Source organism: Salmo trutta, chromosome 10 (genome assembly GCF_901001165.1).
Source record: "Salmo trutta chromosome 10, fSalTru1.1, whole genome shotgun sequence".
Lineage (NCBI taxonomy): Eukaryota > Metazoa > Chordata > Actinopteri > Salmoniformes > Salmonidae > Salmo > Salmo trutta.
This window is the reverse complement of record NC_042966.1, coordinates 29,596,854-29,741,032: the sequence shown is the minus strand read 5'-3', so window position 1 is coordinate 29,741,032 and position 144,179 is coordinate 29,596,854. Positions and strand designations below refer to the sequence as shown.

Genomic DNA, 144,179 nt, shown 5'->3' with positions numbered 1-144,179 from the left:
GTGCCTTTATCCACCTCTAACTTCATAATGGCATGTTTAGACATCAATGCAATATTTGAATTGTGGTGTGGTTGCATTGAAAATTGTTGTTCAGAAGGTAGGGTCTCATGCTTTTACTGCACTCTCAAAGAATGACATCTGGGCTGATCTCTCTCTCTCTGTCAGTCACTGCAGCCTAGCCACCTCTTTGTGATGGAGGTTTGAGGAGAATGGGGCTAGACTGCTGGCCTCAGCACTTTAAGTGAAGCGTGTATTGATCCCTCCACATCAGCCTCTCTTCTCATGCCTCGCTCTGCCACCACCACCTAGAATACAATCACTTCCCTTTACTGCTAGGCCCTGCTGCCACGGCAACCACACTGCAGATCAGGACATAGGCATCTGGTACGTGGTCTCTGTCTCTTCTTCATGACCTGCTCTGTTTTAATAAGGCATTGAAGTTGCACTGAAACAGTGACAGACGACATGGACTTGTCCAATAAGAACCGTTTGTTTTTAGTTTTTTTCCTTTGGGAAAAGTTTCAAACATTTTGCTACTGTGTGCCTGACCTAATGAACTTAACCCTGATCTTTTAATCTGTCACTATTGCAATCCTTCTGTACACATCTACAGAGAACTGCCCAAAGAGTCGTCATTGATTAAGTCACCACTAACCTAATGCCTCCATATGTTGTTTTGTGTCTTCAAATCAGTGCATTAGAAGGATAAAAGAGAGCAGTTTGCAAGGGAAAATAGCCTAATGTGCTTCGGCACCTGTCGTCTTTTGTCTGTCTGTTACCTCAATCATGTCATGAATTTTAATGAAGGGCAGGGGCTGGCCCGACGGAGAGGCGGGTTGTTTTAACTTGCAGATGAGCCGATGGGCCACCACCCGGACCGGTGCTGCTCCGGTAGCGATTTGCTTAGCATTGGGCTAACAGTCAACAGGCTAATCTCTCTCATTAGCTCTCTCTCCACTCCTCCACCCCTCCACTCACAAACACAAGTGGCCCATTAACCAGCTAGCACATCCCTCGCTCGCCTTGCCGCCTCTCGCTTTGATGCCTTTTTGATAAGAGCAAGGATAATGACGATAATCATAACAGCGATGATAATTCACTATCCAGCGCAGCGGTAACGTGCTAATCGTCTAAAAGCACTTCCTGTGTGCTCCTCAGATGGATGCTCTTCTGCATTTTTTACACACTCACACTTTAACACACACACACACTGTTGATATTTAAATGTGCGTGGCTGGTGGAGGAGTGTGTGATGTAAAGGATGCTGGGCCGGTGGTGGGGCTGCAGAGAGGTGGGCCGGTGGTGGGGCTGCAGAGAGGTGGCGGCGGGGGGGTGTTGAGGGAAGGAGAGTCTTTGTGGATGTCGGTTGGTGATTAACCTCGACTAGCATGTTTGTTGCCCCAGACCTACACATCATAAAACAGAGCAGAGCATGGTTTTAATGGTTAAATAGTAGCGGCAGATACAGTGCATTCAGAAAGTATTCAGACCCCTTGACATTTTGTTACATTACAGACTTATTCTAAAATTGATTAAATTGTTATTATTTCTTCACACAATACCCCATAGAGCACACCTGTATTTGGGGAGTTTCTCCCATTCTTGTCTGCAGATCCTCTCAAGCTCTGTCAGGTTGGATGGGGAGTGTCGCTGCACAGCTATTTTCAGGTCTCTCCAGAGATGTTCGATCGGGTTCAAATCCGGGCTCTGGCTGGGCCACTCAAGGAAATTCAGACACTTGTCACGAAGCCACTCCTGCGTTGTCTTGGCTGTGTGCTTAGGGTCATTGTCCTGTTGGAAGGTGAACCTTTGCCCCATTTTCATCAAAGATCTCTCTGTACTTTGCTCTGTTCATCTTTCCCTCGATATTGACTAGTCTCCCAGTCCCTGCAGCTGAAAATATCCCCACAGCATGATGCTGCCACCACCATGCTTCACCGTAGGGATTGTGCCAAAGAGTACAATCTTGGTTTCATAAGACCAGATAATCTTGTTTCTCATGGTCTGATAGTCTTTTAGTTTCCTTTTGGCAAACTCCAAGCAGGCTGTCCATGTGTGTTTTACTGAGGAGGGGCTTCTCTGGCCACTCTACCATAAAGGCCTGATTGGTGGAGTGCTGCAGAGATGGTTGTTCTTCTGGAAGGTTCTTCCATCTCCACAGAGGAACTCTAGAGCTCTGTCAGAGTGACCATCGGGTTCTTGGTCACCTCCCTGACCAAGGCCCTTCTCCCATGAATGCTCAGTTTTGCCTGGGGGGCAAGCTCTAGGAAGGGTATTGGTGGTTCCAAATTTCTTCCATTTTAAAAATGATGGAGGCCACTGTGTTACTGGGAACCTTCAATGCTGCGGAAATGTTTTGGTACCCTTTCTCAGATCTGTGCCTCGACACAATCCTGTCTTGGGGCTCGAAGGACATTTCCTGTCAACTGTGGGACCTTATATAGACAGGTGTGTGTGTGCCTTTCCAAATAATTTAAAATAAATTGAATTTACCACAGGTGGTCTCCAATCAAGTTGTAGAAACATCTCAAGGATGATCAGTGGAAACTGGATGCACCTGGGCTCAATTTTCAGTCTTATTTTTTTGGCAAAGAAATGATTAAAAAAAACTGTTTTCGCTTTGTTATTATGGGGTATTGTGTGTAGATTGATGCAAAACAAATATTTAATCCATTTTAGAGTAAGGCTGTAACATAATAAAATGTGGAAAAGTCAAGGGGTCTGAATACTTTCCGAATGCACCGTTTATGCCAGCTATAAGTGTACTGTAAGAAGTGCAATAAGTTTGTTGGTCAGAGAGGGAATGAAGGAAGGGAAGCTACCTGGTTGCCTGCACTAGGACACACCCACACTGTTTCTACACCAAACATTACCTCTCTGCCATACCTGTTTGAACACAAACTAGCCTTCACACAAAGCTTTCTTTGCTACACTTAATAGCGGTTAGGAGTTGGACCATTAACCGAAACGTCGCTAGTTCGAATCCCCGAGCCGACAAGGTGAAGTATCTGTATGTCCTTGAGGTCTTAACCGTAATTGCTCCAGGGTCGCCATTGATCATGCCTGACCCTGGCCGTGACCCCGCTCTCTGAAGGTGTCTAAAGGGGAGTTGGGATGTGCAAAAAAAACATATTTCCAATTCACACATGTTTATATATTATATAACTATAGAATTAGAATAATCATTCTATTTCCATGATTCCAACAGTTCACCAAAGTGTTTTGCTCTAAATCACAAGTCAATCGCAATTGAAACATTTGGTAAAAAATAAAGCCTAGATAGGTTGTTTGTCCATATCGTGCAGCCCTATGTGGCAGTGTGGAAATGACCTGAAATGAGTGCAGGAAATGCAGACATTGATGGAAATACAGAAAATGTATTTTGGGTTGAATTTAATAGTGTAAAACATTCAGAATGGAGAAAGACCCATTTGAAATCACTTAGAATGTACGTGATGCCACCCTAGGATCCCTCACTACTTATTATTCAAAAACATCAAATACTGTCTCAATGTTAATACCGTGATATGATAGTTTGGCCATATCGCCCAGCCCTATGTAATCGAAAAGGTTGCAAGATCGATCCCCGAGCTGACAAGGTAAAAATCTGTCGTTCTGCCCCTGAACAAGGCAGTTAACCCACTGTTCCTAGGCTGTCATTGAAAATAAGAATTTGCTCTTAACTGCCTTGCCTAGTTAAATAAAGGTTAAATAAATAAAAAATGTACGTGTGTGAAATAGGACAAATATAAGCACCCGTCTAATAATTATCATTATTATTTGATGCCAATGTCTCATACGCACTTAGAAACCAGACAAACATGCACCTCCACAGTGGTTATTGAGCTTGGATCAAAATGATAGGATAGTTGTAGACGAATATAACAAGTGGCATAAATGCAGACAACTGTGATTGTGATTGGTTCCTACAAGCCCTATACAATACATATCAGCAGAACACAGGCTAGAACACAGGCTAGAACACAGGCTAGAACACAGGCTAGAACACAGGCTAGAACACAGGCTAGAACACAGGCTAGAACACAGGCTAGAACACAGGCTAGAACACAGGCTAGAACACAGGCTAGAGCAGTTTGTCCTCTAGTCTAAAGTGCTGCCTGTTACTACAGGTATGTTTGTTGTATTAAAGATGCAGTCCGGTATCTTAAGCACTTATACATTTGTAACATATTGTCCGTATTTGTAGAGAAGAAATTGGGGACCTAATTTTCAGAAACCTGTTTTGGCTCGTGAGCACTACTTTCAAAACTACTGACTAAAATGTTACAAAAGCTTTGGAGCATTACTTTAAGAGGTGTGGCACCACTCCAGAGGCTACAGACCTGTCTGTCTGGTTTTCTATATTCCTTCTCTCATTCAGACCAGACAGAGCAGGGGTTGCACCCAGCCTCCCATGTGGAAATACGGGGGATGTATTTGTGTTGTGGTTCTGTACGTGGAGCTTATTCTCTTTAACACAAACGGGCAGTTCTCTCGCTGTCTGACATGTCTGATTGCTCTACTTTACTCTGAGTTATGATTCATCTTCATCCTCAGCTAGCCTGCTACTGGAGATCTGACTTATTTATTTATTTACTGTTTCTATGGCTCTTTGCTGCTTGTTTTCCTCTCTTTTCTCCTTCCCTCTCTCTCTTCTACTCCTCGCTTGCTCTCTTTTCTCCTTCCCTCTCTCTCTTTTCTCCTTCCCTCTCTCTCTTTTCTCCTTCGCTCTCTCTTTTCTCCTTCCCTCTCTCTCTTTTCTCCTTCCCTCTCTCTTTTCTCCTTCCCTCGCTCTCTTTTCTCCTTCCCTCGCTCTCTTTTCTCCTTCCCTCGCTCTCTTTTCTCCTTCCCTCGCTCTCTTTTCTCCTTCCCTCTCTCTCTTTTCTCCTTCGCTCTCTCTTTTCTCCTTCGCTCGCTCTCTTTTCTCCTTCGCTCGCTCTCTTTTCTCCTTCCCTCGCTCTCTTTTCTCCTTCCCTCGCTCTCTTTTCTCCTTCCCTCTCTCTCTTTTCTCCTTCCCTCGCTCTCTTTTCTCCTTCCCTCGCTCTCTTTTCTCCTTCCCTCGCTCTCTTTTCTCCTTCGCCCTCTCTTTTCTCCTTCGCTCTCTCTCTTTTCTCCTTCGCTCTCTCTCTTTTCTCCTTCGCTCTCTCTCTTTTCTCCTTCGCTCGCTCTCTTTTCTCCTTCCCTCTCTCTTTTCTCCTACGCTCTCTCTCTCTGCCTCTATCGTTGTAAAAGGACCCTCTTAATGTTAGGCTATATGCACTCTATCTCTCTCCTTCTTCCCCTCTGCACTCTCTGCCATTCTCTACTATCTGTTCTCGTAGATCCTCGCCACTCCTTCAGGTGTTGTGTGTACTTTTTGAACATGGCAGTGGCCTTAGGCCCTTCTTCTCCTAGGAGTGGGTTACTCTACACCCTGACAATGACTACCCAACCCCAGACCTAGAGGTGAGATGAGTGGCAGGGGGTTTCTGGTGCACATCACATCCCTGACCTCTTTTCTGCTCCTATCATCCCTCCATCGCTACGCTCCGAGGCTGCTCCCTCTCTCTTCTTTCACTCTATGCCCTCCCTCTTCCGTCTCCCCCTCTTTCTCCTGCTTTCTCTCAGTCCAGAGCAGAGCTTGACCCAATTCCTCTTTAACCACAACAGTGAAAGGATGGGCCCCAGCCGCCCTCCACCCCTCTGTTTCTCAGTGTCCCTCCACCCCTCTGTTTCTCAGTGTCCCTCCACCCCTCTGTTTCTCAGTGTCCCTCCACCCCTCTGTTTCTCAGTGTCCCTCCACCCCTCTGTTTCTCAGTGTCCCTCCACCCCTCTGTTTCTCAGTGTCCCTCCACCCCTCTGTTTCTCAGTGTCCCTCAACCTCCACCCCAAGCATCCGCCTCAGGCCAGACATGACCCAGACCACTGAGCCCAGCACCAGTCTAGTCACAACCCACCCCATTCCCAGCCTCAGCCCCACCTCAAGCCCAAGCAGCATCACCTCAGCACAGCCCAAACCACAACCCAAGCCACAACCTGCCTATACTGGGACGTTTGGTGCCCTACAACACTGTACGGTTCCCACAAGCTGAATGCTGATTTGGTTGTTGGCTACAGTCAACAGACACGGCCCAGCCGAGATGGAGAACTTATTTTCCCATTTACTCTCTTTCTCTTGTTGGGAGGATTTCTGCTCTTAATTGAAGTGACAGCAGCAGGGTTGTCATGGTGACACTGGGGACATAGATTAAAGCTTGTTGTGAGCAGGGAGAGGATGAGAGGGGGAGGGGGAGGAGAGGGGTGATGTCTCTTGCTGGCTGCCTGCTGTACTCTTGGTTGGCCTCATTGACCATCATGCAGTGCTCTACACACTAGCAGATCTGTGTTAATATTTACTGCAGCTGCATTGACATAATTGGACTATATAGCCTATATTTCTTCGCTGGTTTTATGAAGTAGAAGTAGCTACTGAATGTGTGCAAACATTCCAGAGGAGGACTGCCCAAAGTACGTGAGACTATTTCCTAGGGAGGGAGGGAGGGAGGGAGGGAGAGGGTCTTTCAGGACAGGCCTACTGAACATTATGTAGCCTAGCTTCACTTGTCTGTTTTTTGGGAGACCAGATGATTTCTATCCGGGCTAATCACCAATATTCATATTGACTTTGCTGAATTCCTCAGTGCTTTAGAATAGCGGAAGGAGGACAGGCAGTATGTCAGTTGAATCCCTCTGGTATCAGGTGAGTTAAGATAAGTAATGGTCTTGACTCCTAGATGATTGCAGTGCAGGTGGCTCTTTATTTGAGAGCTGTCCACTCAAGGCAGTGTAAGAAGGAAGGATGCCCTCCTCTCTCTCTCTCCCTCCTTTAGCCGGGACAGGATTTTGCAGATGGTTTCATGCTCATTGGCGTCTAACAAGCAGGTGGTCTGGTCTGAGATGAGGTGGGCGGAGAGGAGAGCAGTCTGGAGAGACTGGAGTCGTCTCCCACACTTTAGAGGTCCTCCTCAAAGGCTCTCAGCTGGAGAGGCAGAGAGGAGGGGAGGATAGCATCTCCAACATCAGCCTGCGTGGGAGAGGGGTCAGAAAGGAGGAGAGGGGATAGCCTCTCTACCATCAGCCTGCGTGGGAGAGGGGGCAGAAAGGAGAGGGGATAGCCTCCACCATCAGCCTGTGTGGGAGAGGGGGCAGAAAGGAGAGGGCATAGCCTCACTACCATCAGCCTGTGTGGGAGAGGGGGCAGAAAGGAGGAGAGGGGATAGCCTCTCCACCATCAGCCTGTGTGGGAGAGGGGGCAGAAAGGAGGAGAGGGGATAGCCTCTCTACCATCAGCCTGTGTGGGAGAGGGGGCAGAAAGGAGGAGAGGGGATAGCCTCTCTACCATCAGCCTGTGTGGGAGAGGGGCAGAAAGGAGGAGAGGGGATAGCCTCCAACATCAGCCTGTGTGGGAGAGGGGTCAGAAAGGAGGAGAGGGGATAGCCTCTCTACCATCAGCCTGCGTGGGAGAGGGGTCAGAAAGGAGGAGAGGGGATAGCCTCTCCACCATCAGCCTGCGTGGGAGAGGGGTCAGAAAGGAGGAGAGGGGATAGCCTCTCCACCATCAGCCTGCGTGGGAGAGGGGGCAGAAAGGAGGAGAGGGGATAGCCTCTCCATTTGGTGGGAGAGGAGCGGGACAGAGACATGCAGGACAGACAGATGGGGGTGTACCCTGCCCATGCTTGCCCTCAGGCCAACCTTAGACAAACACGTTGAGTGCTTGGAAGAGCACATCATTTCAATGTGTCACATCAATTTATTTCACGTTTCCAGTGGTGTTGGGAAAGCAGCTCCCTCCTCATTCCCCAGCATAACTACTGTGTGAAGGAAAGTTCTATGTTTCCACCACCGTATTTATGTAGCCACTTAAAGCCACTGGTTCTAGCCTGTGTAGCCACTGTCTCTGTGTAGCCACTGTCTCTGTGTAGCCACTGTCTCTGTGTAGCCACTGTCTCTGTGTCTGCGTACTGTAGCCCCTCCACTAGTGTGTCCTATCCTGCAGTTGTTTTCTAATCGTTTCTCTCCTCTCTCCAGACCTACCTGGTTTAATGGGTCCAATCATCGGGATGTCGCCGGATAAGAAAGCTGAAACGCCGGGGATGCAGGAGGAGAGGGCGGGGCTTAGGGGCGTATGCGGGGGGGCGGGGACTCTCCCGGAGGCGGAGTGTGGCGCAGCCAGCCCATTGGCCACCAGCCTGGACCGGGGATCCGGTGGCTCCGAGGATGAGGAGCTCACAAACCTCAACTGGCTCCATGAGAACCTGCTCCAGAACTTTACCCTGGGGGGGCCCGGTGTGGCTGGGGGGGCCCAACCCGGCGCCAGCCCCCTCTTTGACATCGAGGGTGACCCCGGGGCCCCTCAGAACCCATCGTCTTCATCCTCTTACTCCTCGTCGCAGAGGGACTCGTTGAAGTCCAAGCCTCCCTTCTCATTCTCTCTGTTGATCTACATGGCCATAGAGCAGAGCCCCAGTAAGAGGCTGCCGGTGAAGGACATCTATGGTTGGATCCTACAGCACTTCCCCTACTTCTCCTCGGCCCCCACCGGCTGGAAGAACAGCGTCAGACACAACCTGTCACTCAACAAGTGCTTCCGCAAGGTGGAGAGGAGCCTGGGAAAGGTGAGGGAACTATAAGGTCATGCACACACACACACACATACATGCATGCATGTTTGTTTACCTTGCAAGGAGCTGGCAGTGCCTGTGTTTGATTCTCACAAGGGTCACACAAACACATTATTTGAGCATTTGAAAGTTGTCATGCGGACTCTGCAGGGTGAGATTGATATGATGACATCACTGTGGGGTTGAAGTGGTCTTCTAATGGGGTTGGAATTAGCTCAAAGTATCCTTCCCCATTGAGATGATTTGTTGTGTAAAGGTGCCATGAAAAATCATTAGAGCTCTTCACTGATATTCTGTAGTGGCAGTAGTGTGACATTGACAATGTGCTCAAAGCGTTTGACTAACAGTGTTAACTGTACACCTCCACTCTGTGTACCTGTGCCTGTATAGGATTTGCAGCTCTGTATGGCTGATGGGCAGAGCCAGGGTTTTAACCCACCCTGAGGCCCACTGACTTGTGTGTGTCAGGGCCTGTGTAGAGCGGCCCCCCGTGTGCGGCCCCCCGTGTGCCTCCCCTCACTGTGATAAGGCTGGGAGAGCCGGTGTATACCAGTCAAGGTCATAGACCCTCCTCTCTCTCCTTCAGAGGAAATGCAAACAGCAGTAAGATGGGGCGCTATCTCCCAACACACACTGCAACTGTAGAGCCATGACCAGGCATTACACACACACACACACACACACACACACACACACACACACACTGCAACTGTAGAGCCATGACCAGGCATCACACACACACACACACACACACACACACACACACACACACACACACACACACACACACTGCAACTGTAGAGCCATAACCAGGCATTACACACACACACTGCAACTGTAGAGCCATGACCAGGCATTACACACACACACACACACACACACACACACACACACACACACACACACTGCAACTGTAGAGCCATGACCAGGCATCTCACACACACACACACACACACACACACACACACACACACACACACACAGCAACTGTAGAGCCATAACCAGGCATTACACACACACACTGCAACTGTAGAGCCATGACCAGGCATTACACACACACACACACACACACACACACACACACACACACACACACACACACTGCAACTGTAGAGCCATGACCAGGCAGTGGACACACACACACACACACACACACTGCAACTGTAGAGCCACGACCAGGCAGTGGACACACACACACACACACACACACACACACTGCAACTGTAGCGCCAGGCAGAGGACAAGCCCAGGACTGAAGACTTGACCTGCACAAACACAGAGGGAGAGAGGGAGAGAGACAAGTGTCTGTGGGTAGAGAAGAGAAACGAAAGGACAAAGTGAGGGAGAAAGTAGAGCATATATAGGAAAGAGACATTGTTTCTATAGTTGTTGGACACTGGTTCAAGCTCAGCTCGGGGGAAAAAAGAGAATCTAACTATACTGTTACAATGGGCTCAGTGGCTAGCTAGCAACTAGTTTGCTAGGAGGGGCTGAAGACCAGTTAGAAGTAGAAATGAGCTTAGCGGCAGCAGGACTGTTGCCCAGTGCATCACAATGTAGACAGCCTCTCTGGGCTCAGTGTGGGCCCACCCGTCTGCTGAGCTCAGAGTGCGCAGCACTGGTTTCAGATGACACACGCTGCCTGGTGGTTTGCGTTGCCATGGTGACATTTCCTCCTTCCTGCCTGCGAGCCGGCTGGTAATCTGAGTCAAGGTTATATCTCTCCTCCCTCTCCTTCCTCCTCCTCCTGGACAGAACCCCAGAGATACATAATGAGAGAACCATTTACACACACACACACACACACACACACACACACACACACACGTAAACATTTATGTTTTTCTTGTGAAAACACCATGGAGACGTGTTGTCTCAGTGGTAGTTCATGAACTTGCATACAGGATATGACAATGCCTTCACATGTCTTTGGCTACTGTATTGAGAGGTTCTACAAAGGCAAGTCACATGGACAGCACTATAAAAAGCTCAACTCAGTCAACCCTGTAATAAATCATTTAAGGACGGTGTGGATTGTTTATCGACTGTTTTCCTCCCATCATGCAGTTCACCCAGCAGGGTCTGGATTGTTTATCACATGCTCAGGTGACTGCATTATGAGTCATTATGGCAGCTAAAGCCACTAAAATCCTGTAAGACTACAGTGAGTAAAGCCACTTAGGGCTGGGTGATTTTATTGTATTTTAAGTTGTAACGGTATGGATCAACATACCGGTATGGATATTTACAATATCGGCTATAACAATATTTTGATACAGTGCTAAACAAATTAAAATGTTGTCCTAGTTTAGCGAAGTATAAAACAATCTGAATGGAGAAAACCTGTTAAAACCACTTAGAATTAATTTGTTGATATCCTAGGGTCATGCAATACTCATAAAACATATTTAGAACTTTTTATTATTCAGAAACATAAAATACTGTCAGATACCGCCATACCGTCAAAAATGAGAATATCATGATATATTGTTTTGGCCATATCGCCCAGCACTAGTCAGACTACAGGGAGACTACCATGAGTCTGCCATGCAGGCAAAAAAGTTCTAGGTGTTTGCCATGGAAAATCTAGTAAGCCTAGTCATGATGAGATGCTATATGAATTTATCCAATATGAAATGCTCCGTTGTGAAACATTTTGCTACAATGTGCCCCAATGAACACCTCTCAGGTCAGTCTTACTGTACTTTGTGATGTTTTTTTCAGGTGAATGGTAAGGGTTCTCTGTGGTGTGTGGACCCAGAGTACAGACCCAACCTGATCCAGGCCCTGAAGAAGCAGCACTTCCCTGCAGCACATACCTTCTGCACACCGCCTGCCTCCCCACCCAGTGCCTCCTCACCACCCAGACACCACTTCCTGCAGGGCTGCTCCCTCAAAGGTGATTCCTGACTTTTTTTGTACATTTCGTAAAAGGCTACACATTTTGCCAAGAGGTGTAAAGAAAATGTTGCCGCTTTTAAAGCACGTTTGCTGCAATTCTACACATTTTGCCATTGGGCTGAGAAAAGATTTAGCAATTTTATAACTCATTTTGCAATTCTACACAAAAAAAATGGGGAGGGTGGGATTGATTTGAGGGCCTTCAAAAGAGGACACGCCGCCAGTTGCCCATACCGGATCTAGAATATGATTGGTATTAGATTGGATCCAGTGCACATGGTTGTTGCCTCTACACATTTTTGTCATGCAACATTGGCCGGAATAACATTCAGCATCACCATCCTCTCATCGGAATAACATTCAGCATCACCATCCTCTCATCGGAATAACATTCAGCATCACCATCCTCTCATCGGAATAACATTCAGCATCACCATCCTCTCATCGGAATAACATTCAGCATCACCATCCTCTCATCGGAATAACATTCAGCATCACCATCCTCTCATCGGAATAACATTCAGCATCACCATCCTCTCATCGGAATAACATTCAGCATCACCATCCTCTCATCGGAATAACATTCAGCATCACCATCCTCTCATCGGAATAACATTCAGCATCACCATCCTCTCATCGGAATAACATTCAGCATCACCATCCTCTCATCGGAATAACATTCAGCATCACCATCCTCTCATCGGAATAACATTCAGCATCACCATCCTCTCATCGGAATAACATTCAGCATCACCATCCTCTCATCGGAATAACATTCAGCATCACCATCCTCTCATCGGAATAACATTCAGCATCACCATCCTCTCATCGGAATAACATTCAGCATCACCATCCTCTCATCGGAATAACATTCAGCATCACCATCCTCTCATCTTCAACTGTCATTTTAGTCATTATTTGATTTCTAATCATAGATGCCTCAAGGTACATTCTTCTAATCTGTATCCTCCACTTCTCTGTCTCTCTGTCTCTCTGTCTCAGTGTCTCTCACTTTAACGCTCTCTCTCCCCTGCCCTCTTGTTTGGTAACCTTGACTACAGAGGCCCTGGTGATGCTGATAGAGTGTAGAGCAGAGCACTCAGTCTCCACTCTAGTTGATTATAAATAATTTAGAGCCCCTGAAGTGTGGTATGGAGAGAGCTAGGAGTCCTCTCTTCCTTTACCCCTCTACAGCCTCCTTCGCCAGCCGGCCACACGCACGCTCAGGCTATTCCACTGACCACCATGCATGTTCTCTCCTCTTCCAGAGTCTGACATAGATGCTGCCACTGCCATGATGCTCTTAAACTCTGCCCCTGGTCATCACCACGCCAACCCATGTAAGAGACGCCACCTCACACCATGCCTCTTCTGCTTCTCTCTGTCTCCCCCCTTTCTCTTTGTCTCTCACTTTCTCTCTCGGTCACCCACGTGTTTCATGCTTTCCTCTTTTATTACTTTTACATCACTCGCCCAGCATCACTTGCCCAGCATCACTCACCCAGCATCTATCCACCCCTTGTAAAACATCTTCTTGTGTCTCTCTGTTGCTTACTATGTATACTCAACAGCACAGTTGAAGTCGTGCATATTCCCGTTCCAAGCCAGACAAGGTTGCATATAGAATGATCTTCCTGTGAATAAGTGGTGTTGTATTTCATGCCCCCCCCCCATGTGTTTTAATAGTGTTCATTCCACAAGACACTTCTGCCTCTGCTGTTGTTATGAATCTTAATTGCTGTTATCTGCTGAACACACGGACACTCCCTAGCCTGCTGGAAACACGGACACTCCCTAGCCTGCTGGGCACACGGACACTCCCTAGCCCGCCGCTTATTGGATTAAAAACACTTGACTCTCTTGATCACATAAGCTACTCCTACTGCCCTGTTGCATTCAGAAACACGGTTTCTTTAGTGTGAAGATGGTTTCTTCCTCAATCTCTCTCCCTCTCTTTACTTCCTCATCTCTCTCTTCTTTCCCTCCCTCTCCCAGGTGATCCAGACAGTCCCCTGGACCTGTCCCGGCCAGACTTGGTCCTGGTGAGCAGCGATCCTAAGCAGGACCACAACTACAGTAGCATGGCCCTGCAGCGCTGCTCCTCCCGCTCCTCCTCCTCCTCCCTCTCCTCCCTGGATGAAGGAGGCCCAGGCCACGCCAGGCCCCGCCCACGCCGCGCCGGCAGCGAGGGTTTCCATAGCGACGAGGAGGACTCCGACCTCGGGGACCGGGACGAGAGGGGCGGTCACTCCCGGCCTGCTCCTCGTCGCCCCTCCCCCTCTTCCTCCTCAGTGAAGTGCCCGGCGGGTAAGAGGGCACGTAGGGAGGTGACAGCCAAGCCGGAGCTGGATGAGGAGCTGAAGGAGGCGGCCGGGTCTCTGCTCCACCTGGCTGGGATCCGTACCTCCATGGAGCTCAACAAACGCAGTGCCAAGAGCAAAAAACTGAACAGGAAATGAGGTGGTCGTACTGCCTCGCCCTCAGACTCCCGCCCCTGTAACCCTGATCTGATTGTGTGTCCTACTGATAGGTCCAGGTTGTGCCGCCACCTGCTTTTCTGATTGCTGATTTTTGAGCCAGTTTTTTGGTTTGACACATGAAGGGATGGGAAATCCCTCCCTATCCCAACACAACAAATGGCAATAGTATCATTCACACACAGGAGAATAAAGCCATATTGAGACTTTTGTAACTCGGGCGTGTCAGGTGGGTGGGGTTAAGTGGGGTGCTTGGGTACTACTGTGAAGAACCATCACAAAACCTATCTATCCAAAACTGACTGCCTGTTTCTGATGGCTTCGCCACAGATCCTCGCAGTTCAAAGGATTTTCTTCTGGATAAAAGAAAGACAAGACCAGAAAAAGCTTAAAGTTTTTAAAACTCAAAGCATTGCATGCTTCCTCCTCAACCTGTATCCTCTTCCAAGTGAACCTATTTATAAGAGAATGAGTGCATGTCTGTAACAAACAACTAACCTCTCATCTTCTCGTCAGTTTCTCCCTGCTCCGTGCAAAAATCGAATAAAAACATGCCACTGTTTTTTGGTAGGCGACCCGGTCTGGAAATAACATACAAAGAGAGATGCAATAATTGATCCGTAACCTTAAACTGCTCTTTATATTATTTCATTTGTTCAACGTTGGTATTTTTCTTGGGTTGATGACAACACGTGTCTAAAAACAATACGTTATAGGGAATGTATTGAAGTAGTGAGATGATTCATGGCACTGGCTGTTTAGAGTGTGATCAGAACAATCTGATCCCAGAGCAGAACACTGGACTGGTTCCATGTCAGGATTTAATAGCATGGTGGGGAAAGCAACAAAGGAAATGTTGGAACTCTGCTACTGCCGTGTTAAGAATAGGAATAAAACAAAGATGACCGACTGTGCTCGATTGGCTCGGTCAGGAAGAGTCCACTCTGGTTTCCTACACTGTGAGGAAAACGTCATTACATCGTCATACCATCAGAACCCACTCCTCTTCATGGCTTTTCCTCTGTGGCCCCTCTTATTCTGTTATACATTCATTATGTGTTTAGTGTGTAAACTGAGGAATGACACATTTGATACAGGCCCCTGTATTTGGGATTCTTGTCCTATCCTATGCAAGGTGTATCTGGCTGAAACACAGCTACGGTTGTATCCACCGTGATCCCAAGGCGATGCGCTTGCATGAGAGCACTCACTGGCAGATGTGCTGCTCACTTTTCAATCATGTAATATTAGTCACACCTACTGATGTTTAGTATTCAGGCCAAAGGGAAGTTAAGACAAGGATTGAATTATAATAATGTTGTAGTGAGGTTAGATTGACAATAAAGTACTACTGCCTGTTGTTGGCTGTGGCAAAGTTCAGACTGTGTTGACAGAAAGAGGCTTTGCTTTGTCTTGCGCCACAATAAGAAAACACAAAGGGAGGGGGGAGGGCAAAATCAGGAAGCACACCACCCTCTTCGCTCCGCTGTACAGTAATGTGTTTACTGCCAGTTGATTGCGTAGAGTGCAGTGACGGGAAGTACAGGATGTTGCAACAGAACTTGTGAAGAGATGAGGCCAGACTGGTTTTCTTTCGGCGCTTGCATGCATTAACCTGCATTAGTAAGCAAAACGCCAAAAGCCCACAGCATGCCCATATGATAGAATTGCTTTTAGTTGGTTCACTGTATGACAGTATACTGCCCTCTGTCATGAGCCCACTTAACTTTCCACTTCTGTTGTATAATGTTAAATTAAATCACTTCCATAAATCTAGATTGCATGTAGTGCCAAACATTAATTTGTGCCATTGCGACCATGTTCCTCTTCTTACAGTTTTTGTGACTGACCGTAACATTGGTGCTCTAGAAGCCAACTAACAGGAAATGTAGGAGGACTCTGACCTTGTGGACTGACTTTAGTCTGACATGCAGTTTATTTTTTAGTTGTTCAGGAATAGGAATCGCTTTGTTCTTTAGAATGGAAATGTTGTTCTTAGAACTAAACCGCGGTTCTCCTAAATAAGATGGACATAGAATACACTGTCTGTGAATAAACAAAGAACAAATTAATGTTGTCCATTAAATCATCAATGTATTTATTATAATTAATTTATAATGGGACGATTGAATGGAACTTCTATCAAATAATGGTCATTTGAAGCGAGTGGAAATGTTACTTCCTCTCTCCCCTCTGGAAAATTATTTTGATGAATTTTGTTTTATTTTCTTAATTTTACTGCCATAGACCAACACTTTCACTATGTGATATAGTGATAAAGATATCTGTGTCTGAGAAAGTATTTTGCCAATGTATTTTGTCTTTCCACCAGGGATTTTTCAATTTAACCACGACTGCCAAGTGTACCGATTTTGTTTTGTTGTTGAACTGGATAGAGGAAAATTGATGAGCGAATGGATCCTGAACCCTTTTTTCTCCAACGGTGGTGTTGTACAGAGAAAGCCGGCGTAAACATTTCAGATTAATGGATAGTCCCTAACTATTGAGAACTTCTTCTCTGCAAAGTTGATTTTAATCATCAAACTTCACAGCCTTTATCTGAATTTGTATTGTTTAAGTTTATATAATATTTTGACTGCCAGAAGTAGTCGCACCATAGATATTAGTTGGCACTCCTCCATGTTAGGATCCTGCCACCGTAGAAGTCATCTATATGTTTCCGAGGGTTGCCCTGGTGTTAGTCTTGGTACCCCCATGGACTTATGTTTAAACTTAGATAGTTGAGGACAGTTTCCAGTAACTTGTTCATGCTGTAGTGCTTGTAGCTAGAAGGAAGATGTTATCAGACTCAAAGTGAACTTTATCCTGAGTCTCTTAGTAAGTGAATGTTTTTGAGATGGATCTTTAGGACTACCTGCATGACATGGGGCTCTAAGACACACCGTCGGGTACCCCAGGGGTCTATATTGTTCACGTTACACAGTGATACATTGTTAGACTCAAAGCTGCATACATAGGATTGCTTCATTGTTTGAAAAGTTATTGGATGTTGATTATGCGATTTGTATTTTTTTTATTTGTATTTTTTTTCCTAAAATGCAGTTGCAATTAATTGATTCTGATAAAGCGTTTTGTGTTGAACTAACTAAAGCTGCCAACCCAGTATCAGTCAGTCGTCTGCCATGTCTGTTAGACAGACACACCTTTTGGTTTTTGTATGCTAACCTCTGTTAATAAAATGTTTATAAAGTTTATTTTCGCCAAAGATATGCAATTGCATTATATATGGTATTACAAAATAAAAAAAATCTTGTTTTATCATTTTTGTGTTTTTTTCAAGTTATTGTTTACTTTGATGAATGGACTATTATAAAGAAACTTCTGTCTAATCAAAGAATATATCAGGATAAATGGACTGTTTCATCAGTCTGAGGCACTGATCACAAATCCAAAATGACACTGACATCTGTTGCAGTTGTGAAAAAGAATGATGCATTCCATAACTACACATTTGAAGAACCAAAAATGTGTGACTCAGGCAGCCCCGTTTGTTTTTTTTTACAAATTTGATCCGTTCCCAAAAAGATCTGATGTGAAAAGATCTGTGATTTGGTCAAAAGCCCAATTAGTGGAAAAAATATCAGAATGGGCTGCCTGTGTAAACTCAGTCATTGGTTATGAAACCTTGAAAGTCTAGGGATCATGCTTTAGTAATAAAATGGTGATCAACATCGCCACCTGCTGTTTAGAGGCAATCACTAAAATGTAAAACGTAATGGAGGTCAGAAGTGACTGTGAAATGCAAATAATTATAGGTCCCATTGTCCCAAAAGTATTTTTTTGTGTCATTCTCCTTTTAAAATGTGAAACACATTTTATTTCTTACTTCAAAACAGAGTGCTAACGTGGTTAAAACGGTCAAAATAATTCATTTCTAAACTTAGGAGGTAAGTACTTTGTTATGGTTCTAATTTTAACACCCCTTGAAGTATCAAAAAATATATTTAAAAAATATTTGAGGAATTATTTTTGGCTTTACTGCTATTAGCCCATGCTAATGCACTGAATAACAGATTCAATACATGGGACAACTATAGTCCCCACAAAAAAAGTTTCTGTCCTATATCTGAGAGATGCACTAAACAGTCAACCCTGTCTAAGCCGGGGGGGTTCTACTAAGCTATATGGAATTGTTTTAACGGCTCTCAAGTGGCGCAGCGGTCTAAGGCACTGCATTTCAGTGCTAGTGGCGTCACTACAGATACAGCCTGGTTTGAATCCAGGCTGTATCACAACCGAACGTGATTGGGAGTCCCATAGGGCGGTGCACAATTGGCCCAGCGTTGTCTGGGTTTGGCCGGTGTAGGCCTTCATTGGAAATAAGAATTTGTTCTTAACTGACTTGCCTCGTTAAATAAAGGTTAACAGTGTTACGTAGCCGCATGCGGTGTTTTGAGATTGGTTATTATGCTAATTAGATTTCCGCTGGGGCACGGACATCGACTTTAGGGGATTTTAAGTCTTAGCTGATATATAATTATAGTCTTAGACCTAGATAATACAGTAGCATCCTCTAGTAGTGAAACATTCTTTTATCAATAAGTTTACTTCTAAACTTGGTGATGTAACACAGATAAACCTGTTTTATTCATGTCTAGATAGTATTTTCCTGGTTAATAACCCGTTACTGTCTACGCCCATTACAGTCTAAGTCCTGTTCGTGAGAGTCTCACCTTTACACTGAGGTATTACACTGCTCAAAAAAATAAAGGGAACACTTAAACAACACAATGTAACTCCAAGTCAATCACACTTCTGTGAAATCAAACTGTCCACTTAGGAAGCAACACCGATTGACAATAAATTTCACATGCTGTTGTGCAAATGGAATAGACAAGTGGAAATTATAGGCAATTAGCAAGACACCCCCAATAAAGGAGTGGTTCTGCAGGTGGACCACAGACCACTTCTCAGTTCCTATGCTTTCTGGCTGATGTTTTGGTCACTTGAATGCTGGCGGTGCTTTCACTCTAGTGGCCCTCCATGTGCTCGCCAGAGGTAGCCTGACTGCCATTAGGTACCGAGATGAGTTCCTCAGACCCCTTGTGAGACCATATGCTGGTGCGGTTGGCCCCGGGTTCCTCCTAATGCAAGACAATGCTAGACCTCATGTGGCTGGAGTGTGTCAGCAGTTCCTGCAAGAGGAAGGCATTGATGCTATGGACTGGCCCGCCCGTTCCCCAGACCTGAATCCAATTGAGCACATCTGGGACATCATGTCTCGCTCCATCCACCAACGCCACGTTGCACCACAGACTGTCCAGGAGTTGGCGGATGCTTTAGTCCAGGTCTGGGAGGAGATCCCTCAGGAGACCCTCCGCCACCTCATCAGGAGCATGCCCAGGCGTTGTAGGGAGGTCATACAGGCACGTGGAGGCCACACACACTACTGAGCCTCATTTTGACTTGTTTTAAGGACATTACATCAAAGTTGGATCAGCCTGTAGTGTGGTTTTCCACTTTAATTTTGAGTGTGACTCCAAATCCAGACCTCCATGGGTTGATAAATTGGATTTCCATTGATTATTTTTGTGTGATTTTGTTGTCAGCACATTCAACTATGTAAAGAAAAAAGTATTTCATAAGATTATTTCATTCATTCAGATCTAGGATGTGTTATTTTAGTGTTCCCTTTTTTTTTTTGAGCAGTATATATTAGTGTGTAGCCCCAACTGTTCCGACGCTACACACAGAAGTTGACAGATCGGCTGTACCGACTTTAGATGCTTGTTGAGCAACACCATGGTGTTTGTGAGAGTCTCAACTTTCCATAGAGGGTTCATAATAGTTTATAGACAAACCGTTCAGATGCTAGAGACGATTTTGTGAGAAGGATGATTTTTTGGGATGTCTCATGGTTTGACAAACATTGCTCTAGCTCTGTCAACTTTCACCGCAGGTGCAGATGAGCGACATCGGCGGATGCAGTGGATTGAGATGCATCCAATGCAAAAATAGATATCAATTCAATTCAAAGGGCTTTATTGGCATGGGAAACATATCTTTACAAAGCTAACGGAACAGACAGTAAACAAAAGGGAAATAAATAAGGAAACATTAGTAAACATTACACTCACAAAAGTTTTAAAAGAATATCTGTTAAATGTTATATTATTGGCTATGTACAGTGTTGTAACAATGTGAAAGTAGTTGAAGTTTGAAAGGGAAAATAAATAAATCGATAAATATAGGTTGTATTTACAATGTTGTTAGTTCTTCACTGGTTGCCCTTTTCTCATGGTAACAGGTCACAAATCATGCTGCTGTGATTGCACACTGCGGTATTTCGCCTAACAAATATGGGAGTTTATTCATGTTTGATTTGCTTTTCAATTCTTTGTGGGTCTGTGTGATCTGTGGGAAATATACATCTCTACTGTGGTTATAAATTTGGCAGGAGTTTAGGAAGTGCAGCTAAGTTTCCACCTCATTTTGTGGGCAGTGGGCACATAGCCTGTCTTCTGCCTATGGCGGCCTCTCTCAATAGCAAGGCTATGCTCACTCAGTCTGTACATAGTCAAGATTTTTCTTAAATTTGGGGTCAGTCACAGTGGTCAGGTATTCTGTCACTGTGTACTCTCTGTTTAGGGTCAGACAGTATTCCAATTTCCTCTGTTATTTGATAGATTTTTTCCAGTTTGTCAAATAGTTGTTTTTGCTTTCTCATAATTTGGTTGGTCCAAATGTGTTTCTGTCCTGAGGCTCTGTGTGGTCTGTTTGCGTTTGTGAACAGAGCCCCAGAACCAGCTGGCTGAGAGGAAACTTCTCTCGGTTCATCTCTCTGTAGCTGAGGGCATTATGGTGGAATGTGTGGGCATCGCTTCCTTTAAGATGGTTGTAGAATTTAACACGTCTTTTCTGGATTTTGATAACTAGCGGGTATTGTCCTAATTATGCTCTGCATGGATTGTTTGGGGTTTTGCATTGTACACCAAGTATATATTTTCAATTGGATGTTTGCCCCATTTTGTGAATTATTGGTTGGTGAGTGGACCCCAGACCTCACCACCATAGATGGCAATGTGCTTGATAACTGATTGAAGTACTTTTAGCAAGATCCTAATTGGGATGTTGAGTTTTATGTTCCTTTTTGATGGCATAGAAGGCCCTTCTTGCCTTGTCTCTTAGATCGTTCACAGCCTTGTGGAAGTTACCTGTGGTGTTGATGTATAAATCAAATCAAATCAAATCAAATTTATTTATATAGCCCTTCGTACATCAGCTGAAATCTCAAAGTGCTGTACAGAAACCCAGCCTAAAACCCCAAACAGCAAGCAATGCATGTGAAAGAAGCACGGTGGCTGGGAAAAACTCCCTAGGAAAAACTCCTGAGAAAGGCCAAAAACCTAGGAAGAAACCTAGAGAGGAACCAGGCTATGAGGGGTGGCCAGTCCTCTTCTGGCTGTGCCGGGTGGATATTATAACAGAACATGGTCAAGATGTTAAAATGTTCGTAAATGACCAGCATGGTCAAATAATAATAATCATAGTAATTGTCGAGGGTGCAACAAGCACGTCCGGTGAACAGGTCAGGGTTCCGTAGCCGCAGGCAGAACAGTTGAAACTGGAGCAGCAGCATGGCCAGGTGGACTGGGGACAGCAAGGAGTCATCATGCCAGGTAGTCCTAGGGCTCAGGTCCTCCGAGAGAAAGAGAGAAAGAAAGAGAGAATTAGAGAGAGCATATTTACATTCACACAGGACACTGGATAAGACAAGAGAATACTCCAGATGTAACAGACTGACCCTAGCCCCCCGACACATAAACTACTGCAGCATAAATACTGGAGGCTGAGACAGGAGGGATCAGAAGACACTAAGCTGATCAGAAGACATAAGCTGAGGTAGGTGTGTGCTTTAGGGCAACGGTGTCTAGATAGAATTTGTATGTGTTGCCTGGCTACTGGACCTTTTTTGGAACACAATTATTTTTGTCTTACTGAGATTCACTGTCAGGGCCCAAGTCTGACAGAATCTGTGCAGAAGACCTAGGTGCTGCTGTAGGCCATCCTTGGTTGGGGACAGAACCACCAGATCATCTGCAAACAGAACACATTTGATTTATGAATCCAGTAGGGTGAGGGCAGGTGCTGCAGACTATTCTAGTGCCTTCGCCAATTCATTGATATACATGTTGAAGAGGGTGGGGCTCAAGCTGCATCCCTGTCTCACCCCACTGCCCTGAGGAAAGAAATCTGTGTGTTTATTGCCCATTTCAACTGCACACTTGTTGTTTGTGTACATTGATTTTATAATGTCATATGCTTTCCCCCCCAACACCTCTTTCCATCAATTTATATAGCATACCCTCTTGCCAAATTGAGCAAAAAGCTTTTTGAAATCAACAAAGCATGAGAAGACTTTGCTTTTGTTTTGTTTGTTTGTTAATAAGGGTATGCAGGGTGTACATGTGGTCTATTGTACGGTATTTTGGTAAGAAGCCAATTTGACATTTGCTCAGGACATTGTTTTCACTGAGAAAATGTTGGAGCCCACTGTTGATGTACATATGTACATACTACCTCAATTGGCCCGACCACCAGTGCTCCCACACATTGGCTAACCGGGCTATCTGCATTGTCTCCTGCCACCCACCACCCGCCAACCCCTGTTTACGCTACTGCTACTCTCTGTTCATCATATATGCATAGTCACTTTAACCATATCTACATGTACATACTACCTCAATCAGCCTGACTAACCGGTGTCTGTATGTAGCCTCGCTACTTTTATAGTCTTGCTATTGTACATAGCCTCGCTACTGTTTTTCACTGTCTTTTTACTGTTGTTTTTATTTCTTTACTTACCTATTGTTCAGCTAATACCTTTTTTGCACTATTGGTTAGAACCTGTAAGTAAGCATTTCAGGTCTACACCTGTTGTATTCGGCGCACGTGACAAATAAATGTTGATTTGATTTGATGATACTGCAGAGGATTGTTTCTGAGATTGGTGTTGACGCATAGTTCAAGGTAATTATTGGGGTCAAATTTGTCTCCAGTTTTGTGGATTGGGGTGATCCGGCCTTGGTTCTAAATATTAGAGAATATGCCAGAGCTGAGGATGATCTTGAAGAGTTTAAGAATAACCCATTTGAATGTGTGGTCTATATTTTTATAATTTTGATTAGTATACCATCAACACCACAGGCCTTTTTGGGTTGGAGGGTTTGCATTTTATCCTGTAGCTCAACCAATGTAATTGGAGAGTCCAGTGGGTTATGGTAGTCTTTAATAGCTGATTCTAAGTTTTGTAAATGATCATGTACAGTGTATTCGGAAAGTATTCAGACCCCTGGCCTTTTCCACATTTTGTTACGTTACGCCTTATTCTTTAATGGATTAAATCATTTTTTCCCCCTCACCATCTACACACAATACCCCATAATGACAAAGCAAAAACAGGTTTTAAGAAATTTGAACAAATTCATACAAAATACAAAACTGAAATATCACATTTACATAAGTATTCAGTACTCAGTACTTGGTTGAAGCACCTTAGACAGCGATTCCAGCCTCGAGTCTTCTTGTGTATGACGCTACAAGCTTGGCACACCTGTATTTGGGGAGTTTCTCCCATTCTTCTCTGCAGATCCTCTCAAGCTGTCAGATTGGATGGGGAGTGTCGCTGCACAGCTATTTTCAGGTCTCTCCAGAGATGTTCGATTCGGTTCAAGTCCGGGCTCAAGCTGGGCCACTCAAGGACATTCAGAGACTTGTCCCGAAGCCACTCCTGCATTGTCTTGGCTGTGTACTTAGGGTCGTTGTCCTATTGGAAGATCAACCTTCACTCCAGAATGAGGTCCTGAGTGCTCTGGAGCAAATTTTTATCAAGAATCTCTCAGTACTTTGCTCTGTTCATCTTTCCTTTGGTCCTGACCAATCTCCCAGTACCTGCCGCTGAAAAACTTCCTCACAACAGGATGCTAACACCACCATGCTTCACCGTAGGGATGGTGCCAGGTTTCCTCCAGACATGACGCTTCGCATTCAGGCCAAAGAGTTCAATCTTGGTTTCATCAGAGCAGAGAATCTTGTTTATCAGGGTCTGAGAGTCTTTAGGTGCCTTTTGGCAAACTACAAGCGGGCTGTCATGTGCGTTTTACTGAGGAGTGGCTTCCGTCTGGCCACTCTACCATAAAGGTCTGATTGGTGGAGTGCTGCAGAGATGGTTGTCCTTCTGGAATGTTCTCCCATCTCCACAGAGAAACTCTGGAGCTCTGTCAGAGTGACCATCGGGTTCGTGGTCACCTCCCTGACCAAGGCCCTTCTCCCATGATTGCTCAGTTTGGCCGGGCGGCCAGCTCTAGGAAGAGTCTTGGTGGTTCCTACCTTATTCCATTTAAGAATGATGGAGGCCACTATGTTTTTGGGGACCTTCAATGCTGCAGACATTTTTTGGTACCCTTCCCCAGGTCTGTGCCTCGACACAATCCTGTCTCTGAGTTCTACGGACAATTCCTTTGACCTCATGGCTTGGTTTTTGCTCTGACATGCACTGTCAACTGTGGGAGTTTATATAGACAGGTGTGTGCCTTTCCAAATCATGTCCAATCAATTGAATTTACCACAGATGGACTCCAATCAAGTTGTAGAAACATCTCAAGGATGATCAATGGAAACAAGATGCATCTGAGCTCAATTTCAAATCTCATAGCAAAGGGTTTGAATACTTATGTAAATAAGGTATCTGTTTTTTACATTTAATAAATTAGCAAACATTTCAAAAAAACTATTTTTGTTTTGTCATTATGGGGTATTGTGTGTAGATTGCTGAATAATGTATTTGATTCAATCCATTTTAGAATAAGGCTGTAACGTAACAAAATGTGGAAAATGTCAAGGGGTCTGAATACTTTCTGAATGCAATGCTATATGTTTTTTGCCCTTGGTTCTTTGTTATATGGCCGAAAAGGTTGGAGAAGTGGTTTATCCATACATCTCTATTTTGGATAGATAGCTCTTTGTGTTGTTGTTTGTTTAGTGTGTTCCAATTTTCCCAGAAGTGATTTGATTCTATGGATTCCTCAATCACAATGAGCTGTTTTCTGTCATTCTGTTCCTTCTTTTTTCTTTGTGTATTTCCGTATTGTTTTTATGTTTCACCATAGTGAAGGCGTAAACTAAGGTTTTCTGGTTCTCTGTGTTTTTGGTTGGATAGGTTTAATCAATTTCTTTCTTAGGTTTTTACATTTTTCATCAAACCGTTTCTCATTGTTAGTTGTCTTAGGTTTTCTGCCAGAACTTACATTTGATATGTCAGCTGAAAGGTCAAATATATTGTTCAGGCTTTCTACTTCTAAGTTATGTTGTTGGCCAATTGTTTGTTGATAGGTTAATACACTACCCTCCTTCCATCTATACAATGTCTTAATAGTATGCAGTTTGTTCGGTTTTGATGCCTCATGCTTGATTCTTACTCCGTTCAAGTAGACTGTGATTTTGCTGTGATCTGATAAGAGTGTCAGTGGGCTGACTGTAAACGCTCTGAGAGACTCTGGGTTGAGGTCGGTGATAACGTAGTCTACAATACTACTGCCAAGAGATGAACTATAGGTGTACCTACCGTAGGAGTCCCCTCGAAGCCTACCATTGACTATGCACTTACCCAGCGTGCAACATAGCTGCAAGAGTTGTAACCTGTTTTTGCTGGTTATCTTGTCGTAGTTGTGTCTAAGGGGGAGGGGCATATGTGGGAGGGAATGCTGTCACCTCCAGGTATGTGTTTGTCCCCCTGTGTGTTAAGGGTGTCAGGTTTTTGTCCAGTTCTGGCATTTAGGTCACCACAGACTAGTAGATGTCCCTGGAAAGGATTGATGTCCTCCTCTAGGATGGAGAAGCTGTCTTCATTAAAGTATGGGGATTCTAGTGGGGGACTATAGGTAGCACACAGGATGACATTTTTCTCTGTTGAGATCATTGGGCTCCCGCGTGGCGCAGCAGTCTAAGGCACTGCAGTCCCTGGTTCGAATCCAGGCTGCATCACATCTGGCCGTGATTGGGAGTCCCATAAGGTGGTGCACAATTGGCCCAATGTCATCTGGGTTTGGTAGGCCGTCATTGTAAATAAGAATTTGTTGTTATTGACTTTCCTATCTAAAAAAATTAAATGTCCTTTGAATTTCAAGCCAAATGTTTCTGTTTTGATTAATGTAATAGTTAATGTAATAATTTTTCTTTTTTTTCTTTTATTTTGTGTTATTGACTGTACGTTTGTTTATGTGTAACTCTGTGTAGTTGTTTTTGTCGCACTGCTTTGCTTTATCTTGGCCAGGTCGCAGTTTTAAATGAGAACTTGTTCTCAACTGGCCTACCTGGTTAAATAAAGGTGAAATAAAACAAAGAAATAAATAATAGGGTGAGTTAGGTCTGTTCTATACCAGATTAGCATAGCCCCCTGAGTACCTTCCCTGTTTCACACCTTGGAGTTTGGTAGATGGAATTACTAGCTCTCTGTAACCTAGAGGGCAACCAGTGGGTCCGTCTCCTCTATACCATGTTTCTTGTAGGATGACAATGTCTGTATTTCTAATTTATTTGGTGAAGTCCAGGTTCCTGCTGTTTAGGCCAAAGGCAGATGACCTCAGGCCTTGGATATTCCAGGATGAGATAGTGAAGGCTTTGTGTTCCATAAAGTGTCCAATGTTGTTGGTCGTGTGGTTTGGCCTCAGACCAGTAAGTGTGAGCAGAGCTTGCTGAGCATCTGATACATGCCATTGGCTTGGGCTAGTGTAAGAGTGGGGTTGCTTCTGTTTGCCTGCTCACGGCCTGTGCGTATGTGTGATTTTCATGTTGAGGCCCTCTTTGCAGGGTTGGGGGGCAGGAGGGGCATAGGTCTGATCTGAGTGGGCCTGAGGTGAGGTGTGGGCATGGGGTGTGGGCATGGTTGGTTTGGGGGAGTATTGATTGGTTAGGGTGGGGGTGTGGATGTGGCTGGTGTTGCTGTGGTCTGGATGTAGGTTCTCTCAGCGTGGATCCTCTAGGTGTAGGTCCTGGGGGGTCCCGCAGGTCTGGGAGAGTGTCTCGCTGGTCTGGGCGGGGTGTCCGTTGATCTGTTGCTCCTGTGTGAGGTGTTAGGGCTGCGGTTGAGGGCGATGTCCTTTAGGGTCCTGGCGAAAGTGGGCACTGCTGCCTTGTATAGGTGGACCTGGTCGTAAAGGCTTTTCAAGTCCAGGGTGAAGTGGTAAGCCAGGTAAACATTAGATTTTGAGGCACAGTCACGGGAAATACTTGCGTTTACTCGCTGTATGGTAGCAGGGTAGAAGTCTTTTTGTGGTAGCAGGGTGGAGATAACCACTTGTGCGTTGAGGAAAGTAGAAGAAGCCTTTTCAATCACTCCCTTGAGTGCTGTGCCTGTGTTTATCATTATGTGGCTGGGTCTTCATACAGAAGGTCTAGGGCACGCTGGGTGTTTGGACACTAGAGTTTAGACACTGTGTGTTTGGGAAAAAGTGTATTTTCTTGTATATATTTCTCGTTTGAGTCCATACGGATTACAATCTGTGGCTTGTTTGACAGGGGGGGTGCTAGGAGGGGGTGGGGTCCCCTGGGCTTGGGGTTCTTCATTTATCTGTCCTGCTGTGATGTCGAGGCTATGGTCAGGATCTGAGGTGGGATGTTCTGCTGGCTTCTCTAGCTTATCTCTAGTTTAAACTGACAGATTTTAATAGGGATTTTGTTATTACGCTAATTACATTTCCGTGGGGGCGCGACATCGACCCTAGGGGTTTTTAAGTTATCATGTCCAGCATTGGGCCCCGGTGTAAAACGGTATTGCAATACAGACTGACATTGTGTTCTAAGGTTGTGTATTATGTGTGTGACAGGACAACACACACACACACACAGGGAACATGCAAGGAATGAAGGAATGCTATCTCTTACAAAATATTCTTTCATGGCTATACACTACAGCAAAGAGATAAGATTATGTAAGAAATACACAGCAATTTTTTATTTTAACTTTATTTAACAAGGCAGTTAAGAACAAATTGTTATTTACAATGATGGCCTACACCGGCCAAACCCGTGCCAATTGTGCATCCCCCTATGAGACTCCCAATCACGGCTGGTTGTGATACAGCCTGGAATCAAACCAGGGTGTTTGTAGTGACGCTTCAAGCACTGAGATGCAGTGCCTTAGACCGCTGTGCCACTCGAGAGCAATAGTGTGATGTGCATTTGATGGTGATTAAAGGTCCAATGCAGCCGTTGTATCTTAATATCAAATCATTGCTGGGTAACAATTAAGTACCCTACTGTGATTGTTTTCCATTAAAATGGTCAAAACAAACAAAAATAGTTTCTAAGCTAAGAGCAATTTCTCAAGCAAGAATTTTGCTAGAACTGTCTAGGAGTGGTTTGAATGGGGAGGAGAAAACAGAAAATTAGCTGAGAAATTTGGAACGCTTTCTTATTGGTCTATTAACTAATTTACTGCATGGTGATGTCACCATGGAAGGCCAAAACTCCCTCCCACCAAAACAGGCTGACATTTCAGGCTGTCTTTTCAAACAGCTCTTACACTACAAGGGCATTATCATACTTTTCACAATTTCACAGTATGATTCCAACCTCATAGTATGGAAATATAAAACCCAGGTAATCATGGTTTTGACTGCACTGGGCCTTTAAGCAGAGTGGGAATCTCACTGCTGCTGTAGTTTGTTGATGGTGCTGTTGATGGTGCTGTTGTCAAAGAGGGAGCTGACTGAGACTGGAACAATTAGTAGTCTCTTCCCACAGCCCATAAATGATTGAACAATTAGAAAAAACAAATCAGTAGAAGATTTGCATCCATCTGCGATATGTCCCTCTTTTCATTACATGACATCTGGGGTGTAATCATTACACAGATTCTGTTGCAAAATGATTAGTCTGTCGCAAAAAGTTTTTCAACAGAAACCGTTTACTCCAACGGAAAATGTAAACGAGAGTTTCTATTGGACAAATTCAGGTAGGATCCTCCCCGTTTCGTTTGCTTCTTAAATGGTATACGGTTTCCATAATGAATATGCCCCTGATCTTTCGGGTTGGAGCAGACAGCTTCCATTGCAAAAGTTTGCAACTGTTAGCAACATTTTCTGACAAATGAATACACCACAGGGGGTAGTCCTAGGTTTGAAGTTTACATGGCATCATCATTACCTCCCAACAGATGGCGTTCTTTCCTACGTGACATTACTAACCCTTCGCAATGAGGAAATCAGAGCATGATGCCTCAATATGGCTCCATCTGTGAGTGAACATTCACTAGACTGGAGTGCATGAATAGATAGGCTACCTCCTCTCAGTCACATGTATATTATTCATGATGCCATTCCAATGTTTCCGCTAGGACTTTTTTCAGCAGCGGTGGCAAAGTTAGCGTAGGGCGGGCATGGCCAATTGCGCGGCCTCCGACCAAAGATTTTAGAGGCTCACCTCTTGGTCTCAGAGACAAAATTTTGTTTGTTTCCTGCATTTCTACACATTTTGGCACGGGGCTTAGATTTTTTTTTTTAAATGCAGGCCCGCCACTGCTAAATGAATATAGGAGAAACACTGCATTCAAGGTCCCACACATTAACACTTGAATGATCACTATTTCACTGAAATATTGAATCATGAATGAGCTTTGTTCAAAAATTTCACAAATAAACTACCCATTGAATAAAGGCATTGAAACTCAATATCTAACTCTCAGAATGTTTACCATACTATGACAAATACACAAGTACAAAGAGCATTCAATGAGACCTGAGCATTCTCTCAATAATTAACACTAGAGCTCAGAATTAGCAGCAGGACGGCCTACTGCTGGATATGCTCAGTCAGAGAGACCCATCAATCCCTATGGCCACCTCTTGTTGTAGTTCAAGAGATGCCAATTACTTACAGACACCATTTGCCATGGGCATCAGTGTCTGCATCCCAAATAACCTATGGGCTCTGTTCAAAAGTAGTGCACTAAATAGGGAATAGAGTGCCATTTGGATCACAATCAGCCAGCCACCAACCACACAACAGGTGGTCTATACAGCTGTCAGTCAGGAACTAAAAGTAATGACAGCTGACCACAAAGGAGAAAGACCTCAGCTGTGAGGTGAAGTTCAACACTGGTGATTGATAAAGTATGTTTTTATTACACTGATTTACATAGACAGCTGAGCTGTGAGAAAGACTGTCTGTAGGCTTATTTGTTCCTTCTAAGCACTGAGTCAATGACTGGCAGTGGCACACAAACTCAGGGTTTGAATTACACATTGACTTTTGGGGTGCCCGACTAAGTGTCTTATGGGTTCCAGACATCGATATCTTTGAAAATTGTGGGGGGCCATATTGGTATTAAAATTCTTCTGAGGGGCCCTGATTTGATGACCCCTCTAGCCCACCTGTTATCCAAACCCTGTGCACAATCCTATGTTGTCAGGAAGGAAAGAAAAGGGTAATCCAGTCTATCCTACAGGAGTCAATCAGGTGCTTGTTTAGACATAGTTATGCAAGGCATTGTGTTAGATATGTCAGGATTGTAATAATAAACCTATACTGGCTTCTACTTCAGACAACACAAGGAAACCACATTGACCAATTATATTTTCGATAGGAGATGAATTGGCAAATAATACTTTGAAATGGAGTGGCCTTCTTTAGCCATATATGCCTTTGTTCTTCAGTCCCTATTGTGGGCTACTAGCCCCCTGTACTGAATAATGTCTATATATTTCGAAAGACTGTTCTGAACAAGAGACTCACAGGCAGGGTGTGTAGGGTTTGGTTCCAGCCTAGTACTAACACACATAATAGTGATGTTTAGGCTACAGTAGGCTAATAATAGTTCAGAGGTAACGTGAGCCCATAATATACTTTGTTTCATTCTCAGCCATTTTCAGACACACATTCATGTTTGCAGTAGCAAGAAAAAACGTGCTACTGGTGGAAGTTCTTCCCATGTGATTGATGTTCAATGTTCTTGTTGTCGGACGGTCTCTGCGCTAATGGCTCCTCCTGCAATAGCAAAACGCAGCTGAGCAAGGGTTGCAGGGGCAACGCAAATATATACATTTTTTTCTCAAGCCGCAGGAAAGGGGTGACTTATTGAGCAATGTTTAAGAAAAAAACATTTTAGATTGCGTGCTTAGACGTCGTTCCAACTGTAGCGAAGGGTTCGGTTTTTCTTTTCAATTCTAAATACCCCAAATGAACTCCGTCAGAGCAACCAGCAGAAGACCCAGGCGAGTGTCGAGGCCGCGCCCGGTACAGCCGGAAAGGAACAACCAGGAAAGAGGTAATGCATTTAATGTGGTCGCTAAGCTAATTGGGCCCCATTTCAAACCTTTACAGACATACGTTAATTACGTGACTTGTTGACTCAAGTTAACCGTTTGCGTGTTGTCAGGTTGATTTTCAAAATTAGGGTTGAAAACATTTCCCTTTTGGTTGAGACGGTAGGAAACACCGAGGCATCTTGCTCTGTCCGCAATCCTTAAGGCCGCGCTTTGTTTGGCTTGTTCCTAGACCTAAACTAATCCTTGCTGATCTTGACTAGCTACAGATCGTAGAAGAGAATACTCAAACGACTATAATACATTGTAAATAATGGTTAGTCAGTCTCTTGTGGATGTCTTAATATGTCTAGTCTCGCTAACGTTAGTTTTTACTGGTATAAAGTTAGCCAGCTAAGTGTACTAGTAGTACGTTAACGTAACGAGCAAATTGGCAACACATGACGGACGTTATCGGTAGACGGCTAGCTAGTAGCTACGCCTTTGTTTAAATAACAATTAGGAAGTTATCGAAGTGAACATTAGACTTACAATTGTTATTTGCACATTATGTAGAGGACAATTTTAGTTTCCTGTCATTACGCCTTCCCCGTCACTAGTTTAACCAAAGTTGCGTTTTGTCTAGAGTTGTGATTTGTGTTGGCTGGTTAGTTAGCTAATATTAACCATCTAGCCAATGCAGCTAGCTAGCTACTGTTGCTAGTCAAAATGTAGAGAAACTAACTAGGTGAGTAAATCACGTTTTAGCTGTGGCTAAGATTAGCTACTCGTTGGCGTAGACAGCTAACGTTAGTAGCTTGCTAAATTCGCATCTAAAGTAGCTAACCCATTTGTCTGTGCGGCGTCTCACACCACCTTAACCAAGGCCTGGCTGTGTTAGGATTAGATTGGTATCTATGACTGAGGACACCCACCGGCGTTGTACCGAGGCACACAATGGGGTAAACAGGCAATCTTACGAAAGCTAACCTTTCAAATGTAAACAACGTTTAGGTTCTATGTGCGACCATCTCTGACAGCAATCGTCTAGTTACCGGTACGTTGACAGCTGATGGTTAGACAAAGCGAGCTAATTTATAAAAGCAGGGGAAATTCACTTGGGACCGACCGTCAGAGCTTTTTGAGTGCTAACATACTGCTTTCTCTATTTTGGTGCTGACGTTAGCTAGGCGATTCTCATTTGTCTTGGTCTAACTAGATTTGAGTCAATTTGCCAGCTACGTTATTGTAAACATTAACGTGTAAGTATGACCAGTTATAGGCTAAGCCATACAAGTCACGGTAGTTGAGGCTTCAAAATAGTCAAGGCAGCTGTTCAAATGATGGTCTGAGGCCTCCGAAGTGAAGAGGTACATGTAATGTTAGCTAGCTAGGCTATATTGGCTGCGTTGCCCAATTATTGGCAAAGGCGCTGATCTGATTGGTCACAAGACCAATCAGTTGGGAAAATATCAGTTTTGGGCTGCCTGTGTACATGCAGCCATTGACATCTAAAATAAATTGGGTATAAGTTATGGGGTACTCATCATGTGACAGCATGACCAAGCAGAGAGGTACTACCACATTCTTTTTGAATACGACTACCTCCAATTGTTAGAAAAGAGGGCACTCTGTACTAATGTGTATTTTCCTAATTAAGTATTTAGGGTGTTTAGACAGGCAGCCAATTCTGATATTTTTTCCTGCTAATTGGTGTTTTGACCAATCGCATCAGATCTTTTCAGAGCTGATCTGATTGGTCTTTTGAACAATGAGTGAAAAAAATATCAGAATTGGTCTACCTGTCTAAAAGCAGCCTTAGGGAAACATAGCTATGAAGTACAATAAGAGTGTTTGATGCTGTCACTTGTGATCTGAGCTTTCAATACTATAGATTACAGGCCTACATATAGACATTTGCATTCTTCATCGGCCTGAAAGAGAGGAACGCTGTTTTGTTTTTGGTCATGCTGCCACCTCTTAAACTGTTCCCAATCCACGGTATCCTATTAAATTAGAGCCTTTGTTTTTGTACCCTAAAAAACAGAAATGTTATTTAGCAGAATTTGGCAAAGTCTTTAAAAGAGGGCCGGGACGATACCAGTATCGCGATACTCATTAGTATCATGGCAAGGAAACAAAACAAGAAGCGGACTTAACTTGTTTAGGAAAACAGCCTTAATGTTGGAAACAAACATCATTATGTTGTCATCTAGAGTCACATGTATTTATTTTCCAATCTGTTGCACACTATTTTACATACAGCAGGTTTTTAAAGGATCAAAGAGTTTAGTGTGCTTCACGTTTTCATTTTTGCCATGGAAAAAATATTACAATACTGGTTTTGTCCTGGCTCTACTGCCCATATCCATTGATCAGTTCGATTACTAACTAGTGGGGCACAGGAACCATGACCGGAACAATGCAGCTATACTCTTTCGTTAGGCTGTCTTAATTAAGTGAACCCTGCTTCTTCCTGATGAGGTCTTTACTGTCTCCTCCCCACCATCCCCATGATCCGAACTCTCGTCTTGTTTTTTTCCCAGTAAGGATACATTTTTTTGTGCTAAAACAAAAGTGGAGCATAACGAGGCACACTATATGTCCTTTGTAGTGGTTGTTTGTCAACAGCAGTTGGCTTTTCTGTGTACTGTGTTTTGAATAGACTATATGTACGGCTTTTAGGCCTAATGAGTTAGTTGCTTTAGTGCCACTTGATGATGTTGTAGTGAGCTAAGCAGAGACGGTGTTTGTAGTGGTTACTGGACTAGTAGCCTGGGAGAGCAGCTTTGCTACCAGAGCAACTGACAGTTTGCTGGAGCTAGGAGCTCCCAGCTTGGGTGGTTTTGATTGGCAACAGTTAGCCTATGGACTCATACGTTATGGATCCTCCAGGCAGAATGGACCTTTTGTTATTCACCTGGTGAAGGTAAACGGTCTGCAGTCATTGCAAATGATTTGAATCCTCTGTCATCTGGGTGCTAGCAGGAGATGTAAAAAGTGTATTGTCTACAAATATGGTCAAAGGTTAACAATCTTTTGTCATAAACAAACACATTAGATTGTGCAGACAGTGGTCAATATGTTTCAGAAATTGATCTTCACAATTATTAATATATGGTCTGTCAGCTTTTTTTATGGGACATTAATTTTATTCTGTGTTTCATGTATAGGCCTACTATGTAGTTTGAATGGTTCTCCCAATGGACTGCATTGCGCTTTACGTGTGACACAATCTAATCAGAGGGAAAGCTCAATAGCACCACACAGCTGTTTGAATGTTTCAGCCAATAAAAATATCCTCCTCTGCCTTGTTAGAAGGCTCTGTGCAAAATTGGCAGAAGGCTGTAACATTTCTACAAGGGACTGAACTTTTTTCATCTGTTGCATCCCTCCCAAATGTTGTCATAGGATTCATTCCCTCCTCAGGGAACAGCAGACTGTCTCAATTTTATATATAGTACCAGTCAAAAGTTTGGACACACCTTCTCATTCCAGGGTTTTTCTTTATTTTGACTATTTCTACATTGTAGAATAATAGTGAAAACATCAAAACTATGAAATAACACACATGGAATCATGTAGTAACGTAAAAAGTGTTACACAAATCCAAAATATATTTGAGATTCTTCAAACTAGCCACCCTTTGCATTGATGACAGCTTTGCACATGCTTGGCATTTTCTCAACCAGCTTCATGAGGTAGTCACCTGAAATGCATTCAAATTAAGAAGTGTGCCTTGTTGAAAGTTAATTTGTGCAATTTCTTTCCTTAATACATTTGAGCCAATCAGTTGTGTTGTGACAAGGTAGGGGTGGTTTACCAAACAGTGCCATCTTCTGTATAAGACCGAGTCCATATTATGACAAGAACAGCTCAAATAAGCAAAGAGGAACAACAGTCCATCGTTACTTTAAGACATGAAGGTCAGTCAATCCGGAAAATTTAAAGAACTTTGAAAGTTTCTTCAAGTGCAGTCGCAAAAACCATCAAGTGCTATGAAGAAACTGGCTCTCATGAAGACCGCCACAGGAAAGGAAGACCCAGAGTTACCTCTGCTGTTGGGGATAAGTTCATTAGTTACAAGCCTCAGAAATTGCAGCCCAAATAAATGCTTCACAGAGTTCAAGTAACAGACACATCTCAACATCAACTGTTCAGAGGAGATGACTGTGAATCAGGCCTTCAAGGTCAAATTGCTGCAAATAAACCACTACTAAAGGACACCTATAATGAGAAGAGACTTGCTTGGGCCAAGAAACACAAGCAATGGACATTAGACTGGTGTAAATCTTTCCTTTGGTCTGAGTCCAAATTTGCGATTTTTGGTTCCAACCGCCGTGTCTTTGTGAGATGCAGAGCAGGTGAATGGATGATCTCCGCATGTGTGGTTCCCACCATGAAGCATGGAGGAGGTGGTGTGGGGGTGCTTTGCTGGTGACACTCATTGATTTATTTAGAAAGCACACTTAACCAGCATGGCTACCACAGCACTCTGCAGTGATACGCAGTCCCACTAAGCGCAAGATGGGATGATAATTTTTTTCAACAGGGACAATGAACTAACAAACATCAGGCTGTGTAAGGACTATTTGACCATGAAAGAGAGTGATGGAGTGCTGCATCAGATGACCTGTAGTAAAATAAAGAAAACCCCTTGAATGAGTCGGTGTGTCCAACCTTTTGACTGGCTGTGTGTGTGTGTGTATCGCAACATGTAAAGATCCCAGAAATTATCCATAGGCCCAAAAAGCTTATTTCGCTCCAATTTTGTGCACACATTTGTTTACATCCCTTTTAGTGAGCATTTCTCCTTTGCCAAGATAATCCATCCGCCTGACAGGTGTGACATATCAAGGTGCTTAAACAGCATGATCATTACACAGGTGCTCCTTGTGCTGGGGACAATAAAAGGCCACTCTAAAATGTGCAGTTTTGTCACACAACACAATGCTACAGATGTCTCAAGTTTTGAGGGAGAGTGCAATTGGCATGTTGACTGCAGGAATGTCCACCAGAGCTGTTGCCAGAGAATTTAATGTTAATTTCTATACCATATGCTGCCTCCAAAGCCATTTTAGAGAATTTGGCAGTATGTCCAACCGGCCTCACAACCGCAGACCACGTGTAACCACACCAGCCCAGGACCTCCACATCCGGCTTCTTCACCTGCGGGATCGTCTGAGACCAGCCACCCAGACAGCTGATGAAACTGAGGAGTATTTCTATCTGTAATAAAGCCCTTTTATGTGGAAAAGTCCATTCTGATTGGCTGGGGCTGGCTCCCCAGTGGGTGGGCCTTGGCCCCCTGGACCTATGCCCCTGTGAAATCTGTAGATTAGGGCCTAATGAATTGATTTAAATTGACAGACTTTCCTTATATGAACTGTAAAATCGTTGAAATTGTTGCATGTTGCGTTTTATATTTTTGTTCTGTGTGTAATATATGTATAGATATTTATTTGCCCAGAGCCACATGTATGTATGTATGTATCTATCTATATGGCTGTTTATAGGCCTATCATATGATGTAGCCATTTTGTGTGCCTATGGTTAGGCTTGATACAATCTGACAGGGAAGGTTTTAGGGGATCTGTCTGTGTGACCCAATTACACAATGTACACATACATGGATGTTCTTCTGACCCTGATGACCTGAGAGTTAGCCTAGTTCACCCAGCCAGTTGATTTGACATATCTTGTTTGTACAACCAGACGTTTAGGCTCCTATTAATGTCATGTTGATGTAAATAATTTGTCCTATGTCTTCCTGGCAGAACACTTTTGGCTTTTCCAGTGGAACGTTCTGACCTGCTGCTTCTGAAACTACGATGTGGTTTTGTTTTTATGATCTAATGGTCTTTTAGACCTAGTGGAGGTCGCAAATTACAAGTTTAGTAGTGGTCTGGTCTGGGATCGATGTTCTTTATTGTTTGTGTTACAATTAGTCTACTTTCCCAAACGGCTCTTAACTTTTTGTTGCTCCTGATCGAGGCCTAGAATCTGACCTCTCATCAGAAGAGTTAAATAGTCATAAAGACATGATAGGATCGAGGCTGGCTCTGTTGTTGTTGCTACCCTCTAGGGAGATCTTTGTAACCCATCTAAATGTGTTTAAGCCTCCTCCTTGTGGGCAAATGGGCTGTGCCCAGATGTGAGCAAGCTGTTGTGGGGTTACTTAATTCACTGCTCATTTTCTTTCTGTCAAGAAGAGTTCTCATCCAGCAGCTAGCTTTGCTGGCCAATATCCATGTATTTATTCTCTCTCTAACCAGGTTTTGGTTAGGCGGTAATAGCTGGTTACAGGGCTATAAAAAATAAATAGGAAAGCCGATGAATAAAATTGAGCCCGGCCAATTGTCAAGGAGGAGAAGAAAAAAATATATTGTGAATTAATGCTTTTTAGCCTATTAATTTACTTAATTTAGTGGAATTAAATTGGCGCGTGCGTACAATATTTTAGTTATGTATCTTATCACACCTGTACAGCATACAGATAGATACAGAGCAGAGAATCTGTCATAGTGCGAGAGCTGCTACTGCAGCATCTCAAACGGCAACAGAAGGCAGGCTTCATCAGCATGTCACACACCTCTTTGCAATGAGCTGGAGGCAGTAGGTTATGCATTTTGAAAACATACTTCATTGTTTGAAACCTGAATGTTTTAATACTTACAGTTGAAGTCGGAAGTTTACATACACCGTAGCCAAATACATTTAAACTCAGTTTTTCACAATTCCTGACATTTAATCCTAGTAAAAATTCCTTGTTTTAGGTCAGTTAGGATCACCACTTTATTTTAAGAATGTAAAATGTCAGAATAATAGTAGAGAGAATGATTTATTTCAGCTTGTATTTCTTTGTGATGGCCACTCCAATACCTTGACTTCATTGTCCTTAAGCCATTTTGCCACAACTTTGGAAGTATGCTTGGGGTCATTGTCCATTTGGAAGACCCATTTGCGACCAAGCTTTAACTTCCTGACTGATGTCTTGAGATGTTACTTCAATATATCCACATAATTTTCCATCCTCATGATTCCATCTATTTTGTGAAGTGCACCAGTCCCTCTTGCAGCAAAGCACCCTCACAACATGATGCTGCCACCCCAGTGCTTCACAGTTGGGATGGTGTTCTTCGGTTTGCAAGCCCCCTCCCTTTTTCCTCCAAACATAACTATGGTCATTATGGCCAAACAGTTCTATTTTTGTTTCATCAGACCAGAGGACATTTCTCCAAAAAGTACGATCTTTGTCCCCATGTGCAGTTGCAAACCGTAGTAAGGCTTTTTTATGGCGGTTTTGGAGCATTGGCTTCTTCCTTGCTGAGCGGCCTTTCAGGTTATGTCGATATAGGACTAGTTTTACTGTGGATATAGATACTTTTGTACCTGTTTCCTCCAGAATCTTCACAAGGTCCTTTGCTGTTGTTCTGGGATTGATTTGCACTTTTTGCACAAAAGTACGTTCATCTCTAGGAGACAGAACGTGTCTCCTTCCTGAGCGGTATGACGGCAGCGTGGTTCCATGGTGTGTATACTTGCGTACTACTGTTTGTACAGATGAACGTGGTACCTTATCTTATGTCATGCTGTCAAGGAACCTGAGACAGAGATTGAAGACCACAGTGGTAAAGTTTGTGGGAAATGACTACAGCTAAAAGGAGAGGATAGCCAATGCTATAACAAATGTAAAATAGATTAGAGAGGAGACTTAGAATTGGTGAGAGGGCTTTGTCCCTTCTGATAATTCTGTGATCAGCATACACCACTGTGTCACTAGTAATGATGCACCGATATGCCATTTTTGGCCGATACTGATAACCAATATTTTATATTTTAGCGGCCTTTTAAGCATTCTAGTACTGTTAAATAGTTAAAACACAAACATGGGAGCAGCGGTCTAAGGCACTGCATCTCAGTGCAAGAGGCGTCACAACAGTCCCTGGTTCGAATCCAGGCTGTATCACATCCGGCCGTGATTGGGAGTCCCATAGTGCGGTGCACAATTGGCCCAGCGTTGTCCGGGCCGTCGTTGTAAATAAGAATTTGTTCTTAACTGACTTGCCTACTAAATAAAGGTTACACACACACACACCACACTGACCAAAAAGTTATTTTGTTGGCATTTACTTATGTCCCCATTACCAGGAAAACATAATCAAAACCTATTTATTTAACTTACTTGCTGTACTGTTTCGTTGTTTAGTCGTTTCATTCTCAACCAGGATTTCGATGGAACGGCATTTGGGTCTTTGCGTGTCAAAAAGATATACGTCGAATAGCACTATTTGACGTGTCAAATAAGCTTGTTGACCAATCAGGACCTGAATATGACTGCACGTCGCATAATAATTTAACGCGTTCATACACTTTTTACTTAGTTATTACACATTGAGTACACTATCACTCGTATATCATATGTCACAACGATTCATCGATACATATGCTATGATGCTGGTAAAGTTGTCTCGCGCACCTACAGTGCTGGTCAGTAAAAAGCGAGCTAGCTCATGGCTAGAAACAATGTTCTTCCCCAAAAACATAGCAAAACAACAACTTGTTTCAGTAGCTATATAGTTAGCTAGCTAGCTAACTATATAGCTAGGTGTCATCTAAAATAACCCTCATTTATAAGACGGTTCTTATTTGATTAATGGTGGTCGGACCTATCTATGTGACGCTAGCCACAATAGTGGACTTTGCGGTTAGCCTTCAAAATAAAAGTATGTCATTGACAGTGATGCAAATTAATACAAATAGTAGAATTATGCCATAATTGAATAGATCATGCTAAAATTATTGTCTTTTGTTGATTTTATACAATCTGTTCAAATCATACTGGATGTATTATACTTTAGAATTGCATTGGGGGCATACTTATTTCACTGTAAAGCCTTACCCCATGTCATTGCTCCACAATCCATAGGTATCAGTCTACTCCGTGACACCCAGAGAACATGAGCGTCGTAGCTCTTATTGCAGGACTCTGAAACAACTGAATTGAGACACATTTGTCAACCTATGTGTATTGAACACTATTCCCGAGGAAACACAATACTGCGTGGATATTTTGGAGTCTGATAACTCTGAGGACGTTGGGAAAAATATCTTGGGTATTGAGTAGACTGATACCCAATTTCATTGATCCCCAATCCTTAGGTAAAGCTGTACAGTGCAAAATGAATGTCAATACACACAATAAGCTGACTGGGGAGGTGATTTCACACAGTCACAGTCCCACAATAAGAGCTACAACGCTAATATTTGTGTAAATTCTTCACAGTTGTGTTCTGTGGGTGTCACCGAGTAGACTGATACCCCATGTCATTGCTTCACATTCCAACCTTTGTTTAACATTATCTAGTATAAATATGGCATGATTCCACAAATTGCAAACTTCTGCATCACTTTCAAAGAGGTACTTTTATTTTGAAGGCAAATGGCAAATTCCACTATTGTGCCTAATCCTTATTGTGGCTTGCTTCACAACGCATAACCCGGTCCGGTCGACCATCACTAGCCAGATGAAGCTAGCTAGCTGGCTGCTTATAACGTTAGCTTTGGGCAACAGGGTTAAGTAGCTGGCTAGCTATTTATTTTCATGAACTGAATTTCAATTTCCATAGGCGAACAACAAGTGGCTACCTAGCTAGTACTTACTCACAAGGATTCCTAAATCATTGCTAAGAATAATGAAAATGACTGCAGTTTCTACTGGTCATTGTTTTCAGGCTGGTTGTATTGGTGCTAGCTTGGTACCAAGCTAAAGCTAGCTAGCTACTTGCGGTCGGACAAATAATGCTTTATTACCAATGCGGTATTGTAAACACATCTTTCGTGGCCGGTGTTTACTTTTTTGTACAGCTTTGACAGTGCTACTGATAAGAGTAGTAGTGGCGCTTGGCTTGCACTTGCAAGTTCAGAACACACAACTTTCTATAATAGAACTGTGTTATTTGACGTGTATCTTTTTTGACATGCAAAAGACCCAAACAGCGTTCCATAGTATGTCGTGAAGCTAATAGCAGTGACTCTATTACAGTGTAACTCCGGTAGGGCAACATCTGAAAACTAGCTCACTTGGTAACCTTACCTTAGTGTGTACCGGTGTTCGACCAGTCGCGAAAGCCAACATCACCCACGACAGAGAACGGTTGATTGTCAAGGGAAATTCATTCCATTATCTAGGCGTTAATGGTTTTCTCCTTTTAAGTTTTCATAATTTTTCAAATGACTGCTCGACTTGTTGACTGCTCGCTCCACACAGCAGACATTGTGGGCTAGGTTAGGAATACACATGCAACATTTTACGTGGCGTCATTACATCATGTACCTACGTTATATAGGTATGCACGTCAGCTTTGACATAGGTTTTGCACATCGGCATTAAACTAGACATTGGGCCGATACCGATGTTGGCATTTTTAGCTAATTCCGATATGTTCACCGACTATTGTGCATCACTAGTCATGCTAGCCGGTTCTTCTTGGTTCTGTCACATTAGGAAATGTAGCTGGCTACATTCTTTCTATAATAAACATTAGACATAGGATGGCCATGTGTCGTTTTTGCTAAAAAGACCTTGCTTTTTCATTGTAAGCTCATTTACTTGTGTGGCTGCTAGCCAAATAGCGTTGCACTTCTGTTGTCATCTGATGAATATGTTACACTCATTTATTTTCTGTGAAGGAAAACTATAGTTGCACGTCCCTAATCACTCCATTGAAGCAAAAAACACAGCTGACCTTCAATATAAAACACAACCCTGTCAATACACAGCTGGATTCACCTCCTCCCGCTTTCTCCTATTGTGCTATTTACAAACACATGACTTGCTCAACCATTCTGGTGAACTACGGTAAGCTTCATAATGTGACTGGTGAAATTAAGAACGTGTATGCTTTATCTCCTAACGTATTGCACAAGTTAACTGCAGGTATTCACTTAAGTAGCTTCAAATATTAACATTTATTGAATAACTTCTAAGAAATAGTTTCAACGGTATTGAAAAACCATTGCATGGCAATTTCCAAACACCCTGGTATACGGTCAGTGGTGGAAAAAGTACTCAATTCTCATACTTAAGTAAAAGTAAAGTTACTTAATAGAAAATGACAAGTAAAAGTGAGTCACCCAGTAAAATAATACTTCAGTAAAAGTATTTGGTTTTAAATATACTTCAGTATCAAAAGTAAATGTAGTTGCTAAAATATACTTAAGTATCAAAAGTAAAAGTACTAATAATTTAAAATACTTTATATTAAGCAAACCAGACAGCACAATTTTCTTGTTTTTATTTATTTACGGATAGCCAGGGTCACACTTCAACACTAAGACATAATTTTAAAAACAAAGCATTTGTGTTTAGTGAGTCCGCCAGATAAGAGGCAGTAGGGATGATCAGGGATTCTTTCATTTTTATTTTTTTTATTTCACCTTTATTTAACCAGGTAGGCTAGTTGAGAACAATTTCTCATTTACAACTGCGACCTGGCCAAGATAAAGCAAAGCAGTTTGACACAGAGTTACACATGGAATAAATAAGCCAGTAACACAATAAACAAGTCAATGACACAGTAGAAAAAAAGAAAGTCTATATACAGTGTATGCAAAAGGCATGAGGAGGTAAGCCATAGTAGCGAAATAATTACAATTTAGCAGATTAACACTGGAGTGATAAATGAGCAGATGATGAAGTGCAAGTAGAGATACTGGTGTGCAAAAGAGCAGAAAAGTAAATTAAAACAGTATGGGGATGAGGTAGGTAGATTGGGTGGGCAATTTACAGATAGACTATGTACAACTGCAGCGATCGGTTAGCTGCTCAGATAGCTGATGTTTAAAGTTGGTGAGGGAAATATAAGTCTCCAGCTTCAGCGATTTTTGCAATTCATTCCAGTCACTGGCAGCAGAGAACTGTAAGGAAAGGCAGCCAAATGAGGTGTTGGCTTTGGGGATGATCAGTGAGATATACCTGCTGGAGCGCGTGCTACTGGTGGGTGTTGTTATCGTGACCAGTGAACTGAGATAAGGCGGAGCTTTACCTAGCATAGACTTATAGATGACCTGGAGCCAGTGAGTCTGGCGACGAATATGTAGCGAGGGCCAGCCGACTAGAGCATACAGGTCTCAGTGGTGGGTGGTATAAGGTGATTTGGTAACATAACGGATAGCACTGTGATAGACTGCATCCAATTTGCTGAGTAGAGTGTTGGAGGCTATTTTGTAGATGACATCGCCAAAGTCGAGGATCGGTAGGATAGTCAGTTTTACTAGGGTAAGTTTGGCGGCGTGAGTGAAGGAGGCTTTGTTGCGAAATAGAAAGCCGATTCTAGATTTGATTTTGGATTGGAGATGTTTAATGTGAGTCTGGAAAAAGTTTACAGTCTAGCCAGACACCTAGGTATTTATAGTTGTCCACATATTCTATGTCAGAACCGTCCAGGGTGGTGATGCGAGTTGGCGGGCGGGTAGCGAACGGTTGAAAAGCATGCATTTGGTTTTACTAGTGCTTAAGAGCAGTTGGAGGCCACGGAAGGAGTGTTGTATGGCATTGAAGCTCGTTTGGAGGTTAGTTAGCACAGTGTCCAACGAAGGGCCAGAAGTATACAGAATGGTGTCGTCTACGTAGAGGTGGATCAGGGAATCGCCGCAGCAAGAGCGACATCATTGATATATACAGAGAAAAGAGTCGGCCCGAGAATTGAACCCTGTGGTACCCCCATAGAGACTGCCAGAGGTCCGGACAACAGGCCCTCCGATTTGACAAACTGTACTCTGTCTGCAAAGTAGTTGGTGAACCAGGCGAGGCAGTCATTAAAGAAACCAAGGCTATTGAGTCTGCCGATTTTAGAATACGGTGATTGACAGAGTCGAAAGCCTTGGCCAGGTCAATGAAGACGGCTGCACGGTACTGTCTTTTATCGATGGCGGTTATGATATCGTTTAGTACCTTGAGCGTGGCTGAGGTGCACCCTGTGACCGGCTCGGAAACCAGATTGCACAGCAGAGAAGGTACGGTAGGAATCGAAATGGACAGTGATCTGTTTATTAACTTGGCTTTCGAAGACTTTTTAGAGAGGCAGGGCAGGATAGATATAGGTCTATAGCAGTTTGGGTCTAGAGTGGGGGATGACCGCGGCAGCTTTCCAATCTTTAGGGATCTCGGACGATACGAAAGAGGCTGAACAGGCTGGTAATAGGGGTTGCAACAATGGCGGCGGATAGTTTTAGAAAGAGAGGGTCCAGATTGTCTAGCCCAGCTGATTTGTACGGGACCAGGTTTTGCAGCTCTTTCAGAACATCTGCTATCTGGATTTGGGTGAAGGAGAAGCTGGGGAGGCTCGGGCGAGTAGCTGCGGGGGGGGGGGGGGGGGGACAGAGCTGTTGGCTGGGGTTGGAGTAGCCAGGAGGAAAGCATGGCCAGCCGTAGAGAAATGCTTATTTAAATTTTCGATTATCATGGACTTGTCGGTGGTGACTGCGTTACCTAGCCTCAGTGCAGTGGGCAGCTGGGAGGAGGTGCTCTTGTTCTCCATGGACTTTAGTGTCCCAAAACTTTTTGGAGTTTGAGCTACAGGATGCAAATTTCTGCTTGAAAAAGCAGTGTATTGGTTCCTGACTTCCCTGAACAGTTGCATATTGCGGGGACTATTCGATGCTATTGCAGTCCGCCACAGGATGTTTTTGTGCTGGTCAAGGGCAGTCAGGTCTGGAGTGAACCAAGGGCTATATCTGTTCTTAGTTCTGCATTTTTTGAAAGGAGCATGCTTATTTAAGATGGTGAGGAAATTACTTTTAAAGAACAACCAGGCATCCTCGACTGACGGGGTGAGGTCAATATCCTTCCAGGATACCCGGGCCAGGTCGATTAGAAAGGCCTGCTCGCAGAATTGTTTTAGGGAGTGTTTGACAGTGATGAGGGGTGGTTGTTTGACCACGGATACAGGCAATGAGGCAGTGATCGCTGAGATCCTGATTGAAAACAGCAGAGGTGTATTTGGAGGGCAAGTTGGTCAGGATAATGTCTATGAGGGTGCCCATGTTTACGGATTTAGGGTTGTACCTGGTGGGTTCCTTGATGATTTGTGTGAGATTGAGGGCATCTAGCTTAGATTGTAGGACTGCCGGGGTGTTAAGCATATCCCAGTTTAGGTCACCTAACAGAACGAACTCTGAAGCTAGATGGGGGGCGATCAATTCACATATGGTGTCCAGGGCACAGCTGGGAGCGGACGGGGGTCGATAACAGGCGGCAACAGTGAGAGACTTATTTCTGGAGAGATTCATTTTTTAAATTAGTAGTTTGAACTGTTTGGGTATAGACCTGGAAAGTATGACAGAACTTTGCAGGCTTTCTCTGCAGTAGATTGCAACTCCTCCCCCTTTGGCAGTTCTATCTAGATGGAAAATGTTGTAGTTGGGTATGGAAATCTCAGAATTGTTGGTGGCCTTCCTAAGCCAGGATTCAGACATGGCAAGGACATCAGGGTTGGCGGAGTGTGCTAAAGCAGTGAGTAAATCAAACTTAGGGAGGAGGCTTCTGATGTTAACATGCATGACACCAAAGCTTTTTTGATCACGTAAGTCAACAAATGAGGGTGCCTGGGGACACGCAGGGCCTGGGTTTACCTCCACATCACCCGAGGAACAGAGGAGGAGTAGGATGAGGGTACGGCTAAATGCTATCAAAACTATTCGTCTAGAGCGTTGGGGACAAAGAATGATAGGAGCAGATTTCGGGTCGTGGTAGAATAGATTCAGGGCATAATGTGCAGACAGGGGTATGGTGGGGTGCGGGTACAGCGGAGGTAAGCCCAGGCACTGAGTGATGATAAGAGAGTTTGCATCTCTGGACATGCTAGTTCTAATGGGTGAGGTCACCACATGTGTGGGAGGTGGGACACAGGAGGTATCAGAGGTATGAGTGGAACTAGGGGCTCCATTGTAAACTAAAACGATGATAACTAACCTAAACAACAGTATACAAGGCATATTGACATTTGAGAGAGACATAAAGCGAGGCATAAAGCAATCACAAGTGTTGATTGGGAGAGCTAGCTAAGACAACAATAGGTAAGACAACAACAGCTAATCAGCTAAAACAATAACAGGTAAAATGGCAATGAATGGGCAGAGAGGGTCGGTTATCTACACATAGGGCCTGAGTTCGCGGCTGGGGCCGACAGATAAACAAACAAATAAAAATAAACAGATAAACAAAAATAAACAGAATGGAGTACTGTGATTAATGGACAGTCCAGCAGGCATCAGCTATGTAGCCAAGTGATCATAGGGTCCAGGATGGGGGCGGCAGGTAGCTTAGTGGTTAGAGCATTGGGCCAGTAACCGATCGAATCCCGGAGCTGACAAGGTAAAAATCTGTTGTTCTGCCCCTGAGCAAGGCACTGTTCCCCGGGCGCCGACGACGTGGATGTCGATTATGGCAGTCCCCCTCACCTCTCTGATTCAGAGGGTTAAATGCGGAATACACATTTCAGTTGAATGCATTCAGTTCAACAACTGACTAGGTATCCCCCTTTCCCTTTCTCTTCATAAGTGTGTGAATTGGACCATTTTCTGTCCTGCTAAGCATTCAAAATGAGTACTTTTGGGTGTAGGGAAAATGTATGGAGTAAAAAGTACATAATTTTCTTTAGGAATCTAGTGAAGTAAAAGTAAAGTACAGATACCCCCAAAAATTACTTAAGTAGTACTTTAAAGCATTTTTACTTAAGAACTTTACACCGCTGTATATGGTGTGTATATACTAGGGCCGGGCAAAATGACCAAAATATCATATTTTTTAATTGACGATATTTTATGTTTTTGAATACAAAAAATTCTAAATTTGCTTTTAATAGTGCGTGACCCTAGGGTAGCAACAATTAGGGCTGTCCCGACAAAAAAAAAATCTTTGTTGACCGATCCTGTTCTTTTGACCAATCAATTGGTCGAAATATTGAAACGTATTTTTCCATATATAGATATGTGTTTGAATAAAATCAACTACATATGCACTTTTTTATTTATTTATTTGACCTTTATTTAACTAGGCAAGTCAGTTAAGAACAAATTCTTTATTTTCAATGACGGCCTAGGAACAGCGGCCTAGGAACTGCCTTGTTCAGGGGCAGAACGACAGATTTTTACCTTGTCAGCTCGGAGATTCGATCTAGCAACTTTTCGGTTACTGGCCCAACGCTCTAACCACTAGGCTACCTGCTGCCCCACTGACCTTGTCTAATGCTTTAAGCACACTGTTTGATTAGATAATAAAGACACACAAATTACTCAAAGAGCCTGATGGTCACACTGTTTAAAAAACAAATGACAGCGTGTGACTGGTGCACGTTGTCTCTCTCTCCTCCCTACTGCAGCGAAAAGGCACCACAGCACAGGAAGTGTTTATTGCGCTGTCCGTGCTGAAGCTGCTACATTATTTCAGCCATTTAGTTTCTTACTTGTTTGACTGAAAAGTTCTGTTACTGAAATTCCCTAATTTGCTTAGGAAAAACATTCCCTATTCGCTCAACACTTGCTCTCTTTACGTGAAACATATAAGCATCGCATGCATGTGAACAATATGGTCTGAGCTATAGCCTATCATAATCGCATCAATAAATTGGTTATACCAAACTCCGAACACAGTAACACATGACAGCAAAATGGATGCGGCGCATGTGAAAAAGAAACTGGAAACGGCTGAATGTTTACTGGTTGCTCAGGAGGGAAAGGGTAAGTCAGATCTGTGGAAGACATTTGACTTAGTTGTGGAAGCTACTGGAGATCCAGATAAAGGAGGGTATAGGATCACGCATCCTGAGAGTATTATGTGTGCCCGAACAGTTGCTGTTAGATTACAATATATATTTTTTGGAACAGTGTAAAGAACACTAAATAAGTGTATCAGAGAGTCTGTTTTAACGTAAAAAAAATATATATATATATATATCACCCTTTTATTACAGCAGTATAAAAACGGTTGCATGCATTCGTGAATTGCGTTTGATTTATTGTTTAGGCAAATTATTCAAAGCTCCATATTTGTTTAATTTTTAAACTACAATCCTTGATTGCATTTCAAAGCATGGATGGATGAATGAATGATTGATATTGTTGCCAATATATTGAAATATAGGCCTAATTAAGTTACGGAATTAAGACTAAACAGGACGCGCTCTTAGGCCTACAGCTCGATGGTGGTTATACAAGGATGCTATATTAAGCCTACTGATAACAACATTACATTATTATAATGATGATTATAATAATAACAATAAGAAGAGGGTATAGGAGCGAGAGCTGCGTGCATATTGTGCCAAACAGATGTTAGATTACAGTTATTTTTCTGCCTGTTTGGAACAGTGTAAACAACACTGAATAAATTATAAGTAATACCAGTCTGTTCTAATGTAAAACATTTTTAAAGCCTTTATTACAGCATAGCAAAGATAATACAGCATAGCAAAGATTAGAAACAGCTCAATCTGTGAAATTGCTTTATCTGACATTTGCTGTTGCATGAGGCTTGGTGCTCATGGAATTAGTAGGATATTAAACAAACACTCAAACAGGCAACAGAAGCAGGATCTGTAATATTTATGTAGATATATATATATAGGGATGATTTATAAAGCCAGGCATATTTAACAGTTGGGTTATTGATTATAGACCTAATTAAGTTGGTTTCTTCTCTCCTCACTTTTCTTAGACAATTAGGCTAAGGCAAGGGCTGTTTACTCATCTCTGCCGCTGCTGCCTCCGCCACATTGTTCTCAATCTCAATATGCTGTTTAACTTTGCTATTATGCACATAGCAACATAGGGAAAGGCGCAAATTCTACGGTGCGCTGAAGATCGTTTCAGAACCGTGGACAGCGACCGTATCCAATGGGAGAGTGCATTTGTTCTAAAATAATATTAGATTTATTAGTGTTGCACCATAATTTTTTAATATAATATAACCATATACAATTTCAGTATCACGTCTTAGTGGTGGACTGTGCCATCCACGTGGCCTCCGCAATGGATTAGTTCACTCAGTCAGGCGCGAATCAGAGTGGTGTCTTGTGCAACATAAAAAAATGAATACAAATAATTGCGACTGGTCGACTAAATGGGGTCAGCCCTACATCACACATATTCTAAGTGATTTCAATGGGTCTTTCTCCATTCTGATTGTTTTATACTAATCAATTCAACCAAAAACAATTTTCATTTGAGGTAATTTCCACACTGCCACATAGGGCTGCACGATATGGGCAAACAACCTAGGCATTCTTTTTTACCAAATGTTGCAATTGCGATTGACTTGCGATTTAGAGTAAAACACTTTGGTGAACTGTTGGAATCATGGAAATAGAATGATTATTCTAAATCTATAGTTCTTTGAATACAGTGTTTGACATGACAACGAATTAAAATGCCAGGGAACAGTTATTGTGATAGGGTAGGAAGCAGTGTTTCCTAGGGGACCTTGGACTACATGAAATGTTTTCTCTTAGCTACTTCATGTAGCTAACGTTCATTCTTCACGTATTCCGCTTTTATTTAGAAGATACTGACTGGAATGAAGATGAATACTCTGCTGTCAGTCAGCTATCTGAGAGGCATGCTGACTTCTAGAAGTACAACTCTACTCCGTGAAAGATTTTAGCATTGTGCAAAGGAAATGTAGCTCACTGCTGTGCAGCCGGTAACATTTCTACTTGTCGTAGCTTAAGCTAAGAGGGCTTTGACTGTCTTCCTCTCGTCCAGATGAGGACGTCCCTGCAGATACGGTTGTTTTGACTGTGTCCTCTCTTCCTCTCCAGATGAGGACGTCCCTGCAGATATGGTTGTTTTGACTGTGTCCTCTCTTCCTCTCCAGATGAGGACGTCCCTGCAGATATGGTTGTTTTGACTGTGTCCTCTCTTCCTCTCCAGATGAGGACGTCCCTGCAGATATGGTTGTTTTGACTGTGTCCTCTCTTCCTCTCCAGATGAGGACGTCCCTGCAGATATGGTTGCAGAAGAATCCGGTCCAGGAGCTCAGAATAGTCCGTACCAACTTAGAAGAAAGTCTCTACTTCCCAAGAGAACAGCAGCGTGTCCAGCAAAGACTAACATGGAGGTGAGTCATTAGAATGGGATGTGTCCCAAATGGCTCCCTATATAGTGCACTATGCCCCGGTCAAAAGCAGTGCACCATATAGATAGACATATGTTATGTAAAACAAACATGATGCCTCTGACATGTAGAATAATGAATAATTTTATCTCTACTCATGACATTTCTATCTGTTTGCCTGCTGAACATGGATCTGCCATAATGAATCAGCTAGCTCACTTAACTCGGGCTGTTGAGTGCCACTGGTTATAAAGACATATTGCAGACATTATAACCTAGACTGTTGAGCAATATCAGTGGGAAATGCATTCCACCCACAATGGTGTCTTCTTTAGCATGTCGTCCTTTCACCCACGGGCTGAATTTGATAATTCATCTGTCCTCTTTGCATAATTGATTAGTATTTCACTAGCGGTAGTGATTAATTGAAGAATTTGATTTATTAAAAACAATGCTGAAATATTGATACGGTCGTTTTAAGCAGATGACCACTGTCTGTTCTATCAAAACGTGTCAAAGCTATCAAGGCTTATAACAATCTGTTTTACATTTTTATGAGCAGGGTGCTTCCACTTCAGCCACAGAAGACTTTGGCCATCGGGCAAAACGTGCCAGAGTGTCAGGAAAGTCTCAAGAGTTACCAGGTAAAATAATACTTTGATCTTAGACTTTTTGTTGAATTTTGATGTATTAGAATCACTGTCCTGTCACTTCTCACCTCTGGCTAATCTTACAAAAATCTTTAAAAGACAACAATGACATACACAATGCAGTAAAACCAGAGACAAAGGTTTTGGAGAGTTGTTGAAGATGTTGGTTAACATGTTATGAGAATTAGAGGTAAAAAATGCCCCTACTCTCTGTGTTGGACCTTGTTTCTGTCCAGCTCCTGTTATTACTTTGATGTGTGAAAACCTCCATTAATAAAGTGTCCATCTCGTTGCTTTCACCACTAGCAGCGCCTGCGGAGCACTACCTCGAGGAGAAGCTGCCAGACGAGGTGGTTCTGAAGATCTTCTCCTACTTGCTGGAGCAGGACCTGTGTCGCGCAGCATGTGTCTGCAAACGCTTCAGTGAACTGGCCAATGATCCCATCCTCTGGTGAGTGGCTGTTTCGGCTGTCCCTGTGTCTCTGTCTGGTTGGCTGTCTGTTTCAAATCAAATTGTATTTGTCACATGCGCAGAATACAACCAGTGTAGACCTTAGCATGAAATGCTTACTTACAAGCCCTTAACCAACTTTGCAGTTCAATAAATAGTTAAGACAATATTTACTAAATAAACAAAAAAATGTAATATAAAGTAACACAATAAAATAACAATGAGGCTATATACAGGGGGTACCGGTACCGAGTCAATGTGCGGGGGTACAGGTTAGTCGAGATAATTTGTACACGTAAGTAGGGAATGACTATGCATAGATAATAAACAGCGAGTAGCAGCAGTGTAAAAATGGGCGGAGGGGAGGGGTCAATGTAAATAGTCCGGTGGCCATTTGAGTAATTGTTCACCAGTCTTATGGCTTGGGGGTAGAAGCTGTTAAGGAGCCTTTTGGACCTAGACTTGGCGTTCTGGTACCGCTTGCCGTGCGGTAGCAGAGATAACAATCTATGACTTGGGTGACTGGAGTCTCTGACAATTTTTGGGGCCTTCCTCTGACACCGCCTAGTATATAGGTCCTGCATGGCAGGACACTTGGCCCCAGTGATGTACTGGGCCATACGCACTACCCTCTGTAGCGCCTTATGGTCGGATGCTGAGCAGTTGCCATACCAGGCGGTGATGCAACTATTCAGGAATCTCTCAATGGTGCAGCTATAGAACTTTTTGAGGATCTGGGGACCCATGCCAAATCTCTTCAGTCTCCTGAGGGGAAAAAGGTGTTGTCGTGCCCTCTTCATGACTGTCTTGGTGTGTTTGGACTATGGTAGTTTGGTGGTGATGTGGACAGCAAGGAACTTGAAACTCTCGACCCGCTCCACTTCAGCCCTGTCGATGTTAATGGGGGCCTGTTCGGCCCTCCTTTTCCTGTAGTCCACGATCATCTCCTTTGTCTTGCTCACATTGAGGGAGAGGTTGTTGTCCTGGCACCACACTGCCAGGTCTCTGACCTCCCTATAGGCTGTCTCATCATTGTCGGTGATCAGGCCTACTACTGTTGTGTTGTCAGCAAACTTAATGATGGTGTTGGAGTCGTGCTTGGCCACGCAGTCGTGGGTGAACAGGGAGTACAGGTGGGGACTGAGCACGCATGTTGTGGGTCAGTGTGGCAGATGTGTTGTTGCCTACCCTTGCCACCTGGGGGCGGCCCGTCAGGAAGTCCAGGATCCATTTGCAGAAAGAGGTGTTTAGTCCCAAGTTCCTTAGCTTAGTGATGAGCTTTGAGGCACTATGGTGTTGAACACTGAGCTGTAGTCAATGAATAGCATTCTCACATAGGTGTTATTTTTGTCCAGATGGGAAAGGGCAGTGTGGATTGAGATTGTGCCATCTGTGGATCTGTTGGGGCGTTATGCGATTTGTAGTGGATCTAAGGTTTCCGGGATGATGGTGTTGAAGTGAGCCATGACCAGCCTTGTTTGACTGGTTGTGTGTGTCTGGATGGAGAGACACACTGCCATGTGTTCTGTCTGGATGGATGGTGAGACCATAGCAATAGAATGGACATCCCCATTCAAGTCCCTCCCGCATCCCTTTCCCTCCCGCACCACTCAGTTAATCAGCAGTTTCATCAAGCCGATGCACAGAATCTATTCTTGATCACATAGTGAGTTGTCAATTTGGATGCAAGGTGATTTGTAGACCAGTGATTCTGTACAGTCTGACTGCAATGGTCCAATCTGGAACACGCACCATGTCCCCCCCCCCCGAGTGTTGTCACATGAAGTAACCCTGTCTGATGGTGTCTGTCTGTGTGCCTTGCTTTGCTTCACAGGAAGAGGCTGTACATGGATGTGTTTGAGTACACGCGTCCCATGATGCACCCTGAGGCGGGGAAGTTCTTCCAGATTAACCCAGAGGAGTACGAGCAGCCCAACCCGTGGAAGGAGAGCTTTCAGCAGCTGGTAGGACTATGACCTCTATACCCTCACTGTTACCGCTCACCTCTGATCTCAGGACAGTGATTGTTTACAGTTACCTCTGACCTCTACCCTCACTGTCGTCACTTACCTCTGACTTCTGTAAACTCACACTGTACTCTGACCTCTGTAAACCTTCACTGTCCTAACTTTTACTGTTACTCAACCATATACAGTCCATTTGGAAAGTATTCAGACCCCACGTCTGTAGCCATGAAGTGCTTTGAAAGGCTGGTCATGGCTCACATCAACACCATTATCCCAAAAACTATAGACCCACTCCAATTTGGATACCGCCCCAACAGATGATGCAATCTCGATTGCACTCCACACTGCCCTTTCCCACCTGGACAAAAGGAACATCTACGTGAGAATGCTATTCATTGACTACAGCTCAGCGTTCAACACCGTATTGCCCTCAAAGCTCATCACTAAGCTAAGGACTCTGAAACTAAACACCTCCCTCTGCAACTGGTTCCTGGACTTCCTGACGGGCCACCCCCAGGTGGTAAGGGTAGGTAACAACACATCTGCCACACTGATCCTCAACACGGGCCCCTCAGGGGTGCGTGCTCAGTCCCCTCCTGTACTATCTGTTCACCCATGACTGCATGGCCAGGCACGACTCCAACACCATCATTAAGTTTGCCAACGACAAAACAGTGGTAGGCCTGATCACCGACAACAATAAGACAGCCTATAGGGAGGAGGAAAAAGACCTGGCAGTGTGGTGCCAGGATAACATCCTCTCTCTCAACGTGGTCAAGACAAAGGAGATGATTGTGGACTACAGAAAAAGAGGAGCGAGCACGCCCCCATTTTCATCGATGGTGCTGTAGTGGAGAAGGTTGAGAGTTTCAAGTTCCTTGGTGTCTACATCACGAACATACTGTCATGGTCCAAACACACCAAGACAGATGTGAAAAGATTTGTCACGGGTCCTCAGATCTTCAAAGTTCTATAGCTGCACCACCAGCATCCTGACTGGTTGCATCACCGCCTGGTATGGCAACTGCTTGGCCTCCGACCGCAAGGCACTACAGAGGGTAGTGCGTATGGCCCAGTACATCACTAGGGCCAAGCTTCCTGCCATCCAGGACCTCTATACCAGGCGGTGTCAGAGGAAGGCCCCAAAAATTGCCAAAGACTCTAGCCACCCTAGTCATAGACTGCTCTCTGCTACTTCATGGCAAGCAGTACCGGAGTGCCAAGTCTAGGTCCAAAAGGCTTCTTAACAGCTTCTACCCCCAATCCATAAGACTCCTGAACAGCTAATCAACTGGCTACCTGGACTATTTGCATTGTCCCCATCCCCATTTTTACGCTGATGCTACTCTGTTTATTATTCATGCATAGTCACTTTACCTCTACCTACATGTACATATTACTTCAATTACCTGGACTAACCGGTGCCCCTGCACATTGACTCTGTAACGGTATCCCCTGTATATTGCCTCGCTACTGTTATTTTATTGTTGCTCCTTAGTTATTTTTTATTTTATCTATTTATTTTTTACTTCAGTATATTTTTGTAAATACTTTCTTAACTAACAATACAGTTAAGAAAAAAAGTGTTAAGGGCTTGTAAGTAAGCATTTCACTGTAAGGTGAATTTCTGTATTTGGCGCATGTGACAAATACAAATTGATTTGTTACAGCTTTATTCTAAAATGGATTTAAAAAAAATCCTCATCAATCACAATACCCCATAATGACAAAGCAAAAAGTTTGTACATTTGCAAATTTATTCAAAATAAAAAGCTGATATCACATTTTACTCAGTACCTTGTTGAAGCACCTTTGGCAGTGACTTCAGCCTCGAGTCTTTTGGGGTATGATGCTACAAGCTTGGCACAACTGTATTTGGGGAGTTTCTCCCATTCTTCTCTGCAGATCCTCTCAAGCTCTGTCAGGTTGGATGGGGAGCGTCGCTGCACAGCTATTTTCAGGTCTCTCCAGAGATGTTCAAGTCCGGGCTTTGGCTGGGCCAATCAAGGACATTCAGAGACTTGTCCCAAAGCCACACCTGCGTTGTCTTGTCTGTGTACTTAAGGTCATTGTCCTGTTGGAAGGGGAACCTTCACCCCAGTCTGAGGTCCTGAGCGCTCTGGAGCAGGTTTTCATCAAGGATCTCTCTGTACTGACTAGTCTCCCAGTCCCTGCCGCTGAAAAACATCCCCACAGCATGACGCTAGAGGAGTGGCTTCCGTCTGGCCACTCTACCATAAAGGCCTGATTGGTGGAGTGCTGCAGAGATGGTTGTCCTTCTGGAAGGTTCTCCCATCTCCACAGAGGGACTCTGGAGCGCTGTCAGAGTGACCATCGGGCTCTTGGTCACCTCCCTGATCAAGGCCCTTCTCCGATTGCTCAGTTTATCTGGGTGGCCAGCTCTTGGAAGAGTCTTGATGGTTCCTAACTTCTTCCATTTAAGAATGCTGGAGGCCACTGTGTTCTTGGGGACCTTCAATGTTGCAGAAATGTTTTGGTACCCTTCCCCAGATCTGAGGCCTCGACACAATCCTGTCTCAGAGTTCTATGGACAATTCCTTCAACCTCATGGCTTGGTTTTTGCTCTGACATTCACCGTCAACTGTGGGACCATATATAGACAGGTGTGTGCCTTTCCAAATCATGTCCAATCAATTGAATTTACCACAGGAGGACTCCAATCAACTTGTAGAAACATCTCAAGGATACTCAATGGAAACAGGATGCACCTGACCTCAATTTCGAGTCTCATAGGAAAGGGTCTGAATACTTATGTAAATAAGGTATTTGAGTTTTTTAAATTTGTAGTACATTTGCAAAAACATCTAAACTTTGTCATTTTGGAGTATTGTGTGTAGATTGAGGGAAATTGTGTATTTAATCCATTTTAGAATAAGGCTGTAACAAAATGTGGAAAAAGTGAAGGGGTCTGAATACTTTCTGAATGCATTGTAGATACTGCTGCTGCTGCTAAAACGTACTGTCAATAGTTTGTACAGATGTATGCATGCAAGAACAGAGTCTCAGTAATTCTATGGCGCAAGTAGTCCCAGTGGAATCTAATATCACTTGAGGTTGCTGTGATTCTAGAAGGAATCTCACCATAAGTATTACTGTGTTATAATAGCAATGGCTGGATTCGTTTTCTTTGTTGCTTTCAGTATAAAGGAGCACACGTGAAGACAGGCTTCGCAGAACACTTCTACAGTAATCCTGCCAGATACAAAGGAAGAGAGAACATGCTTGTAAGAGTTTGTTTGTTTCAGAGAGTTTAAGGGCCAGTTTCCTTGACACAGATTGAGCCTAGTCCTGTACTAAAATGCACACTGAATGAAGAATCTCAATTTATATAGGCCTAACTGTTTAGTTTAGGACTAGGCTTCTTAATCTGGGAAACTAGCCCAGAGAGTTCTGTTTGTTTTAAGGTTGTTATTGAGTGATTGGTCATCATGTGTTCACTGTGACTTGGCTTTAACACACTTCTCTGTTCTGCCTCTTCCTCAGTACTATGACACCATAGAGGATGCACTGGGGGGTGTTCAGGAGGCCCACTTTGACGGCCTCATATTCGTCCACTCTGGGGTCTACACTGACGAGTGGATCTACATAGAGTCACCCATCACAATGATCGGAGCTGGTACGTATTCATTATTGAGTTGACCTACTGTCTGTTCGTTGTCTATCTGTACCAGTGGTTCCCAAGCTTTTTTGGTTACTGTACCACCAAATACATTTTGCTCTGCTTGTAGGCCTGTGGTCTCAGGAGTCTTCTCAAGTACCCCCTGTGGATAGGCCAAGTACCCCCACTGAGTTATACCACTTGATCTGTTAACTAGGTTAATTGATTGTCATTGCTGGACACTTTTAGCCCGACGTTGTCTTTCTAACCTCGCCCTTTTAATCCTAGCGACGGTCATTTTTCAACAGCACCTGGTAAAGTAGCGGACAAAGTGATCATTGAGAACACCAGGGACTCCACATTTGTCTTCATGGAGGGCTCAGAGGACGCATACGTTGGCTACATGACCATCAAGGTGAGATATTATCCATGACTTATGTAATATGACTCTAGCCTAGCTGACTGTTTGTGTATGCCTGAACTCTGTACATTAGTGGTCCACATGTCATTGTAAATACAGCTGGTCTAAAACAAAAGGCAGTCTTGACATATCAGTTGTGGTTGTTAGTCATATGTTATGAATATGACTCATATCTTAGTAATATAATATATGCCATTTAGCAGAAGCTTTTATCCTGACGTTTGTAATGTCTTAGTCATGTAATTAACTTGTCTAACTCCCGTATGTTTGTGGTCCTTTAGTTTAATCCTGACGATAAGTCTGCCCAGCACCACAACGCCCACCACTGTCTGGAGATTACAGTCAACTGCAGCCCCAGCATTGACCACTGCATCATACGCAGCACTTGCACTGGTACCTTACAACACAATGTCTTCATCTCCCCACAGACCTACATGCCTTTCATAAAACATTGTATTAGCCTCTCAGACCTACTTAGTGCAGTCTAATTATGGGGAATTGATTGATTTTGTTATTTATAGGGCCTTTTCATTTTTGATTGCATTTTGACTCCCAAATGCATAATAATTATCATAGCGCATAGGCTTCTACTCTTTAAAGTAATGCTGGAGCTATGCTAGCTATTTTCAGTGTCTTCAACACATTCAATTGAGACAGTGGGTATCTGTCTGAGAAGTCTAACGTAGTTGATTCACGTGGCTCTAAGCATGCTGACCTTGCTGGCTCAACACTTGCTTGTTTCAGTGGGCTCAGCGGTCTGTGTGAGCGGCCAGGGAGCTTGTCCCACCATCAAACACTGCAACATCAGCGACTGTGAGAACGTGGGGCTTTACATTACCGACCATGCACAGGTAGGTAATGCAAACACACACACACCTCTCTCTTTCCTTATGGCACTTGATAACTCAAATAATCCCTTTTCCAAGATTCTGCTGTGAAACTGAAACTCTGTGTTTCCAGGGTATCTATGAGGACAACGAGATCTCCAACAACGCTCTGGCTGGGATCTGGGTGAAAAACCATGGCAACCCAATCATCAGACGGAACCACATCCACCATGGCAGAGACGTGGGCGTCTTCACTTTCGACCACGGCATGGTGAGATGACTCTCCATATTGGTCTGGTCTCTATTGGTCTGGTCTGGCTACCACTGAGATGACACTCCATATTGGTCTGGTCTCTATTGGTCTGGTCTGGCTACCACTGAGATGACACTCCATATTGGTCTGGTCTCTATTGGTCTGGTCTGGCTACCACTGAGATGACACTCCATATTGGTCTGGCCTCTGTTGGTCTGGTCTGGCTACTACTGAGATGACACTCCATATTGGTCTGGTCTGGCTACCACTGAGATGACACTCCATATTGGTCTGGCCTCTATTGGTCTGGTCTGGCTACCACTGAGATGACACTCCATATTGGTCTGGCTACCACTGAGATGACACTCCATATTGGTCTGGCCTCTATTGGTCTGGTCTGGCTACCACTGCGATGACACTCCATATTGGTCTGGTCTGGCTACCACTGAGATGACACTCCATATTGGTCTGGCCTCTATTGGTCTGGTCTGGCTACCACTGAGATGACACTCCATATTGGTCTGGCCTCTGTTGGTCTGGTCTGGCTACCACTGAGATGACACTCCATATTGGTCTGGTCTCTATTGGTCTGGTCTGGCTACCACTGAGATGACACGCCATATTGGTCTGGCCTCTGTTGGTCTGGTCTGGCTACCACTGAGATGACACTCCATATTGGTCTGGCCTCTGTTGGTCTGGTCTGGCTACCACTGAGATGACACTCCATATTGGTCTGGTCTGGCTACCACTGAGATGACACTCCATATTGGTCTGGTCTCTATTGGTCTGGTCTGGCTACCACTGAGATGACACTCCATATTGGTCTGGTCTCTATTGGTCTGGTCTGGCTACCACTGAGATGACACTCCATATTGGTCCATTGTGGCCAACTCATTGTCTACTGTAGTGACTTAAGGCGCCATCTCAATTCATCTTACCTCCACCTCTTGCATCCTCTCACCTATTGCAAGAGAAAGTCCAAGGTTTCTCCCCTCTGACCTTCTCCAATGTGTTTTGAGGAGGAGAGGATGCGAGGTAACAAGAAAAGAAGAATTGAGGAAGAACCTTAGTGTACTGTAGAACCTGTCTGCAGCCGTTTCTTCTTCTTAAAGAGAAGTGTTGGCTAGCAGTTTAATCCATGTGTAGGTTTTAGAGACGCACAGCTGATGTTAGTTACATAAGCCCTAATCCACAGCTTTTCCCTTTTAAAAACATGTAAATGTGTTCCTACTCACACTGTAGCTTAGTTACATAAGGCATCGGATTGAGGTAATTTTCTCAAGAGGAAAGAACCGTTTAGCACCTTGCTCTTCTGAAACGTATTAGAGAAGGTCCAAGGTTCCTCCCCACTGACCATCTTCTCCAATGCTTTTGGAAAAGGAGGCAAGGGGAGAGGATGCAACGAATCGAGAAAATCTGAATTGAGAAAGAGCCTTGGCATTCTGATTATTTTGACTGACTGTGACTGTCACCCCCTGCAGGGCTACTTTGAGAGCTGCAACATCCACAGGAACCGCATAGCTGGCTTTGAGGTGAAGGCGTACGCCAACCCCACGGTGGTGCGCTGTGAGATCCACCACGGACAGACGGGAGGGATCTACGTGCACGAGAAGGGCCGAGGGCAGTTCATCGAGAACAAGATCTATGCAAACAACTTTGCTGGAGTGTGGATCACCTCCAATAGTGATCCTACAATAAGGTTAGCGGGGTTTTAAAGTCAAACACTTTCTCTCTCTCTCCCCCCTCTCTTTCCCTCTTTCTATATCGCTCGCTTTGTTGTCTGTTATACAACCCATATTAAGTTAAATTGATTCTGATGTGTAAATGGATACTCTGATGAAATTTTTCCATGTTGTGTCAATCACAGGGGCAACGCTATCTTCAACGGTAACCAGGGCGGAGTTTACATATTCGGTGATGGGCGAGGCCTCATCGAGGGGAATGATATCTACGGTAACGCCTTGGCAGGGATCCAGATCAGGACGAACAGCTGCCCCATCGTACGACACAACAAGATCCACGACGGACAGCACGGGGGCATCTATGTGGTAAGTAGGGCTTTCTTATAACTTTTTTTTTTGTGTGTATTTAAAGAAAACATGTAGTCAAATGTGTAGCAAATACTTATGAGACTTATAGCTGTGGTTTATTTGCAATCCTTTAGCATCTGTAACTACTAGCCCACCTTATTAGTGTCTGAAAATAAAATGCTCTTAAACGCTAGGCAGGTAGCCAAGCGGCTAAGAGTGTTGGGTCAGTAACCGAAGGTTGTTGGTTTTAATCCCCGAGCCGACTAGGTGAAAAATCGGCCCATGTGCCCTTGAGCAAGGTACTTAACCCTAATTGCTCCTGTAAGTCGCTCTGGATAAGAGTGTCTGTCTGCTAAATGACGAAAATGTAAATTGATACAGAGCCATCTTGTAGTCAGTGGACTGAAAGACGGGACAGTTCTCGTTGGATAAGGGTATTAGTAATGTAATGAATCTGTGTGTCTCCCCTGTAGCATGAAAAGGGACAGGGGGTGATAGAGGAGAACGAGGTGTACAGCAACACGCTGGCAGGAGTCTGGGTGACTACAGGAAGCACACCTGTCCTCAGGAGGAACAGGATACACAGTGGGAAACAGGTACGGAGATGGCTCTATGGGCTACTCTGTTCAGATGGCTCTATGGGCTACTCATCTCTTACAGATGAATGAATGAAATTTGACAATAACCTGCAAACTAAACACTTTGCCTTGTGTGGGTCATACAGGTTGGCGTCTACTTCTACGACAACGGCCATGGAGTGCTGGAGGACAATGATATCTACAACCACATGTACTCCGGAGTTCAAATCAGGTCAGTGAGAGAGCAGGAACTCAAAATGAATGGCCAGCCATACAATGGGATCTAATGGCAACCTGTGTAGATCATGTAGTGTATGTTGTAATACATCACAGTGATATGAGCTCTTGTTATAGCACTATCAATGTTTTATTATATGCATTGACTGATTGATGGTTAATGTTTCCCACTGTAACAGAACTGGCAGCAATCCCAAAATCAGACGGAACAAGATCTGGGGAGGTCAAAATGGAGGCATTCTGGTTTACAACTCAGGTGAGAAACCAGTATCTATTATTCTGTCTTTATCCATCCCCCTCACTGCTTGATCTTGTCTGGATAGGGGTGAAGCAAGCACACGTTTTCTTCAGAATGTGTACCTGTCTACATTTTAAATTCATGTGCAGAACAGTGAAGACACCCTGGACTCACAGGTTCTGAGTGAAGTGGACCAATCAAATTCCTGTGTAATTCAGATGCTTCCTCATGAACCTTCTAACCAGGATAAATGAAAGGGAGACCTATTGGCTGTGTTTCAGGTTTGGGCTTCATCGAGGACAATGAGATCTTTGACAACGCCATGGCGGGGGTGTGGATAAAGACGGACAGCAACCCCACCCTCCGAAGGAATAAGATCCACGACGGGAGAGACGGAGGGATCTGTATATTCAACGGAGGACGAGGTTTACTGGAGGAGAACGATATATTCAGGAACGCCCAAGCAGGGGTCCTCATCAGCACCAACAGCCACCCCGTCCTGAGGAAGAACAGAATATTTGACGGCTTCGCTGCAGGTGCATTATGCAATGCTAGAAAGCAGGGTTCAATCCAGGTCGTGTTCATTAGGCACCACATAGTGGAAAGTGGAATGAAATGAGAGGGAGGGACTACCTGGATTTGTCCAATAAGAAATCCAAATGTTCTGTTTTCCATTGTGTGCCCTAATGAACACAGCCTAGCAGTATTTTGCTTTGTATCCTTTTGATTAATAGTAGACAAAGAGTGGGGCCCAATCCAAAATGTGGAAGTTTCACCATGTTGCTTATACCAATCAAATCCTCTTGGATCTCCACAAGTGCATAGAGCTTAGGGGTCAGGCCTGAATCTCCACTTCCTCCACGCTGATCCTGACCTGTCTCTGTCCACCAGGTATTGAGATCACCAATCATGCCACGGCAACCCTGGAGGGCAATCAGATCTTCAATAACCGCTTTGGAGGTTTGTTTCTCGCATCTGGTGTCAACGTTACAATGAAAGGTAAGGACAATGTGTCACCATGATGTGATTTGTGGATGTTTTACTCCTGGAATCTAGCATTGTAGGATCTACTTACATCAGTCAGTCTTTGTCAAAATTGAATTCTCTTAAATTGCCTCTTCATTACTTTTTCTTATCTGTACCTGGACTGATCCAACTACATCTGTCTCCCCAGATAACAAAATAATGAACAATCAAGATGCCATTGAAAAAGCTGTGAGCAGAGGTCAGTGCCTGTACAAGATTTCAAGTTACACCAGCTATCCAATGCACGATTTTTACAGGTAATAATTTCTTACCCTATATATCTAACTTCTACCAGTGGGATTTTCCAGAAAGCAGGATTATTAAATTAGCCATTTAAACTTAAACAGCCACTTAACTCTTGACTTTCTGGTTGATTTCAGAACGCTATGTTCTGAAGATAACATTATTTCAAGCAATGTTGGACAGTTAGCTGGCTAACTCATTGATCCAGCTTTCTGCAACAGGCCCCAGCTGTCCACTTTAATTGATGTAACCTGGACAACTCGTTTGGCTCATCACATGTTTCCTTGTTCTGTCCCTCCGTGTGGTCAGGTGTCACACCTGTAACACAACAGACCGCAACGCCATCTGTGTGAACTGCATCAAGAAGTGCCACCAGGGGCACGACGTGGAGTTCATTAGGCATGATAGGTACGTTACTGTTCTCTTATTAATAAGACGCGCGCGCACTGTATTTTACAGCGGTACTTCATTCTAAATGACTTTGCAGATATTCAAATTATATCTGGTTCTGATGCAGAACCTCTTCCTCTTGTGCCAAATGAAATGTCACATTCAAACATATTAGTATATTGTCAGTAACTGGCTTTAATACATTTTTTTTAGTCTACAGATCCAGCTGGATATCTGCTAGTATTTCAGTGGCCAGTTGATAGTTTAGTCTTCCATGTCATTTCCAGCATAATTTTAATTTTTTTTTATCTTCGCTGTAGATTTTTCTGTGACTGTGGAGCCGGGACGTTGTCAAACCCCTGCACGCTAGCCGGAGAGCCCACGCACGACACGGACACACTGTACGACTCAGCCCCTCCTATAGAGTCCAATACGCTGCAACATAACTGAGCTGGACCCCCCCCCCCGGACCCTTCCAGGCCTTTTCCCTATATAGTGCACTACTTTTGACTCGAACCCTATGCTGGCCCTGGTCAAAAGTAGTGCACTGTAGGGAATAGGGTGCCATTTTGGACAGAGACTCCTGTTTGTTCAGCTCAGCTAACTAGTCCATCTATGGGGAGGATGAAAAATACAAACTTATAAATATCACACAATGTAAAAATTACTTTAAAAAATATGAAAAAAAATGGATGTCGCGATGGACAAAGACGAGCTGAAAGGAGACATGTGACATTTCTGCTGTGGATGCACTGACTGCCTGCACCGCTTCTCCTCCCTTTTTATTTTCCTTCCCAGCAACATGTTGATGAGGCAATGGGACTTGGTCGGTGATGAATGGGTTTTCTTATTCCCTTCATAGGGCACTACTTTTGACCAGAGCCAGCATTAGGGTCCTAGTCAAAAGTACCCTACGAAGGGAATAGGGTGCCATTTCAAATATTGACTCAGGTTGGAGAATTCATGGGAAGCATTTCAGCGGAACTGTGGATGGACGCAAGACATTTTAATGCCCCTCTCTGCCTTTCTTGGTGAAGTGGGCAAGTGAAGTCAGACTGCAGTTATTGTACAGAGCCATTGATGGTGGCATAATGGCACAGCAACGCTCAGAGCCATATGAGGAGGCAGAGCCTCGCCACACACTGCTTCTGTCTCCGGCAGCAAACCGTTGTGCTGGTATATGTATGTTACAGAAAAAGAAATTACCTAGCACTTCGGGGGTTTTTTTTAAGAAAAAAATATTTTAAATGCTTTTCTCATGTAGTTTTGTATTTTCATGCAGAAATGTTACTGTACTTGAATGTCTTTATTAAATATATATTTTTTTTGGTTATTACCCCCCCACGGACTTGGTGTAAGTGTAATGTCGCAGTATCTACATTCTTTCTGTGAAAGATAAAGCAACATTTTCTCCAGCAATGTTGACTATTTTAAGAGACTTGAGAAAAGCTGCGAAAAATACATTGGTCTTGTTAAAAGCTTTTAGAATTGATCTAGAACTGTGGCCATTTTTGTTTTGATTCTTTGAACACCCAAATACATTTGTCTGCAATATGGAGATAAGGAACCATGAATGCTTCGCTACATATTTCCTATTATTTGGACCACACTGGAGGTAAACCTCAGTATAAATTAAAGTATTAAGGGCTGGATTCAATCGGTATCTTCCGCGTTAAAATGTAAAGGACATTTCTGACTGAGCCGACCTGCAGCGTTTACCGATGACGTTGCCAAATATAGGAACATTGCCGTTAAAATTTAAATCGAGCTATAATGCGGATCCTCTGCGATACTGATTGAATCCAGCCCTAAGTCTTGACAACGCACAGCTGTCTAGTTGGTAGGGCCCAGGCTGTCCTGGTTAATAACATGGCGCTTTCTAGCCTGGTCCCAGATCCGTTTGTGCTGTCTTGCAAACGCCTCTGGTTATGTCATTTCCCATAATGACCATAGGCATTGGCACACAAACCGATCTGAGCCCAGGTTAAGGCAAATATTTTCACATTGGAGTAAAGCATTGCCAGATATCTTTCTAAAGTAAAGCACTTAAATATATAACCAGTATATGGTTTTCATTGCTTTCCCATTCATGTGTTTTGGTGACTGTGGGTTCTCAAACAGCCAGAATTGAATGCATGTACCATAACATCTAGACTTAATATATTGTGGAGTATTCAATAACCATTTTGTAGATGCTAGTGTGAATTAAAAGGGTTTAATTTCCTAGATAGAGGAAAGTGGTCATTTTTTTAAAATAAACTTTATTAGATCATAATACAGTAGTGATTTGTGATGGTGGAAAGGGAAGAACAAGAGCAAACTACAAAGAACAAAACAGGATTAAGGGATGTAAAAGGTTTTAAATGTTGCAAATAGACTGAAGACAGTTTCCTATTCTGACAGAATCATTTCTATTCTACTCGATACAACATTCAAATTAGAAATTTAACGTTCTCTTGAACAGGCCCAAAAAACGAAACTGCTTCATCTTCACAGGTTGCTGATCATCCGGACCAGCAAGGCAAACTGTGTGCTGGCTGCTGTGGGGTCTTCAGCATACAAACACAGCTTCCTGTGGAGCAAAAAGATGGAAAAATAACACTAGTTACTTGACTCGTGTGTGTGTGTGTGTGTGTGTGTGTGTGTGTGTGTGTACACAAAACATTAACACCTGCTCTTTCCCTGACAGACTGACCAGGTGAAACCTATGATCCCTTATAGATGTCACTTGTTAAATCAATGTAAACTGAACAAAAATTTAAAAAAATTACTGAGTTAAAGTTCATTAGGAAATCAGTCAATTGAAATAAATTCCACCTGACTGGGACTACAGATATGCATCTATTGGTCACAGATACCTTAACTTTTTTTTATGGTGTGGATCAGAAAACCAGTCAGTATCTGGTGTGACTGACTCAGGCAGCGAGACGTCTCCTTCGCATAGAGTTGATCAGACTGTTGATTGTGGCCTGTAGAATGTTGTCCCACTCTTCAATGGCTATGCAAAGTTGGACACTGGCGAGAACTGGAACACGCCGTCTTACATGTCGATCCACAGCATCCCAAATATGATCAATGGATGACATGTCCGGATGAGTATGCAGGCCATGGAAAAACAGGGACAGTTTCAGCTTCCAGAAATGATGTACAGATCCTTGCGACATTGGGCCACGCATTATCATGCTGAAACAGGTGATGTTGGCAGATGAATGGCACGAGAATGGGCCTCAGGATCTCGTCGTTGTATCTCTGTGCAATCAAATTGTCGGGATTCATCCGTGAAGAGCACACTTCTCCAGCATGCCAGCAGCCATCGAAGGTGAGCATTTGCCCACTGAAATCTGTTACGACGAACTGCAGTCAGGTTAAGACCCTGGTGAGGATGACGAGCAAAGATGAGCTTCCCCGAGACGCTTTGCAAACCCCGTTTTGTCAGGGTGGCAGGTCTCAGACAATCCCGCAGGAGAAGAAGCCGGATGGGGAGATCCTGGGTTGGCGTGGTTTCACGGTCTGCGGTTGTGAGGCCGGTTGGACATACTGCCAAATTCTCTAAAACAATCAATTCTCTGGCAACAGCTCTGATGGACATTCCTGCAGTCAGCATGCCAATTGTACCCTCCTTCAAAACTTGAGACATCTGTGGTATTGTGTTGTGTGACAAAACTGCCCATTTTAGAGTGGCCTTTTAATTGTCCCCAGCACATGATCATGCCGTTTAATCAGCTTCTTGATATGCCACACCTGTGAGGTGGATGGATTATCTTGGCAAAGGAGAAATGCTCACTAACAGGGATGTAAACAAATTTTGCCCAAGATTTGAGAGAAATAAGCTTTGTGTGTATGGAACATTTCTGGGATCTTTTATTTAAGCTCATGAAACATGGGACCAACACTTCACATGTGTTTATATTTTTTGTTCAGTGTACATGAAGGGGAGGAGACCGATTAAAAAAGGATTTTTAAGCCTTGAGACAATTAAGACATTGATTGTGTATGTGTGCCATTCAGAGACTGAATGGGCAAGCCAAGAAATGTCGGTGCGAAGCGCACCAGTTTGTCAAGAACTGCAACGCTGCTGGGTTTCCCACACAACAGTCTCCTGTATGTATTAAGAATGGTCCACCACCCAAAGGACATTCAGCCAACTTGACAACTATGGGAAGCATTGAGTCAACATGGGCCAGCAGCCTTGTGGAACGCTTTCGACACCTTGTAGAGTCCACGCCCCAACTAATTAAGGCTGTTCTGAAGGCAAAAGGTGGAGGTGCAACTCAATATTGTGTATACTCAGTTTACTTCTACATGTACAGTTGAAGTCGGAAGTTTACATACACTTAGGTTGGAGTCAAACTCGTTTTTCAACCACTCCACAAATTTCTTGTTAACATACACTAAGTTGACTGTGCCTTTAAACAGCTTGGAAAATTCCAGAAAATGATGTCATGGCTTTAGAAGCTTCTGATAGACTAATTGTTATAATTTGAGTCAATTGGAGGTGTACCTGTGGATGTATTTCAAGGCCTACCTTCAAACTCTGCCCTTTTGTTTGACATAGGAAAATCAAAAGAAATCAGCCAAGACCTCAGAAAAAAAATTGTAGACATCCACAAGTCTGGTTCATCCTTGGGATCAATTTCCAAATGCATGAAGGTACCACGTTCACCTGTACAAACAATAGTACGCAAGTATAAACACCATGGGACCACGCAGCCGTCATACCGCTCAGGAAGGAGACGCATTCTGTCTCCTAGAGATGAACGTACTTTTGTGCAAAAAGTGCAAATCAATCCCAGAACAAAAGCAAAGGACACTGTGAAGATGCTGGAGGAAACCGGTACAAAAGTATCCACAGTAAAACGAGTCCGATAATCGACATAACCTTAAAGGCTGCTCAGCAAGGAAGAAGCCACTGCTCCAAAACCACCATAAAAAAGCCAGACTACGGTTTGCAACTGCACATGGTGACAAAGATCATACTTTTTGGAGAAATGTCCTCTGGTCTGATGAAACAAAAATAGAACTATTTGGTCATAATGACCATCGTTATGTTTGGAGGAAAAAGGAGGAAGCTTGCAAGCCAAAGAACACCATCCCAACCGTGAAGCACGTGGGTGGCAGCATCATGTTGTGGGGGTGCTTTGCTGCAGGAGGGACTGGTGCACTTCACAAAATAGATGGCATCATGAGGGAGGAGAATTATGTGGATATATTGAAGCAACATCTCAAGACATCTGTCAGGAAGTTAAAGCTTTATCGCAAATGGGTCTTCCAAATGGACAATGACCCCCAGCATACTTCCAAAGTTGTGGCAAAATGGCTTAAGGACAACAAATTCAAGGTATTGGAGTGGCCCTCACAAAGCCCTGACCTCAATTCTATAGAAAATTTGTGGGCGGAACTGAAAAAGCGTGTGCGAGCAAGGAGGCCTACAAACCTGACTCAGTTACACCAGTTCTGTCAGGAGGAATGGGCCAAATTTCACCCAACTCATTGTGGGAAGCTTGTGGAAGGCTACCCAAAACGTTTGACCCAAGTTAAACAATTTAAAGGCAATGCTACCAAATACTAATTGAGTGTATGTAAACTTCTGACCCACTGGGAATGAGATGAAAGAAATAAAGCTGAAATAAATCACTCTGACATTTCACATTCTTAAAATAAATGTGACCCTAAAACAGGGAATTTTTACTGGGATTAAATGTCAGGAATTGTGAAAAACTGAGTTCATATGTATTTGGCTGTGTATGTAAACCTTCGACTTTAATTGTAACTAGTTTAACACATACTTGAAGACTCGTAGGGAAATGGTGCTCCTCTCAAACTCCTTGGCCTTCCTGTGGCCTGATTGTATAACATCCTCAGGCAGGTTGGCGAGGCGAGCAGCATTGAAACCGTAGCTTTTAGGACATGCTCCCGTGATAAACTTGTAGAGGAAGGTGATGGTCTCCTGACTAGGGTCCTCATCTCCCTCATTCTCCACCATACAGGCCTGAGGGGGACAGAGTGATGGGTTAATTGCTTGAACTTATAGAGGAAGGTGATGTCTCCTGGCTAGGGTCCTCATCTCCTTCCTTCTCCACAATACAGGCCTGATAGGGGAAGACTGACTGGTTGATTAAAGGCCCAGTGCAATCAAAATTATGTTTGCTTAATAGACTAATAGCAAAGAGTTCCAAACTGCTCTGCTAATAACAGCTAGTTTTCAGTTTTCCTCTCCGACAGTCCTAGGAAAATTGTTGCTTGAGAAAAAGTTTTGCTAAAAAGCAATTTTTGCCCATTTGAAATGGAATCTATTACAGAAGTTTTTTATCCGATTGGCGACAGTTATGCAAATATAAAAAAAACGAATCATAAAAGCTATATTAAAATGTTCCTTCCAGAGATGTTTCCACAAAATTGACTTGTTGCATTTAAAAGGATGTGCGTGATGACGTAGTGCACATACAAATTTAAATGCAAAATCTATTTTTAAGTACCAAATAAAAAAAGTAAAATGGGTTTCCTTCGCATTTTTAACTCTGATGGGTTTTCCTCAATTTCTTTTGCGTTATATAGCGAGTGTGTCCACTCTGGTACTGGCAGGTTCGCTCTAGTCTAGCCAATGAATAGTGCTATATACGTGCTGTTGGCTAGAACACATGTACAGCCTTCATGAGATTGTTATGAGATTGTTTTTTAAAAATGTTTTATTTGTCAAACGACAGCCAAGCATCGATCATCATGTGAATAGAATAAGATCCTCAATATTTATTGGAAAGGAGCATCAAGCTCCTCACCTTGCACTTTCACCACCCTGTGAAGTTCAGCATAACTGATTTAATCTGTAGCCTAAAAAACTGCATGCTCTCCCGACAAGTCATAGTGGGAGGACCACAAGATGTCATCACATACTTCGATATGATGGTTATTATCAATATTTGCGGAGAAAAGGATTTCCACCAACAATTCTTGCATAATTAATTTTACCGACACAAAAAGATCCCACATTGTCTAGAGTATGTGTTTTGTGGACATTTGGAAAGTTTCCATCAGTCCTGCCATTTGTTATCCGACATGTACTTTATTCGCATGAAAAGGTTGGCTGGAAGCCTGGTTAGAAAGGTACGTAATTGTTACACAGAATTATTTGATATGGCTATAAAACAGTCTGCAATTTGTGATTGATTGACAGAGCTGAAAATAACGTGTCCAGCTGTATAAAATCCGAAGGCACAATATTTGTCATTGAATTGTTATGTCCGTGTACTGTGTTGATGATCATTGAGCTTGCTTGTGTGTGCTGTCTCCTCACCATGTGTCCGAGCCGTACAGCAGGGTTGTTGGTGTAGTCTTCTACTAGGGAGTGGTAATGTGTGGAGAAGAGGGTCCGACAGCAGATCCTTTCCGCCAGCTCGTTCACCACAGCACTGGCTATCGCTGTGCCGTCATATGTGGCTGTGCCCCTCCCTGCAACACAACGGAGCAGTTTTTCTCACTTAAACTTTATGGACCCATTTCCCAGACACAGATTAAGCCTTTGACTTAAAAGCATGTTCTAAAGAGAATCTCCATTGATTATGCTTTTTAGTCCAGAACTAGTTCTGGGTCTGAAACTGGCCAAAGAACTATGCCTCAGAAGTGGAGGATGAACCCAAAAGCTACTAAGAGACATCTTCTTGTAGTACCCACACCATGTTGAATTCAAGACAAAGACTTAAGACAGACAAATAGATAAGAGATGTTGTTTACCCAGTTCATCCAGCAGCACCAGGGAGTGCTTGGTCCCATGGTGGAGGATACTAGCAGTCTCACTGAGCTCTACAAAGAAGGTGCTCTCCCCTGGAACACAGACCAGGGTTACATTCACTTAGTTCAGGAGGACATCTTAAGGAACTCAGGCCAGGGTTACATTCACTTAGTTCAGGAGGACATCTTAAGGAACTCCTGAGACTCGGGGGGAAAACACTTATGTATCCCAATTCTCAACCCTTATGCCCCAAGTGTGAACTTGTTCACTTCATACTTAATAGGAAAGGTTGAATAAATATGGTCAAAACTCCCAGTTGGCCATGCTTACACCAATCAAATACTTTTAAAATGCACGGGGAGCAGTGCACAAGTCCACACTTCAGAAGAATTGGGACACAACCATTCACTTTCTGGGGAGTGGGGTACGAGTCCTTACCAGCCATGATACGGTCCGATGCTCCCAAGCGGGTGAAGACTCTGTCCACAGGGGTAAAGGACAGGCTCTCAGCAGGAACATAGCAACCCAACTGGGCCAAGACCACCACCAGACCACACTGCAGGTAGAGTGACCAAGCACAGGACAAAATACACATCAGGACCAAGGAAATCCAGAATCATTTTAGTCCAGACTGTGCCAGGAACACAGAACCACCACAGATGGAAATATAACAACTTCAAGCCAACAACGACAGGAGAAGCAAAAGTACACACAGAACCTAGGTGAGGTTCAAGATCAACTGCCATTCCTGTTAAATGTTTATTTGATGTCTTTGATGTGTGATCTTGCAGCACAACCACTTTCTCTCTGGGACAAATAAAGTTGAAAGAAAAATCCATACCTGTCTCATAAGAGTTGACTTTCCTCCCATGTTAGGCCCAGTGACCAGCACGCAGGGTGCATGTCCGTTATCCTCCTGGCCCTCCTCCTCGCTGCCAGGGCAGCCAATAGCAATGTCATTAGGGATGAAGTCATCACCGAAGAAGGTTTTGGTGACACAGGGGTGGCGGGAGCCCCTCAGGTCCAGGAAGGCTGCTGATTGGCTGATGTCACCAGGAAGTAGTACTTGAGGCCGTGCCATTGGTCCTCCATCTCCCCCCTGGCTGTACCGTGTCAGACTCAGTAACACATCTACACAGGTAAAAGCAGATCCTAACTTAGTATATATAAACATGCATTTTGTTTTTGGAGATACAGTGGGGGGAAAAAGTATTTGATCCCCTGCTGATTTTGTACGTTTGCCCACTGACAAAGAAAGGATCAGTCTATAATTTTAATGGTAGGTTTATTTGAACAGTGAGAGACAGAATAACAACAAAAATATCCAGAAAAACACATATCAAAAATGTTATAAATTGATTTGCATTTTAATGAGGGAAATAAGTATTTGCCCCCCTCTCAATCAGAAAGATTTCTGGCTCCCAGGTGTCTTTTATACAGGTAACGAGCTGAGATTAGGAACACACTCTTAAAGGGAGTGCTCCTAATCTCAGTTTGTTACCTGTATAAAAGACACCTGTCCACAGAAGCAATCAATTAATCAGATTCCAAACTCTCCACCATGGCCAAGACCAAAGAGCTCTCCAAGGATGTCAGGGACAAGATTGTAGACCTACACAAGGCTGGAATGGGCTACAAGACCATCGCCAAGCAGCTTGGTGAGAAGGTGACAACATTTGGTGCGATTATTCGCAAACGGAAGAAACACAAAAGAACTGTCAATATCCCTTCGGCCTGGGGCTCCATGCAAGATCTCACCTCGTGGGGTTGCAATGATCATGAGAACGGTGAGGAATCAGCCCAGAACTACACGGGAGGATCTTGTCAATGATCTCAAAGCAGCTGGGACCATAGTCACCAAGAAAACAATTGGTAACACACTACGCCGTGAAGGACTGAAATCCTGCAGCGCCCGCAAGGTCCCCCTGCTCAAGAATTCAAATACATGCCCGTCTGAAGTTTGCCAATGAACATCTGAATGATTCAGAGGACAACTGGGTGAAAGTGTTGTGGTCAGATGAGACAAATGGAGCTCTTTGGCATCAACTCAACTCGCCGTGTTTGGAGGAGGAGGAATGCTGCCTATGACCCCAAGAACACCATCTCCACCGTCAAACATGCAGGTGGAAACATTATGCTTTGGGGGTGTTTTTCTGCACCAACTCACCAAGCTGCTTGGCAATGGTCTTGTATTCCATTCCAGCCTTGTGTAGGTCTACAATCTTGTCCCTGACATCCTTGGAGAGCTCTTTGGTCTTGGCCATGGTGGAGAGTTTGGAATCTGATTAATTGATTGCTTCTGTGGACAGGTGTCTTTTATACAGGTAACAAACTGAGATTAGGAGCACTCCCTTTAAGAGTGTGCTCCTAATCTCAGCTCGTTACCTGCATAAAAGACACCTGGGAGCCAGAAATCTTTCTGATTGAGAGGGGGTCAAATACTTATTTCCCTCATTAAAATGCAAATCAATTTATAACATTTTTGACATGCGTTTTTCTGGATTTTTGTTGTTATTCTGTCTCACTGTTCAAATTAACCTACCATTAAAATTATAGACCGATCATTTCTTTGTCAGTGGGCAAACGTACAAAATCAGCAGGGGATAATATATCCCCCCCACTGTATTTTTAGACCTTATAACTGGAACCTCCATCAGAGGCTAGTAAGCTAATTAACTACTAGCTTTTTAGTCATTGTTAGCTACTGCTAGGGGTCTTTACCTTTAGCTCAGACTCCAGCCGCTTCAGCCCGGATAATTACCTGCCAGTGTGCACAGCATGATATCAGCCCTGAGCATATCGGACTACTTTTTTTCTCTCCACTACATCACCGGATTCCTGCCGCAAGCTCTGGACCATTAAAACGGATCTTTGCAGCTAGCTAGTTGCTACCGAGTAGCAATTGTGGCTAACGCCCTTGTCCAGAAGCATGCACCAGCTAGCCTCGAGCTAGGCCCATTTCCCGGCTAGCAAACAAAGAACACCAACTACAATACTGCTCTTGCCAATTGGACTGGACCCATTGTCGACACGGAGCCCCACCAATCCATCACAACTGGTCTGCGGACGATATAGATATATATAATATATATATCCCTCAATGATGTCGCTCTCGCTGCGGGTGATTCTTTGATCCACCTCCTTTGGACACTTAAACCTCCAAACGAGCTTCACCGCCATACAACACTCCTTCCGTGGCCTCCAACTGCTCTTAAATGCAAGTAAAACCAAATGCAGGATCTTCAACTGATCGCTGCCAGCACCCGCCCGACTAGCATCACTACTCTTGACGGTTCTGACAACTATAAATACCTAGGTGTCTGGCTAGACTGTAAACGCTCCTTCCAGACTCACAATAAGCATCTCCAAACCAAAATTAAATCTAGAATTGGCTTCTTATTTCGTAACAAAGCCTCCTTTGCTCATGCTGCCAAACATACCCTCGTAAAACTGACTATCCTACCGATCCTCGACTTCGGTGATGTCATTTACAAAATAGCCTCCAACACTCTACTCAGCAAATTGGATGCAGTCTATCACAGCGCCATCCGTTTTGTCACCAAAGCCCCATATACTAACCACCACTGCGACCTGTATGCTCTCGTTGGCTTGTCCTCGCTACATATTCGTCGCCAAACCCACTGGCTCCAGGTCATCTATAAGTCTTTGCTAGGTAAAGCTCCGCCTTATCTCAGCTCACTGGTCACAATAGCAACACGCGCTCCAGCAGGTATATATCACTGGTCATCCCCAAAGCCAACACCTCCTTTGGCCACCTTTCCTTCCAATTCTCTGCTGCCAATGACTGGAACGAATTGCATAAATCACTGAAGTTGGAGACTTACATCTCCCTCACTAACTTTAAGCGTCAGCTGTCAGAGCAGCTTACCAATCACTGCAGCCTTACACAGCCCATCTGTAAATAGCCCATCCAACCAACTACTTACATCATCCCCATATTTGTTTTTCTGCTCTTTTGCACACCAGTATTTCTACTTGCACATATCACTCCAGTGTCAATTGCTAAATTGTAATTACTTCACCACTATTGGCCTATTTATTGCCTTACCTCCTTACTTCATTTGCACACACGGTATAGAGATTTTTCTATTGTGTTATTGACTGTACGCTTTTTTTATCCCATGTGTAACTCTGTTTGTGTCGCACTGCTTTGCTTTCTTGGCCAGGTCGCAGTTGTAAATGAGAACTTGTTCTCAACTGACCTACCTGGTTAAATAAAGGTGAAATAAAATAATAAAAAAACCTGAGTCATGGTCAAAAGTAGTGCACTATAAAGAGAATAGGATGCCATTTGGGAAACATCCCATGCTTAGCAGAGTAATGACCCAGACAAGGCTGTTAGTGAAACACATTATGTTGCTGCAGTAGAGCGCAATCATTAACAATGCAGTCATCTCCTTTCCCCTTCTGTTTTCATTAGAGCAGAACTGAGTATGGCTAATGTGGCGTGGTAAAAGAGTAGGCATGCCAAGTGAGCAGGGGTTGGAACCTAAATCCTTTTCCCATCGTTTCGTTCTGAACAGAACCACTTTTTTCCACTGTTCCAACCAGCAAAATAGAGTTCTGAACTGGTACGAACTGTACAGGTTTGTATTGTTCCTTATTTAACCTGTGCAATCAGTTTTTTTTTTTTTACATTTAGCTCTGTTGAATTCTAGCTTTAAATATACTTATTCATGTCACCATACTAGAACTTATTGATTACTTTACATGTGTAAGAAATGTATTGGGGTTAATAGAGGGTGGATAAGAACTAGGTGTATGGAAAGTTACTGAGTGAGGAAGGGGGAGTACAGAAAGTTTACATTCTGCTAAAACAAGGTATTGTTAAATCTCATGGCTCTTAAAGAGGGAGGCAAAGGGCAACAGTCTGGTTTCAGTCACTGATAAGGTAGGACAGGCGTGGATTAGGGAGGAGCGAGGAACTCATCCCGAGGTCAGGTCAGATGAATAGTCCTATACCACACATATTTCCACTCCCAGGTTTTAGCAGGAGGCGGGGCCATGAGTACGCCAGTGAGAGGAACTAATTTAAGTTCCTGACTAGCAACAGATGTATTGGCTGTCTAGACGTGCAACGAGCTGACTCCGCCTAGGAGGGTATAATTATATGTGCTTGTGTAAACATGTCTTTGCAGCGGTTTCACCCAGTGGGGAATGAACTTGGTTTGAGCTTTTCCTAGTCATCTGTTTGAGTTTTTACTCTGTTTAGAACCAAACAGCTCATTGAATTACTTCAATCAGTGCGGCTAGAGCAGCTTGCTATGAAGCCGGTAAGCTAGTTGTTTACATGCATGATGGACTGACAAGTGTAGGGTGTGAGATGCGGCAAATTTTGAAGGTGTGGAGAGAGGAAGAGGAGGTTTGGCTTGAAGTGCTGGGCATATTGTTATGGCATGCACAATTATACCTAGGAGGAGCAGCTTCTGTGGAGGAACTTTGAATGTCCTTTGAAAGTAACGCTGAACCACAGGTAGCTAACAAGCTTGTGGGTGCAGAGCTGCAGCAGAATCTAAAACTAATTCTTTTTTGTAGTTAATGAATCCATTATGAAATGTGATAACTATAGTATCCTTAACTAGCATTGAAAAAGTTAATCCATTCTTCAGTAAAATCTCTCTCCCCATCTTCTGAATCATGCTTGTATAGTCAGTAGGCTACAGTAGTCTATGCTTCACAGGGGGAGGGGCAGGTAGCTTACACACACACACTAGCAAAGACTTTCAGCGGCAGGCAGACACTGGAATACGTTTGAGTTACAGAGTGAGGGCTTAGTTTAGGTGTTTTGAAAAAAATGCCAGCAAAATAAAATAATAAACTGGAACAGTAGAGAACACTTTCGTTCCAATGCAGAAAAAAATTGCCTTTTTCCAGAATTTGGTTTGGTTCAAACCCCTGCCAAATATGATTATAAAGCCTACGGTTTATAATGGGTGTAAAATATCAGTTTGCAAACGTGTTTAGGCATTGTCAACAAACCAACGTCTGTGGCTCACCCAGGTGCATGAACTGTATCTATGGCAACCAGCAGCACCTGGCCACAACTCAATATTAAGTATAATGCACCTCAATACAGCGAGTAAGCTGTAGGTTTATGTAATCGTTGAATCTTCTGAATTCAACTAGACCTACATGATCATGAGAAGATGTTGATCAATGTGCATTTGATTTGACTATTTAAAATACAGAAATGTTACGCCACACAACAGATACATACACCAACAATTGCCCAGGACACTCAGAAGACTCATTGAGCCAGTTAAATAAACCTAATAAATCAAAGCTTACCTAGCACAGCCATGCACTCCACCCCAGTCTGCCAGTCCCTGTAGTTCTTGTCAAAGTTGTAGAAGAGTCTTCTCATGCAGTCCTTCAGAGCTGCGTCTCTCTTCTCCTCAAGACTCTGGAGCTCTGAGAACAGACGCTCTATCTCCCTGGTCCAGTAGCGTTTCCAACCCTTCTTAGTGGACTTCACCTGATTAAATAGAGTTCAGAAATGTTGCTAAACTGTCACTCCACAATATTTTACAAGACATACTACAGATTAAAAAAAATCACATTGTGGAACACTCAGTATTTCTAATTTGGCAGACGTTTCTTTTTTGGCCCGAGCGGGAATCAAACACCTGAAAATGACATTGATAGCAGCCACTCTGACCTTGTACTCCTCAGGAATGTTCCTCTCTGAGACACTGTCTGGTACTTCCATCTGAAAGCGGTTCCGTCCCGTCCCCCAGTAGGTCAGGTTCCTGCAGCCCAGCCTCTTCTTCTGCCTGGCAACAGTCAACTTTGTTAACTGCATTTTACATATGCATTTGTCCAAGAAAAATATAGCAAAAAAGCTCATTTCAATTCTCCATTGGGCATGCTTTTTAGTCCAGGACTAGGTGTAATGTGACCCTGGGAAGGTGTCCTAAACGTGTTTCTCAGGAGATGTAGGTACCTGTCCAGGTAGTCCTGTAGGTCCCTCTCACAGGCCTTGATGCCACTGAGAGCCTGGTCAAACTCTGGGTCAAAGCCAGCCTTCGGGGTGATGACTCCGGTGGCGCGGGCCTTCTGGTGGTCGAAGGCTGTGTCCCAGCGTTTCAGCTCGGCCGACAGGTCAGGGAAGAGGCCCTCTTGACCGTCATCCTTCAGGTTGACCACCTGATGAGATTACATGAAATTGTACTTTATTAAATCGCCAAGAGGAAAACAGTTTGTCATACTTAGTTACAACCATAGTAAAAACAAACAAATACTCAACATTTAAAACAATCACAAGACAACACCAATAAATACAGGACATTTAAAAGTACAGAATTAGTATAGTAAAAAGCACAATTATAATGACAGGTAGTGCTGTTGTGTGTAGTGTACAAACCTGGCGCAGCAGCCTGGACTGGAAGTCGCCCACGACCGGTCCTAGTATGGTCACAATCTCCTGCATGGTCTTGAAGCCCTCCAGAGCCGAGAGGAAGTCCGCAATCTTTTTCTTACTGTAGGTGACCTCTTCATACAAAACAGCCCTGCTGTCCGGGTGGTCCTGACCCTTCGGAGTACCAATGCTGTGGATCTTACTAAGGAGCCTCTCCAGATCAGGGAGCTTCTTGAGCAGGTCTGAGACCTCCGTAGCCTGGGCCTGCACTCCCATCAGGTCCTCCAGGGCATCCAGGCGTTCCCCTATAATCATTATAATACATGGGGTTTATATAGGGCATTTCAATGACCGAGCAAATCAAAAGAAATAAGACAATAGCAGACCAACCAATGAAAACAGGGTTCAAAACAATAGGTTTCTGCATTTGTTTATTTTCGTATTCCCCTCACCTATGGATGTGGGGTTACAGAGCGGGGAACAGAGCCATTGCTTCAGCAACCTTTTACCAAATGGAGTACTACAGGTATCCAGGCGTTCCAACAAGGTCCCCTCTGTACCCCCCGAGACATTCTGCAGGATCTCCAGGTTGGCTAGGGTCACACCATCCAGGACCATACGCTGACGGGTCTGGGAGAAGAAACTGGTTGGCCCGGCTGCCTTCTCCATCTCCACGTCCACTGGGACATATTCCTAGAATTTGGGATAAAATCATAACTTACTGCACCCCAGGAACCTCTAGCCTGAGTGCCAGACTGTTTCTGCTCTCTTGACAACTCCATATGGAATCGTCCTGCCATGTTTGGTTTGACAGTGACAAAAGAGTAGGCAAAAGCATAAACAGATCTGGGACCGGGCAATGCCTGGAAAACTCAAACTAACCAAACTTAAACTACTTATTTTCCTACAACATTCACAAATTTATGGTGAGCAAATGTTCATAACACAAATTAAGCATTGAACCAATAACTTAATTGGCTTAATTATTATGGTGGGCTAATCGGTTAACCATTGACATCCCTACCTGGAAGTTGGTCATGGACAGCAGCTCCTGGTCTACCAGACATTTCTTAAGGTAGAACATACAGCCTCCCAGGGCCGACAGGGCCAACTCATACCCCTCCTTAGGGGTCAGACCCAACGAGTCGCTCTCAGATGTCATAGATTTGAGGACAGAGGGGAGAACACTGCTCCCAGGCTCCTCATCCTTCCCCACACTCTCCTTAAAGTAGTCTTCTTCAGCTAGGGTCTTCAGGGTCTTCTGTGCATCCCAGAACTGGGAGCCTGTTGAGAGGGAGGAGGGTGTAATGTAGTGAACATTACTGTTATTCCAGTCCATGTTTTCATTATATTGATAACCGATATACAATATTCCATTACATGTTTTACTCATGCAATAGTTGAGCGAGAGAGCAAGTGAACAACGTTGGTAAAGTAAAGTTCAGACACCCAACCAATTTCGTATAAACATAAAGACGGACGTTACAGACTGGAAGTACAGGAGAGGAAGGAGTCACTGTAAAGCTGTAATCAGTATCATTGTAAATAAAGTACTGAAAAAGAACTGCGAACCTGCAGTCAGCCCCTCCTGCATAGCCGAGGACAAAGAAGCCTTGAAGATTTTACGGGTTTCGGCTGAAGGGTTCCCCTTCTCAAAGAGCACCTGTGTGAACAGAAAGAAAATAAGGGAGCATTTTATATACATTTTCCTTTGTCTAAAAAACATTTTTCGACCAGGATGGGGCAGATCAATGTAGTGTGTCTTGTTGTTGGGTGATTGTGATATGCTGTGTTGTGAAAACTAGAAAGGGTAATTTCCCTAAATAATAATTGTGTGACTTGCTTCAGCTGTCCAAACATATGTTTATGGTAGTGAAAGAAGTTAACCTGTTGGGGCTAGGGGGCAGTATTTTCACGGCCAGATAAAAAAACGTACCCGATTTAATCTGGTTACTACTCTTGCCCAGAAACGAGAATATGCATATAATTAGTAGATTTAGATAGAAAACACCCTAAAGTTTCTAAAACTGTTTGAATGGTGTCTGTGAGTATAACATAACTCATATGGCAGGCCAAAACCTGAGAAGATTCCATACAGGAAGTGCCCTGTCTGACAATTTGTTGTCCTTCGGTTGTATCTCTATCAAAAATACAGCATCTGTGCTGTAACGTGACACTTTAAGGCTTCCATTGGCTCTGGGCAAAGTACAGCAGCAGAGTTTGTAAGTGGTCAGCCTGGGGACAGTGAGACTGAGATGCGCATTCACGAGACTTTTCCATTTTTTTCTTTCAGCCTTTGAATAAATACAACGTTGCCCGGTTGGAATATTATCGCTATTTTACGAGAAAAATAGCATAAAAATTGATTTTAAACAGCGTTTGACATGCTTCGAGGTACAGTAATGGAATATTTTTTTATTTTTTTGGTCACGAAATGCGCTCACTACCCTTTGGATAGTGACCTGAACGCACGAACAAAACGGAGCTATTTCAATATAACTATGGATTATTTGGAACCAAAACAACATTTGTTGTTGAAGTAGAAGTCCTGGGAGTGCATTCTGACGAAGAAGAGCAAAGGTAATCCAATTTTTCTAATAGTAATTCTGAGTTTAGTGAGCCCCAAACTTGGTGGGTGTCAAATTAGCTAGCCTGTGATGGCCGAGCTATGTACTCAGAATATTGCAAAATGTGCTTTCGCCAAAAAGCCATTTTAAAATCTGACATAGCGTTTGCATAAAGGAGTTCTGTATCTATAATTATTAAAATAATTTTTATGTATTTTGTGAACGTTAATCGTGAGTAATTTAGTAAATTCACCGGAAGTTTGCGGTGGGTATGCTAGTTCTGAACATCACATGCTAATGTAAAAAGCTGGTTTTTGATATAAATATGAACTTGATTGAACAAAACATGCATGTATTGTATAACAATGTCCTAGGAGTGTCATCTGATGAAGATCAAAGGTTAGTGCTGCATTTAGCTGTGGTTTTGGTTTTTGTGACATATATGCTTGCTTTGAAAATGGCTGTGTGATTATTTTTGGCAGGGTACTCTCCTGACATGATCTAATGTTTTGCTTTCGCTGTAAAGCCTTTTTGAAATCCGACAATGTGGTTAGATTAACGAGTCTTGTCTTTAAAATGGTGTAAAATAGTCATATGTTTGAGAAATTGAAGTTATAGCATTTGAGGTATTTGTATTTCGCGCCACACGATTCCACTGGCTGTTGACCAGGGTGGGACCTAGCCCAGAGGTTGACAAGTTTAAATTGTTAGTGTTGAACAATTCAGGCTGTAGAACAGTGGAAGATGCTGAGGGGAAGACGGCTCATAATGGCTGGAATGGAACGAATGGAAAGCATGTGTTTGATATATTGGATATCATTCCACTTATTCAGCAACAACTATTACCATGAGCCATCCTACCCAATTAAGGTGCCACCAACCTCCTGTACTGTAGAAGTAGTGACTGACCTGTGCAGGAACGTAGTGAGACAACAGGGTGCGGAGCCGGGAGCAGTGTCGGTCGTCCTGGAATTGGCCCACATGGAAGTACCCTACAGATGTGTCCACGAAGCTGACCCCATAGGTCCTGCAGCGCCCTGAACTCTCCTCCTCTGCCTTGAGATGAGAAGTTATAATTTGTGATGCAAAACACATTCCTGCACAACCTCCATGTCACACAATATAGACAAGTTTAAAGGGTTACTTAATCAATTATTATGTTTATTACAAAGTTCAGGCTTGTACTGCTGCTTTGCTAACATTCTGGGATTGTGGCCTACTCTGTCAACTCAAGGTTATAGGAATTTGACCCAAACATAATTATTAGATGAACTAACCCGGTAAAAAGGACAGTGTTGGGAAGTAGTAAAATACAACTAGTAATTTAACTACATTTTGCAGTAGCTTGGTGGTAGTTGAACTCAATGGTGTGTTGGTAGCTGGAAAAGTGGGTAATCTAATTTTGCCCAGAATTTCCCCAAACGGCCCGCCTGGCAAAGGAATGGCGCCCTGTGTGAAACATGGCCGATTAATTTGGGCCGATTTCAAGTTTTCATAAATCGGTAATATGCATTTTTGGGCACCGATTATGGCCGATTACATTGCATTCCACGAGGAAACTGCGTGGTAAGCTGACCACCTGTTAAGCGAGTGCAGCAAGGAGCCAAGTTAAGTTTAATGCTAGCTAGCAACTTATCTTATAAAAACTCTCTTTGCATAATCACTAGTGAACTACACATGGTTGATGATATTACTAGGTTTACTAGCTTGTCCTACATTGCATATAATCAATGCGGTGCCTGTTAATTTATCATTGAATCACAGCCTACTTCGCCAAACGAGGGATGATTTAACGAAAGCACATTAGCGGAAAAAAAGCACAATTGTTGCACGAATGTACCTAACCATAAACATCAATGCCTTTCTTAAAATCAATAAACCGGCATATTTTAGTTAAAATACATTTGTGTTAGCAGGAAATATTAACTAGGAAAATTGTGTCACTTCTCTTGCGTTCATTGCACGCAGAGTCAGGGTATATGCAACAGTTTGGGCCGCCTGGCTCGTTGCGAGCTAATTTGCCAGAATTTTACATAATTATGACATAATATTGAAGGCAATGTAACAGCAATATTTAGACTTAGGGTTGCCGACCGTTCGATAAAATACAGAACAGTTCCGTATTTCACTGAAAGAATAAAAGTTTTGTTTTCTAAATGATAGTTTCCGGATTTGACCATTTGGTTGGTCAATGACCAACGGCTCATATTTCTGTGTTTATTATATTATAATTAAGTCTATGATTTGATAGAGCAGTCTGACTGAGCGGTGGTAGGCAGCAACAGGCTCGTAAGCATTCAAACTTTATTGCATTTGCCAGCAGCTCTTAGCAATGCTTGCTTCACACCGCTGTTTATGACTTCAAGCCTATCAACTCCTGAGATTAGGCTGACAATACTAAAGTGCCTATTAGAACATCCAATAGTCAAAAGGTATATGAAATACAAATGGTATAGAGAGAAATAGTCGACGCGTCATAATTCCTATAATAACTACAACCTAAAAACTTCTTAACTGGGAATATTGAACCACCAGCTTTCATATGTTCTCATCGGATGCTAGCGGAACGTCGAGCCGTAACAGGTTTTAAGGGCTTGTGAGTAAGCATTTCACTGTAAGGTCTAGAGGTCGACTGATTAAATCGGAATGGACGATTAATTATTCATAACAATCGGTAATCGGCATTTTTGGACACCGATCATGGCCGATTACATTGCACTCCACGAGGAGTTGTAGAAACATCTCAGAAACTCCCCAAATACAGGTGTGCCAAGCTTGTAGCATCATACCCAAGAAGACTCAATGCTGTAATCACTGCCAAAGGTGCTTCAACAAAGTACTGAGTAAAGGGTCTGAATACTTATGTAAATGTGATAGTTATTTTTATTTAATACATTTGCAAAAATGTCTACAAACCTGTTTTTGCTCTGCCATTATGGAGTATAAATTATTTAATCCATTTTAGAATAAGGCTGTAAGGTAACAAAATGAATATACTGTACAACGCATCACAAAACACATCCTACCTTCTCCTTGATGCTGAGGAGGTATTTGCTGTGTGTCTCAGAAGGGGCTCCGTCCAACACGCTGTAAGTCTGTGTTCCCCGTGTGATGATTCGGCACACCTCACGCTGTACCACCCGGTCAAACTTGGTGGGCTTCAGCATGGTCTTACAGCGAGCCTCCATCATGTCTGGAGTCTCCGTCTGCTCCACACGTGCCACCTAACATAAGAAATAATTTATTAATGACGGAGGAGAAATTGGTTTGCCAGAAAAACAGTAGTGATGGGGGGAAATAGTTAAATAACGCAATATTATTTTGGATAACGTTAAGCCTTTTAAAAAGGATGAGTCTAAGCTTTCTTTTAAAAAAACAAAATGGCTCCCCACCTTGTATCCCCTCTGCACCAGTCCGTCTGAGAAGCGTCCAAAGCCTATCTCGGGAAAGCCAGAGTGGGCCCAGGACCCCTTCATGAAGGTCAGACCCAGCTCGTTGACACCAATCACAGCGTCCATGTGGTACAGCTCATAGAACTTACCCACCTGAGTAATAATACATTTTATTTGCACCTTTCAAGATGAGGACACTAAAGGCCAGATTCACAGCCACAAATTCTGCCTAGTCCTAGACTAAAAAGCATGTTCAAAGGTGAATCTCCAAGAATTCAGGCTGTTCTGGAGGCAAGGGGGGGGGGGGGGGGTCTGACCCTGTACAAGATGGGGGTGCCTAATAAACTGGCCAGGGAGTCAATGTTAAACAAAGCAGCACTGCACCTCCACCAAAATACAGCATTTTAATGATTTATAGTACCTTGAAGAAGAGCACGGCATCAAACGTCTCCGACTTGAGCTGCCACCAGCGCCGCATGCCTGGGGTTGTTTTGTTCAAGAAGTCTTCTGGGACATACAGAGTCGTGGGGTCGTAGTCTTCCTCAGACTGTCTCCGTCTCTTGGCATCTTTCCTCCGGCCTTCCTGTAGCCAATCAAGCTTCTCATGGTCCCATACCGTAGCCCCACCTTGCCCGCCGGCACCTGAGCCATTCGCCTGGCTGTCGAAGCTCTCCGGGGCCGAAAAGGCTGAGAGTCGAGACTTGGTGTTGGCTGTGATGGTGCTAGATAAGGGAGCTCTCTTGGCGGTTTCTGGAAGAGTGGGAGTCTTGGGTTTTGGTTTGGCACTGGATGGCTTCTCCGCGGGTCGTTTGCGTTTCACCGGTTTAACTGGGCTGTCAGGTTCAGCCTCACGTTCACTTTCTACATCTTCCTCCGACGCACTGTTCACTACCTCTTCCTCATCTTCCTCATCTTCCTCACTGCTGCATCCGGCCCGTTCTGGTTTGAATTCGTCACCCGAGCCTTCACTGTCGGAGGCGACCACGATGCGGCGACGCTTAGACTTGCCGCCCTGTTCTGCTGTGGCACGGGAGGAACGGCGACTAGGCTTTGACTTCACTGTCTCCTCATCTTCCTCTTCAGTCAAATCTTCGTCGGTCAATGTTGACTTATCAAGCTGTCGGAGGAAAGGCAAATGAGAATACAATATTTCAGTTTTTCAAGGGGGGAAAAATTATATGGGCTCTCGAGTGGCGAAGTGGTTTAAGGCACTGCATCTCACTGCTTGAGGCATCACGCCAGACACCCCGATTCGAATCCAGGCTGTATCACAACCAGCCATGATTGGAAATCCCAGTGTCGTCCGTTTTTTACATTTAAATATTCAACACATTTGTTTTACACATGCCAGTTTGCACACAAGACAGTAATATATGTATACATATAATGATACAGTATTTACATTATTGAGTGGTAAGTTCAATGTTGAAACAATTCCCTAAATCTCAATGCAGAGTTGCAGTGAAAAGATAAAGACAGATGCGTGCTGTGTTTTGCTCTAAAGCCTGATTTAATTATTTTTTTAAAAAGCAGTTGTGTTTACTGTTCACGTGAACGGGGCATGTTGAATCCCAAAGAATCAATCCTGGATGCTCACGTTGCAAAAAGCTAAGAAAAAAAGACCAGTGACAGCTATGGCTGGCGGAGGAGCTGAAGAACTGGAAAAGCCTCCAGCTTCATTTAACTCTCATGGATGGGAGAATTTTGGCTTCCTTGTCAAATATGATGACGGAAGAAGGGTGGTGGACAACACCATTACGGCGTGTAGGCATTGTGCCACAAAAAAAAGACGTATGATCATGGAAATACATGGAGCATGGTCACACATTTAAAGCGTCATCACGCTGGTGTGTCAGTGACGGGAGCCAACTTCTCACCGCGACATTTAAGCCCTTTGCTGCAGAATCAGACCGGACTAAAGCCATCACCAAATCTATTGGGATGTTTATCACTGCAGACATGAGGCCATACTCTGTTGTGGAAAACAAAGGGTTTAAACATATGGTGAAAGTGCTTGAGCCACGCTACGAAATCCCCTCACACACCCACTTCAGTATGAAGATCATGCCAGATCTTTATGAACAGGAAAATATCAAAATTGTCGATGAATTATCCAAGGCATCCTGTTACCCACACCCCAGAGGAGTGGACCTCCAGGGTAACAGAAAGCTACGTGACTGACTGCTCACTACACCAGAGGAGTGGACCTCCAGGGTAACAGAAAGCTACGCGACTGACTGCTCACTACACCAGAGGAGTGGACCTCCAGGGTAACAGAAAGCTACGTGACTGACTGCTCACTACACCAGAGGAGTGGACCTCCAGGGTAACAGAAAGCTATGTGACTGACTGCTCACTACACCAGAGGAGGGGACCTCCAGGGTAACAGAAAGCTACGTGACTGACTGCTCACTACACCAGAGGAGGGGACCTCCAGGGTAACAGAAAGCTACGTGACTGACTGCTCACTACACCAGAGGAGGGGACCTCCAGGGTAACAGAAAGCTACGTGACTGACTGCTCACTACACCAGAGGAGTGGACCTCCAGGGTAACAGAAAGCTACGTGACTGACTGCTCACTACACCAGAGGAGGGGACCTCCAGGGTAACAGAAAGCTACGTGACTGACTGCTCACTACACCAGAGGAGGGGACCTCCAGGGTAACAGAAAGCTACATGACTGACTGCTCACTACACCAGAGGAGTGGACCTCCAGGGTAACAGAAAGCTACGTGACTGACTGCTCACTACACCAGAGGAGGGGACCTCCAGGGTAACAGAAAGCTACGTGACTCACTGCTCACTACACTAGAGGAGGGGACCTCCAGGGTAACAGAAAGCTACGTGACTCACTGCTCACTACACCAGAGGAGGGGACCTCCAGGGTAACAGAAAGCTATGTGACTGACTGCTCACTACACCAGAGGAGGGGACCTCCAGGGTAACAGAAAGCTACGTGACTCACTGCTCACTACACCAGAGGAGTGGGAGATGTGAAGTCCGGTGCTACAGACACGCCCCCTCTATGAGAGAAACACAAATCTTGCGCCGGTACTGCTAAGAGCAGTAGCAGAGTGGAAGCTAGAGGCCCAATAACAATATCCCAACCACCACAGATAATGTCAAGAACCAAGTAAATGCAGTGAGAGGCTGGACTGGGGACACAGATAGCTTGCATTGCACATGTGATCAATTTAACATCTCAAAGGGGAATCTCAGTGAACAAGATGGATCGCCTCCTTGGGAGGATCAGGAAGGTGGTTTCCTTTTTCCACCGGAGCACAACAGCCGCTCATGTGCTTAAGACCAAGCAAGAAATGCTACAGCTACCGACCCACAAGTTCATACACAATGTCACAACAAGATGGAACTCCACTTATGACACGTTGGAGCTCTATCTTGAGCAGCAGGCAGCTGTAAAAGTGGCAGAGGAGGTCCTCCAGGTGCTCAAACCCCTCAAAACAGTTACAACCTTATTGAGCACTGAAACTGCACCGTCTGTGTCCATGATCCTACCTCTGAAAACAAGGATTCTACAATCTATGGCCCCAAGATAGGAAGACAGCGCCATCACTAGAGATGTCAAGGCTGCCATTAGAGAGGACCTGAACCCCAGATACCTCCCTAATGTACAGGACTACCTTCATAGATCTACTGCACTGGATCCAAGGTTCAAGTCAAATCAAATGTCATTTGTCACATGCACCAAATACAACAGGTGTAGTAGACCTTACAGTGAAATACTTACTTACAAGCACTTAACCAACGATGCAGTTAAGAAAATACCTAAAAAAAGTAAGAGATAAGAATAACAAATATTTTAAGAGCAGCAGTAAAATAACAACAGCAGGCCTATATACAGGGGGTACCGGTACAGAGTCAATGTGTGGGGCACCAGTGTCGAGGTAATTGAGATAATTATGTACATGCAGGTAGGGTTGTTAGTGGCTATGCATAGATAACAGAGAGTAGTAGCAGTGGGGGGGGGGAATAGTATGGGTAGCCATTTGATGAGCTGTTATGGAGTCTTTGGCTTGGGGGTAGAAGCTGTTTAGAAGCCTCTTGGACCTAGACTTGGCGCCCCGGTACCGCTTGCCCTGCGGTATCAGAGAGAACAGTCTATGACTAGGGTGGCTGGAGTCTGAGGACCTTCCTCTGACACCGCCTGGTATAGAGGTCCTGGATGGCAGGAAGCTTGGCCCCGGTGATGTACTGGGCCGTACGCACTATCCTCTGTAGTGCCTTGCGGTCGGAGGCCGAGCAGTTGCCATACCAGGCAGTGATACAACCTGTCAGGATGCTCTCAATGGTGCAACTGTAAACCTTTTGAGGATCTGAGGACCCGTGCCAAATCTTTTCAGTCTCCTGAGGGGGAATAGGTTTTGTCGTGCCCTCTTCACGACTGTCTTGGTGTGCTTGGACCATGTTAGTTTGTTGTTAATGTGAACGCCAAGGAACTTGAAGCTCTCAACATGTCTCACCTAGACCATGCCCTACACCGGAGGACATACAGTGACCTCATCACTGAGATTGTGGCCACTAAAGAGGTAAAAAAATAAATCTTAGTCTACGCTATTGCCAATAGAATCATCCATTTTTGAGTTGGAATAATAATGGCTTTTATTAAATGTTATTGCCACAATTATAGTTCTATGAAATATGAAAATAAATAGTTCAATAGATACCGTAATTTCCGGACTATTAAGCGCACCTGAATATAAGCCGCATTCACTGAATTTTTAAAAAAGTATTATTTTGAACATAAATAAGCCGCACATGTCTATAAGCCGCAGGTACCTACCGGTACATTCAAACAAATGAACTTTACACAGGCTTTAACGAAACACAGCTTGTAACAAAAATAAATAGGCTTTAACGAAACACGGCTTGTAAAAAAAAAAAAAAAATTAGCAGTAAGCTTTAGTTGTCTTTTTGCACTGAGTCAATTCCTCACGCTGCTGTTTCCAACATCTTATCATCGACTCATTAAGACCAAGCTCCCGTGCAGCAGCTCTATTTCCTTTTCCAACAGCCAGATCAATCGCCTTCAACTTGAAAGCTGCATCATATGCATTTCTCCGTGTCTTTGCCATGATGAGGGTGACAAAATGACTACCGTAATCAGAATGATGGGAAGTTTGAGAGCGCTCGATTTAATCTAAACAGTAAACAAAAGTTGTTTGACCGTAACCCGTTCGGCAATTTCATTGGTCTAATGAAAGCTTCATGCCGGCAAAAAAACTGAGCACGTCACAGAATGTGTTTTTTTGGAGAAAAAACATTTGAAAGCGGAAAAAATCCATATATTAGCCGCGTCATTGTTTAAGCCGCGAGGTTCAAAGCCTGGGAAAAAAGTTGCGGCTTATAGTCCGGAATTTACGGTAGTCATTTTTTCTGCAGGGTCAAGCCACAGAGCCAACTCAGAGGCATCTCCTCCACAAAACAATTTGGCCATGAAGGAGCTTTTCGGGGAGACTTTTGCGAGCAAGGACACAGGCAAGACGTTTGCCAACACCATCAAAGAGGAGGTGGCATCCTACAAGTCAACAAGCGGTGTTCTAGTGGATGGTGATCCACTGACATGGTGGAAAAGCAATGAGTGTAAATACCCTCACATTGCCATGATGGCAAGATGCTACCTGGCTGTGCCTGTCACTTCAGTTCACAGCGAGAGGGTGTTTTCCACAGCAGGAAACATAGTAACTGCAAAGAGGTCAACCCTCTCCCCAGACAATGTAGACATCCTCATCTTTCTGAAAAAGAAGTTGAAGTTATAAAAAAAAAGGTTAAAAAGAAAGCAAAGAGATTATGTTGACACAGGCTATTTTTTCCTTCACTATTGTTCAAAGGAAGAAGGTATCATGCCGCATATTGTACTTTAATTTAACAATTGAGTATTGAATATTTTATTTTAAGATTTTATTTAAACATTGCAAAGTTCCTTGCTTTAAGTGTTCTTTAAGTAATAAATGGAAAGCAAAGTTATGTCTCCCTTTTTTTTGCGGAGCTGAAAAATTAGCCGATCCATGACTCAAAACCGTGAGTTTTGTGATCCGTTGCACCACTACTAGATTGTGGATTAATAAAGTATCAATCTATCAAATGGAAATGCAATGTTAGCAGCAGTACATACAAACGGAAAGGTTCTCTCACCTCCATATCCTCCTCCTCGTCTTCCTCAGCATCAGATGGGTCCATACAGACAGGCATCTTCAGTCTGGTCTCTGGGCTGTCTGGCATAGCAGCATCAGCCAGCTCCATGGCCCTGCGGATCACAGGCTTACCACTGAAGAACACCCCTCCTGTCTTAGCATCACTGCTGTCCGAGCCTGGGATGGAGTACAAGTGAGAAGCGACATTATTTTTAGTACACTCCAAAGTGTATATGGCTCTAAAACAACGTTCCGTCTAATCTTCGAGCGCAGTAGCTCCGAGACTGCAGAGCAGCTCCCCAGGACTGTCGCGCAGAAATATTAGCCCACAGAGAGAAGCACGAGATTGAACTTCACTCAACTTTCCAGAGCAATGGTCACCAAGGCATTAATAGTGGATCACCAACATTTCTGTAAAAAAAACAATAAAGCTGTGTTCCTTTTTTGGGGGGGGGCTGTTGGCAGTAAATGCACCCGATTCAGTTGCCCTGCGCGCCGACTAGGCCAACTGTTGCCATTTAGAAACTTTTCACGTGTCTGAAGGTACAAACTGCCTTCCCGGCGGGCCCAGAGAGCAAATGAAGTGTACTACAGGCCTAACGCTGGCCAATCGGACGGCCCAGATTGCCGTGTCTGCAGTAACGTAGCAGGCATAAGAAATCTACAGCAAAGTTGATACTGAGATTACAAAACATTTTAAACCATGACTAAAGAGAAAAATGTCAACGAATACAGCAAAGAGATGGTGTTTTTATGAGTGAGTTCATGTTTAAGTTCTTACTCAGCACTGTCAACACTTTGTATTCAACACTTTATGAGCCGTAAAATGTGCATTCTTCCTATTTCCACTCAGCGCTACAACAAGCAGTGCAACAGTAATGAATGAGTAGGAATGTGTATCTATAGGACTTGCGTTGTTATTATTAGCGGCTTGGGTCGAGGAATCTCTCTCTGTTCACAGAAGTAAAAATACGAACTTGTGCATGAGGCAGAAATAATGCGGTGCGACTCGAGTTGCCATCAGCTGGAAGACTGTCCCCTTTTGGTCAGTGGACAAAAGGGAGAGCAAAGGGCTGTTGAGAGGCGGACCCTCAAGCAGACTGATCATCAGATGCAGGCACATCACAATGTATGCTCACTCAGCTGTGCCTCAAGTAATACAACAGCTCTGTTACAGGTGTGATCATATAGCTTACCTCAAATTTTGAAATGTTTTTAAAATTATTTTTATGGCCTGAACAACAATGCATTGACAGGGCAATTCAAGCAAAGCCAGTATGCGTTGATAAATATATTGGGCCTATAGCTTACTGCTCAAACCTCATTGCTACAGTACTGTTTTTAATGCAGTCCCTCCAGGATTGCGCTGTCCTTTTTTGTGTGATTTCTGCAGCCAGAAATGCCTGATTTTGTGGCAGCTTTTTTGAAATTCTGCGATACATTTTGCGATGTTTTTTTTTCACGTTAAATTTCATAAAGCAATAAAAAGTCATGTGTGCTCAATTTTAAGCAGAATACATAATACAAAAACAATTTGAGTACTTTAGATGTTTTGATTTTGTTTATTTTCCTGAGAAAACAGCTCTGTCATAATCTACTCACACATTCACCTCTCCATCAGGCTTTGGGCTTGCTATCAACACAAGATGCATCTCACATTCCTACTCACGCTAGCTCTCTCTCAAAAAAAAAGTTGATTCAAAGCTGATCAATCGCTTTCAATTTAAGGATCAATATTTCTTTCTAACAAGTTGTCTTCAAAATACTTGATTGTGATTTTTTTCTCAAACGGTCGTAAGGGAGATAAAGAACAGAAAACGTCAAAATAGAGTATTAGGGTTGATATACACTCTTGAAACAGTATTACCATTTCTAAAAAAAATCCTGAAAGATTGTGCTTTAGTGATCCGTATTAAGTTTTAGAGTTTAAAACGGCAAAGCTGACAAATTGCACTCAGTGCTTTGAGCAGCGCTCTCCATAGACAGACTGGGGAGAGCAGAGTGCCGACCACCCTACTAAAGCCATGGTTAGCGGAGTACAAGTTTGAGTAAATCGCCACTCACCTTGATTCTTCCAGCGCTTGCCACAGTCTTCCCTGCTACCACTTCAGTCATGGTGATCTGCCGCTGCTGTGGGAACTGTTCTGACATTCTCATATGCTTTGCTGATTCCAAGTGATTGTTGAATTTCTCTAGTTTCAAAAAACATTTGGAAATTGTTTCGCACGGTCGTTTGTTGGCAAATAAGATTGATTTCTGTTCCTTGTACTGCCCGCCAGCCATCAACAATCAGCCATCATTCTCGCACGTGAACACGCTGACAGGCCAAGGGGAAAAAACTTTGATGTGTGGTTGGATTGGACGATTTTCCACAGTAACAGTGCAGTAATTAGTCAAAATTACAAACCCGCTTTTGATTGAACCCTTTTATGTGCAAAAAGTGCAGGGATATGTCAAAATTGCGAGCGCTCGCATAATATGCGCTGATTGGTTCATTTTGCATTAAATTATGCAATTGCAGAATCCTGGAGGGACTGTTAATTGGTTAACGTTGCGTAGGCTTATGGTTTTTTAAGTCATGTTAAAAAAAAAGCTGAGCAGTAGATCTCAGCTTGCATTTTGACTCAGTGATCTTTACTCATAAAAAGGTTGGTGACCACTGTTCTAGAGTTTTCCCTGTTAACACTATCAATTGTGATCGAATCAACGCAATATTAGTCACTTTCAATGCAACATACCGAAATAAAACAAACTATGCGAGAGATTTTGTTATAGGCAAAACACGGAGTAGGATTCTATTGCATTGACACCCACTACTCAGCCCGCATGCTACACAGACTGGTGCGGCATAAACAATCAGAGCTGCAGTAGGTCTATACGCAAATAGACCATTGCCACATATGGATCTGTGCCACTTACTTTGAACTGGACTGTGTTTACAGCATAAACGGTTGTGAGTAGATGTGCTTGTTTTGAGATCAAAGCAAAAGCTGCATGTAGCCACACGTGCACATTTTGGTCATATACTTTGCTATTTAATTAGTTATTAGCCAAGTTACAGATAATTTTTAGTCAGCAATAGGGGAGTGATTGCCTCCTACAAGAGCACAAAACATGAACATTTCTAGATATCTTTGAAATGCAAGTCCGGTAAAGAGCTTGTTTGTCGTCTTAAATGGGCAGTGTTGTATTTTGAGATAGGCTTTAATAAGATTGGTAGCCAATAGACAGAGGGCAGCATAATTTCTCAGATTTTCTGTAATAATGGTATGGGAATAATAATGCATTTTATTTTGTAAAGTGGTTTCTTGCATCAAACATGACAACATTTTCAGTCACTGTGTCTGAAGGACAAGGGGATAAATAGGGGGAAAAAATATATTTTACCTTTATTTAACTAGGCAAGTCAGTTAAAACCTCTTCGCTAGAGGGGGCAGTATTTTCACGGCCGGATGAAAAACGTACCCAATTTAAACAGGTTACTACTCTGGCTCAGAAACTAGAATATGCATATTATTAGTAGATTTGGATAGAAAACACTCTGAAGTTTCTAAAACTGTTGAATGGTGTCTGTGAGTATAACAGAACTTATATGGCAGGCAAAAACCTGAGAAAATTCCAAGCAGGAAGTGGCCTGTCTGAGAATTTGTAGTTCTTTTGGTTCTCTATCGAAACTACAGTATCTGTGAGGTTACGTAGCACTTTCTAAGCCTTCCATTGGCTCTCAAAAGCCTTCAGAAAGCGGATTGAGGCGTCTCCTGTCTCTGGGCAGAGTTTTGTAGCTCAGTTTGTCAGTGGTCTGCCTGGTTGGATAAGAGATTGGATATGCGCGTTCACGAGACCACACTGTTTTTTCTTTCAGCCTTTGAATGAATATGCTATTGTCCGGTTGGAATATTATCGCTATTTTACGAGAAAAATACCATAAAAATACCATTGATTTTAAACAGCGTTTGACATGCTTCTAAGTACGGTAATGGAACATTTAGAATTTTTTTGTCTCGAATTGTGCTCGCGCGTTACCTTTTGGATAGTGACCTGAACGCACGAACAAAACAGAGGTATTTGGACATAACTATGGATTATTTTGAACAAAAACAACAACATTTCTTGTGGAATTAGCAGTCCTGGGAGTGCATTCTGATGAAGATCAGCAAAGGTAATAACATTTTTCTAATACTAATTCTGAGTTTAGTGAGCCCCGAACTTGGCGGGTGTCTGAATAGCTCACCGTGATGGCTGAGCTATGTACTCAGAATATTGCAAAATGTGCTTTCGCCGAAAAGCTATTTTAAAATCTGACATAGCGATTGCATAAAGGAGTTCTGCATCTATAATTCTTAAAATAATTGTTATGCATTTTGTCAACGTTTATGATGAGTAATTTAGTAAATTCTCCGGAAGTTTGCGGTGGGAATACAATTTCTGAACATCACATCGCAATGAATAAAGCTGTTTTTTGATATAAATATGAACTTGATTGAACAAAACATGCATTGTATAACATAATGTCCTAGGAGTGTCATCTGATGAAGATCAAAGGTTAGTGCTTCATTTAGCTGTGTTTTGGGTTTTTGTGACATATATGCTTGCTTGGAAAATGGTTGTGTGATTATTTTGGGCTGTGTACTCTCCTAACATAATCTAATGTTTTGCTTTTGCTGAAAAGCCTTTTTGAAATCGGACAATGTGGTTAGATTAACGAGAGTCTTATCTTTAAAATGGTGTAAAATAGTTGTATGTTTGAAAAATTGTTATTATTGAATTTTAGGTTTTTGTATTTTGCGCCACGCTCTTCCATTGGATATTGGCGAGGCGTTCCGCTAGCGGAACCCCTAGATGTAAGAAGTTAACTTCACTAGGGTAGGGGGCAGCATTCGGTATTTTGGATGAAAAGCGTGCCCAAATTAAACTGCCTGCTACTCAGGCCCAGAAGCTAGGATATGCATATAAATCGGTAGATTTGGATAGAAAACACTCTAAAGTATCCAAAATCATGTCTGAGTATAACAGAACTGATATGGCAGGCGAAAACCTGAGGAAAATCCATCCAAGAAGTACTATTATTTTGAAAGGCTGTTTTTCCATTGAAAGCCTATCCACCATACAAAGACTTAGGACCCAGTTCACGATCTCTATGGCTTCTTCTACATGTGGCCAGTCTTTAGGCATTGTTTCAGGCTTTTACTCTGAAAAATGAGGGCGATACAGCACTTTCAATGAGCGGACAGTGGAAATTTCCAGACATGAGTCCAGCGTGTGATCGGGAGCGCGCCTTTGTTTCTCCTTTTCTATTGACGAAGCTTTTGTCCGGTTGAAATATTAGATTATTTATGACAAAAACAACCTGAGGACTGATTTTAAACATTGTTTGACATGTTTCTACGAACTTTTATTGTACTTTTTTGACTTTTCATCTGGATGTTGAGAGCGCGCTTTGTGCCTTTGGATTACTGAACTAAACGCACCAACAAAACTGAGGTTTTTGGACATTAAGAGGGACATTATCGAACAAAACAAACATTTATTGTGTAACATGGAGTCCTGGGAGTGCCACCAGATGTAGATCAAAGGTAAGTGATTAATTTAATTGCTATTTCTGACTTTTGTGAGTCCTCTCCTTGGCTGGAAAATGTCTGTATGGTGTTTTGTGGCTAGGCGCTGTCCTAACATAATCGCATGGTGTGCTTTCGCTGTAAAGCCTTTTTGAAATCTGACACAGCGGCTGGATTAACAAGAAGTTCATCTTTAAAATGGTGTATAATACTTGTATGGTTGAGGAATTTTAATTATGGGATTTCTGTTTGAATTTGGCGCCCTACAATTTCACTGGCTGTTGTCGAGGTGGGACACTAGCGTCCCAATGATACCAGAGAGGTTAAGAACAAATTCTTATTTACAATGACGGCCTAGGAACAGTGGGTTAACTGTCTTGTTCAGGGGAAGAACGACAGATTTTGTACCTGCAATTTTTTTCTCTCCACAAGTTGCATGAAATGCAGCCCTACATTGAACACCACACATTGGCTGCTACTGTAGGCTGAATGATAGAACAGCTATTTCCATGTTAAAATGTTATGGGATGCATTTTCTCCTTTGTTTTTGATGGTAGGCCATTCTGGTAGGCCTACATTATGATCAAATAGCCACAGTAGCCTACATAGCCACTTAACACTGTAACCTAAAGCAGGTACAGCCTCAGTGTTCACAGTAAACGCACGCGGGAAGTTGCACTGAATTTTCACAACATTCAAGTTTGCGCTCAGCAGACCTGAAATTTGCTCAATGCCGAAAACATTGCTTTAGAATCAATAAAACCATTTTTTGGAGAAGCTATTGCTGTAGTAACCGCTTAACTGGCATCTTACATCACTAGCTGTAGCATAGCTAGAATTAGCCTGATATCAGATTTACTTGTGCCATCTTGCAAACTCCTATGGTCATTGTCTTCCATGACAACAAACATAGGAGTTGGAAAGACAGAACAAACAGATCTGGGGCCAGGCTAACCAAGAACAGATGACAATAGATGTCCACCTGCACAGGCTAGGTGAGTGACGCAGCACGCTGTAGATAGCAAAGGAAGGGAGTTTTGGACAGGTAAATCATAGCTTTCTCACCTTGATACTCGCGGATATATTTGGTGCTGACCCAGCCCCTGGTCGGTGGCTCGTCGAAGAAGTGGACATGCAGGCGCTGGCTTTTACCCCTGCCCCTCATCTGCTGCCCGCTGACAGGCTGGGGCACTACCATACACGGCCACCAGGGGTGCCCCTCTAGCTTGGCCCACACCAAGGCTCCGGCACTGAATGGACATGGTGCCGGACTGGAAGAAAATGAGATGGAGAATTAAAATATCAGACAACAGGTTACCTAGTAACAATCTCTCCTGTCAACCCAAGTGTCTACTTGTTGAACTTCCCTTTATGGATTTGAAAGGAAATCACTGGTATAGTAACTCCCTTGTCTACTCTAGCCAATGCCTACTCCAATCCAATTCTTTTTACATGTGGGGAGCAGTGAACGAGTGCACACTTCAAGGGGAAAGGGAGGTTGAGGGAAATATGGATCCGTCCCATTCATTTGTTTTACAATAACCTAAGGTAGCAGGCGTAAAAGAAAACACCTGAGCGTTGTTTCCACATCCAGTTTTCAGCTGAAAATTAAGCTAGGTTGAATGGGGTTGAATTAGCTTTATCACAGAGTTTCTAAACCCAGAGGCGCAAGATCATGAGACGGGAATGCTTGTGAAACAGACCAGGCCGGATTTTGGGGTTTGAGAAGTAAAAAAAAAAATAATAATCTTCCTTGTTAATTTTCTCAAAATCTAAAAAGGCACAACCTAGATTTGAGCAAATGTCTTAAGTAGATGAACATATTACTCCAACCTTGTGAAACTGATATGTTTACATTTTTGTCAAAAACAACTTTGTCAAAGGAGTGCCTTTGATTTGATGGCCTGCACAGGTGCTGTTCACCACGGGTTGACCATTAGACAGGATGATGTGTTTCTGCGCATCGTGTCTAATGGTCGGTGTGATCGGGGATTTATATTGAAGAAGCAGCTTCTGCCCGTCTTTGGCTGTATCCCTTAAAACCGGATGCATCCGGTTGTTGTCAACTCAGCTAACGCCTCGTTCACACCAACAGCATCATTGCGCAAAATGGTACGCAGCATCATCTGGATGTGTGTGCAACAAAAGTTCAACAATCACCTTCTGCTACCATTTCTGTCAAGCCATCTATGCATACAGTTTCCCAAATACGTTCGATCAACGCAACGCTGCAGGGCAAATGCAGCATTCCATTGGAAATGAATGTACTTCCACAGATAGAACAATGAGCCAGATGTTTCACCAGATGTATAAATGTGAGGCATCTGCTTGGCGTTTCCACTCACTACCAAATATGGTAGTGAGAGGAAGTCCAGTGGCTGGCAGTGGGAGAAGATGGATTTTGGCTGACATTCTCATCAATGAAATATTTGATCTCAACACAGTTCTGTTCCCAAAACTAAAATGTTATTTACAGAGTGGACTACATTTTGTTGACTTTACCCTTTGCGAAAGTTGTAAAAAAAAAATCGCGTTGTTTAGTAGGAGTGTAAAGGCGAATTCAGTTATTACACATGGCACTTGATAGAGTAGGCCTTCCCGAACGGAAATATGCAGATGCATGCTAGAACGTGTCAATAGGCTCTCACTAGCTCGTACTTGGCTCTGTCCACCTCCTTGCTTGTTCTACCCACTACGACGAATTTGTTCCCATTGGAAACGGCAGGCTGTTGTCTATCTTGGTTTAGTTATAAAAACAATCATTGGTACTTCTGGTGTTCCAAAATGAAATGGACACTGATCGAGGCTTAAACCTAGTTTCACATATATCTTAAGATATGGTATGATGCCTTGCCCCTTTGAATATAATTGGTCTCCCTGGGTCTACGTCCACCCGCATCATGCCAGTCACGAAAGTGTTGAATTACATGACACGTTCTCCCGCCAAATGACGCATGCATGTTACTTTGCACATTGACATGCTTGATCAGAATGTATCATTACTCCAACAGCAACACTGTCAGAAAACAGCTACACAACGAAGTGTGTTGAAGGATTGAGACACAAATAACATTACTAGTTAAGTGATCAGCTGGTTAGCCAGTTTTATCCAGCCACTAATCTGTCTAAATCGTATTGCATTACATAACGTATGTCCTGTGTAGACGAGAGAGTTAGCCATTTCACAAATCAATTAGCATTTCTGCACGAGTTATAATTAGCTACTGTAGCTAGCTACCGCTAAAACCACTAGCCACAACAAAGCAACTCGTTGTTTGTGCTAGCTAACTAATTTGAGCCATCTGTCTTACCTCTCCTTTATTGTTAGTGTCTTATTCCCAAAGAGTTTGCCGAATCCACCTTTGCTCGCTTTTGCATTAAGGGGTTTTGTAGGAGTCTTTTTGGTGGTGGGAGTTTGAGATGCATGCTTAGCTTCTTCTTTTGGAGAGCTGTTCTTTTTTCGAACTGAGGATGGCAAGTCGGCTTCTGCGGGCGAGGGACTCGGTTTCGCCTTCGGAACCGGTGGCGGAGACTTATTGAAAAAATTGAAAATGCTGCTTTGCTTCGCCATAAAGCCTGTTTATGGAAAAATGTATAATAAAGTGATTTAGTTCATCAAATGTTTAGAATCTGCTAACTCTGTCTGGTCTGCAGGCATCAGTGCTCGTGCACTGTTCGCGGGAAATTCTCAGAAGGTAAAAGGTCATGTGGGAGTGGCTACAAGGGAATTCAGCCAATGGCAAACCATCTTTATTCTTGGTATTTATTAATCAAATATTTTTGGGTTCATGCTGGTCCATGTCAAACAATTAAAACATGTATTTTCTCTGCCCGAGTAAGAATAAGTTCATAGATATTTGTATTTATTTAGGAGTTACATTTCATCATGATACAGACCGACTATGTTATGCGATAGCCACACATCACCAGCAGAGGGCAGTAGTGGTATTTGTATAATTGATTGCAGATTATGGGAGACGAGTTTAAACCTAACGTGTAATCATTCATCATAGATAACTTTGGAATTCACCCTGTGAATTGTTCGTCCCATTTCACAAACTGTGAGTTTCCCTTATATTTTGATTTACCATTCTAACAGTCCCCCCAAAAATTTAATCACTAGACTTTCACTCTTCTCTTCCCCAATATGAGGACCAGGACCCTCATTTTTCTACCTGGTTGTTGGAGATAAACTAGTGTAAACTAACCACACCCCCAAAAATATCCGGTGATATGTTTTATTGAGAGTGCCCTCCCATCAAGCTAAACAACACAGATTTGTAAAACATCTCATATCTTACCAGGGCACAACTTTGGTTTTAGAAGTGGGGAGGAGAGACATCTAACATCACTCCTCTCCTCTTTCTCTTGTTAAAATTTCTCTCTCCTCTTCTCTATCCCTATATATATATATATATATATATATATATATATATATGAGAATATGCATTTTTAAGTCAGAATATAAAACATATAAAATGTCCACATCCAACTTAACAGGTGCAGAAGAGCAGATCTAAAAATAAAAGGAATGGCCACAACTCTGGTATGTTCCCATGGTGATTTAATCATCAGGTCAAACCACTGGAGTCACATGACTTGGACTTGAGTCTGACTCGAGTCACAAATTTGACTTGGACTTGCAAGCATGAAACTGAATATATATTTGAATAGGTTACATATAGCCTACCATTTCTATTGTATATGTATACCTTTGCTTATTTGATCAGGTCAATAACATAGGCCTACGGAAATGCACCAAATTATTGTTTCAAAGACATCTATCAATCGGTGCTTCAGAACCAAAAAGTTGATTGTTGACCAGTGACGCGTAATCACCATTGGCGCGCGAAGGCAGTCGCACGTTTCCAGATTAATGACCAGAAAGCGCTTTGCATGGCAAAAATAGAGTAGTTTACCTACGTTAATATTATCCATATAAAGTACTGTTTAGCAACCCGCTATGAATGCATCTTTTCCACAATAGGCTAACTGGTGATTTCATTGACCATTTTCATATTTCAGATAGGCCTAGTTTGGGTGTGTTATAATTATATAACTCAGTGGTGGTACTGCATATGTCTAAAGATAGCTGTAACATCGTACTACCTGCAATACTCATGGGATGAAGATGTAACATTCTGGCGAATTAACTAGGATATTTGTGAGGAAGAAAAAAAGGCTACAGACAAATCATGCTTCCATCTGATACAGCAACACCCCAGCAATAGGATCCTGCTTGCTCTGGACTCCAGAGAAGTGACAATGTGACATGATATTCCTATTTAACATTGACTGCTAACATGAATGACTTCCAGCTGAAAATGCAGGCGTAAAACGCATTTTATTTCTGTAAATAAACTCAGAAAAAAAAGAAACGTCTCTTTTTCCGGACCCTGTCTTTCAAAGATAATTCATATAAATCCAAATAACCTCACAGATCTTCATTGTAAAGGGTTTAAACACTGTTTCCCATGCTTGTTCAATGAACCATAAACAATTAATGAACATGCACCTGTGGAACGGTTGTTAAGACACTAACAGCTTACAGACAGTAGGTAATTAAGGTCACAGTTATGAAAGCTTAGGACACTAAAGAGGCCTTAAATTGCAATGTCCGTACTGTGAGACGCCTAAGACAGAGCTACAGGGAGACAGGGCGGACAGCTGATAATCCTCGCAGTGGCAGACCATGTGTAACACCTGCACAGGATCGATACATCCGAACATCACACCTGCGGGACAGGTACAGGATGGCAACAACAACTGCCCGAGTTACACCAGGAATGCACAATCCCTCCATCAGTGCTCAGACTGTCCGCAATAGGCTGAGAGAGGCTGGACTGAGGGCTTGTAGGCCTGTTGTAAGGCAGGTCCTCACCAGACATCACCAGCAACAACGTCGCCTATGGGCACCGTCGCTGGACCAGACAGGACTGGCAAAAAGTGCTCTTCACTGACAAGTCGCGGTTTTGTCTCACCAGGGGTGATGGTCGGATTCACATTTATCGTCGAAGGAATGAGCGTTACACCGAGGCTTGTACACTGGAGCGGGATCAATTTGGAGGTGGAGGGTCCATCATGATCTGGGGCGGTGTGTCACAGCATCATCGGACTGAGCTTGTTGTCATTGCAGGCAATCTCAACACTGTGCGTTACAGGGAAGACATCCTCCTCCCTCATATGGTACCCTTCCTGCAGGCTCATCCTGACATGACCCTCCAGCATGACATTGCCACCAGCCATACTGCTCGTTCTGTGCATGATTTCCTGCAAGACAGGAATGTCAGTGTTCTACCATGGCCAGTAAAGAGCCCGGATATCAATCCCATTGAGCACGTCTGGGACCTGTTGGATCGGAGGGTGAGGGCTAGGGCTATTCCACCCAGAAATGTCCGGGAACTTGCAGGTGCCTTGGTGGAAGAGTGGGGTAACATCTCACAGCAAGAACTGTCAAATCTGGTGCAGTCCATGAGGAGGAGATGCACAGCAGTACTTAATGCAGCTGGTGGCCACACCAGATACTGACTGTTACTTTTGATTTTGACCCCCCCTTTGTTCAGGGACACATTATTCCATTTCTGTTAGTCACATGTCTGTGGAACTTGTTCAGTTTATGTCTCAGTTGTTGAATCTTGTTGTGTTCATACAAATATTTACACGTTAAGTTTGCTGAAAATAAACGCAGTTGACAGTGAGAGGACGCTTATTTTTTTGCTGAGTTTAGTATGGTGATCAAGAATATGAAACATTTACTTTGCAAGCTCAACAGCAATGGGGCACCAATTACTAGCATAGGCCTAGTGGTCTTTTGGTACGTCAACATTGCTTGAAATTGATAATTTACTTTTGAAGCTTGTATTTGGAATTTGTTGTTAAAATGTATTACTACATAATAAAAATGTGTTGTAGACAAAATAATGAAAAGGACTGACTGATAGCCCCAATAAGTAGACAAAGATTTGTAGTTGAACAAGTCATTGCCTGAAGTTATTTTTTTTTACTTGACTTGAGACTTGACTTGACCAGCTCTTAGAATCCACGACTTGGACTTGACTCGAGACTTAACACGTTCTACTTGGGACTCGACTTGAGACTTGGACCTTGTGACTTGTTTGTGACTCGAATAATAGTGACTTGGTCCCACCTCAGTCACACACCACTGTGAAACACACCTACTGTACTTAAATAACCTCTAGAGGCATGTACATCCGGTCAACTGAATACATATAATACATTAACGTCATAATAAATATTACATAGTAGACATGAATACATTTTGGTTTGTTTATCCATTTCTATTGATATAGGAGCACAATAGATTAAAAACGTGAGACAAATGAGTCAATCATTTTGTAAACAATATTATATAGGGAAAATGGAAAAGTTCCCCTGTGAGCAGAACACATTTTATAGAAAAGGTTTTATATTTACTTTCTCATTTAGACCACTTGGAGACAGTGTGTTGAGGAAATGTATCGAAAAGGATTCTCGTCTAAGGAGGAAATTGTCAGTACCGCCCCCTCTACATGTAAATTTCACATATTTAATTCCCGTGTAGCGGAGAGAGGACAAGTTGTGCAAGTTGTCCACCTGGGCCTTGTTTTGTGAGCGTTGTGTTGTGAGCACCACACCAGTAGTCTACTACGGTATGTTGCAGCCCAGCTGCAGTAATTTGTCTTCTCATGGTAAGTTCTCACTTGCTTTGTTCTCACCTTTGTCTCTCCCACTCACTTCCTGTTCTTCTTCTCTCCCTCGAGTCCCTCCTGCAAATTAATTAAAGCACTGTGCACCCTATTTTTTTGGTTCTACCTGTTTCTCACTTCCTCCATATTGTAGGACTTTCTTCCCTTTTTCCCATTTTTAGATTGTGTTTCTCATTGCACCTCTCCATATTTTGTGGGGTTCTAAGCCTCTCCCCCTCTCCCTATTTGTAGGTTCTAGGTATTTTTCACACAACGCTCCTTATACCTCTACTGTTGAGCAATGTTCACTTCCAAACCTTCCTACTAAGTCTGGTTTCTCACTGATTTAATTTCTTTGGCTGCTCCATAGAGCATGTGTGTTTAGCCTGACTGTGTATTACATGCTTTTTGAAGCGCCTACTGAATGCATGATTATTGAAGCTCTGCTATGCATGCATAATAATTGAGTGGAAAGTATTTGAGTTGTGCTTTAAACCCCTATACCTGGGAGGGATGTATAGGCTACAGTTTGCTGTGGAATTTGAAACGATTAAAATTTGAGCACGTTTGTAGCGATATTCTGTGGGGGATAGATTGCTTCTATCAGCCTGTAAGTCCCATTTTTTGTCATCTCCCCTCTGCCAGTGTCTCATGTAATCCGCTCTATGAACTGTACTGTGTTTATTCATTTAATTATAATAAAAATGGTTTCATTTGCAAAACCCCATGCTTGCTGTCTGTGGTGTCTTTGAAAACTGTAAGAATCTGGTGTCAGAGAGAGAGAGAGCTTTTCCCATAACATCTACATTTTAGACGTTCTAGCCCTTCTCTACTCAACTCTCCTCTGCTGACATTTCTGTCTCACTATGGTGCAATAGTCTTGTACTTTGGTTTTCCTCACAGAAAGTGTTCACAGAAACTGTGAACTAATAGATATTTTGGATAATTACACCAAATTACACCTATTAACTCGTCCAATTATGTAATTCATTGTTTTAGATCCAACCAAAGCCTGAACACATGGATAGCAGCTCCCTTGTCCCTGGAGCCAACCTGCTGATCAGACCGGACACGTTGCGTGCACGAGCGTCGCAAAATCATTTTAGAAATCCATGTTATTTAATTATTGCACCCACACTGCTCGCGCGCGCCAACGAGCGTCTGTGTTGCCAAGGGCTAAAATAGAAGTCATTCCTATTTCTGACGCAGATCACGCTGCAAGTCCTGCCTCTCCCATCTCCTCATTGGTTTATAGAAACAGGTACCCAAGTGCCATCTCCTCATTGGTTATACCCACGTTGGTGATTGAAAGACGAAATGTTTTGCCGATTGTCGTGGTAATACTATGAAAGTGTAGATGCCAATCACCATATAAATTCAAAGATGAAAAAGCCTGGAAGGAGGAGAAATTACTAGAAACGATTCGGTTGGCCGTTTTATGTGTGGATTAATTGTCGGAGTAGAGGACCTTGTACATTTCAGGTAAAATAACAACTCAATGTTTATATCCCAGGACAAATTAGCTAGCAACAGCAAGCTAGCTAAATAGGACAAATTAGCTAGCAAGTGCAAGCTAACTAGCTAAATTGCCATACATGTTTAATGCTTTTCGACCTGTCCCCAAATTAATGTCATTGGTTCAGTGTTTGTTTTGATATTTAAAACTCCGTGTCGTGATTGCGTTTGGTGTAGGGGGACAAAATAAATTTATGCACGATAGTGCACGATGGCGCACTCGCGCAGCCGGTTTGGGTTCCGTGTTAGCTGTTCAGTGTTCACACATCTGTGTCATCTCAAATTAACATTGTAAAACACAGTGCATAAAACCAGATCTGAGTTCAAATACTATTTGAAATAATTGAGCTTGATTGAGCTTGCCTGTTGCAATGAAACCAATAGAAAAGCCCCAAAAGTTCCAACCCCACACACCTGGCACTTCAGGAAGGCTAAACCAAACTGTCAAAGTATTTAAAAGATTTCAAATAATATTTTGACCCAGGTATGCATGAAACTAACTACAGTAACGATGGCTGCGTCACACAGGCAGCCCAAATCTTTTTTTTTTTACTAATTGGTATTTTGAAAAAGATCTGATGTGAAAAGATCTGATGTGATTGGTCAAAATACTGCTTGTGTAAACACAGCCTACAGTATGTGATGAGTAGAGTCTGTTTTTTTGGTTGTTTTTTCTTTGACTTCCAGCATTATCCACTAGGTTTGCTGCAGGTAGAAAATCCTGGAAAATTTTATTTAATGGACACAAACTGTCTGAAATCAATCAATCAATGTCTGGTTGTGTGTGAGTGTTTGGTGGATGGATTGCCTGAGCCAGGGGATGCGAAGCTCTACAAATCTTAATTGCACCAAGCCTATTGTTTGGCAGGGAATACTTTTTGTAGATAAGTGATTCTATACCTCACTTTGCTCAAGCTAATCGAAGTTGTTGCTAAAAATAGGTAAATTATGGGCAGTTTAAGCAGAGAGTCAATAAAACCAACCATGGAAGTACGTTGTACTCAAACCCAGGTCCAGTGACTGTTATGCCGACAGTTTGGCTTCTTCGCATAACGGTTAAAAGGCATTGGACATTGGACAAAAGGCATTGGACAAAAGGTTCGGACCTTTTGGTGTAACGGTTAAGGTGTTGGCTTGAAAGTCACTGGACCAGAGTTTGATTCCCGGTCAGGGCTACCCCGAGTTAGCTACAACAAACTTCCATGGTTGGTTTCATCCGATGGAGAGGATCAGCCTGAATAAAGTTTTCCCTGACGAAATAGTAGACTTTGTGCAATTAATATTGCTAAAGCTACGCCTCCCCTGACTTAGGCAATCCCCCCACCAAACACTCACGCACAAGCAGACACTGGTTAATTGATTGATTGGAGACAGCTTGTGTCAATTAAATAACATTTTCAATAGGATTTTCAACCTGCAGCAAACCTAGTGGATAATGCTGGAACTACCATTCAAAGAAAAAACGACCAAAACAACTGGCCCTAGTGATGAGTCAGCCTCATCACCTCCATTGAACAATGATTCATTAAATAAAATATCTCTCTCTGCCGTAAAAGTATACATAATTATGCATGGTGGTAGCCTAATTGTCACAGGCAGCCCAATTCAGATTTTTTCCCCACTAATTGCTATTTTGACCAATCAGGTCAGCTCTTTTGCCAATAATTGGGCAAAAGATCAGAATTGTGCTACCTGTGTAAATGCAGCCTACATGCTTGAAATGAAAAGCGTTTATATTTCTAAGTATTAGACAGACAATTTTCTCTGGGAACAAGTCAGGGACATAATTTAATCAAGCAACCATGGATGAAGGCATCCCGGAAACTGCAGGCAGGGCATTACGAAAAGAAAGGGTACTGTATGTTTAGAGAAGAAAAGGTTCGGTATGCCCTCAGAATAGCCTCAATTTGTCAGGGCATGGACTCTACAAGGTGTAGAAAGTGTTCCACAGGGTTGCTGGCCCATGTTGACTCCAATGCTTCCCACAGTTGTGTCAAGCTGGCTGGATGTGTCACGGTTGTCGTCGGTGAAAGAGGACCAATACGCAGCAGGTACGTGTATGCTCATTTTAAATGATTATTTATTTTCAAAACAACTGAATACAAAAATAACAAAACCACTAGAAACGAACGAACGAACGACAACAAACAGTCTGGCCAAGCATAGGCTCAACACAGAACAATCACCCACGAATTACAAACACAAACACACCCTAATATATGGGACTCTCAATCAAAGGCAGATAGACAACACCTGCCTTCAACTGAGAGTCCCAACCCCAATCAGCACAACATAGAAACACACTCACCAGACTACACATAGAAATACATAAACATAGAACATCAACCCAAAACCCCGGAAATACTAAATCAAACCCCCCTTTGAACAAACACACCACCCTGAACCACATAAAACAAATACCCTCTGTCACGCCCTGACCAAACTACAAAACAATTAACCTTATATACTGGCCAGGACGTGACAGTACCCCCCCCTTAAAGGTGCTACCCCGGAAGCACCTTAACAAAAAAAAATACCCCAAACAATACCCAAAAGAAAAATTCCCCCTTACTAAAGGGAGGGAAGGGAGGGTGGCTGCCGTCAACGACGGCACTGTGCTACACCCCCCCTCCCCAACCCACCTATTTTTGGAGGTGGCTCCGGCTCAGGCCGTTCCAGGCTGTCTGGGCAGTCTGGCAGCTCGGGACAGTCTGGGCAGTCTGGCAACTCGGGACAGTCTGGGCAGTCTGGCAACTCGGGACAGTCTGGCAACTCAGGACAGTCTGGCAACTCAGGACAGTCTGGGCAGTCTGGCAACTCGGGACAGTCTGGGCAGTCTGGCAACTCGGGACAGTCTGGGCAGTCTGGCCACTCCGGCAGTTCAGGGCAGTCTGGCCACTCCGGCAGTTCAGCGCAGTCTGGCCACTCCGGCAGTTCAGCGCAGTCTGGCCACTCCGGCAGTTCAGCGCAGTCTGACCACTCCGACGACTGTTGACTGACGGGCAGCTCCGACGACTGTTGACTGGCGGGCAGCTCCGACGACTGTTGACTGGCGGGCAGCTCCGACGACTGTTGACTGGCGGGCAGCTCCGACGACTGTTGACTGGCGGGCAGCTCCGACGACTGTTGACTGGCGGGCAGCTCCGACGACTGTTGACTGGCGGGCAGCTCCGACGACTGTTGACTGGCGAGGCTGGGTTTACGCACTTGCCGTTTAGTGCGGGGAGCGGGAACAGGACGAGTCGGACTGGGTGGACGCACTTCCGGGTCCGCACGAGAGACAGGAGCTGGAAACCCAGGGCTATGGAGGCGCACAGCCGGTCTAGATCTTACCTCCTGCACAACCCGCCTTGGCTGGATGGAACTAGTAGCCCTGTATGAGCGGAGTGCTCGTACAGGGCAGACTGGGCTGTGCAGGGGCCTGATGGTAGCCGTGCGTAGAGCGGGAGTTGGGTAGCCTGGTCCTCGGAGGCGTACCGGCGACCAGATGCGCTGCGCAGGCATCCTCCTACCAGGCTGGATGCCCGCTCTAGCACGGCACCTGCGAGGGGCTGGAATAACTCGCACCGGACTGTGCGTGCGTATGGGTGAGATAGTGCGCTTCTCAGCAAAACATGACGCTCCCCACCTCATACGCTCCTCCATATAACCACGGGTAGCTGGCTTCCGGCTCTTCCTTCGCCTAGCCAAACTACCCGTGTGCCCCCCCCAAAAAAATTATTGGGGGTGCCTCTCGTGCTTCTCCCTCAGCGCGTCTCTGGCCTCGTACCATCGCCTCTCCGCCTTGGCTGCCTCAATTTCCCACTGCGGGCGCTGATAATCCCCAGCCTGATGCCAAGGTCCGGCCCCGTCCAGAATTTCTTCCCAAGTCCACTTCTCCCGCCAGTCCAACTCGAACGCCGTCTGCTCCTTCCTCTGCTGCTTGGTCCTTGAGTGGTGGGTGATTCTGTCACGGTTGTCGTCGGTGAAAGAGGACCAATACGCAGCAGGTACGTGTATGCTCATTTTAAATGATTATTTATTTTCAAAACAACTGAATACAAAAATAACAAAACCACTAGAAACGAACGAACGAACGAACGAACGAACGAACGAACGAACGAACGAACGACAACAAACAGTCTGGCCAAGCATAGGCTCAACACAGAACAATCACCCACGAATAACAAACACAAACACACCCTAATATATGGGACTCTCAATCAAAGGCAGATAGACAACACCTGCCTTCAACTGAGAGTCCCAACCCCAATCAGCACAACATAGAAACACACTCACCAGACTACACATAGAAATACATAAACATAGAACATCAACCCAAAACCCCGGAAATACTAAATCAAACCCCCCTTTGAACAAACACACCACCCTGAACCACATAAAACAAATACCCTCTGTCACGCCCTGACCAAACTACAAAACAATTAACCTTATATACTGGCCAGGACGTGACAGGATGTCCTTTGGGTGGTGGACCATTCTTGAGACACACAGGACACTGTTGAGCGTGAAAAACCCAGCAGCGTTGCAGTTCCTGACACAAACCAGTGTGCCTGTCACCTACTACCACACCCCATGTAAAGGCACATAAATATTTTGTTTTGCCCATTTACCTTATGAATGGCACACATACACAATCCATGTCTCAATTGTCTCAAGGCTTAAAAATCCTTAATTTACCATTCTCCCTTCATCTACACTGATTGAAGTAGATTTAATAAGGGATCAATAAGGGATCATAGCTTTCACCTGGATTCACCTGGTCAATCTATGTCATGGAAAGAGCAGGTGTTCTTAATGTTTTGTACACTCATTGTAGCGGTGTGGGCTTTATTGAGAAAAAACAAATGAGTCCTGTACAGTTGTTTTTCCATCTTCATAAAATGTGTTCTAGTCCATAGCACATGTATCCCCTGGCAGCTTCTCTCTCTCTCTCTCTCTCTCTCTGTGTCTCTCTCTCTGTGTGTGTGTGTGTCTCTCTCTCTGTGAGAGTGTGTCTCTCTCTCTGCGTGTGTCAGTCAGGGTGCTACTCTTTGTGGCTTCTTAATGAGCTCAAACTCACTATAAGCTAGTCCTCCAGAGCTGTTGTTGATACTGACAATGCAATACATTCCTCAATGCAATACATTCCTCAATGCAAAACATTTGCACTGCTCTCTTTCTCCCTCTCGGTTTCTTTCACCCCCCCCCCCCCCCTCTCTCTCTCTCTCTCTCTCTCTCTCTCTCTCTCTCTCGCTCTCACACACTCTCCCCCCCCCCCCCCCTCTCTCTCTCTCTCTCTCTCTCTCCTGTTTACTGTTATTTCTTAGCCTCTTCGCTATGTTGGGACAGCACTACAAACTCCTGTCCACACTGAAAATCCCTTGTCACTCAAACTCTCAATCCCTTAAATGTAGAGGAGAGAGAGAGAGAGAGAGAGAGAAAGAGAGAGAGAGAGAGAGAGAGAGAGAGAGAGAGAGAGAGAGAAAAAAGCTTGAGCAGCTGCACTGAAACACCCGGAGCTATGAAGTAAATGCCTGTCTCCTTCTCTCCTTGTGTGAAGTAAATGCCTGTCTCCTTCTCTCCTCCTACGAAGTAAATGCCTGTCTCCTAATATGAAGTAAATGCCTGTCTCCTTCTCTCCTCGTATGAAGTAAATGCCTGTCTCCTTCTCTCCTCCTACGAAGTAAATGCCTGTCTCCTTCTCTCCTCCTACGAAGTAAATGCCTATCTCCTAATATGAAGTAAATGCCTGTCTCCTTCTCTCCTCCTACGAAGTAAATGCCTGTCTCCTAATATGAAGTAAATGCCTGTCTCCTTCTCTCCTCGTATGAAGTAAATGCCTGTCTCCTTCTCTCCTCCTACGAAGTAAATGCCTGTCTCCTAATATGAAGTAAATGCCTGTCTCCTTCTCTCCTCGTATGAAGTAAATGCCTGTCTCCTTCTCTCCTCCTACGAAGTAAATGCCTGTCTCCTAATATGAAGTAAATGCCTGTCTCCTTCTCTCCTCCTACGAAGTAAATGCCTGTCACCTAATATGAAGTAAATGCCTGTCTCCTTCTCTCCTAATATGAAGGAAATGCCTGTCTCCTTCTCTCTTCCTACGAAGTAAATGCCTGTCTCCTTCTCTCCTCCTATGAAGTAAATACCTCTCTTCCTCTCCTCCCATGAAGTAAACACGTCCCCTCCCCCTCCACATATACCCCCCTCCCCCTCCACATATACCGCCCTCCCCCTACACATACCCCCCTCCACATACCCCCCTCGCTCCACATATACACCCCCTCCACATACTCCCCCTCCCCTCCACATACTCCCATCCCCCTCCACATATACCCTCCTCCCCCTCCACATACCCCCCTCCCCCTCCACATATAACCTGTCCTCCCCCTCCACATACCCCCCTCGCTCCACATATACACCCCCTCCACATATTCCGCCTCCCCTCCACATACCCCCCTCCCCCTCCACATATACCCTGTCCTCCCCCTCCACATATACCCTGTCCTTCTACTCCACATATACCCTGACTTCCTCCTCCACATATACCCCCCTCCACATATACCCCCTTCCCCTCCTCATACCCCCCCACTCCACATATACCCCGCCTCCCCTCCACATACTCCCCTCCCCCTCCACATATACAACCCCCCTTCCACATATACCCCCCTCCACATATACCACCCTTCCCCTCCACATACCCCCCTCCACATATACCCCCCTCCCACTCCACATACCCCTCTCCACATATACCCCCCTTCCCATCCACATACCCCCCTCGCTCCACATATACCCCCCCTGCACATACTCCCCCCTCCCCTCCACATACTCCCCCTCCCACTCCCCATGACCCTGTCCTCCTACTCCACATACACCTTGACTTCCTCCTCCACATACCCCCCCTCCACATACTCCCCCTCCCCCTCCACATATACCCCTTCTCCCCCTCCCCATATACAACCCTCCCCCTCCACATATACCCCCCTCCCCCTCCACATATTTCACCCTCCCCCTCCACATACTCCCCTTCTCCCCCTCCACATATACCCCCTCCATCTCCACATATACCCCCTACCCCTCCACAACTACCCCCCTCCCCCTCCACATATAACCTGTCCTCCCCCTCCACATATAACCTGTCCTCCCCCTCCACATATACCCTGTCCTTCTACTCCACATATACCGTGTCCTCCCCCTCCACATATACCCCTCCTCCCACCACATATACCCCCCTTCCAGAAATACCCTCCTCCCCCTCCACATATACCCCCTCCCTCTCCACATTTACCCTGTCCTTCACATATACCCTGTCCTCCCCCTCCACATATACCCCCCCTCCACATACTCCACCCTCCACCTCCACATATACGCCCTCCCCTCCACATACTCCACCCTCCACCTCCACATATACCCCCTCCCCATATACCCCCCTCCCCCTCCACATATACCCTGTCCTCCCCGTTCACATACACCCTGTCATCCCCTTCCACATATACCCACCCCCCCTCCACATATACCCTGTCCTCCCACTCCACATATACCCTGTCCTCCTACTCCACATATACCCTGTCCTCCTACTCCACATATACCCTGTCCTCCTACTCCACATATACCCTGTCCTCCTACTCCACATATACCCTGTCCTCCTACTCCACATATACCCTGTCCTCCCACTCCACATATACCCTGTCCTCCTACTCCACATATACCCTGTCCTCCTACTCCACATATACCCTGTCCTCCTACTCCACATATACCCTGTCCTCCCCCTCCACATATACCCTGTCCTCCTACTCCACATATACCCTGTCCTCCTACTCCACATATACCCTGTCCTCCTACTCCACATATACCCCGACTTCCTCCTCCACACATACCCCCCTCCACATATACCCCCCTTCCCCTCCACATATACCCCCCTTCCACAAATACCCCCCTCCCCCTCCACATATATCCCCCCTCCACATATACTTGACAGGTTATTGCCTTCACTGCATCGCATCCTGGATGAGACCTGCTGGAGACGGATGGGAGTGTGTAAGTGCGCACATGTGTGTGCAAGCGTGGGTGTGTTTGTGTGTGTATGCACAGGAGAGGAGAGGAGACCAACTCCATCTTTGGTAGATTGGCTGGGCTGAAAGAGCTACTACTGCTAGTTGCTGTTGCTGCTAGATGTTGCTGCTAGATGTTGCTGCTAGATGTTTCTGTTAGATACTATTGGTGCTAGATGCTGTTGGTGCCAGATGTTGCTGCTAGATGCTGTTGGTGCCAGATGTTGCTGCTAGATGCTGTTGGTGCCAGATATTGCTGCTAAATGCTGTTGGTGCCAGATCTTGTTGCTGCTAGATGCTGTTGGTGCCAGATCTTGTTGCTGCTAGATGCTGTTGGTGCTAGATCTTGTTGCTGCTAAATGTTGCTGCTAGATGCTATAGGTGCTAGATGTTGCTGCTAGATGCTGTTGCTGCTAGATGCTATAGGTGCTAAATGTTGCTGCTAGATGCTATAGGTGCTAGATGTTGCTGCTAGATGCTGTTGCTACTAGATGCTATAGGAGCTAAATGTTGCTGCTAGATGCTGTTGCTGCTAGATGCTATTGGTGCTAGTTGTTGCTGCTAGATGTTGCTGCTAGATGCTATTGGTGCTAGATGCTGTTGGTGCTAGATGCTGTTGGTGCTAGATGCTGTTGGTGCTAGATGTTGGTGCTAGATGCTGTTGGTGCTTGATGCTGTTGGTGCTAGATGCTGTTGGTGCTAGATGCTGTTGGTGCTAGATGTTGGTGCTAGATGCTGTTGGTGCTAGATGTAGGTGCTAGATGCTGTTGGTGCTAGATGTTGGTGCTAGATGCTGTTGGTGCTAGATGTTGGTGCTAGATGCTGTTGGTGCTAGATGTTGGTGCTAGATGCTGTTGGTGCTAGGTGTTGCTGCTGGATGCTGTTGATGCTAGATGCTGTTGGTGCTAGATGCTGTTGGTGCTAGATGTTGGTGCTAGATGCTGTTGGTGCTAGATGTTGGTGCTAGATGCTGTTGGTGCTAGGTGTTGCTGCTGGATGCTGTTGATGCTAGATGCTGTTGGTGCTAGATGCTGTTGGTGCTAGATGTTGCTACTAGATGCTGTTGGTGCTTGATGCTGTTGGTGCTAGTTGTTGGTGCTAGATGTTGCTGCTAGATGCTGTTGGTGCTTGATGCTGTTGGTGCTAGATGCTGTTGGTGCTAGATGCTGTTGGTGCTAGATGTTCCTGCTAGATGCTGTTGGTGCTAGATGTTGCTGCTAGATGTTGCTGCTAGATGCTGTTGTGCTGTCGTTGTGAAGGGAAAATGACACTGCTAGCAGTGAGAGACCTACCTCACAGAAAAAAACATTATTTCACATGTTAAATCATGTGTAGTTTCATGTTATCACATGTTGCTTTACACCCCCACCTATATGTACAAATGACCTCAACTAACCTGTACCCCTGCACACTGACTCGGTACTGGTGCCCCCTGTATGTAGCCTCGTTATTGTTATTCTTATTGTGTCACTTTTATTTTAGTCTACTTGGTAAATATTTTCTTAACTCTTTTTGAACTGCACTGTTGATTAAGGGCTTCTGAGTAAGCATTTCACGGTAAAGTCTACACTTGTTGTATTCGGCGCATGTGACAAATAACGTTTGATTTGATTTTGATTTGATGTCACGTGATCACATGAAAACTTGTTTTTTTCCATAAATGCTTGGATATGTTCCATATGGCACCATATTCTCTATTTAGCCAACTACTTTTGATCAGGGCTCATAAGGGCCCCCTGCTTCAGCTCCACTCTCATTGAAGTTCAACAAGTGTAATTGCAGTTAATGTGACATATCAGCCCCAGGATTTAGACCTGTGTGCCCTCTCTATGTCTTCTGTAATTGGATTGCTGTGTGTTTGCCTCTCTCTCTCTTTCTCTCTTTCTCTCTCTCTCTCTTTCTCTCTCTTTCTCTCTTTCTCTCTCTCTCTCTCTCTTTCTCCCTCTCTTTCTCTTTCTCTCTCTCTCTCGCTCTGTCTCTCTCTGTCTCTCTCTCTCTTGCTCTGTTTCTCTCTCTCTCTTTCTCTCTCTCCCTCTCTTTCTCTCTCTTTCTCTCTCTCTCTTGCTGTCTCTCTCGCTCTCTCTTTCTCTCTCTCTCCCTCTCTCTCTCTCTCTCGCTCTCACTCTGTCTTCAATCATTAATACTATATAACCTCTACCCTCTAGAGGTCTATGAGGGTCTATCATTAGTAGAATGTGATCATTGAGGATGTTTTAGTCTATAACTAGGGGCTTATGATAATGTGAATGTGAGATAAAACAAAATGATAATTTTCAAGGTAACACTTGCCTTTCTCAATTACCTCCTCTCCTTTCCTCCCTCCTTACACCTCTCCTTTGCTCTCGTTACTTTCACTTGTGTCAAAGTCCCCCATAAAAAACTGCAATAGAAAGAAATTGCCTTGATCTCCCATTTCCCAACACTGCTTTCCAAGCCTCTGACCTTAACTTTGGCTAGTTATGTAGCTCGACAGATAAATGATAGATTTCATTCAGGCTGCTGACTCTGCTCTATGACCATAACCCTAACGGCATCCTATTCTCTACATAGACCCTATGGACCGTGGTTAAAAGTAGTGCACCCCCCCCCGTCTTGACCGGAGCGCCAAATGTAGTGCACTGTATAGGGAATTGGGTGCTATTTGGGGCGCAACCCGTGACAGCTGTGATTGATGGGGAACTGGTGCAGGCGTGGGAGGCAATAAGAACAGGAATCAAGGAGATAAACCTGATCACTAGACAGCCAGGGGTGGATGTTCCTACACACACACACACACACACACACACACACACACACACACACACACACACACACACACACACACACACACACACACACACATACACACACACACACACACACACACACACACACACACACACATTTTATTTTGTCATTTAGCAGACACTCTTATCCAGAGCGACTTACAATTAGTACACACATGCACCTTCTCTCCTTCTCTTTTTCTTGTCTGATCGCAGACCGTGGTGTTTCCAGTCAGGAATCCTCCTAATGATATATAAACTACGGTCTCTGTGACACATTGCAGAGAGAAAGTGTGTGCGTGTGTTTGTTTGAGAGAGAGAGTGAGAGATAGAGAAAAAGAGAGAGGGTGGGTGTGTGTGTGTGTGTGTGTGTGTGTGTGTGTGTGTGTGTGTGTGTGTGTGTGTGTGTGTGTGTGTGTGACAATTGCCTCTGAGACACATTGCCTTTGTGTTGATGTGGACAGGTTATTCACTTGAGGGTGAATCCTACCTTCCACAATAGTTTTATTTTTACTCAGTAATGCACTGATGTCAATGTTACACTAAGTGAAAATTAGACTTGAGTAGAAGTTGGGATTCACCTCTTAGACAGATTTAAATAATTTCAACAAACTTAAAGCTTAAAGGGACATCCCTCCTTTCCACTAATTGGATAAAAGTGCCCAGGATCAGGATATTGTTGAAAGGTTTGTATTGATACAGTTGAAAGGCAGAGGCTTGTTTTGATATAGTAGAAAGGCAGAGGCTTGTATTGATACAGTTGAAAGGCAGAGGCTTGTATTGATACAGTAGAAAGGCAGAGGCTTGTATTGATACAGTTGAAAGGCAGAGGCTTGTATTGATACAGTAGAAAGGCAGAGGCTTGTATTGATACAGTAGAAAGGCAGAGGCTTGTATTGATACAGTAGAAAGGCAGAGGCTTGTATTGATACAGTTGAAAGGCAGAGGCTTGTATTGATACAGTAGAAAGGCAGAGGCTTGTATTGATACAGTAGAAAGGCAGAGGCTTGTATTGATACAGTAGAAAGGCAGAGGCTTGTATTGATACAGTAGAAAGGCAGAGGCTTGTTTTGATACAGTAGAAAGGCAGAGGCTTGTATTGATACAGTAGAAAGGCAGAGGCTTGTATTGAAACAGTTGCCTTATCAGTTTTGAAGAGGTATCACTACTGTATCTCATTCTCCTTATTGCACATGTGACGAATGTTACTGTGCTGCTAACAGTTTTGCCTACTCCACTGCCCCTGTCTGTACAAGGACTGGAACTAGTGGTCCTTTGCTTAGGAAGCACACGTGACCACCCTGCTTGACAACGTTCTAATCAGTTGCACCACCAAAAGGCAGCTCCATTGGCAACATTTCAAGTTGTTGAGTGTGCTTGCTGGTCTGATCTAACTCTGTTACACATCATTGATGGTTACCATTTTCAATACCCTGGCTCTTCAACAACTGGGACATATAGACGGTGTACTCCATAGAGTTAAATGAAATATAGAATTAACTCTGTGGTTTATTCCAACCTACATGCTATCATGCAGCATATAATCTTCATGCAACATGTTAGAACTTGCAGGAATCCAATATAGGAGGATAAATATTAAATGGTCCACTGGCTGTATATATGTATATATTTGCAGTCATGTTGTGCTGAGATTGATCGCCTTGCATTCCAAATGAATGTCTCACACATCCATTTGTGAGAAATTAAATCTGAGAGAAAGAGAGACCGAGAGAGAGGAAAGATGCACACACACGCACACACTCTCTCTCTCGTTCTCTCTCTCTCTCTCTCTCTCTCTCGCGCACTCGTACTCTCTCTCTCTCTCTCCCTCTCTCACTGAACAAAACAATGAAATGAAACACCTTCCTTGGACATTTCTTGAAGTAAAGGTATGCGTCCCAAATGGCACCCTATTCCCTTTATAGTCAGTGCTTGACTTGGGCAGGAGCTCACCAGAGCTGCGTACCGGCACCTCAAATGTTCTACTGCTTGAGCTGCTGTTCCTCTTGTAGAATATTAGCTCAAAAGCATTGTGGAGCTCCTGTACCTACTTACAAACAGTACCTGCACCCAAAATGAGTACCGGAACCTATTTCAAGCACTGTTTGTAGTGCACTACTTTTGATCAGGGCCCATATGGTACTGCACCATGTGGGGAATAGGGTGCCATTTGGGATGCTACCTACTGTAGGACATATAAGTTTTGTATTATGCAGTCCAGATGCACGCCAGCACCTAACCTTGAATTTCTTGTTATGCCAAGTTACCATCCTCCCACTCGGTAACCATATGGTATGTGGGTGATAGAAATATCATTAACATCATATTAAATCTCATGCATGATAGGGTAGAGACATGGTTTTACTCAGTGGTAGGGAACTACTTTGCATATACACTGTTATAATAATTCACAAACATGATTGATTCTTCCTTTTGGGGAGTTTTTTTCTTGCCACTGCTTCAGCTTGCTCTTCTGCTGGCGTCTAGGCTGGGTTGCTGTTGATATAAAAGTGCATGTAATAAATACGTTTGATTGATTGATCGATGAACAAACATGGTCTGACATTAGGCTGGCTGGGATATGCTGTTGTCATGTGACAGGATTCCACTAACTGAAAATTAGCTACTGAATGTGTGTGAGTGTGAGTGTGTGTGTGTGTGTGTGTGTGTGTGTGTGTGTGTGTGTGTGTGTGTGTGTGTGTGAGTGTGAGTGTGAGTGTGAGTGTGAGTGTGAGTGTGAGCGTGTGCGTGTGCGTGTGCGTGTGTGTGTGTGTGCGCACGGTCTGTCTGTCAATTAGCTGCTGTAACTGTGATGACGTTTAGATCCTGTTATAACCTTGCTCTGATGAAGGTCTTGGTGACCGAGAGCTTGGAACATTCAAACACTGACTATTTGCATGGATTTAAGTGTTCTTTACTAATCCCAGACCTATCTCCATGTACATTTCTATTTCATATTCAGTATACAAAGATAATTGAGAATATCTAGCCTCTCATTGCTTTACCGTACATGCAGATTGCATGTTCATACTCATTGCAAGTACAGCTATCTGCTCCCTAAATGAGTTTGATGGCTGTCGCTTAGAGCATCAGACTGACAAAATGTTCTAAAATGGAACAGCATGTATGCAAATGAGGCTGATGCAAGGACTGGGTATGCCTGCATCCCAAATGGTACCCTAGTCCCTAAATACAGTGCCTATAAAAAGTATTCATACACCTTGATTTATTCCACAATTTGTTGTGTTATAGCCTGAATTCAAAATGTATAATGTTTTTTTCTTTCTCATCCATCTATACACAATACCCCCTAATGGCAAAGTGAAAACATCTTCATATACATTTTTGCTAATTTATTGAAAATGAAATACAGAAATATCAAATGTACATAGGTATTCACACCATAGAGTCAATACTTTTTAGAAGCACCTTTGGCGGCGATTACAGCTGTGAGTCTTTTTAGTTAAGTCTCTAAGCTTTTCACACCTGGATTGTAAAATATTTGCCCATTATCTTAAAAAAAATCTTCAAGATCTGTCAAGTTGATTGTTGATCATTGCTAGACAGCCATTTTCAAGTCTTGATGTAGATTTCCAAGCTGATTTAAATCAAAACTATAACTAGGCCACTCAGGAACATTCAGTAACATCTTGGGAAGCAACACATAGATTTAGCTTTGTGTTTTAAGTTATTGTCCTGGTGAAACATGAATTTGTCTCCCAGTCTCTGTTGGAAAACAGACTGAACCAGGTTTTCCTCTAGGATTTTGCCTGTGCTTATAGCTGTATTCCTTTTATTTTTATCCTAATAAACTCTCTAGTTCTTGCCGATGAGACAAGCATACCCATAACATGATGCAGCCACCACCATGATTGAAAATATGAAGAGTGGTACTCATTGATGTGTTGTGTTGGATTTTCCCCAAACATAACGCTTTGTATTCAGGACAAAAGGTATGAAAAAAGCATGAAAATGTATGCACTCACTGTTGTAAGTCACTCTGGATAAGAGTGTCTTCTCAATGACTCAAATAAAATTAAAATAAAGGTTAATTTCTTTGCCACATTTTTTGCAGTGCCTTGTTGCAAACAGGATGCATGTTTTGGAATACTTATATTCCGTGCAGGCTTCCTTCTTCTCACTCTGTCATTTAGGTTATTATTGTGAAGTAACTATAACGTTGTTGAGCCATCTTCAGTTTTCTCATATCACAACTATTAAACTCTGTACCTGTTGTAAAATCACCATTGGCCTCATGGTGAAATCCCTGAGCAGTTTCCTTCCTCTCCAGCAACTGAGTTGGGCAGGACGCCTGTATCTTTATAGTGATTTGGTGTACAGTACACCAATTGGTGCCCTTCTTTATGAGGCATTGGAAAACCTCTCTGGTTTTTGTGATTGAATCTGTGCATAAAAATCACTACTCGATTGAGGACCTTACAGAACATTGTGTATGTGGGGTACAGAGATGGGATAGTTATAAAAAAATTATGTTAACCACTATTATTGAACACAGAATGAGTCCATGCAACTATAATGCACTTTGTTAAGCACTCCTGAACTTATTTAGGCTTAAGAAAGGGGTTGAATACTTATTGACTAACACCAATTAAGCTTTAAATGTTTTATTAATTTCAAAAATGTCATACAAACAAAATTCCATGTTGACATTATGGGGTATTGTGTGTAGATCAGATACACAACATCTCAATTACATGTACAGTTGAAGTCGGAAGTTTACATACACCTTAGCCAAATACATTTAAACTCAGTTTTTCACAATTCCTGACATTTAATCCTTGTAAAAATTCCTTGTCATAGGTCAGTTAGGATCACCACTTTATTTTAAAAATGTGAAATGTCAGAATAATAGTAGAGAGAATGATTTATTTCAACTTTTATTTCTCTCATCACATTCCCAGTGGGTCAGAAGTTTACATATACTCAATTAGTATTTGGTAGCATTGCCTTTACATTGTTTAACTTGGGTCAAACGTTTCGGGTAGCCTTCCACAAGCTTCCCACAATAAGTTGGGTGAAATTTGACCCATTCCTCCTGACAGAGCTGGTGTAACTGAGTCAGGTTTGTAGTTCTCCTTCTCGCACACGCTTTTTCAGTTCTGTCCACAAATCTTCTTTAGGATTGAGGTCAGGGCTTTGTGATGGCCACTCCAATACCTTGACGTTGTTGTCCTTAAGCCATTTTGCCACAATTTTGGAAGTATGCTTGGGGTCATTGTCCATTTGGAAGACCCATTTGCGACCAAGCTGTAACTTCCTGATTGATGTCTTGAGATGTTGCTTCAATATATCCACATAATTTTCCTCCCTCATGATGCCATCTATTTTGTGAAGTGCACCAGTCCCTCCTGCAGCAAAGCACCCCCACAACAAGCACCCCCGTGCTTCACGGTTGGGATGGTGTTCTTCGGCTTGCAAGCGTCCCCCTTTTTCCTCCAAACATAACGATGGTCATTATGGCCAAACAGTTCTATTTTTGTTTCATCAGACCAGAGGACATTTCTCCAAAAAGTACGATCTTTGTCCCCATGTGCAGTTGCAAATCGTAGTCTGGCTTTTTTTATGGCAGTTTTGGAGCAGTGGCTTCTTCCTTGCTGAGCGGCCTTTCAGGTTATGTCAATATAGGACTCGTTTTTACTGTGGATATAGATACTTTTGTACCTGTTTCCTCCAACATCTTCCTAAGGTTCTTTGCTGTTGTTCTGGGATTGATTTGCACTTTTTGCACCAAAGTACGTTCATCTCTAGGAGACAGAACGCGTCTCTGTCTTGAGTGCTATGATGGCTGCATGGTCCCATGGTGTTTATACTTGCGTACTATTGTTTGTACAGATGAACGTGGTACGTTCAGTCATTTGGAAATTGCTCCCAAGGATGAACCAGACTTGTGGAGGTCTACAATTATTTTTCTGAGGTCTTGGCTGATTTCTTTTAATTTTCCCATGATGACAAGCAATGAGGCACTGAGTTTGAAGGTAGGCCTTGAAGTACATCCACAAGTACACCTCCAATTGATTCAAATGATGTCAATTAGCCTATTAGAAGCTTCTAAAGCCATGACATCATTTTCTGGAATTTTCCAAGCTGTTTAAAGGCACAGTCAGGCAAAAATGGCGTTCAGTAAGGTACTTCACCACTTCTACTGTGAGACCTGAGTCCAAGCCAACAACCTGTACCCAGCATCCAGTCGAAGCTATCAACTGCCTTTTCTCTCATGCATTTTCTTTCAGGAGTGCGACATGTGTCCACATGGAGGGAGCATGGAGGGAGATCCGTTCCAAACTTCTCTCATGTTTCTGGTATAAGTGGTTGGCAAATGGACATAATGGGTGGTAAAAAATACATAATGGGTGGTAAAGGTGGTGGTGGAGACATTAGTCTGTTTGGGAAAATCTGATTATTCCTCAGACACGCCGGAAGAATGAGTGCCGTGAAGGAGAGGGGGTTGGTCAACTGTGTCCGTAATTGATTTAGACTTGTCCAAAATTGTTTATTCGGGGTATCAAGTTGATTGTGGAGGTCTACACACTGCAAAATGTAAAGTAATTTTGACTAAGAATGCATTGACATACTGATCTGTAATTATAACCTTGATGAGAAAAGTTAATGCTAGAATTATGGATAACTGTACTGAATGTTAATTTAAATGTACATTCTGCTAGTGTCGATGTGTGCTAAGTTGAGGGTCAACTTTGAGTGATAGAACAAACGTGAATCACTGAGCATGTCATTCTAAATTTGTTTTGGATAATTAATTGGGTTTTAATTCTAATTTGGAAACTGAATGATTTCCCTGACCTATGACCTATTCCTGACAACATTGCTGATAATGAGGTTCCCAATCCTGAGCATAAGGACCCAGATTTGGAGCTCATGTTCTACACTGTGTGTACAAAGTGCCCAAAGAGGGGTCTCTGTCATTGGTGTAGGAAGGGTTCTAAATGAGATGGACAGTTGTTAGCTGGATGATTATCCTATTTTCTGTAAGGAAGTTTGTGTGTGATTAAAATTTTTCTGTTCCATTTTCTGTTCCAGATTGATTGTGTTTTGATAAGGAAGGTACAAAACTCAGCAACCCAAAGGAAGGGTGTTTACCATGGATGAAATGTCAGGTACCATTAGGATGTATTTTGTTTGTTTAAACATATGCTTGACAATAATTAGGTAATGCTTGTACTCGTACATTTTTATATAAGAAACTGAGTTTCTTAAGAGGGGAATGTGAGAGAAAAATTACATATTTACCTAATTTGTTTCATATGAATAGTTAACAACTATTTGCTTAACAAGTAGTGAGATATATTTATAATTACTAATGCTGTGCTTCTGTAAAGAGTTGGTTCCTCTCTTCCATGTTCACTCCCCGCAGCTGGTCTAGGCGTGTAGTCAAGGATATTCTTGGCGACTATGGGATAGAGATAACTTCAGGGACAGAACAACCTGTTATTGTTTCCAATCATCTTTGCTTCTGAGTAACTTGGTCACACGGCATAAGACAAAGAGCCTCTAAGAGTGACCACAGTTCTTCAGTACATCCTGTTCTTTTACTATCTTCCAAGGGCACAGTTGTGTGGAGATATGAAGAGAACAGAGCCAAGCTTGAACTTAAAGGAGTAACAGAACTGCCATTATCACTTGTTTTTGCGCTATGACCTCACACACCCGATACACATAGCCACAAGAAGAAAACAAGGTAGCTTTTGATGCCCCGATCTGCCGGGGAGGGGTGGAACCAACCATGACTAAGCAGTTGTTGGGCTTCAATATAAACCCCTTGCGTTTCTTTATTATTTGGGCTCTCAGCAATCACTTACGGGTGGTCGTTGACCAGCTCCATTATTGCAATAATTAATCTAAATTAAAGTATGATTGTTTGAAGAAATCTCTCCTTATTGGTTAGAATTTCCACCACAAAAATGACTGAGGATAATAGCAGACGATATTGCCACTCCTATTTGCCATATTTTCAATTTAAGCCTACTAGAAAGTGTGTGCCCGCAGGTAAAATGCTATTTTACAGTAAACAAATTGACAACAGACTTTCAGCACGCTTTTAGGGAAGGACATTCAACAAGCACAGCACTTACACAAATGATTGATGATTGGCTGAGAGAAATTGATGATAAAAAAGATTGTGGGTGCTGTTTTATTAGACTTCAGTTATGGCTTTACACCCCCTGCTATATTGTAGATAAAGAGTAACCTGTCTAACAGAACACAGAGGGTGTTCTTTAATGGAATCCTCTCCAACATAATACAGGTAGAATCAGGAATTCCCCAGGGCAGCTGTCTAGGCCTCTTACTTTTAAAAATATTTACTAACGTCATGCCACTGGCTTTGAGTAAAGCCAGTGTGTCTATGTATGTGGATGACTCATTATACACATCAGCTACTACAGCAACTGAAACGACTGCAACACTTAACAAAGAGCTGCAGTTAGTTTCAGAGTGGGTGGCAAGGAATACCTTAGTCCTAAATATTTCTAAAACTAAAAGCATTGTATTTGGGACAAATCATTCACTAAACCCTAAACCTCAACTAAATCTTGTAATAAATAATGTGGAAATTAAGCAAGTTGAAGTGACAAACCTGCTTGGAGTAACCCTGGATTGTAAATTGTCATGGTCAAAACATATTGATACAACAGTAGCTAAGATAGGGAGAAGTCTGTCCATAATAAAGTGCTGCTCTACCTTCTTAACAGCACTATCAACAAAGCAGGTCCTACAGGCCCTAGTTTTGTCACACCTGGCATACTGTTCAGTCATGTGGTCAGGTGCCACAAAAAGGGACTTAGGAAAATTGTAATTGGCTCAGAACAGGGCAGCATGCCTGGCCCTTGGAGGTACACAGAGAGCAAACATTAATAATATGCATGTCAATCTCTCCTGGCTCAAAGTGGAGGAGAGATTGACTTCACAGCATGTTGAATACATGTCGGACACCCATGCATACCCCACAAGACATACCACAAGTGGTCTCTTCACAGTCCCCAAGTCCATAAAAGACTATGGGAGGTGCACAGTACTACATAGAACCATGACTACATGGAACTCTGTTCCACATCAAGTAACTGATGCAAGCTGTACAATTTTATTTCAAAAACAGATAAAAATACACCTTCTGGAACAGCGGGGACAGTCTAGCAACATAAACATAGGCACAGGCACATGCATACATACACACACGATAACATACTCACTATACACACACGTACACATGGATTTTGTTTTGTAGATATGTGGTTGTAGGGGCCTGAGGGCACACAGTGTTGTGAAATCTGTGAAGGTATTGTAATGTTTTTAAAATTGTATAACTGCCTTCATTTTCCTGGACCCCCAGGAAGAGTAGCTGCTGCCTTGGCAACAGCTAATGGGGATCCATCATAAATAGAAATAAACAGGCATATATTTGGGCATAGCTCACCTTCATCAGAGTGTTACATTAAGGGTTTGGTATCATTTTACATTTCAGTCATTTAGCAGACCCTCTTATCAAGAGCAACTTACAGTAGTGAATGCATACATTTCAAACATTTTCTTCTCCGTAGTGGTCCCCCGTGGGAAACGAACCCACAAACCTGGCATTGCAAACACCATGCTCTACCAACTGAGCCACACGGGACAGGGTATCACAACACAAGTTCCAGTTCAATAGAAATGAGACCATGATGGAACAATTGGAGTATTAACTTATATGGAGTCTAAACATGTTAAAAGCCTTTATTGAGTTGGGCTCTCCAGGAAAGTTAAAACAAAGCCCTGGATGCAATTTGGCCAGGGTCCACAGGGGTAGCTTGATGCATGCAAGGCATACCAATCTGCAAGACTCATGACATATGCATCTGTTTGTCCTAAGGAATCTGATCAATGGTGCTTTCCAGTAAGTGTGTATTTACAGTACATTCAGTGGCCAGTTTATTAGGTACACCATTCTAGTACCAGGTCGGATCCCCCCCCCCCCTTTTGCCTACAGAACAGCCTGAATTCATTGGGGAATGAAAACGATGCTCAATTGGTATCAAGGGACCTAACATGTGCCAGGACAACATTCCTCACACCATCAAATCAAATCAAATGTTATTGGTAGCATACACATTTATTAGATGTTATCGCGGGTGTAGCTAAATGCTTGTGTTCCTAGCTCCAACAGTCCAGTAATATCAACAAAACATAACAATACACACACATCTAAAAGTAAAAGAATGGAATTAAGAAATATAGAAATATTAGAAGGAAGGAAATTCCACAAATTAACTTTTAATAAGGCACACCTGTTAATTGAAATGCATTCCAGGTGACTACCTCATGAAGCTGGTTGAGAGAATGCCAAGAGTGTGCAAAGCTGTCATCAAGGCAAAGGCTGGCTACTTTGAAGAATCACAAATTCTTCAAAGTAACTCTTTTTTGTTTACTACATGATTCCATATGTGTTATTTCATTGTTTTGATGTCTTCACTATTATTCTACAAAGTAGAAAATAGTAAAAATAAAGAAAAACCCTTGAATGAGTAGGTGTGTCCAAACTTTTGACTGGTACTGTATATATGTGATGGGATATATAGACATTATGGACAGTATGTGGATAGAATATGTAGTATACTGAAGAATACGTAGGATAGAATAGTATATGTCCAGCAATAGTTAAACAGGATGCCCTTGACTAGAATACAGTATACAGTATACATATGAAATGGGTAAAACAGTATGAAAACATTATTAATGTGACCAGTGTTCCATGTCTATGTACATAGGGCAGCAGCCTCTAAGGTGCAGGGTTGAGTCACTGGGTGGTAGCCGGCTAGTGACAGTGACTAAGTTCAGGGCAGGGTACTGGGTGGAGGTAGGCTAGTGATGGCTATTTAACATGGCCTTGAGATGGAAGTTGTTTTTCAGTCTCTCGGTCCCAGTTTTGATGCACCTGTACTGGCCTCGCCTTCTGGATGATATCGGGGTGAACAGGCCGTGGCTCGGGTGGCTGAGGTACTTGAGGTACTTGATAATCTTCTTGGCCTTCCTGTGACATTGGGTGCCGTAGATGTCCTGGAGGGCAGGCAGTGTGCCCCGGTGACGCATTGGGCAGACCGCACCACCCTCTTGAGAGCCCTGCGGTTGCGGACAGTGTAGTTGCCGTACCAGGCGGTGATACAGCCCGACAGGCTGCTCTCAATGGTGCATCTGTAAAAGTTTGTGAGGATCTTAGGGGCCAATCCAAATTTCTTCAGCCTCCTGAGGTTGAAGAGGCACTGTTGCGCCTTCTTCACCACACTGTCTGCTGCCATCTAGTGGCCAAAATCTAAATTGCACCTGGGCTGGAATAATAGATATTTTACCAGATCTAATGTGTATATTTTCCTACATTAATTTCACATTTCCACAAACTTCAAAGTGTTTCCTTTCAAATTGTATCAAGAATGTGCATATCCTTGCTTCATGTCCTAAACTACAGGCAGTTAGATTTGGGTATGTCATTTTAGGAGAACATTTTAAAAAAGGGTCCGATCCTTAAGAGGTTATTAATTGTCCAGTGTTGGTGATTAGGTGCCCACTGGAGCCACTACTTGTTTTTAGATGATAGGAGAGAAGTCCAATGTGGTCGTCTACTGCAATAGCCCATCCGTGACAAGGCTCGCTGTTAGCTTGCATTCTCCTTTCGACCTCTCATCAACAAGCTGTTTTCGCCCACAGGAGTTCGCACCATTCTCGGTAAACCCTAGACACTGTCGTGCGTGAAAAGCCCAGGAGGACATCCGTTTCTGAGATACTGGAACCGGCACGCCTGGCACCGACGATCATACCATTCTCAAAGTCACTTAGGTCACTCGTTTCACCCATTCTAACATTTAATCAAACAGTAACTGAATACCTCAATGCCTGTCTGCCTGCTTTACTCGTGGTAACGACTGGAGCAGAATTAGTGGAATGTTATCAAATACATCAAACACATGGTTTGATGCCATTCCATTCACTCCATTCCAGCCATTATTATGAGCTGGTCTCCCCTCAGCAGCCTCCACTGGGGCTCTCCAAACCTAATCAAGTGTTTCACCTGATTCTAATAACTAGCTGGTTGATAAGATGAATCAGGTTAGTTACAACTAGCGAGGGTAGTTCTCCAGGAACAGGGTTGGAGAGCCCTGGTCTATGTCCTAAAGAGCTCGCTCTCACACAAAAACCTTTCTCTCCCTATATCCCTCTCCTCCCTATCTCCCTCTACTCTCACTCTTTCCCTTACTCCCTCCATCTACATGTGTAGTCCTTTGGTGCAGTGCTGTGTTGGTATGTGTGCTGTGCTAAGCAGTAATGAGGAGTGGAGTTCCCTCTCTCTCTCGCTCTCTCTCTTTCTCTCACTCTTTCTCTCTCTGCCCATCAAGCACCTCACCCTCTCAATTAGTCAGATACAGTTTATCTTTCCACATGAAAGATCAACCTGCAGTCCTCTCACTTTCTCTTTCCCTTACTCCCTCCATCTCCATGTGTAGTCCCTTGGTGCAGTACTGCGTTGGAATGTGTGCTGCACTAAGCAGTAAGGAGGAGTGGAGTTCTCTCTCTGTCACACTCTCTCTCTCTGCTCATCAAGCACCTCACCCTCTCAATTAGTCAGATACCGTTTATCTTTCCGCACTGCATAGCGAGAGGCGAAAGATCAACCTGCAGTCCTCCCCTCCATAATTTCATCCCTCCCTCCACTCCAGCAGTGCAGAGGGAAACAGAATGCAGAGTATCCTCCCTTGCTTTCTTTCTTTTGTCCTCCTTTGTTCCTGAAAAGGGAGTGTGTTGTAAACATGTACAGTTGAAATCAGAAGTTTACATACACGTACGTTGGAGTCATTAAAACTCGTATTTTAACCACTCCACAAATTTCTTGTTAACAAACTATAGTTTTGGCAAGTCTGTTAGGACATCTACTTTGTGCATGACAGAAGTAATTTTTCCAACAATTGTTTACAGACAGATTTTTTTACTTATAATTCACTGTATCACAATTCCAGTGGGTCAGAAGTTTACATACACTAAGTTGACTGTGCCTTTAAACAGCTTGGAAAATTTCAGAAAATGATGTCATGGCTTTAGAAACTTCTGATAGGCTAATTGACATAATTTGAGTCAATTGGAGGTGTACTTGTGGATGTATTTCAAGGCCTACCTTCAAACTCAGTTCCTCTTTGCTTGACATCATGGGAAAATCAAAAGAAATCAGCCAAGACCTCAGAAAAAAATTGTAGACCTCCACAAGTCTGGTTCATCCTTGGGAGCAATTTCCAAACGCCTGAAGGTACCACGTTCATCTGTACAAACAATAGTACGCAAGTATAAACACCATTGGACCATGCAGCCATCATAGCACTCAGGACGGAGACGTGTTCTGTCTCCTAGAGATGAACGTACTTTTGTGCGAAAAGTGCAAATCAATCCCAGAACAACAGCAAAGGACCTTGATGCTGGAGATGATGCTGGAGGAAACGGGTACAAAAGTATCTATATCCACAGTAAAATGAGTCCTATATCGTCATAACCTGAAAGGCCGCTCAGCAAGGAAGAAGCCACTGCTCCAAAACCGCCATAAAAAAGCTAGACTACGGTTTGCAACTGGACATGGGGACAAAGATTGTACTTTTTGGAGAATTGTCCTCTGGTCTGATGAAACAAAAATAGAACTGTTTGGCCATAATGACCATTGTTATGTTTGGAGGAAAAAGGGGGATGCTTGCAAGCCAAAGAACACCATCCATGTACAATGACCCCAAGCATACTTCCAAAGTTGTTGCAAAATGGCTTAAGGACAACAAAGTCAAGGTATTGGAGTGGCCATCACTTAGCCATGACCTCAATCCTATAGAACATTTGTGGGCAGAACTGAAAAAGTGTGTGCGAGCATGGAGGCCTACAAACCTGACTCAGTTACATCAGCTCTGTCAGGAGGAATGGGCCAAAATTCACCCAACTTATTGTGGGAAGCTTGTGGAACGCTACTCAAAACGTTTGACCCAAGTTCAACAATTGAAAGGCAATGCTACCAAATACTAATTGAGTGTATGTAAACTTCTGACCCACTGGGAATGTGATGAAAGAAATAAAAACTGAAATAAATCATTCTCTCTACTATTATTCTGACATTTCCACATTCTTAAAATAAAGTGGTGATCCTAACTGACCTAAGACAGGGTACTTTTACTAGGATTAAATGTCAGGAATTGTGAAAAACTGAGTTTAAATGTATTTGGCTAAGGTGTATGTAAACTTCAGACTTCAACTGTATGTATATGGCTGACTTTTGTTATGATAGCTGATGTTTTTATTGTGTAGAAATAAATTGAATGTATAAACAGTCATTCTCAGCACAATAATGACCGTTCTGTCACCGCTGAGCACATATCAGTACCAGAAGCAATCTACTATGGTGCCCATGAATTTCACATTTGTGGGAAGAAGCCAATTTGGATCTAGTCATTTAGGTCAATATTTGGATGCAAACTCTTAATGAAATACATTTCAACTCTATATCTGACATGGTACCGATGTCTTATTTTTTAAAAGAGCATAACCATGTGTGTGAGGTGTATATTTTAGTTTCAAAGTAGATTTGTTTAAGACTACCAATAATCAGCCTGATTTAGACTCCCAATAATCACCCTGATTTAGACTCCCAATAATCACCCTGATTTAGACTACCAATAATCACCCTGATTTAGACTACCAATAATCACCCTGATTTAGACCACTACAGTAAAAGGTTAATCAGTAAAAATAAACTAATGATTGATCAGCTATAGTACACCTACAGGACCACTTTGAGTACCCACTGGGCATGTACAGTATTCAATTCAACGTATATTTCATGTTGGTTCAAGGTAATTTTATTGAAATTACGTGGAAACAGACTGTTTAATAAGCCATCCCTAGCAGGCTACCACCCAATTACTCAACCCTGCGCCTTAGAGGCTGCTGCCCCATAGACATTGAATCACTGATCACTTTAATGTTTACATACTGCTTTACTCATTTCATATGTATATACTGTATTCTAGTCAATGCCACTCCGATATTGCTTGTCCTAATATTTATATATTTCTTAATTCCATTCTTTTAGATGTGTGTATTGTAAGATACTACTGCACTGTTGGATCTAGTCACACAAGCATTTCGCTACACCCGCAATAACATCTGCTAAATGTGTATGTGACCAATACGATTTGATTTGTGTGCCCAGTGGGGGTTTTCTGCGTCCAGGTCTTTGGTCAAAAGGAAGTGCACAATATAGGGAATAGGGTGCCATTTGAGACTAGAGCCATTGTGTTGTTACGCTGTCTGTAGTCTGTTCTACACAGCTGTAATCTGTTCAGCATGAGGAGTTCTACCAGCCAGCTAAATAGGACAAACACAGCTAAAGTTGCTAAACTGTCGGACAAAACAAACAGATGAGAATACCTACTGCACATAAGGAAATTAGAGGGGTGTGTTTTCATCCAGTCATAAATGCTGTTCTAGCAACCTGGACTCAAAAGTAAATGACAATGTAATTCCGGGACACTCCAGAAACAGAAACAGAAGACAAAAGGACAGTGAGACACGGGCTTAATTCTGGACACATGGAAAGTAGGGTGGATATGGAGGGTACAGGGTAGCACAAGACGGACAGCAGTGGAACTCAGGACATGGGGAAAAGAACCGGGAGACAGTTTGCAACACTACCCGCAGGGGCAGGTCCTGAGTGGAAAGCCATACCGTATGCCCAATGTGGTAGCGGGGAGCTGGGGTCCAGCGATGGTCCGCTTGTCGACGATAACTGGAGTTGGTCTTAAGAGCCACCCTGGCACTTCTCCAGGTACGGCGACAGACAAACATCTGGGCCGAGGGTACGCTGACCTCCTGCGCTTGTTCCGGGAAGCGTAGAGGCTGATTCCCCTTTCAAGTGCTCCATATGGGGAGTCCCGTGGCAGAAAAGGGAAGGGTGTCCCGGGCATACTTCACCCAGACCAGTTGATGGATCCAGGTAGTGGGGGTTGGTTGAGACCAGGCATCGTGCCAACTGACCGTTAGTTTGGGATGGAATCCGGATGACAGGCTGGCCGACTACCCAATAAGGGTGCAGAATGCCTTCCATAACTGACACGAGAACCCCGATCGGAGACCATGTCTACCGGGAGCCCATGGATCCGGAAGACATGCTGCACCATAATCTGGGCTGTCTCCTTGGCAGAAGGTAGTTTGGGGAGAGGGATGAAATGGGTGGCATTGGAGAATGATCAACCACTGTCAGAATGTCAGTGTTGCTATCTGACAGAGGGAGCCCAGTGACAAAGTCCAGAAATGAGACTAGGGACGATGAAGGACCGGTAGTGGCTGAAGGAGCCTGCTGTGGAGTTTTGTTCTGAGCACATACTGTGCATGCGGTGACGAAGGCAGAAACATCAGAAGCCATTGTGGGCCACCAGAAACATTGTCGGAGGAAGGCTAGTGTATGACGGGACCTTGGATGACAGGGCAGCCTGGAGGAATGAGCCCATTCCAGGATCAGATTGGATTTGGGACAAACAGCCGGTTAACCGGGACCCTTCAGGTTCAGGCTGGGAGTGTTGCACGTCGAACCATGTTCTCAATACCCCAATCCAGTGGCAGCAGGGCATGAGGTCTGGAGAACGGTTTTGGCAGATGAACTCTATAGGTGGGAGAGAGCATCAGGCTTCACATTCTTTGACCCTGGGTGGTAGGAAATGGTGAAGTTGAATCTGGTAAACAAGAGGGCCCGTCGGGCCTGCCTGGAGTTGAGGCGCTTGGGTGTACGGAGATATTCCAAGTTATGGTTGGTCCAGACCAAGAATTGCTATTCTGCTCCTTCCAGCCAGTGCCTCCACTCTTCCAACGCCATCTTAACCACCAGGAGTTCTGTTGCCTACATCATAGCTTTTGGTCCTGGGCAGACCGCTGGGACAGGAGGGCCCCACTCCAACAGCTGAAGCATCACTTCCACCACAAATTGACGCGAGGAGTCCGGATGGATGCTGTTGTGAACCGATGCATCAGGTCCACAAAGGCTTTGTCAACAGCTGGCGACCATTTGAACGGTACCTTGGGAGAGGTGAATGCCTAGAGTGTGGCCGCCAGGGTGCTGTAATCCCGGATGAAACGACGGTAAAAGTTAAAACATTGCAACTGCACCCTGGATGTAGGTTGAGGCCAAACCACCACTGCTTTCACCTTTCCAGGATCCATCTGAACATTGCCCTCAGCAATGACATATCCCAGAAAGGTGATGGTAGAGCAGTGGAACCCACACGTCGGCTTTTACAAACAATTGATTCTCCAGAAGGCGCTGAAGGACCGGTCTGACATGAAGTACATGTTCTTGGTCAGATCGGGGAGAAAAGAGAAAAAAAGGATGTCGACAAGGTAAACGAACACAAACGGTTTAGCATGTCCCGGAGCACATCGTTGACCAAAGCCTGGAAAACAGCGGGGGCATTGGCGAGTCCAAATGGCATGACCTGGTACTCATGTCACCTGGCTGTGTTGAAGGCTGTCTTCCACTCACCCCGCTCGGGTATCAGAACCAGGTGGTAGGCATTCCGAAGGTCCAACCTGGAAAACATGGTGGCCCCCTGGAGATGTTCAAACGCCGAGGGGTAGGGGGGTAACGATTTTTAACAGAAAAGTCGTTAAGTCCCTGGTAGTCAATGCACGGACGCAGGGTCTTGTCCTTCTACACAAAGAAAACCCTGCGCTGGCAGGAGATACAGATGATTTTAATGGTTAGGGTGATAAGGGAGTCGAGGTCCACAGGCAATTCACGAGCAGCTAGCTCAGCCGTTACCTCCTCAGATAATCCATGCAGAAAAGTATCAAAATGAGACTCCGGAGTCCAGGCACCCTCGGCGGCCAACGTGCGAAAATCAACCGCGTAGTCTGCCACACTACGCGAGTTTTGACACAAGTCAAGCAGTTTACTGGCCGCCTTTCTCCAGGATACCAGAAACTCAAATACCTTTCTCACCTCTGCCATAAATTACTCCAAATGACCCCAAAAAGAAGATGGTTGCTCCCACACTGCCATAGCCCAGGAGTGCACCCTTCCTAACATTAGCGTAATAATGTACGCTATTGTCAATTGGTCCGAAGGAAACGAAGATGGCTGTAGCTCAAAAATGAGCACTGAGAAAGCCCCGACAAGTACCAGGAACTCAAGAATAATCGCTCCGGAGGTGGTAAGTGGGGTTCACAGGGAACCGGGATAGGCCGTACCAACTCACCACTAAAAGGGAAAAAATGTACTGGGAGGTTGGGTTCTCTCAGAGATGACAGACAGCCTATCAGTTAACTCCATAGTAGCCTTAAACCCTTGGTCATGGCGTTCTGTCAGAGGACGAAGCCCTTCCAGTAGGTCCTGTAACAGCTCCTCATGTCTCCCAATGGTGGCTCCCTGCAGGGAGACAGCGTGACGAAGCTGGTCCAAGTCTGCTGGGTCTGTCATGGCCAGTTCGTACTATCATGACACAAGGCGAGACCCAGATGCAGACACAGGAGGCAGATGGTTGGAGTATAAGCTGTTTAATAATCTAAAAGGAGTAGGCAAGAGAATGGTCATGGACAGGCAAAAGGTGAACCAGTTCAGAGTCCAGGAGGTACAGAGTGGCAGACAGGCTCATGGTCAAGGCAGGCAGAATGGTCAGGCAGGCGGATACAGAGTCCAGAAACAGGCAAGGGTCAGAACCAGGAGGACTAAAAAAAGAAGAATAGCAACAACAAAAAAACCAGGAGAACGGGAAAACCCGCTGATTGACTTGGAAACATACAAGACAAACTGGCACAGAGAGACAGGAAACACAGGGATAAATACACATAAGCGACACCTGGAGGGGGTGGAGACAATCACAAGGACAGGTGAAACAGATCAAGGCGTGACAGAAATGATGTGGAAACAACTCTGATTTAACCAGTGTGTGCCCAGAGAGTTCTGTCTTATGCAACCATACTAAATGTAACATATCATAACAATTTGAGTGTCCCGGATTTACATTTACTATGTTACGTCTAGTTTATGAGACCAGGCTGGTTCTAGACATACTGTCTGTGTGTGTCTTTGGCATTGTTGTTGTTTGAACTGCAGATTGTCCCTGTAAGCATAGTTTGAGACATTTTGACACATGGAGTCATTTGGAAGAAATTAAATTGTGCTACCAAAGCCAGGATAGAATTGGATAGGTTACATAAAGCTTATCATTTTCCAATAATAAAGCTGTATTCCTAAATAAGCATTTTCCACAGAGCCAAACCAGTGAAGGAGATCACAGATGCTGTCTGTACAAATTACACTTCAGAAAATGTCCCTATTCCAACTCTGGAACTTGAAATCAAAGATCAAGAAACCACATCTGTGATTTGCCTTATAAAACATGGTGAGGGGGAATAAGAGAGGGTTGATTCTTCACCACTTCTGTCAATTTACTATGAAAATATCAAAAAACGTATCCAAATTGTATCTGATATTTCAGTCCTGCTTTGGTAAAGGAAAGTACAATGGCTCCTACATATAAATGGCTCAATCACCCCTCTAACTGTAGCTGAGCTGATTGGCCAACAGACCTAAGTGATTTCCTGGCATGAGATGCCACTTCAAGCTCCTCTCTCTCTCTCTCTGAAATAAACAATAAAAATGAACAGTAAACGTTACACTACCAAAAGATTCAAAATAATAAAGACATTTCAAATGTCATATTATGTGCAAATAGTTAAAGTACAAAAGGGAAAATAAATAAACATGAATATGGGTTGTATTTACAGTGGTGTTTGTTCTTCACTGGTTGCTCTTTTCTTGTGGCAACAGGTCACACATCTTGCTGCTGTGATGGCACACTGTGGTATTTTACCCAATAGATATGGGAGTTTATCAAAATTGGGCTTGTTTTTGAATTTTTTTGTGGATCTGTGTAATCTGAGGGAAATGTGTGTCTCTAATATGGTCATACATTTGGTTAGGAAGTGCAGCTCAGTTTCCACCTCATTTTGTGGGCAGTGTGCACATCGCCTGTCTTCTCTTGAGAGCCAGGTCTGCATACGGCGGCCTTTCTCAATAGCAAGGCTATGCTCACAGAGTCTGTACAGTTTGGGTCAGTCACAGTGGTCAGGTATTCTGCCACTGTGTATTCTCTGTTTTCTCTCTCTCTCTCTGTTTATCTATCTCCATTCTCTCTCTCTCCCTCCCTTTCTCTCATGTTCTCTCTTTCTCTCTCTCACACTCACTCACTCACTCACCCACTCACTCACTCACTCACTCACTCACTCACTCACTCACCCGCTCGCTCTCTTTCTCGCTCTTTTTCTCTCTCTCTGTTTCTCTGTCAATCTCCATTTTCTCTCTTCTTCAATCCCCAACCCCCCCAAAAACATGAATATTTGAATGTGAAAGCCACTGAAGGAGACTTTTTAAAGCAGACTACAGCTGCTATGCTGTTAGGTGGAGTAGGGCCTTAGGGTTAGTGTCTAACGCCATGATCACACCGACAGCGTCATTGCATACGTTTGTTGAATACGTTAGATAAATCCAAGGTATGCACCACACAGAACGCACTGCAACTAACTCTGCAACGCAATGCAGAAAGGAAAACGCAGCACTCCATTGGAAATGAATGTACTTCTGGTGTACCATAACGAAATGATGCTGTCATTGTGATCGAGGTGTAAATGTGAGTGCAGATTTGTATTTACGTGTGTGTGTTTGTGTGTGTGTGTGTGTGTGTCAGATAAACTGCACTTATATTTATATTCTATTCCATCTGTATTTGCAGTAGGAGAGGAATAGAACAGGAGAGGAATAGAACAGGAGAGGAATAGAACATGAGAGGAATAGAACATGAGAGGAATAGAACAGGAGAGGAATAGAACATGAGAGGAATATAACATGAGAGGAATAGAACAGGAGAGGAATAGAACATGAGAGGAATAGAACAGGAGAGGAATAGAACAGGAGAGGAATAGAACAGGAGAGGAATAGAACATGAGAGGAATAGAACAGGAGAGGAATAGAACAGGAGAGGAATAGAACAGGAGAGGAATAGAACAGGAGAGGAATAGAACAGGAGAGGAATAGAACAGGAGAGAAGGGAACCCAAGAGAAAAGACTAAGAAATAGCTCCAGCTCAGTGGAGGCTGCTGAGGGGAGACGGGCTCATAATAATTGCTGGAATGGAGTGGATGGAATGGCATCAACCTCATTGAAACCATGTGTTTGATGTATTTGATACCATTCCACTGGTTCCGCTCCAGCCATTACCACAAGCCTGGCCTCCCCAATTAAGGTGCCACCAACCTCATGTGCTCCAGCTACAGCCACTTCTTGATGGGGAGCAAAATGTTTCTGTTCTAGTGAAGACTGTCTTGGGGTAGCATGGCTCTGTCACCAGTCAATACTCTGAGGAGAGGAGAGGGGAGGGGGGGTGAGAGAAGAGGGAGATGAGAGGAGGGGGCAGGGGAGGGGAGGAGAAAAGAGTGGAGTGGAGTGGAGTGGAGTGGAGTGGAGTGGAGTGGAGAGGAGAGGAGAGGAGATGAGGAGAGGAGGAGATGAGATGAGGAGATGAGGAGTGGAGTGGAGTGGAGAGGATCCCAGGCTGCTGCTTGAGATGCTATCTCCAGCTGGGCTGCTGCTCATTAGGCTACTGTGTGTGTGTGTGTGTGTGTGTGTGTGTGTGTGTGTGTGTGTGTGTGTGTGTGTGTGTGTGTGTGTGTGTGTGTGTGTGTGTGTGTGTGTGTGTGTGTGTGTGTGTGTGTGTGTGTGTGCGTGCGTGCGTGTGCGTGCGTGTGTGTGTGTGTTCTGCAGTGTGATTTACAGATAGAAAGTGCTCTAGCAATCTCTTAAAGAACACAAAGAGCTTCTCCTCTCTGTGGTGTGAGTGTGTTTCTGAGTGTGAGTGTGCGTCCGTGTATGCATGCGTGCCTGTGTGATGTCACCATTATAGAAGTACTTGTCCATTTGCTGATGTAAAATAGTAGGCAGGCGAGATAAAGGTAATTCCTCATATGAATGCAATTACAGGTTTCCTCAATCGACAAACATCCTGATCCAAGCACACTGTGTCCTAAAGTGGCTCATTGTGTGTTGTCATTAGGAAAATGTCCTTTTACTTGGCTGGTGAGTGGGTCTTCATCAGCAAGAACGTGCTATTCTATCTGCAGCACACACTCCTATTGTTGATGTAAATCCCATTTAGAAACAGAAGTCTAATCTTTTCCCTATCTCCCGGTAAGAACGGGCAGAAAACAAAGATGACATCTGCTTGCCTGTGAGGAGAAACAATTTTACAAATGAAAGTGCTGATGGAGAAGCTGAGATGGAGAGAGGTCCTTTACTTCCAATGAGTGTTAATGCCCAGATACAGTATGCATCTTACTGACCAATGTACAGTATGTCAGTCGAGAGGCTGAGATGCTGAGTGGTCCTTCTAATGAGTGTCAATGTCCAGGTTTTGCAGAGATGTACTATACTGTGCGTCAGTCGCTGACCACAATGCCAGATAGGGGAACAATGTTTTGGTTAGTGACCAGAATCTTACTTGGGCAGGAGTTCACCGAAGCTGAGTACCGTCACCTCAAATATTCTACTGCTTGAGCTCCTGCACCTCATAGAATATTAGCTCAAATGTATTTTGGAGCTCCTACACCTAAATATAAACAGTACCAGCACCTAAAATGAGTACCGGCACCTATTTCAGTCCAAGTCAAGCACTGAATATAGGCCACTTAGCAACCCTTTTGTCTAAACCTATTAACAGTACATGAAAGCCAGATAATGGAATAAGAACAATGTTTTTGGTTCATTTCCTTACTATTCAGATGATTTCCTAGAACAGTAGTGGTATTTCTCTATATGCACACTAACGTGCTCCACACTCTCATGCTCCTTCGTTCTCCCAGGACGTTCTCTTGACTTCGTTCTTGTGAAGACGAGAGTGTGGAGAACACATACAATGTTACATTATTCGGAGGACGCATGGCTCTCGACCTTCGCCTCTCCCGTACGGACTTGCAGCGATGAGACAAGACTGTAACTACCAATTGGATACCATGAAATTGGGGAGAAAAAAGCGGTAAAAAGTTTTTAAAAAGAAACAAAAACTTAAAAATAAACCCTCCCCAAAATGAACACAGTATGTATTTATTAACGTATCAAGATAAGATATTGTAGTCAGGCAACATATGAGACGTGAGTTGGAAACTTTTCATTCCAAAATCGGAGTGAATTTTCTCTCGCTACAGCTCAAAACCAGCCGCAGTTGTTTCCAAGAAATGTTACATTGTTTTTTACCTGGTTGCGTCATATTACATCAACAATCCTGGAAATGTTTCAGTTGAAGCTTGCATCGATGCATGCTTCGGAAAGTGTAGACTACAAACGAAGTATGTATTTGAGAACTTCCCTCTGCTTCGCATACTTTGATTTAGACTCATACTCCGACCGTTCCGTGCTCGTAGCATGGTAGTAGTATGCATATTGAGAAACACCATAGTTTTAAGTTATGCTAAGTTATGAGGAGAAATTGTATTCTTGTATGCATCTTATTGATGTTACAGTATTTGGCTGGATGTGCTATGGTAGTGTATCTGCATACTCCCAAACAGAGTCACAGGTCGATGTTATCACCAGCTTCAACAGATGGGCCCATCTACAGCAGCTGAATCATAGACCATACAATGGAGCGAGAGAGAGAATGATAGAGAGATAGAGGGAGAGAGAGATTGAGAGAGAGAGAGAGAGAGAGAGACAGAGAGAGAGAGATTGAAAGAGAGAAACAGAGAGAAAAAAACGAGAATGGAGAGAGAGAGAATGGAGAGATAGAGAGAAACAGAGAGAGAGGATGGACAGAGAGAGAGACAGAGAGAGGATGGATAGAGAGGAGAGATAAACAGAGAGCGAGAGAAACAGAGAGAGGATGGAGAAAGAGAGAGACCAGAGAGAGAGAGAGAGAGAGAGAAACAGAGAGCGAGAGAAACAGAGAGAGGATGGAGAAAAACAGAAAAAGAGGATGAGCGAGAGAGAAACAGAGAGAGAGGATAGAGAGAGAGAAACAGAGAGAGGATAGAGATAGATTGTAAGCAGGTTTCCATTGACCCAGGTTAATGTGTAATGGAAACGGCAGGTATAGGAGAAATGTTTTAAACATCGAAAACATTTGTATCTGTTCGACAGGGGTGGATGTTTGCTTTGCCAAATTTTCTTTATTGCAACAAGTGATGATAGAAACTGTATTTTTCCGAATAAATGATGATTGCCGAATAATTTTGAAGATATGAAAGGCACGTGATGTCATCACGTTGGCCTAACTATAAAGCTCCACCCCACATTTCATTCTAAATGCCTACTGCTAGCTAAATCTACAGTACCAGTCAAAAGTTTGGACACACCAACTCATTCAAGGGTTTTTCTTCATTTTTACTATTTTCTACATTGTAGAATAATAATGAAGACATCAAAACTATGAAATAGCATATTTGGAATCATGTTGTAACCAAAAAAGTGTTATATATTTTATATTTGAGATTCTTCAAAGTAGCCACCCTTTTCCTTGACAACAGCTTTGCACACTCTTCTCCACAATTTCGGCGACACAGCCCGGGATCAAACCAGGGTCCGTAGTGACGCCTCTAGCACTGGCAATGCAGTGCCTTAGACCGCTGTGCCACCACAAAACAATAGAAAGAACGCGAGAAAGAGAGTGAAAAACAGAGAGAGACAGATAAAATAGTCAGAGAGAAACATATTCTATAGTAAGAGAGAAACAGAGAGAGACAGATACTATAGTAAGAGAGAAACAGAGAGAGACAGATACTATAGTAAGAGAGAAACAGAGAGAGACAGATACTATAGTAAGAGAGAAACAGAGAGACAGATACTATAGTAAGAGAGAAACAGAGAGACAGATACTATAGTAAGAGAGAAACAGAGAGAGACAGATACTATAGTAAGAGAGAAACAGAGAGAGAGACAGATACTATAGTAAGAGAGAAACAGAGAGAGACAGATACTATAGTAAGAGAGAAACAGAGAGAGAGACAGATACTATAGTAAGAGAGAAACAGAGAGAGACAGATACTATAGTAAGAGAGAAACAGAGAGAGAGAGACAGATACTATAGTAAGAGAGAAACAGAGAGAGAGAGATACTATAGTAAGAGAGAAACAGAGAGAGACAGATACTATAGTAAGAGAGAAACACAGAGACAGAGAGAGACAGACACTATAGTAAGAGAGAAACACAGAGAGACAGATACTATAGTAAGAGAGAAACAGAGAGAGACAGATACTATAGTAAGAGAGAAACAGAGAGACATATACTATAGTAAGAGAGAAACAGAGACAGATACTATAGTAAGAGAGAAACAGAGAGAGACAGAGAGAGACAGACACTATAGTAAGAGAGAAACAGAGAGAGACAGACACTATAGTAAGATAGAAACAGAGAGAGAAACAGATACTATAGTAAGAGAGGAACATAGAGAGAGACAGATAATATAGTAAGAGCAAAACAGAGAGAGAGAGACAGATAATATAGTAAGAGTGAAACAGAGAGAGAGACTGTAACGGCCGTCGTGAGAATGAGACCAAGGTGCAGCGGAGGATGTGTTCATCTTGTAAGGTTTTTAATGACCGAAAGAACACTATACAAAAAGAAACCAAAAAGAACGACCAGCAACAGTTCTGTCAGGACACAAACTCTAAACAGAAAACATTCACCCACAAACCCCAAAGGAAAAACAGGCTGCCTATGTATGACTCTCAATCAGCAACAACGATCTATACCTGTTCCTGATTGAGAGCCACACACGGCCGAAACAAAGAAAACCACCAACATAGAAAAAGAAACCTAGAACGCCCACCCATGTCACACCCTGGCCTAACCAAAAATAGAGAACAAAAAACCCTCTCTATGGCCAGGGCGTTACAGAGACAGATACTATAGTAAGAGCAAAACAGAGAGAGAGAGAGACAGATAATATAGTAAGAACGAAACAGAGAGAGAGATAGAGACAGATAATATAGTAAGAACGAAACAGAGAGAGAGAGACAGATACTATAGTAAGACAGAAACAGAGAGAGAGAGATACTATAGTAAGAGAGAAACAGAGAGAGAGAGACAGATACTATAGTAAGAGAGAAACAGAGAGAGACAGATACTATAGTAAGAGAGAAACAGAGAGAGAGACAGATACTATAGTAAGAGAGAAACAGAGAGACAGATACTATAGTAAGAGAGAAACAGAGAGAGACAGAGACAGACACTATAGTAAGAGAGAAACAGAGAGAGACAGATACTATAGTAAGAGAGAAACAGAGAGAGACAGATACTATAGTAAGAGAGAAACACAGAGAGACAGATACTATAGTAAGAGAGAAACACAGAGACAGAGAGAGACAGATACTATAGTAAGAGAGAAACAGAGAGAGACAGAGACAGATACTATAGTAAGAGAGAAACAGAGAGAGAGAGATACTATAGTAAGAGAGAAACAGAGAGAGACAGATACTATAGTAAGAGAGAAACAGAGAGAGAGATACTATAGTAAGAGAGAAACAGAGAGAGACAGATACTATAGTAAGAGAGAAACAGAGAGAGACAGATACTATAGTAAGAGAGAAACAGAGAGAGACAGATACTATAGTAAGAGAGAAACAGAGAGAGAGAGAGATATTGTAACGAGCGCACTGAGATTCGGGAAGCAAGTTCAGGGAGTGAGTGTTTTAATAAATAAACCCAACATAATACAAAATAAGAAACACAAACAACGCACAGACATGACAAAGGAACAGAAACAATAATGCCTGGGGAAGGAACCAAAGGGAGTGACATATACAGGGAAGGTAATCAGGCAGGTGGTGGAGTCCAGGTAAGTCTGACGACGCGCAGGTGCACGTAACGATGGTGACAGGTGTGCGCCAAACCGAGCAGGCTGGTGACCTAGAGGCCAGAGAGGGAGTACACGACAGATACTATAGTAAGAGAGAAACAGAGAGAGACAGACACTATCGTAAGAGAGAAACAGAGCGATACAGATACTACAGTAAGAGAGAAACCGAGAGAGAGACAGATACTATAGTAAGAGAGAAACAGAGTTCCTCAAAATAAATGTTATATATTTTGTCTTTAATGTGTTTTGCGTTTTTAATTACATAAATATAAAAAGTACAATCATTGGTATAAATGTGCAACTTGCAACCAGAATTAATTTGCATACATTAAATCAATGGCACACCACGATGCAGGAAACATGGAACATAAGGAGGGACACGGACCAAGGTGTGGCATGGTGATGATTTTGGTGCACTGTAAAAAATGAGGACTTAGTAAATATTACCACCAAAAATCTATGATTTTCACATAAAAATGCAGGTTTCTGGTTTTTCTTCAATATTTGAAAAGCTTACTAAATTGTTATGTGTTCAAAAAGCAGGACATTTGACTATGAAAATTTTATTTAATATACTGCAAAATCTAAACAGTTATTTCTGAGTAAAAACAACAACAAGCGAAATTGTTTTTAAATTACAACATTTTCATACGATTTTCTATCAACTTAAGAATTTTAAGTTCTTGCAACAACTTGCCATGTTGTTTAGAGGATTGTGGGTAATTTGTTGACTTCCTGATACTTTAACACAATTGTATAAGAAAGAACAGTACATTTCTACAGTAGTATTAAGCAGTTTGTTGTTATGAGGTGTAATGGATAATGATGAACGGATATCAAAACCGTTGGACAAATTGAAGTTCAAAGATGAGACTATTACCACCATTGACAACGTCACGTACACAACCCCTCCCCACTGGGCAAAAACTGATTGAATCAATGTTGTTTCCATGTCATTACAACTCATAAATCCTATGTGATGATGTTGAATTAATGCAAAAAAACTGATTGGATTTGAGGAAAGTCATCAATGTAGGGGAATTTCATATTTTTTTAACCCAACTTTTAACCTGAATCCAATGACGTTGTGATTTATTTTTGTTGAATTCAAGTTAGTTGCCAACTCAATGTAAATCAAAACTAGATGTTGAACTGACATCTATGCCCAGTGGTTCA

General features: G+C 43.4%; 3 protein-coding genes across 7 annotated transcripts in view; 2 read left to right on the top strand and 1 right to left on the bottom strand.

Annotated features, from left to right (window-relative positions):
• foxn2a (forkhead box N2a) overlaps positions 1-17,299 on the top strand; it is a 37,649-nt gene extending 20,350 nt beyond the window's left edge. For all 3 annotated transcript variants that reach the window (XM_029765266.1, XM_029765265.1, XM_029765267.1), the window contains exons 2-5: positions 8,047-8,633; positions 11,364-11,538; positions 12,809-12,880; positions 13,536-17,299. In XM_029765266.1, the coding sequence (XP_029621126.1) occupies positions 8,061-8,633; positions 11,364-11,538; positions 12,809-12,880; positions 13,536-13,999 (1,284 nt within the window). In that variant the 5' untranslated portion in view covers positions 8,047-8,060 and the 3' untranslated portion in view covers positions 14,000-17,299. The remainder of the gene's footprint in view (positions 1-8,046; positions 8,634-11,363; positions 11,539-12,808; positions 12,881-13,535) is intronic.
• A 13,629-nt stretch (positions 17,300-30,928) lies between these two features.
• Positions 30,929-65,377, top strand: LOC115201547 (F-box only protein 11). 3 transcript variants are annotated; one of them, XM_029765263.1, is made up of 21 exons: positions 30,932-31,301; positions 50,265-50,395; positions 50,955-51,036; positions 51,352-51,493; positions 53,328-53,457; positions 56,622-56,705; positions 56,965-57,097; positions 57,388-57,494; positions 57,782-57,893; positions 58,245-58,351; positions 58,461-58,598; positions 60,062-60,279; positions 60,448-60,628; positions 61,084-61,206; positions 61,335-61,420; positions 61,605-61,681; positions 61,945-62,199; positions 62,555-62,662; positions 62,838-62,946; positions 63,242-63,340; positions 63,643-65,377. In XM_029765263.1, the coding sequence occupies exons 1-21, from the start codon at positions 31,214-31,216 to the stop codon at positions 63,770-63,772; spliced, it is 2,640 nt and encodes an 879-aa protein (XP_029621123.1). In that variant the 5' UTR covers positions 30,932-31,213; the 3' UTR covers positions 63,773-65,377. The 3 variants fall into 3 exon arrangements, with proteins under 3 accessions (XP_029621124.1, XP_029621123.1, XP_029621122.1); XM_029765262.1 differs by having other exon boundaries at positions 51,349-51,493; XM_029765264.1 differs by lacking the exon at positions 63,643-65,377 and having other exon boundaries at positions 30,929-31,301; positions 51,349-51,493; positions 62,838-62,888; positions 63,242-63,291.
• Positions 65,378-65,574: 197 nt separating this feature from the next.
• Positions 65,575-99,791, bottom strand: msh6 (mutS homolog 6 (E. coli)). Its single transcript, XM_029765260.1, has 20 exons — positions 99,405-99,791; positions 97,159-97,364; positions 90,540-90,715; positions 84,807-85,502; positions 84,386-84,538; positions 84,020-84,217; positions 81,903-82,049; positions 79,999-80,089; positions 79,451-79,710; positions 78,879-79,119; positions 78,433-78,731; positions 78,013-78,215; positions 77,728-77,842; positions 77,358-77,544; positions 71,890-72,179; positions 71,487-71,604; positions 71,051-71,140; positions 70,614-70,768; positions 69,109-69,311; positions 65,575-65,894 (listed from the first exon to the last, which is right to left on the bottom strand). Exons 1-20 carry the CDS (start codon positions 99,662-99,664, stop codon positions 65,813-65,815), a joined length of 4,170 nt encoding a protein of 1,389 aa, XP_029621120.1. The 5' UTR covers positions 99,665-99,791; the 3' UTR covers positions 65,575-65,812.
• Positions 99,792-144,179: the final 44,388 nt, after the last annotated feature.

What these genes read in the sequence shown, in the direction of transcription:
- LOC115201547 (XM_029765262.1), top strand. Translation starts at nt 31,214, where the DNA reads ATGAACTCCGTCAGAGCAACCAGCAGAAGACCCAGGCGAGTGTCGAGG. An exon ending in AGCACGGGGGCATCTATGTG is followed by an intron (nt 60,629 to 61,083) that starts GTAAGTAGGGCT and finishes TCTCCCCTGTAG; the next exon opens with CATGAAAAGGGACAGGGGGT. An exon ending in TGTCAACGTTACAATGAAAG is followed by an intron (nt 62,663 to 62,837) that starts GTAAGGACAATG and finishes CTGTCTCCCCAG; the next exon opens with ATAACAAAATAATGAACAAT.
- msh6 (XM_029765260.1), bottom strand. Translation starts at nt 99,664, where the DNA reads ATGGCGAAGCAAAGCAGCATTTTCAATTTTTTCAATAAGTCTCCGCCA. An exon ending in TCCTCAGCATCAAGGAGAAG is followed by an intron (nt 82,050 to 84,019) that starts GTAGGATGTGTT and finishes TCTCATCTCAAG; the next exon opens with GCAGAGGAGGAGAGTTCAGG. An exon ending in ATCGGACCGTATCATGGCTG is followed by an intron (nt 71,141 to 71,486) that starts GTAAGGACTCGT and finishes TCTGTGTTCCAG; the next exon opens with GGGAGAGCACCTTCTTTGTA.